Source organism: Pinus tabuliformis, chromosome X (assembly GCF_031772625.1).
Source record: "Pinus tabuliformis cultivar Carrire ecotype Pingquan chromosome X, CPIR1, whole genome shotgun sequence".
Classification (NCBI taxonomy): Eukaryota; Viridiplantae; Streptophyta; class Pinopsida; order Pinales; family Pinaceae; genus Pinus; species Pinus tabuliformis.
In genome coordinates, this window is record NC_142308.1 from 1,359,305,686 (window position 1) to 1,359,449,864 (window position 144,179).

The 144,179-nt window shown below is 37.5% G+C and overlaps 1 pseudogene; it reads right to left on the reverse strand.

Annotated features, from left to right (window-relative positions):
• Window positions 1-30,112: 30,112 nt before the first annotated feature.
• On the reverse strand, window positions 30,113-108,652 carry LOC149145148 (OBERON-like protein; annotated as a pseudogene).
• Between the last annotated feature and the right edge of the window lie 35,527 nt (window positions 108,653-144,179).

A 144,179-nucleotide genomic window follows, 5' to 3' on the forward strand; every position in this document is an offset into this window, starting at 1 on the left:
ATGGGAGTGCACATTATGACAAGGCCGAAAGTCATTTAAAACTCTAACTAAAGGTGTCCAATACATCAGTTGGAAAGCTATGGCCAAGATTATAGTGTGAAATTCATCTAGGAAATTGAACCCTATACTATAAGATCTAGGGGTGCCTAGAGTTAGAAACACATATTTTTTTCTAATGGTGCAGGAGGGCCTTAAAAATTGGGCATGACTCACTACCACTGTAAATTGTAGTTTTTAAAAATGAACAGACATAGAGAAATCTTATTTCTTTGTGTTAATTTTTGTAGTTGTGATTTACCATGTAAAACTGATTGGCCAAGAACAAAAAATGGGATAGAATGAGAGAGAAAGCTCTTAAGTAAATTCTGCGATACCTTGAATCAGTTGTCATGATTTTGGTAGTGTTATTCACTCTAACACAATCTACCAACCTGTTAATGTTGAAAAAATTCCAATTGGGAAGGAGAATAAGATGCCTACAAAATTTTTCATCAATATAAATGCCAATACTCCTGCACTGACATTAACATCCACAAAATCTACGTGAGGCACTAATTTTGGAAGAGCATAAGGAAGGCCTCAAAAATAGATGCAAAACAAAATAATTCCAACCAAGCACAAAACCCAATGAAAATTGCATTCAAGCATGTAGCTAAACTCATCGAGTAGAAAATATGAGAGATATAAAACTGAAAGAAGGCATTGATTCAAGTTATAGAATGAAATTTACATGATAGCTTACAGATATAGAACTGAAAGAAGACATTAATTCAAGTTATAGAAGGAAATTGTCACGATAGGTTACAATTTCTCTTCAGGTTGATTCTCAAGTGCAGATCTCGCTATGGATAATAATTTTACATCAATGCGATAATGCTCTTTAGATCATGTTTTAAAATAGATGATATGTTTTTATTTACACCATGTTATTTCTTTCAACTCATAAACCTATAGGACAATTGCAATGATATTACATAAGTAAACTTAAGATTGATAACAATAAATCCTAAAATGCATTGCAGGCAATAACAATTTGTAATAGTGCCAAATCAATATGATAGGATATGTTAATTTGCAATAATTACCGCTATTGTTTTCCCCATCTACATCAATTTTGTTTACCAACAACATATACGGAAAAGTGTCTAGTTTTGTTGGGCTGGCCTAAATAAAGATAGATCAATTCAAGTAGTCACTGAATTAACACCAAGACAAGTATTTTCTAATATATCTCCAAAGGGCACATGTTTATAGTTTTTCTTGGCATTGACAACCAACAATCAAACAACAAAAAATAAAAAAATCTCGATTGAAAATACCTTAAGAGAAATTTACAAGCAATCATTTTCAAACCCCAAAATGTGCCTTAAAAATATAATGAAAATTACAAGAAAAATATCATAGATAAAACCCTTTTTATATTTTCTAATATTCATTAGACTCACTCCAATTTTGAATGATGATGTCTCACTAATCTCTTGTTGATGTGGAAAAATGAAACCTCACTCCAATTTTGAATGTTGATGTTTCACTAATCTCTTATTGATGTGGAAAAATGAAACCTCACTCCAATTTTGAATGTTGATGTTTCACTAATCTCTTCTTGATGTGGAATAATGAAACCTCAGGTAGGAAATGTAAAAAAAGAAGAGACAAACCTAGAAATAATAGGAAATGGAATAGATAGTCTACTTTCATACCTTAGGAAAGTGCCTTATATAATATTTATAAACTGATCCATTTGGACTAAGTAAAACTTAACCAAGAAAAATATGCACAAGACTCAATTGAGGTGGATTTGTTTATTTATGCTATATATCTAATAATCTTAGAAACCAATGATCATGGTGTCATGAAGAGAATTTGTTATGGAGAAATGTGCCTATTGAGATGAGCATCTTTAGCACATCAGGCCCTCCTAGTTTAACTTGAAGGCATCCTTGTTTTTTCCTCCTATTTTTGGAACAACAATATTCACGAAAAAGAAAAAGTAGAAAAAAATAATACTATGGTGTACCTTAAATACCTATGCATAGACCCGTGCATCCATAACAATGGGGTGGGGTTGAGACAGAGGACCCTTGTAGAAGAAAATGTGGGCAAACATAATAGTGCAAGGGCAACAAACTTTGTCCATCTTGGCATCTTCACTGTAGAATTGTTGGACATGTGGTGAGAAGTCAATGGAACAATAAAATGGATGGAAAATTCTTGTTGATGCTTCTAGAGATATGATGTAGAGTGTTGTATAATGAAATCACTTGAGCAATTTTTTGGGTGTTAGTTGAACTCAATTGAACAAATGCAATCCCTTTGAAAAATCTATCACAGTCTGCATCTACTGGAACATTTGACATTATATTTTTCTAGCCTCCCCAATAAACTTAGAGGTGTACTAAAACCAACAAAATTGAAACAAGCCTAGCTAGATATTTGGTGTTGAGGTCTTTTGGGAGGTCTTTTGTTAATTTTTGGTGATGCATTGAACACATGGACAACACTTCTGGAACATGTTGAATAATAAGGGTCAAATGAAGTGAAGAGAGAGGAGACCAAGGAAGCTATGCATGGTGATGATTGGAGAGTCCATTAGGGTAAGAGGCCAGATGCATAAGGTGATAAGGAGGTAGAAATAGAGAGACAATGTAGTCAGGAAGTGTGAGACAACAAGACCCTAGTGTGGGGTGCGTTGGATAGGATTGTGTACTATTTTCATATTTAATTGGGAGGATAATGCATAAGGACATACATTTGTCAAAGTTTCCTGAAATGTAACATCATTCCAAAATATAAGAGGAATAAACAAAAGGGAAGGTGACTTCAGTATTGCACCCAACACCATTGAAGGTTTGGAGTTCATGCTAAGAGGGAATGTCCAATAATAATTTGAAAAAATTTAGAGAGACATTAGAATGGTTGACATCACAAAAAGTGCCAATGTCAAAGTAACAACCTAACACTCATGAAAGAAGATGAGGATACTCCTTTTGGATCCAATCCAAAAGATAAGAGAATGGTTGTGGGGTACTGGGTAGCTGCGAGCATTAAACTCATGGATATGTGAGGTTCTTTTGGCTTATATTATCGAGGAGGAGATTGTCCAATTCCTCTTTCACATAACTATTATGCTAAAATAGGAGGCCATCAATGGGCTAGGAAGGATTCCTAGTCATGAGAAGTAGTGAGGGATTTGTAGAAGTCATGTTCACTGGAAAAATGCCCTCTAGCACAATATGTTGTGGAGGAGACTCAAGGAAGTCTATAGGAGGAGTAGGCTACTTATCAGCAAATATGACTTTATAAATGTATTGGCATAGGAGAGCTCTACACTCAGTAGTAGAATGGGTGTGTGTCCTATAATACAAAGAAAAACAACAAGGACGAGAAGGAGAGGATAATGCACTAAGTGGTAGAGCTAAGGACATAGGGGCTTGGGTTAATGTGGGATGTAGTTCAGAGCTATGAGATTGTAGGGAATGATAGAAAATATCAATTTTTATTTCAAAATCTAAGACACAAAGAAATGACTGTTCAATAGTTGTATTCTCAAACAAATCCATCATGTTCTTAAAAAAGAGTAATTATGAAGAATAAAATCCGATGATATGTACCTCTTAAACATCGCGAATTTTAGGCTAAATTCAGAACCAAGTTAATACTTCAATAAATTATTGAACAATATAAGCGAGATCCTACTGGAGGCATATTCAATGTCCTAAGAGATTATGTAGGTATTCCATGGGGTAAAAAAACCTATGCATGGCCCAACAAAATGAACATAGACAAAAGTGGAGCTCTTTCCTCTAGTGTGTCAAATTCAATGAATTATTTATATATTCAATGAAGAATTACCACTAGGAGAATGCTACACCATTTGATTGATACTTAGTGATTTGAAACATATGCTCTTTAGACATATATGTAAAATTCTTAAAACAGGAATGCAAGCTACGAATCTTAGCATCCAAGACATCATCTTACTTCTAGGTACCATATTTGGGTAGAGTATTCGCGGTGTTGAGCTAAAACGTTGAAATAGATGCCATAGATTGTCTTTGTAGGGCTTCTGTGAGTGAAAGTGCCATTTCTTGAAATCGAGTTGTACTAAATAGGATAAATATTTTTCGACATAGGCTCTCTGTGAGGAGGAATTGTATGAGCAAAGTGAGACAGCGAACCTCTAGAATCCCAGAACAAGAAACTATTACGAAATTCATGTGGGTTTGACTCAAAGGAACTGAACCACAGTCCAATGAAGACTTTTGTTAATAATTTCATTATCGTTTCTACTGAATTTTTGTTCAGGCATTCCTACCTATATAAAGTTACAATTATTGAAAAAAATAAAAATAAAACAATTATACTTACAATGTACATGTATTCATCATGACCCCATGGCATGGTAATTTTTTCAAGGCCACAAATTTCTGAATAAATTCCATATTTGTTGTTGTATTAATGTTTGTGGTAGTTGAGATTCTTCTTAAGATATTGCAATTTCAAAAAAGCCTCATTCAATCATAATTTCACAAGAATTGGGTTGCTCAGAAGTATAAAAGGTGTTCCAGAAGTTGGCGTCAAAAATTAGTTTACCTGTGAATGAACAATAGACTATTTGAAGGAAGTTGAAGGCCACTGCTAGAAAAGGCACACATATCCAAGAATTGATTGTGAGAATGCATGAGAATACTTTGATGGAGCCTATCAAGGAACTCAAGGTATGTGTGGGGTAGGGGCTAATATCCTTTTGAAATATTTTGTTGGATATGTACAAAGAATAGAGTTGAGTTCTTTGCATTATGTCTTCATCTGAAAATAGCAAAGAAAGAAGACTCACAAAATGTTCAAAGACCAACTTATATAGACAAGCGTAATAACATATACTTATGATATCGCATGGCAAGTACAAAGATATATTTGCATAAACTATATTCAAATAATGTGACAGTTCCATTTTATGCTCTTTGGCATGTTATCTTGTGCAACCTTGGACATATTTACTTCTTCGCACTAAGTGGCTTCATTCTTGATATCATGATCATACTCGTTATCAACTCTATGCATGTATTGGATGTCTATATGACCCTTTTTGGTATAAAATGAATGTAATTTCTATTCTACATATTAATATAAACTAAAAAAATTATTGATAAAATAAAGAGATAAAATAGACAATATTTATGCACAATATTTATATATAAAATAAGTTCAAAAGCTAGAAATTGAGGTATGGAAATGCTTAACAAATAAAAATTACCAAAGAGAATCATAGTAATCTCCAATTATTTCTCTAGATACCTCGGGAAAAAAAATATTCATGAAATAGGATTTTTGTATCTTTTCCCGAAGGAGAAAATCGTAATTTCCATAATATTAATATTGAAAATAACATGTTGTATCAACTGCATGAGGTATTTTTCATGAGTCATAGATGTACCAAGCCATCTATCCCAATATATAAGTTCATTGTTCATAAATATTTAACATAAATGAAAAAAATATGTACATGTATCTGCATTATATAGTAATTGTCTCATGCAAAAATATCAACAAAACATATCTAATACAATTTGTCGGTGATCGTGTAGCTTGATCAGTCAGTGTTTCCTCCCATGTATGATTGATGAAAGGTCTGTGGTAATATTGGTAGCTTCCCTTCTCTGATTGTTCCAGTATTAACCATTGATCGTTGTGTTTTTGCGCTGCTTCCTTGGAAAGACTATTAGAAATCTAGTTCCTTTGCCTATAAATGTGGGAGAAAACAATATAATCAAATTGTGGCTTTAAATATGTAATTTCTTCTAATAATTCTATGAGTGTGTGCACGGGACAATGAGTAAGTGAGTTGAACCAATCGATGAAAAATTTTAAGTCTCCAAATATCTGAATCTAGCTATAGTTCTTCTCAAGTTCAAAGTTGAGGAGTAATCTCAGGCTATTTAGTTCTGCATAATTGTTTGTGCCATGGCCAAACCCCATCTTGAGTTTGTAATAATGATTTTCAGAGAGATATAATATATCACCTCCACCTCAGCCAATTTCTTGAGAGGATGTGTCAAAGTATTCCCATGGGAAGGTATGATTTTTGAATCATGCAAGAAAATATTTCCTTTTCGCTGTAAAATTAACCAAGCCGGCGACAATATTAATATTCAAGTAAATACACACATTCAAATAGGCTATAAATAAACCAGAGACAAGACAGTTCTAGGAGATAAGATTTGGAATTAAGAAATTAATAGGGAAACAATATTACTAACCAGAGAACTAATCAAACCATAAATGGACTATTTTCAAGAAATTCAAATTGGAAATGATAATAATGTAAGCTAATATTATTGAACTCCAGTGATATCTTTTTGAGACCTTTATTTTTTAGGTATCAATAACAAGATAAAAATATAGCTCAAGTACAATCTAGATTTTTATTGAATTGTCAAGGATGTGGCAGTCATTGTTAGAAAGAGATCAAATAGAAATAGCTCATACAAGAAAACCTCCAACGCCTAGAGACAAATTATTCAACAAGTGATTTTATAACTGAGAACATTATTAGCTCAACTTACAGGTTAGAAAGAAAGATGCATCTTCTCAGATGACTACTTGAAATGTGCAAGGTTTTGCATCACATCATAAATTTTCAAATTTCCAATATATTATTGTTGAAAAGAAGACGTTGCCTTTGCCTCGATATCAGCTACAACAACCTCAAATCATCACTGTCTTGAAGCACCAACAATGAATAAGCGAGGATTGACAAAGGCAGTTATAGAATGTAATCATTTCATTTCCTTTGCAAGATCTTGTGATGTTAATTGGCCCACATTAGCTTGAAGAACTTGAAAAAACCAATGGTTACATAGTGAAACAAGATATTGTAATTCATGCTAAAACAAGTCCAGAAATCACAAAAAATACTTTGAAGAATATTTCATTTGCTTCCAAACAAATATTGATAATAGGTCTAGAAAATTGGAATGGAGCTCTTAATAAGTGATTTGATACTTCAAATAAATTTTTTCCCTTAGAAATTTTAGAAATTCCTCTAAAGGTAAATGTACACTAATGAAAAGATAAAAAATTCAGTCATCAACAACTTCAGTAAAAAGATGAGAAATAAAGAAATGAAAACCTTCGAATTTACCTCAAATTGAGTTAGGAATTAGTGTCCACCAAGTACCCAAGTATGTAACATTCAATAATCAAGATTGATTGCATGAAATCATCTAAGCAAAGAAATTTATCTAGCATCATTAGGGGCGGGAGTTCAATTACTCGACTAGGACTCAATTCAGGAAAGTGCCTCTATCTAAATTCTCGTAAGTTAGAACTTTGAATATCTTAGTCACAAAGATGTATTTTATATCTTCTCTACCACTGGGGTAACAATCCGTAACTTGGTTTCTCTCGAATGATTAGAGACTAGGAACATTAATAAAATAATACAGTAGTAGATGAGAAGATCATAAATAAACACCATTCCCCTATTTAGAAGGTAAGGCTAAGGCTAACCCACCATTCCTATGGTAGGGCTGAAAAGAAATATAAATTCATTATAACTCTGTCACTAAGAGTTCTAGCATATCCACATACATGGAATTTTTAGCTACTACCGTCTTTGGAATCTCAAAACATATTTCAAATAAACAATAATAATACGTAAACAAATAAACATAACTATATGTCTTTCTCAAGTCAACTTTAAACATCGTGTTTCAAAGACATTAATTCAAACACATTCATAAATTCAAACTAGTATTCAGCGGAATTTGTACGTACATAATTTAATGCTATTTGATATTGTCTTTGGGTATATGTAATTGATAAGTTCCGGATTATGTGTGTGTATCAAAATCAATGGTAGTTTAGAATGAATTTGTCTTATGAAAAAGACGAATCCTATAGAAAATTTGAGGGAATTAAGTGAGGGAAGAAGCTCTATTGTATGCAGAGTAAGAATTTAAGTTTCAAGTTGAGAACACAAATAGAGGGTTTTGTATGTGAGGAAAACTTGGAGAAGACAAGAGAGGAAATTGTCAAATGATAGTGATGATGCATCTGAGAAGAGGTTCAGTGCATATGAAATGAGTGTGTGGGGAATTTGAGTGAGCTTAATCTGAAAGAGAATACTTGGAGCTTTTGGAAATCTTGAGTCATATTTATTACAAGTGAACATGATTGTGATTTACTTATAAATTGATGATGGTGCACGAAGAATTAATTGATTTAGATATGTCTCCTCAAGGTGGCTTTTGTTTTCTAAATGAGTGGAATATTGGAATAACTTTGTGGGAGCTACAACAGGTACAAGTATTAGTAGTCATGTAGCATCAAGCCCTAGTGCTTTGCTTATCCCAAAAAAAGTTCAACTAACGCTGCCTCATCAAGAAGCAATTTTACAACCTGAACATATTGTATATTTTGGTCTGATAAAACAAGCTATGCTACAATCATAATCTCACTATCCTTACTCTTGGTGTTGGGATACCCATGTGAGCCCTAAAAATTAAAAATGGATTCAAGAAAACATGATAGATATGGATATCAAACCATGTTGAAGCTGATAGAAGAGGATGGAGATTCATTTGCCAAACATGCATGGATTTTCTATAAAAAGCGACTAGAGATTGTACATTTGGTCGAAGAGTTTTATAGAGCACATCGAGGTTTAGCAGAACGATGTGACCACATCTTTGGGTAACTGTGCCAAATGCATTATACGGTATTGTCCCTTAATAATAAATAATATAATATAATATTAAAATACAAGAAAATAAATAATAAACAATAAATAAAAAATAGTAATAGTAAATAAATAATAATAAAATAATAAATAACAATACTAAAGCTCTAAAAAATTATAAATAAAAATAAAGAGAAAAATAGTAAAAATCAGTAAAGCTATCAAAATGTAAAAAAAAAGAAATAAAACAAGAAAGCAGTAAAGTTGCATGTTGAGACATGGAGTGTGTGCATGTGGTTCCCCTTCCAATGTTTTCTCTATTTAATAGATGGTTAGGAAGATGAGAGGCATTCCATCATTCTATGATTTTGTCATCCATTCTCTTGGGAGAATAATGATATGAGACAAAGGATTCACTGGCAGTAGTACGTTGATTGAGGGCTCGGGGGTGGCTAGTTGTAGCATGATTTTGTGCACTTGAGCCTACGGTTGGGTGGAGAGTTGTCCCCAAGATTTTGTTGCAGTTAACATAATTCAACTAGCGTTCAACCCCGAAATAACAGGTAAGTTGTCTCTACTCATATTTCTGAAATTTGATGCTAATTAGTTGATAAATTGTGTGTTGATTATAAATCACATGATTAGTCTAATTAATTACATGTTTTTATTTCGGGACTCTTACATATGGTATGGTTTCGACTAAAAATTTGAAAAAAATAATAAATATATATATTTGAGAAAATACTTGATTAAGATTTTATAAATACTCTTGAAATATCATTTTATTAAAAATGAAAAAGAAAAGAAAAACCTCTCTTGATGCTAAACATTCATATAAATGTATAAATATATTTCTTTATTTAAAAAAAAAAATTAGCAAAATTTGTGATATATATTCATATTCAAAAACATCGAGACACAGATTCTTAAACTAGACATTATAGAGGACATAATCCTAACATCATTATAGTAGAGTATACTTAAGCTCTTGACAAGGCGGACAGCAAATTAAAAGACTCAAGTGTTTGAATTTCCGGATCGTTTAAAAATTGTAAAGGAGCCGACTTAAGTTTTGAGTACGGTTTGCATAAAATAGTTGATTTTAATATAATATATTATGGATTGTAATATAATATATCATTATTTATGTTTAATAATGATAGTGTTGAGTTTTATTTAGAAAATAGAAGTTGAAAAAAATAAAATGAAATAAATTATATATTTATTTTAAAAATAAAGATAGAGAAATAAGATGAAATGAAATTCTTTATTATAGATAGAAATATAGTTGGCCAAAAAAAAAGAGGTGATTAAATTGAAACCAAATGAATCTAGTTGTTAAAAGTCTTTCTGAACTATAAAATTAGTGGTTTTTGATAATTTATGGTTTAAGTATTGTAATAAATAAATTTGGATAAATGGAAAATAAACTATGTGTTGAATATGTCGATGTTATAACTTATGATGGTATTTCATGAGGTGAAGCATGTGATAGTTGCATACAAATTTATGACATGCATGAGCATGCAGTTCATTATTATTCATAATGTTGCAATTAACAATGATGAATGTTCTCATGATGACATGTAAGACTTGTCATGTGGATTATTTTCTATGATATTATGATGGTATAGCTAATGCATTGGTTGCATGTTGAGGTGTGATGATTGAAAAGACTCCACAAATGGGCCGAGAGGGCCGGTTTATTTGATGATCTCGTGTGAGCCCATATGCACGAGGGAGAATTAGTAACACCATATGGGCTAGGGAAAAACTCAATCAGCACTACATATGTCAATGGTTCCTTTGTCTTGTATAGCTCTTCATGGATAGTTCTTGAGGGATATGGGACCATCTTGAGGAGGCCAGCTGCCTGATATTGAAGGCTAGGTGCCTAGTATTATATTGGGATACCGAAGTCTAATAGGTGTGTAAAGAATTCGATGCCTCGGGTTGTGTGCCTTAGTGAGTTGTGGAGGGAGTGGTCCAACCTTGTGAGATGCTCGGAGACATTGATCACTGTATCGGATGCCTGCTTTAGGGCAGATGAGGTCTGAATCAAACATGAGCCTTGGGGCCAGCCTTGGACTAGGATACAGACCGAGGAGGCTTATGCCTAGTTCTGAAAGTGGGAAGAAGGACAGATATTCCTTGGGATTTCCCGGGTGTTGTGAAACTTTCGATGCCTACTGGTTACACTAGCTCAGCAGAGGGTGTCGGCGAACATGAAGTAATAAATAACAAAATAAAATGTTAAATAATTCAACTTAACTTTAGGACGAAGTTCCTTAAAGTGGGGGAGTATGTAATGTCCCTTAATGATAAATAAAAAATAATTAAAATAAAAAATAAAAAATAATATAATATAATATTAAAATACAAGAAAATAAATAAAAAATAAAAAATAAAAAATAGTAATAGTAAATAAATAATAAATAATAATAAAATACTAAATAACAATACTAAAGGTCTAAAAAATATAAATAAAAATAAATATAAAAATGTAAAAATCAGTAAAGCTATCAAAAAGTAAAAACAAAAGAGATAAAACAAGAAAGCAATAAAAACCAGTACAACTATCAAAAAGTAAAAACAAAAGAAATAAAACAAGAAAGTAGTAAAGTTGCATGTTGACACATGGAGTGTGTGCATGTGGTTCCCCTTTCAATGTTTGCTCTAGTTAATAGATGGTGACGAAGATGAGAGGCATTCCATGATTCCATCATCCATTTCTTGGGAGAATAATGATATGAGACAAAGGATTCCCTAGCATTACGTTGATTGAGGGCTCGGGGGTGGCCAGTTGTAGCATGATTTTGTGCAATTGAGCCTACGGTTGGGTGGAGAGTCGTCCCCAAGACTTTGTTGTGGTTAGCAAAATTCAACTAGCGTTCAACCCCGAAATCACAGATAAGTTGTCTCTACTCATATTTCTGAAATTTGATGTTAATTAGTTGATAAATTGCGCGTTGATTATAAATCGCATGATTAATCTAATTAATTACATGTTTTTATTTCAGGATTGTTACATATACCATGGAAAAGACATTTCCAAACCAAATTCAGCAACATAACATATTGAGTCATCTTGATGCTAATGAAATTATAAAAACACACTACAAGAAAAAGGACATTGGTGAGGGTAGAAAAATATCACCATAAGCTCATTGGTGACGGTCATAAGCGTCTCCGTCACCAAAAATTGAACATCACCAAAGATGGTGTTACTAAAACTATAGTTGTTATGGTGACAATGAACGTCGGTTACAAATAATGATTTATAATGACATATAATGACTGTCACTATTTCATATGAGCAATGGTGATGGACCTTAGCCTCTGTCACCAAAAAATTGAACGTCACCAAAGGTGGCGTTGCCAAAAGTATAGGTGTTGTGGTGACATTCATTGTTTGTCATGAATAAGGATTATAACGACGGATAGTGATTGTGACCATTTCATATGAGCAACAATGATTATTATGATGGACCATTCATTGCCATCAATTTTAATACATACATACATACATACATACATACATACATACATACATATATATATATATATATATATATGGAAATGTTCGTTGGACATCACCATTTCATATTTTGGTGAGGGTCGAAAAAGTCACCATAAGTTCATTAGTGATGCTCAAAAGAGTCTCCATCACCAAAAATTGAACGTCACTATTGATGAATATATATATGGTGATGTTCATTGACCGTCTCCATTTCATATTTAGGTGAGGGTAAAAAAAATGTCACCATAAACTCATTAGTGATAGTCAAAAGAGCCTCCATCACTAAAAAACTAATAATCATCATTCCATAATGGAATTGAACCATCAACCTCTTGCCTGTAAAGCAAGTGCTCTTCCATTGAGCTATCACCCTTTAAAGAAGTATAGCTTGAAAGTTTATAAATTGTAAATTCTACAACTTCCAATAAATTATAGAACTTTGTAAAGTCTTGAAAAATATTTTACTAAACAAACAAAATAACATCAAAGCTACAAGTTCCTACCTAATGGTTACGGAAGTTATGAAAAGTGGATGAAAGGAAAAATAGTTGTGTATCAACTAGTTAATATATTCAATTTAATACTCAATTAGAAGTGAAACTTTGAAGACATTTATAGCCTATAAATAACCTATAATTATCAAACCTAAAATATTCAATTACAACAAAGATTGATTTCTCGCCTTGTGAATCATGTAAATTTGTTGTGCCAAAATAAAAATCAGCGTCTAAAAGATTGATTTGCATGCCAAAAAGTAAAAAACTATGAGTATATATGATGAAATTATAAATAATGAGTTTCATGATTAAATCATACTAGCTACGGGGTCTAGAAAACTAATTAGGAATGCTTCTCATTATTAATTAATTCAATATGTCAACATAAAATGATTAGTAACAATGATCTTGGAATGTAATTACTAAATACATGTTAAAACTGTAACCACAAAGTTTAGCTAATATCCGCACCAATAAAATATCCAAGGGCCATTCAAACAATTGCAAATCCACACTAAACATGAGTATCCAAAAATGAAATTGCATGGATACAAAGAAATAACTCTCTACCTCTAAATGATAACTATGTTCTCCCATGAGTACTTCAACTAGCAAAGGGGTTTGAACACAAGAACCTCAAAGTAAAAATAATTACACAATACAAAAATACACTTCATAGGCCCTCCACCATTATATAATAGATCTAGGGGAATAACAAAAATATCCATAGAGAATAGGACTAGCAATTTCCCCTAAAGGTGCAAAGGTACACAGAAGGAATAGAATATGTGTCTGACAAGTCCAACCTACAAAGAGACACCTTTGATGTAATTATGTTGCTTTGTGTCCATGTAGCTAAAAAGAGGTTAAATTTTCTTGAGGAAACATTGCAAAATATTCCATTGGTATTATTTTACTCTTCGCTAACAAGAGGTTATGCTCTCATTTAAGAAATTCATGTTTCTCAAAATGTTTTGGATGCTCTAATAGTTCCATTGAAAACAGTAAAGAGCCTATCCATAATGCTAAAGGTCAAATTTTTCCTAAGTTGTTTATTGGCCAAAAACAAAATTCAAGTTCAACCCAAGTTGCATACTGGCCAAAAACAAATCTTGCATCAGTTAATGAGGGAAATCAATTCTTTTAACAACTAAACCATATGTGATCTCTCACACTGATGAATGGTTCATTTCATGATCTACTATGTTTATTGCATAAGGTTAATAACTGCACCATCTTGCTTTCTGTATTTATTGCTTGTGAAAGACATTCCTTAATCTCACCATGAAAGATGCCCAACACAATCCTGCAGAGAGACACCTTTGATGTAATTACATTTGTTTGTCTCCATGTAGCTAAAAAGAGGTTAAATTCTCTTGAAAAAGATTTGCAAAGTCTTCCATTGACATGCTTCTATTCTTTGTTAACACGAGGATATGCTCTAGTTTAGGAAATTTGTGTTTCTCAAAATGTTTTGGATACCCTAATAGTTCCACTGAAAACATGTAAAGAGCCTAACTATAGTTCTAAAGGTAAATTTTGTCCTAAGTTGTTTGTTGGCCAAAAACAAAATTCAAGTTCAACCCAAGTTACATACTGACCAAAAACATGTCCTACATAGGTTAATGAGGGAAATGGGTTCTTTTGAAAACTAAACCATTCGTGATCTCTCAGACTAATCAATGGTTATGTTCATGATCTATAATGTTTACTGCATAAGGGCAACCATTGCACCATATTGTTTTTATACTGATTGCTTGTTAAATACACGTCTCAATCTCATCATGAAAGATAAGAGGGTATCTGATGTTCAGAAATTTTTCTACTCTACACAAACTATAGGTGTTTTTCCTCTTGCAATAACTACAATTTAAATATCAACAAAAAACTCAGTAGACTAGATTGTGGAAGCTTCTAATCGTGGCTCTGCATCTTACATGTGATTTTCACTTTACAAGGGCTAGAAATTACATGGTAGAATGAAATGTTACATCACTACAATGCAGCTGAATAAAAACAGTTAAAATGGAAAATGGCAACTACGAAAGAGTAATAAATTCATATCTATAAATATATATATATATATATATATATATATATATATATATATATATATATATATATATTTGTTTTACTAAAATTAATGATTATATAAAACAAAGAGTACAAGATCAATTTTTTACCTATGAAATAAACATGCAATTTAATGAGCTTATGTTCAGATTTGAAACATGCATTCTTTAGAAAAATAGAAGAGAGCTTTAACTTTGAGAAATTAAGATCACTTTAAAAGAATTTCCATCTTCATGACAATTTAAGGTATGCAAGAATGTATAAAAGAAATGAGAACATCACTAGGTAATTTCTCTAAAGACAAGTCTAGCATAGACAGATATTGGATGAATAACAAATTAATGTCATTTGAGACGTAAATTAGTTAAAAGCAACACATATGCAGAGCTTTCAAACCATTGTTTTTTCTTCAATCTCATTACAAATAAATGGAGCTTCAAGGATTCTCATTTGGCACCCTGTTTGGATAGAGTGTTGCTGATATCTTACTTTATTTCAGTTTCATTCACTACTTTTTAGCTGTGGCCCTTGCTTTATTTAGTGTTGAAGAAACTTTTATAAAATTATATGGTATATTTACATTATTGCTAAATTCAAATTACTCTCACTGTAATATAATATTTATGGATGGTATCATTTAGTGGGGATGTTAAGAGTGATTATGTTGAAAAAGTTGTTATGGTTGAATCATGCACTTCTCTAGCTTTAGGGAATAATTATATGCTTTTGCCTGTTTTGGCACCAAGTGGAAATAAATCTTACCTTTGTGCTTCTTGGTTTAACCGACAACTCCCTTCTCATACTCTTTAAAATTTACTACTCTAAACCATGTCATGTAATTAGAGGAAACTCTAGTAGGTTGTATCAAGAGACAATGCCTCCTCATGATTCTTCCTTGTAGCTACATGTAGTGGTGTGTTGCCATTTTTTCAGCTAGCATAACTATTGTTGGGTCAACCTAAAGTAGTTCCTTAACCACATCCAAGCAGTTGGCTCCTTTGGCTACAATGTTCATTATTGTATAGCAATTTTTATCTATTATTTAAGTCATTTTTGGATCCTTTGCTAGTAAATATATCACAATATTTGTGTAACCACTTCTTGCAGCTAGATACAATCCATTCTTGGCATTGATTCTGACAATCCCTTGGCAACTTATTGTCTCTAGAAAGGAGATCATTGACCACTTCAACATGACCCTTAGTTGTAGTAGAAATAAAAGGTGTGGCATTTTTTTACTTAGATCAGTTTTGTGGTTCAGAAGCTCCTTGATAGCACCTATGTAAAATTTATCAGTGAAAATTGTCTGAATGTATTACATTGCATATTTGTATAAACACTCATAATATGTGATCCTAGAAACCAGTTCAACCTCAATAGATTACAAAATGAATTCTATTATTTAATAGTCTAGAACTCACATGGATAAAAAAAGAAAATGGCATAGACGTTTCTCACATGGCATGTTAGATAAAAAAATCAAGAAGAGAACATAAGATAACAATTTAATCTCATGTGCATTGTTTTTTTGAAATTCGACCTAAGATGTTTTTGAGTGGGTTGTGAAGGAAGAGAATGAGTATAATTTCTCTCACTATGTCTCTCTAATGATATCCAATAGCACATAGCATCATGTAATCTTGCTAGTTCAAATGGCAATGTTAAATCACATTGTACTTGAGATTACGAGGTGGCTGTAGTGAATTCTTTGTTTGGTAGAGGGGCAATTTTTTCTTGAAGGTTGGTTTTCTTGATTTTATTTCATTTGTTGGATGCATGATGACTATAGATTTTGCCTTGCACCTTTTTCTATCATTTCAAATCATGTTTCCAAGACTCAGAATGGTGAAGTAAATTATGTTCCCTATTGTGGAATTCAATGACTATGTTTGTATAAACATTTCTATAACCTCTTTACCCAATGTAATCCTTTTGTGATGAGAATGCATCGAGGAACAAATGAAAACAACCTCAGGAGTTTAGATAGCATAAGCATATCATGAATATTACTCACAATTATTTTCTCCAAGTACACCTCACATAGAGAGGATTTAATTAGTTGAACTCAGTATTACAGGTTATCTATATAAAAAGTGCATTGTGTGGTTTTTAAAGGCCGATGACCTATGGCTGGCCTTGTGCATGCACTTGCAATGATTTTGTGATTTGGTATCTACCATGAGAAAGGAAAAATATTGAATTTTTGCCCCATTTCATTCTTTACATATAGTGGTAGTTTTTGAATTAGTAACTCAGCACTAGGAATGCAATAGAGTTGATGTCGTGAATTCTACCACTGCTAAAATTCTTACATTGAAGAAGCTACTTCTATTGATTGTGCCAATATCCAAAATGGGGTAGTAGAAAATATTAATAAAATAATATAGCATGAGTTGGCAATTTTGTAAAGGACTTTTGCATTCCACATAGTAATAAGTGGTAGGAATTTCTGGGGCTATTAATTATTTCGAATTCTTCATCTAAAATGGTATGCCAAATTTTTTTAATAGTAATGGAATATGGTCTGAATATCTATCTATAGTATTTAAGTGAACTTGGAAGAAGTCTTATGGAGAAAACCATGGACTACACATAAATAGTAGCCATTAGAGGGTATTTTGCTATAGTTATTATGATTTTATGTGTTTACTCAGAGGGTCCGAATGTGAAACAAGGTTAAGAAAAATGATCTAACAGGAATGGGACCAGCCAGTTCCCAGGAGTTGTTTAAAAGAACTTAAAATTTATCGTCAACTCCATGAACAACATATGTATGGAGACTATGACCCTGACAATATGAAAATGTAGAAGGAAAGAAAAAAGTAGCCATAGTTGATGATAGAAGTCAAAATGTAGCTCGATACATAGTAACTGAGAACAACAAAGGTGAATTCATAAGGACCATAATCCTTTGACAAATCCCTTTATTGGTAGATCATAAGAGTTTCATACACATATAGTTGTCGCAACAACTACAGAGCTAGTGCATATTTTTTTTCACCTCATGAACCTACAAAAAGGGGGAACAATCCCTCCACTTGGCACAAAATTGTGAGAAGGTCTGAAAATTTTTCTATCTCAATATTTGTGGGGGAAGCTAAAAAATATGTGGATGAGGTTATTTAAGTGAATGTGATATGTAGATATAGACAAGAAGCTAGTAGGGTGGAAAATAAAAATATTTAGTAAAGTAGGAGAGCAATGGAAAATTCAAAACATTGATGGTAATAAGGACACCTATAGAAAAATATATCCCAATAAGGACACCCACAGAAAAATATATCTTAATAAAGACACATTTTCAGTATGTGTATTGATGTGCAGTGTGGGTATCAAATTCCACAATCATATTTATGATTTTTCTTACAAAACAATAGAAATAAAATCAAATATTAACATTGTTAAAATCCAAGTGGAAGGATGAATGAAAAGAAATGGCCAAAGAGAATGCATAATTCCCCAAAAACAAAAGAAGAAAGGGATGTAGCGACTGAAGTTGAAAAAAAAAAGAAGGAAAGGAGGCAGAAGGGGCCATTTCAAGAGGAGGTGAGAACCAGGATGACCTAGGTCATTTCAGAACTAGAAAAATATTTTTACTTTGCAAAATATGTCCAAGATGAAGCTTGAAAAGTTCTCTTGGGAATTAGGCAAGAAGTTTTCATAATTTAATGGGACTATGATAAACCTATGGAGTACAGCAAATCTTGGAGTTGATGTGTGAGGCATGGAAAAACAATTGTTGGGTTGTGTTATATTAGGTGGGTGAACCTACCTATGGTTTTGTTCATGGTTTTTGCACATGGTTTTGGGCATGATGTTTTTTGGTGCGTGGTATTAGATGCTTCGACATGTATATATATATGTATTGTAACATTGAAAGGAACATATTGGAAAATCAATTTGGTAGTCCTAATTTTGGGATCCAGGGGAAAATCTCTCTCTATATGTGTTTTATGTGTTATGCTCTTGCATTGTTTATATTTTGTGTTTTAGAATTTGTATGCAGGTAATTACAGTATGAGGTTAAAACCTACATTTGGTATCATAGCTATTTTGGCTTCAAGGGGATGCCTTTGTTGCTGAGGGGTTTCACGCAGGCCTGTGGTAGACCCTATTCAGTGGGAGTTCTTCTGGATCAATTTTGGTGATGAAAGAAGATGACAAGCAGTGGAAAGGTAGAGATCGAGAAATTTAATGGTCAGAGTTTTGAGTTATAGAAACTCAAGATAGAGGATCTGTTGGTAGATAACGATCAGCGGATCATGGTAGATCCGGGTACTAAACCAATTGGATTGTACGATGAAGAATGGAACAAGTTGGATCGGAAGGCAAAGAGCACAATACGATTGTGTGTCTCAGATTCAGTATTGTTGAATGTATAAGGGGAAGCTATTGCTAAGGCTTTATGGGACAAGTTAGGGACTTTGTAGCAATCCATGTCTCTGGTGAATAAATTGTTCTTACGGAAAAATTTGTATAACCTGAGGATGAAAGATGGAGACTTGGTCACAGAGCATCTGAATACATTTAATATTGTGGTAAGTTAGTTATGATATGTTGATATTAAAATTTCATATGAAGATAAGTGCATCATTTTGTTGTGTTCTCTACTAGATTTGTAGGATAGTCTAGTTACTATAATATGTACCAATACAATTACCTTGCAGTTTGATGAAATAGTCTCATCCTTACTCACAGAGGAGATGATCTGGAAAAATATGGAGGGCCAGGATGGTGTTGCCTTGTCTATATGAGGAAAGTCCCAAAACAAAAACAAAAATAAGTCATTGATTAGGAGATCTAAATCTCCTCGAAAACATATAAAGGTGTGCTAGAAATGTGGAAACGAAGGGCACTACAAAAGGGACTATAAATCTAAAGCTCCTGACAAAGGAAAGGGATATGATGGTGCTCCTTCTGCAGAGGTGAAAACAACCTCATATGAATGTGGGGATGTGTACTTGGCTTCTTCAAGTACACATGTAGATCATGAGGAATGGTTCATTGACTTAGGTGCATCCTTTCACTTCACTCCCCATAGGGAGTGGTTCTACGAGTATGAGGAATATGATGGTGGTGGTGTCTTCTTGGGGGATAACATGAAGGCTAGAAATGTTGGTCGTAGAAAAGTAAAGTTGAAGTTGCAAGGTGGAAGGGTTATAACACTTCCGGGTGTTTTGCATATTTTTGCATTGGCTAGAAATCTAATTTCCATAAACAAGTTGGATGATGCAGTTGTAGAAATAGTGTTCGAAAAGGATACTTGCAAGGTGGTTTGGGGAGCACTAGTATTGATGCAGGGAGTTCGGATTGTAACTCTGTACAAGCTGCAAGTTAGCACTGTTGTTGATGGGTACAACAATTGTGTTGTTCCTGAAAGTGGAGCAGAAAATGTAGTGGTATCTAGAGAGAAGACCATGCTATGGCATCAAAGGCTTGGAAATATTGGAGAGAAGGGCCTTCTAAGACTTCATTGTAAAGGTATGGTAGAAGGTATGACTAATGGCTTTTTCGATTTTGATTTTTGTGAAAATTGTGTATATGGGAAGAAAAATTGGGTGAGTTTCCCCACTAGTGGTAAGAGGGCGAAATAAATATTAGAGCTTGTGCACTATGATATGTGTGGACCTGTGAAGGTTCCATCACTAGGTAAGTCTGTGTACTATGTATCATTTATAGATTACTTCTCAAGGAATACATGGATATATTTCCTTAAGAAGAAATATGAAGTCCTTTACAGGTTTAAAGAATTTAAGGCTTTAGTGGAAAATTAGACAGAGAAGAAGATAAAGGTATTGAGGACAGATAATGGTGGAGAGTTTTGTAAGAAAAAAATTGAAGAATTTTGTAAGAAGTGTAGTATAGCATGGCAAAAGACTACTCCATACACAACTGAGCAAAATGGAGTTGCGGAAAAAATGAACAAGGCATTGATGGAACGGGAAAGAAGCATGCTCAGTGGTGTCACGTTAGGACAGTAATTCTATGTAGAGGTGGTGGAGATTGCATGTTACCTGCTCAATAGATCACCTTCATCAATGTTGGAGGATAAGACTCCACAAGAGGTATGGACTAGTAAGAAACCCTCTCTTTCACATCTGAGGGTTTTTCGATGTGATGCATATGTACATGTTCCAAACGAGAAAAGAACAAAGTTGGATAGTAAATCTGAAAAGTGCATCTTTATTGGGCATAAGGATTGTTTAAAGGGTTATAAGCTCCAGAACCTAGTAACGAGGAAGGTTGTGTACAACTGAGATGTGTTGTTCAAAGAGATGAAAGTTGTTATTAAATATGAAGTCCCTTCAAAGGAACTTGAGAAGATAGAGTTTCATCTTAAGGAGGAAGAATCAGACTCTACAGCAGAAGAGGAATCAGAGCATGAAAAGCAACAAACTTTGGTTGTGAGAAGATCAGTTCGAGAAAGAAAGCAACCAGAAAGGTATAGTCCATCTGCTTTCTGTTCAAAATTTTATTTATCTATTACTGATGATGATCGTAGAACTGTGAAGGAAGCAATAGATTCAGAGGATGGAAAACTCTAGAAAGAGGCCCTGGTTGATGAAATGGCATATTTGCACAAAAATGAGGCTTGGGATCTGGTGCAGTTGCCAACTGGAAGGAAACTAATTGGAAGCAAATGGGTGTTCAAGAAGAATACAAATGCAGAAGGAAAGGTGGAGAAATACAATGCTCGATTGCTAGCAAAAGGTTATTCACGGGTGCTCGGAATTGATTTTGGTGATATTTTTTCTCCTATTTCCAATATAGCTTCTATTAGATTACTTTTATCTGTTGCTACTTCTTTTGATTTTAAGGTAGAACAAATGGATGTGAAGACAACATTTCTTCATGGGGATCTGGAAAAAGAGATCTACATGAAGCAACATGAAGGCTATGCGGTGAAGGGTAAGAAAGAACTGATCTTCAAGTTAAAGAAGTATTTGTATGTGTTAAAACAGTCACCAAGGATGTGGTATTAGAAATTTGATACATTTGTATGGGCACTTGGCTTCACCTAAAGAAAAGAAGATCATTATGTTATTTAAATTAATTGGTGATCATGTTATTTATCTAGTCTTGTATGTGGATGATATGTTCATGGTTGGAAATGTCAAAGAAATTATCGAGGATTTGAAGACCCAATTGTCCTCCAAATTTGACATGAACGATCTTGATGTTGCAAACTATATTTTGGGCATGGAAATTAAAAGAGATCGGGCAAAGAGGAAGCTCTGGTTAAACTAGAGGATGTATGTTGACACAATACTATAGAGGTTGAATATGCAAGATAATAAACCGGTGAAGGTCCTATTCCTGTAGGTGTGAAGTTATATGCTGAACTGTGTCCCAAGGCACAACAAGAGGAAGAGGACATGTCCCATGTTCCATATGCAAGTGCATTCCATAGCATGATGTATGTGATGGTCTGTACTAGACCAAACATTGCACATGCAGTGGGAGTGTTGAGTAGGTTTATGTCAAAACTAGGGAAGGAGAACTAGACAACAATGAAGTAGGTTTTCAGGTATTTGTGCGGCACTAGTGATTATGGTTTGTGCTACCAAGGAAGACTAGGATTGGATAGAATGTTGGATATTCACGGCTTTGTTGATGCAAATTGGGCTAGAGATTTTGATTAGAGAAGATCTACAAGTGGGTATGTGTTTAACATATTTTGAGGTGCAGTTAGTTGGATGAGTAAGAAATAATCTGTAGTGGAACTATCAACTATAGAGGCAGAATACATGGCAGCCACTTATGCATGCAAGGAAGCAGTTTGGTTGCAGAGTTTGTGTTCAAGTATGGGCTTAGTATAGGGAGCTATAAGGATAGACTGTGACATCAAAAGTGCAATTTTCTTGGCAAAGAAACCTACTTACCATTCAAAGACAAAGCACATTGATGTTTAGTTTCACTTTGTGAGGGATATGATAGAAGAACAAAAGGTGTTGCTAGTAAATTTGGACTCATTGAAGAATACTACAGATGCATTGACAAAATCTGTGAGCTCTGAGAGGTTCTCTTGGTGTAGAGAAACAATGGGCGTTGCAGGGCTGGATAAATGATTAATTTCTTCTGTGGCCCCCTGTGGAAAGAAAACAACAAATGGGAGAATGCTACGTTGTGTTATATTCTCTCCACAACTACCTTACCTAGTAAATTGGGGGATTAGAGGGGGGCCGGTTAGCCCCCCTCTATGGGGTCTAGGGCAGTGCCCTCGAGAAAGTTTTTTTGGACCCTATATTAGGTGGGCGAACCTACCTATGGTTTTATGCATATTTTTCACACATGGTTTTGGGTGCGATGGTTTTCGGTCCATGGTATTGGATGCTTCGGCATGTATATATATGTAGTGTAAAATTGAAAGGAACGTAACGAAAAATTAATCTGGTAGTATTGCTTTTCGAATCCAGGGGAAAATCTCTGTGTATATGTGTATTCTGTGTTATGCTCTCACATTGTTTATTTTCTGTGTTTTATAATTTGTATGCGGGTAATTTTTGTATGGGGTTAAAACCTAAAACAACAAAAACAACTAAGAGAAAGTGAGATTAAATAACAAAAATAGGTTGAGGAGCAAAACATGCAATTGCAAAGTTACTGGAAAAGTTGGATGAGACATGAACAAAATGAATGCATTGATTTACAATGTTAAGGGAGTGAAAGAAAATTTAGACTGGACATGAGGTAAAACTCCTTAAACTACTAGAAAAACACCATAGCCTTTACCCAAAGGGTATATTCCCTTAGAGAAGTTTGGGTTTGAGCCAGGTGGTTATGTTTGTAATTTTGAGATTTTGGGGTTGCAGTTAGCCCAACTTCCTATCTGGGATTTCTGTATAAATAAATAATTTTTTCTTTTCTTTTAAAAAGAAATTCCGTGACAAAATATGCTACTCTACTTGTCTCTTTTTGCAAAAGGACCATGGATGAATAATATTTTACACCAATTAGATTAGGAGCTTGTAATGAATACATGGTCCTAACTCCTGGCATCCAAGGTCTACTAGAAAAAATATAATCATAATGAACTGATTTGTTCGCCATAAGAGAAGATGTGCATGGCCTAGCGATAGCAAAAATCCATCTTTAAAGAGAATTTATCATACACTAGAGGTGAGATAGCCCAAAGAGTGAATGGAATTTTTATCAATACATATGCAATGCCTGCTACAACAGGTTCACGTATAATTATATTGTCTTCATATCTCTTCGTCAAATAGTCATGTCATTGTCTCTCTATTAATATCTAATAAAGAATGTTCTTATTATTTGTTCAGTTGTGACTATCCTATTCATAGTTACCAACATGGTGCATAATATCTTGACATAATATTTTCCCTTATGTTTCTATTTTTGCTTAGTAGGGAAACTGCAAAATCTCTAGTCCTGTGACACCATACACTGCTCGTAGCTTCCCATAATCGACATCACATTTCTAATTTCCCTGGACATACATGTGATAAATATCCAAGGCATAGGACATCAAAATAACGTATAAATTCTTTATGTCCTACAATTAAACATGTCTAACTAATTATTACACTCAAACTTATCTGGAAGCCCCATTCCACAAGCATCAAAATAACCTTAAGTGACACCCTAATGACAAAGAATTCCCTAACTCATCTCTATAATAATAGGAAATACCTTTTTCCCAGAAATACACGACTATCTTATGATTGATGCTTAACTAACATTTACAAGAGATATAGGGAAACATATTATTTGTTCCAATTTCCATATCATTGCCTGATTAGCTTACAAAAAACAACTTCTCGAAAGGGGAATGTTAAAGGGAGTTTGTATATCTATTAAGTACAACAATTAAAATTTAACATAGATCAAAATGCAAAGATGATTAAATGGACAGGAAAAAAAATGGTATAGACAAAATTGTGAATGAAAAAGTTGTCGTTCCAACCTTGTAATAGTGTACAGTGACATCTAGCATGTAGCACATGTAGAGAAGACTAGCATCTTATAAGTTTTGTAAAATTGATAAAGTTCAAATCTTATGTTTCAAATATTAGTAATGGTTATAAATCTTATAAATTAATTAAGTTCAACTTATAGGTTTCTAGCTTGCAACATAAGATGCATACTGAAGTTTCTAGTGGCATAAACATGCCATCTACAATGTTCCAATTTGTGAAAAACCTAGATCCATATCATATTCTGTAAGGAGATCTTACCTATAACATACAAGAACAAGGCATACTAATTAAGATTTTTAGAGACACATTTGTATTCAATAATATCAAAAACTAATAATCTCTACTTGAGACTCACTTTGTTGTAGATTTTACAGACAAAATTTTGGGTTCTATTCTATGTTGTTATCCTTTCCATCTGTAGTAGGAGCTACAATAAGTGGCTAGATATGAACAATACAAGGCTAACAAACCAAAGAGTTGAAATTTGCAGGCCTAAAACACTAGAAGGTACACACTAATTAAATTCTAACATGACACATTAAATCTAGATTCAATGTAGAAGCATGAGAAAACACTTACCCTCATCCTCTTTTGGCTCTAAGTTCATCGATGGATATGTTGAATATTTTTTTCATAATAACAATAGTTATTTAAAATTGAAAACAAAAATGAAACAACTACCTGAATGATAGTTTCAAATCCTTTAAAATCTGTTTCACACTACAAGATATTGGAATTAGTCATATGACATGATAAATAGAGAGAAATTCTCATAAATGTTTGCATACCTAAGTGCTTGAATACACGGGTGAAAAACACCACATGATAATATTAGTCAATTAAAAATAAAATCAAGAATTTTTTGAAGCAAATACATATATTCCACGTGAGAGATATGCTCTGCACTAGTAGATAAAATTTTGGAATTGCCCCTGTCTTGCAACAGGTGGATTGAATAAAAAATAGGACCCTTAGATGCAACAACCTTTTTTCCTTTCCATGTTGAATGGGTAGGAGAAATAATAGAAGCCACACTTGAAACTTTCTCTAGTGACTTTCCTCTCCTAGCTCTTCTTTCCATTTGTCAACTAGATCTTTCCTTTATGTTATGTGTCTTATGCAAAGATGATACAAAAGAGTTGGTTGCGTTTTGTTCAGAAACATTACACTCGCTTCCAAGTAAAAATTTAGAACTAGTGGAAATTAGAGATTGATATTCAGAGTCCTCTTAAGTGAATTGCAAACAATTGAACTCTATTTGAGTTCATATTTTCTAATCATTCCATTCTAATGATTCTAGCCCTTCCAATCTTTAATAAGTCATTATTGGAAGGAAATTCCTTCATGTACTCACTTTCTAAAGGAGTTTGGCCTTCTGATAAAGCAACCACCTCTCTGGCAGCCTTCACAGCTAGTGGCGCTAGGTGCTTTACCTTGAATTTATTGTCATATCTTATTGCCAAATATTATAAATTTGTTTTCTGTTGCAAAGTATGGAGGTATTGGAAATAAATCCTTCTCCAAATGGAAAAATATCTTACTACTCGAGCTTTACTTAAAGGCATCCTAAACACTAATATCCTCCTGCATATATAACTGTAAAATACGTTGGTTACTCAGTTAGTTGGAGTTTGAAGAGACTAGAAGTGACTGAACATATCATTTGACTAATTTGACATATGGAGAAGTCAAATTGGTGATGTGTGCTAGGACATGAAGGAAAAACGTTTCTAGAAGAACTCTCGTTGATATGGAGAGGAAATATGGTATCTCACACATTCCAAAATATGTTGATCATTCCAACAATTTCAACAACTGGAACCTCTTGTTAAAATTTCCTAAAATGTTTATGTTTTGGATATATTATCAAGGAGAATGTGTCAATGATTTAGTGCTTCCTTCCTATCTTTCATCCATTCTTTTTGGATTCCATTCCCTTCTCATTTTTAATTGGCATAGATGGCAACATGCATGTGTTATAGCTTGCTAGAATACAGACCTTATCTTTCAAACTACTTGGATTTATCTCATGTGTTACAGTCCAATAGTAAATGATCTATTAAACTTATTAGAGTCACTTGTAAACATCCCCACTAATCCAAGTGGGGTGGATCCATGCTTGCCAAATTATTTATTTATAATTATTTTGGAGGAGATACTTAGTTTTGAAATTACTTCCATGGAATTATTACTTGCACTTTGGGTTTTTTCATGTTAATTTTGCTATGCTCACTCCCTTGGTTGTTGCTTTATCTGATGATAAATAGAAAGATTCCTCTCTATAAAATTATAAATGCTTGTGTATTTGTCATATGGGATTAAAGCATCGTAACACTGCCTTATTATGGGGAAGGGATAATATTTCAAGAAGCATCAAGGTTGATATTGAGAGTGTAGTATTTTACATATATTTTCTATGTTGTTTATAATCTAGCATGGAGAAAAAGATGAATTGGAAAGGATTGATATATTCTCCAATCCTGATAAGGACCTATGTCAATAAAGGTAATGGGTGGGTGCATTTTATGCCCCCCATAGCTCTTGATTTTCTCCTTTTTTCTCCATTACATTCTCTCTAATGTTCGATTATGATATTATGATTAGTGCTATAGATCCTATTCTTCAAGCTTATTGTTTCCAAAGAAAACCTCATGGGGAAGCACCGACGTTGTTCCCACATTTTGTGGTTGGTACCCAGTGGAAACTTATCAGCCTATGATTACGGTTTCTAACTTAGTAAGGAAATTGAATGAAAAACACACTAGAGGCAGCCACCCCAGGGAATTGACCTCAAGACCTCATACATGAAGCTCAAGCCTCAAAGTGTTGAACCACATGAGATAGCCTACTGGGCTATCTACTATTCAATCTTATTAGATTGATCCCATAAATAATTTTTATTAAATTTCAACCCATTTCTCGATCAGACTAGCCAATATCACCATTTTTCTTTTCCTTTTTGGTTCTTCCCAAGGAAAACCTTGTAGAAACCCATGAGTATTTTGTTGTGATCCATGGATAGTAATGCAGTGAAGCATTGGCACTGATTATGGTGCTTAACCCTTGGGGAATTGAGATTTGAACCCCTAACCTCCCAACTCTGAAAGGACTGACATATGGTTGCAATACCACTTTAACCTATCCTTGGGGCTATGCCAATATCACCACTTATTTACTAGCAATGCAGTTTTCATAATTTTCAACCATTTTCAATTTGAGTTGGTCTTTCCTACTCATATTTTGGATTCCATTTCAAGTCCATAAAATGTGTTTCTCCTTGGTTGTAGTTATTCCAATTAATATATTGGATTTGTCCTACTTCTTGTTTATGAATACATTACGTTTAATATGATGATTAAGGATGTGGCATGATTCTTGGCTAGAAAACCAAAAGTGTGAAATTTTATTTTCTCCTTCACCTATATGATTTTCGAATTGATGCACAATGTGCAAATGAAAATTCATATTTCTTCATAAATGGATCTTTTAAGTTGGATGATTGTGAAAAGTTGTGCAATAATATTGCAGACACTTCTAAACATGGAGAACCTAGAGAAGAGGGTACTTTTCCAGTTTGCATTTCTCATATTATTGATGCAAAATCTCCATTGAATGCTCAGTATTTGGATAGTAATCCTTTTGCACCTGTAAATTCAAATATCGGTAACACCTTTTTTATGTAGTATCCATCTAAGTGGTTGATGGAATTTAAAAATGAAATATTACAGAAAATTGAGAGAGTTGAGTGTGAGTTTGATAGGGTGGAGAAGGAACTTGGATGTTTAAATTTTGATATTCAAGTAGAGAATTGGCATTCTAGATGTGTTTATGTTTCTTTATATTTCTCACAGGAAGCGTTAAAAGAAATACATGAAAAAATAATTCTGGAGAATTTTATTGGAAGTATTCAAGAGTGTTCTTTAGGGTACATAAATAAGGTTAGAGTTATGGTACCTTCATTGGCATCAACGTTAGCTTAGGTAGAAATAAATGCTTCATAGAGCTGTGATTTCAATTTGGGAGAAAAGGAACAGAAGGAAACAAACTTGTCATGTGGATTGTTGCAAGACAAATTACTAAAACAAATGATTGTGGTGTTAACAACATGCTTTCTAATTTGGAAAATGAGGCTATGCAAAGCCAATCAGTAATAGTTAAAGATTCAAGTTCACATTCTTCTATCAAAATTAGCTCTAGGGAACCTTTTCAATTGAGTTCTAAAGTGGGTAGTTCAGTATTATTTAACTCAATGCCCTTGGCTACAAATTATGTTGGTGGCACTTGGTTATTGTCTTATGAAGTTTCACAGATGTCACTAAGTAAACAAAATGTTGTGGTGCATCAAATAAATAGAAAGAAAATGGAAGAAAATATTGTCAACCGGAATTGGTTTTTAAACTTCAAGGAGAAAATTCTTTCTCTTAAATTTAGAATTCTCTGGGAATTGTAGGAATAAGAACAACTTATCTTATCTGTTCTGAAAGTCCATGGAAATCACAATCAAATTGATGTATGTTTTGATAGTGTGCATCTACCATCTTATCAATTCCAATCTTCATTACCTGGTATGTTCTCAATTGAAATACTTGAGAAGCAAGATTGCTATTGATTTAATTTTTCTATTGGAAAGGTATGGGACCAAACATTTATTTTCTAAGAGAGTAATTACATGTTTGTCAATGTCTTTGTAATATATTCTTTTCCACTACAAAAATAGTGTAATGTGGAATGTGATTAAAGTGGAATGGGAAAACAGTCACAATTGAATTCTTTCTTTGCATCAATGAAATCCCAAGAGTTCAAAATAGTGCAAAATAATTCACATGAGAAAATGGATAATTTCAAGGTAGGAAATCAGTAATTGGGGATCATCACGTTGTAGTCTCCACACATTGTATCCAAGAGCCTGCTACATAAAATCCTTAGCATCTATAACAAACCCACAAATGGCATGCATGAATATTTTTGGGGAAAAAGGTCACACAAAAGAAATTATCCTTGTGCTTGTAAAAGTACAACAAGCTTCAAAAAATCTAAATATCGCAGTGAAGTGAAATTTATTTCAAAATAAAGGTTATATTTAGCATCAATTCAAAAGGTGTTTTTTTACTACAAGGTTCAAACCACCTTTTCTTATAACCACACAGAAAAGAAGTAGATTCAATTGACATTTCTAAATAGTATTTTTATAAATCTTTCAGTTGGGCCAAAATGCCTAAGACTTTCTACATGATTTTATAAGCATGAAAAAGCCAAAATGCAAGGAAATAAAATAGAGAATTTAGATGTCAAAGTAGGCTTACCAATTGGATATTGTGGATCAAAGTAATTTATTTATATATAAAAAATTCCATGTGTTGGGACTTGGGGAAAACTAAACCTTGAAATAAATGTTATGTTACATCACTTTGCCAACTATAGCCTCATCATTAGCCCGAGTCTTTAGAATTTCCAATAATTCTTTAGACTTCCAAAATAGTTTTTTTCCCCTGGATTCATCACTTCCATGAAATATCCTCCAAACACAATCAAATTCCTTCATGAGTTCTTCCCTATCCCAATCAAGGGCATAGTGATAAAACACATCCTTCGCCCACCCTAATAGTTATGATTCCCTCTTACATGTCCTACACCTAAAACACATTTTATATGACCCTCTACCACCTTTAAGAATAGTACCCACGGTTATTTTTCTAGCATGGATTGCATAATATGTGTGTTTCTAGTGATAACAAGTATCACATCCCACCCATTAATAGGTATTCACTTCAAAGTCATTTTTTTTGCAAATAACACACATGAAAAGGCTACAAAATCTACTCTTGGTGCTACAAATTTCACAGCTACAATCATCCATAGGAAGCTAACTCTGGCATGCTATATTTTTACATCGTTTGTGGGAAAATATCTCAATGAGGATCATTTGATTGGAACTGGTATCTAGATGCAAAAACACTTGAATCCTTGTTTTTATAGAAACAAATACTTCTAGATGAATTCTGTGCCCTAGAGATTGTCTCAAGTGTAAGATCACGCCTACCTTATACAAGATTTTTCAAAAGGGAAAATGCTTCCATGTCAAATACCTCCTATGCCTTCAAGGATCGCGTGAATCTCCACTTTCAGATCTTCCAAAAATTACTCTGGATCTTCACGTATTCTCTCTACAATTACATCAAGTCATCCCCCTGATACATATCAAAGCAAGATCCGATATGAGTTGGCTACTCTATGTACCAATACTTACTCTGGCCATTCATTTTCTTCCTTTGTTTCTTCCTCCCTCTCAATTTCCTTATTGTGACAAGAATGTTCTACTAGCACCTCCACACATGTCTTCTTAGTAGGCCTTGTTTCCCATGAGCTTTCACTCTTTGAGGGAGACTCACACACATTATGAAAATGGGAAATAGGTCCTCATAGGTTTGCTGATCCACTGGCTTCAGATGATGCAAGAGAGAGAGGTATGTAGTCTAGGATTCCTAGATGGCTGCTGAGGTGGAGGCATTTGTTGTTGTTGATGTTGAAAAGATGCTCTACATGAGGTCCCCATGAAATTAACACAATTCTCTTTCAGTCTCGGTGTAGCTACGAATTTTTCTTGCTCTATACCAATGCAGTCAATCGTCCATTTGATCCAGGTGGATATTGGTGGAAACTTGCCAAGTCCACTTGGACCCCCACCGTTGTTCCTTTCAGCTTTTTAGTTTCCTTAATTATAGCAAAATTTACTATTTTTCGCAGTTTTTTGGGTCCTGAACTTCCAGAGCCGTTTTGAGGCCCTAAATGACGTTTTTTGGGAAAACTGGGAGCAACATGGATCCATGGACTGATTTTGCTCTTCCCAAAGTCGTAGTTCTTAGATAGATATTTCTAATGAGATATTGCGAGTGTCAAATAGAGATCATATGCCAAAGTTATGACTTCGCGAAGTTGATGTACCAATTTACCCAAACGAGGCCCACAGTTTGGTGTTTCATCTTCTAGTGTTAGGTTTTTTGATGTTTAGGGTGTTCCATTATTTCTCAACAATAAATAGGCCTTCAAGCCTCATTGTAACACAATTCAAAGTCATGTAGCCACCACATCTCTTCTCATAGATAAGCTACCATCACCCTAGCTGGTTTATTTCCATTGTTGTTTGTAAGCATATTTCAGTATTTTATAGTAATGAAATGAAGTATTATTTGCGTTGCATCTCTGTGTTTATAGTTATCTATGTAATTTGTTGCATTCCTGTTTAAATCTGGATTAGTGGTATAAGATCTATTTTCATTTTCTTTGTTTTTCTCTGCATGTCCCCAACGAGGTCGGGATATAAGGAGTTAGGGCTTGAACTAGTTGAACCTTTACAAGACCAGCCTCGCAAATCCTGACAGCCTCCCATGGCAGATGAAAAGAAAAACGAGGGGGCAGGAGATCCTATCAAAATCTTGCTCAAAGAAGCCCTCGAGTGATAAAGGAACGTGATGATGGATAGCTTTGCCAAAATCCTTTAGCAGCTACCCAGGGGCGACGCATTGGCTTCCAACAACTACTCTGGGAATGCCACACTATTTAAGGTACAAGTTAGTTTTGAAATCCCCATATTCAAGGGTTAGATAGATGCAGATGTCATTGATAAATGGTTAAATCTGCTAGAGGGTTATTTTTCTGTTCATGATTTTTCCATTTGGGAAAAGATTATTTTCGCTCTTCTCAAAGCAACCACCCACATCAAGGACTGGTGGGAAACCTACGGCAAGTAGAAGGAAAAAAGTACAGGCTCAGTATTTTTAGCCACAGCCACTTGGGATTCATTCTGGGATGCCATCAAGGAGCAGTACTACCTTGTCGAAAGCTATGAGGATCAATACATAAAGTGGACCATGCTTCGGCAGAGGAGGGACCAAGACGTGCCAGAGTTTACTAGTATTTTCCATACCCTTCACACAAATTTGGGTATCAAGGATTTAGATCATCATTTGGTACTCAAATACCGTGGTTGCATGTACAAGTACATCTAGGAAGAAATAGAATTCCTGAACATCCCCTCGCTCGGCACAACATATCAATATGTCGTCAATGCTGAGCAAAAGTTTAAATAGAAGAAGCGAAACTTTGGATTTATGAATCCAAAGTAAGTGAAAGTTGCTCCCAAACTGCAAAACAAAGGAAAAAGCCAAGGCAAGGTGGCTCAAGACAACCCTCCAAAGCTACAAGTAAATAAAAATGCTATGAAGCCGAAAAAGGACACGGGAAAGTGGTGTGAGTTCCATAAGAGCTCCACTCACAACACAAGTGAGTGTTAGGACAAGCAGTCACTGGTGGCCGAGTTAAAGGTTTTAGAATTAGATGCATGTTCCAACTCTGAGTCAGAACCCAACAAGGGGAATGTCAAAGGGAAGTAGGTTATCGATGCGGAGCCCAATGCCACCATTTCCACCACAAAGATACAGAAGGAGGAACCCGAAGATCTAGAGGAGGAGGAGCGTCTCTTCCACTGCCAGATGTGGGTAAAGAGCTCCTCGCTACAGTTCATTGTCGACAACGGGAGCCAAAAGAACCTCATTTCAGTAGAGTTTGTGAAGTGGCTAGGCTTACCAACCACAGCACATCCACAACTGTACACCACCGGGTGGCTTCACCAAGGACAGGATCTTCGCATGAGCCAGCAGTGTTGCCTTCCATACAACATCAAGCCCTTTAAGGATGAGGTATTGTGTAACATTGCTCCCCTTGAAGTTTGTGATGTATTATTAGGACAACCATACTTGTGGAAGTGACATGCTGTGTATGAATCAAGGCCCCGTGTTGTTATTGTTACTTTGGGAAATAAGTTGTACAGGATACTGGAGGTAGCACCGACTACTGCCATCTCTTTAATTACTACAAAACAATGCAGTAATCTCATTTCCAAGACCGGGAAATTTCTTTTCCTGATGATACACCCTCAAGGAAAGAAGAAGATGGTGGCCACGACCTCCAGACAAGGCCCCTCCACACGACAATTGTAGATGGACAAGGTCGTGGAGGAGTATGAGGACATCTTCACCTCCCTCACATAGGTTCCTCTGCACTATTAGGTCAAGCACTCCATTGATCTGACCCCAGGTGTGTTGCTGCCCAATGGACCAATCTATCAACGCTCCATTCTGTAGAACAATGAAATCAAGAGGCAAATTCAGGAGCTGTTGTAGAAAGGTCACATCCGTCTGAGTTCATCGCCCTTTGGGAGCTTGATTGTCGTGGTACAGAAGAAGGATGGGACTTGGAGACTCTGTATTAACTATCGGGTGTTGAATAAGATCATTGTCCATAATAGGTACACAATCCCACGGATTGATGACCTCCTGGACCAACTGAAGGGGAAAAAATATTTCAGCAACATTGATTTGAAGTCAAGATATCACCATGTACGAATAAAACCCTCAGATGTGTGGAAGACTTCCTTTAAAGCCAAGGAGGACCTTTTCAAATGGTTGGTTATGCCTTTCAGATTGATGAATGCTCTTGTAACCTTCATGAGGCTAATGGATGACATATTGCAGCCATTCACCAACTCATTTGTAGTGGTATACTTGGAACACATCTTGATCTTCAGCGAGAGTTTGGAAGAGAACCTCCATCACATCTAATAGGTTCTCCAAACACTATGACAACACAAGTTATGTGCCAATTTGGAGAAATGCACTTTTGGCATGACCCAAGTTTAGTATCTGGGATACATTATTGATGAACAGGGAGTGCATGTGGATCCAATCAAGATCCAAGTAATTCAAGATTAGACATCTCCAGCCATTCTAATAGAGCTCTACAGCTTTCTAGGTCTTGCCAACTTCTACTGCACATTTGTGTTGGGATTTTCTCATATCACTTGGCCCTTGAGTCAAGTCACCAAGGGAGGAGCAAAAGAAAAATTACTTTCGTCTAATTCTCAACAAAAGGACTTCACAGAGTTGAAAGATCCCCTCTGCATAAAACCAATGCTCGCATTGCCAGACTTGCAACAACCACTTGAGGTAGAGGAAAATTCCTCTCACTATGCTATTGGGGCAGTCCTTACTCAACACGGACATCTAGTGGCATATCACAGTGAGACACTTTCTAATATTCTAAAAGTATCCCACTTATGAAAAAGAGATGTATTCCATTGTGCAGGCCTACTGAAAATGTAAGCATTACATTTTTGGGAAGGAAACGGTCATCCACACAGACCATCGACCCCTGTAGTTCATACCAACCCAAGGGAAATTTCAGAATGATCACCATCAGAAGTGGTCCACATAACTGCAATTGTTCCATTTTAATATCAAATACAAGAAGGGTAGCACCAATAATGTTTTATATTGCCTCATTTGACCACCGATCATGGCGTTAACCACCGTGCTCAACTCTTGTGGGCACGAGACATCTAATTGGTCACTTCTCTACAAAAGTGACCTAGAATTCAACCACACATACCAGACACTCTTGGAGGGTCAGCATGTTCTAGATTTTCACCTCCAGGATACGCTATTATGCCACATGGGTCACCTTTGTGTTCCTTCAAGTGAGCATGCCAAGATGATCTCAGAAGCACACTACAATCGAGCTGTTAGGCATTTCAAGGTCGAGGAAACAGTGACAGTGTTGCAGAAGTATTTCTATTGGCCGAATCTTTGACAGGATGTCGGGAAGTACATCAGGTCATGCATTTCCTGTGCCATTGCCAAACCAACCATTAAGAAGCAAGGCCTCTATACCCCGCTGCCTACCCATAGTCCACCTTGGGAATCCATCTACATGGATTACATGTCAGGCCTTCTTTCGACTAAGCATGGAAACGACTGTGTTTTTGTGGTCATCGACAAGTTCTTGAAGATGGCCATTATGGCTGCCTGTAAGAAGAATATCACAACAGAAGCCACTACTAAAATCTTCTTTGAATGATTGTGGGTACACTTTGGGATCCCACAGTCTATCATCTCAAATCGGGACAGCAGGTTCCTTAGTACATTTTGGTCTAGTCCCCGGTCGATGTTGGACACCAAACTCAGTAAGTCCATAGCCTTCCATCCTCAAACTGATGGCCAGACAGAGGTTGTCAATAGGATGATTGTACACATTTTGTGCATGTACAACTCAAAGCATGCACGCACATGGGACGAGAGCCTCCTCTATGTTTAGCATAGCTAGAATCGCACTCTTCACAGCTCGACTAGTCACAACCCTTTTCAGGTGGGCTTGGCATTCCAACCACTATGTCCCATTGATGTGGCCATGCCATTTGTAGCTACTCATGGAGGTTTGGCTCATGTCCAGTCTGAAACAGATAAGGCAACCAGCTTCATTGAGCACATCCAACATATTCGCTAGCAGGTCCATGACATTCTGGAGAAATCAAATGCCAAGTACAAGCATCGACATGATCAACATCGAGTGCCACACAAGTTTCAGGTGGGTGACAAATTCTGGTTGCATTTGCAAAAGGAACGCCTTACCGGAGCCTATAGGAAACACAAACCACTGTAATATGGTCCTTACACCATTACCAAGGTTGTGGGAGATAATGCATTTAAGCTCAACATTCCCCCATTCCCTGGCATGCACCTAGTGTTCAATGTCGACCGCCTTCAGCCATACTTTCCACCATTACTAGACATATCTGACATTGTAGAACATATCATACCCACAGAGATAAATCCAGATTACGTGGAACACGCTGCAACTAATAGGATCATGGACACACAGATCAAGCACACTCGCCAACAGAATATCCAACTGTATCGTGTTGTCAAAGCAATCCAAATCCTTCACCAAGGCAAGAGGCTCACTAGGGACCAAGTTCAGCAGAATTTTCCTCATCTCATGGAGGAACTCAACGCAATGGGGACCATGGATTCCTAAGGGGGGAGGAATGATCTAGGTGGATAGTGGTGGCCATCTGTCAAGTCCACTTGGACCCCCACCATTGTTCCTTGCAGCTTTTCAATTTCCTTAATTGTAGCACACTTTACTACTTTTAGCGGTTTTTTAGGTCCTGAACTTCCGAAGCTGTTTTGAGACCCTAAACGACGTTTTTTGGGAAAATGGGGAGCAACATGGGGCCATGGACCGATGTTCCTCTTCCCAAAGTTGTAGTTCTTGGATAGATCTTTCTAACAAGATATTTAGGGTGTCAAATGGAGATCATATGCCAAAGTTACAACCCGCAGAAGTTGATGTTGCAAATTACCCAAACAGGGTGCACAGTTTGGCATTTCATCTTCTAGGTTTAGGTTTTTGGATGTTTAGGGTTTTCCATTGTTTCTCAACAATAAATAGGCCTTTGAGCCTCATTGTAACACAATTCAGAGGCATGTAGCCACCACATCTCTTCCTAGAGATAAGCTACCATCGCCCTACTGGTTTATTTCCATTGCTGTTTGTAAGCATATTTCAGTATTTTACATTAATGGAATGAAGTATTATTTCCACTGCATCTCTATGTTTATGGTTATCTCTATAATTTTTTGCATTCCTATTTAAATCCAGATCACCATTTCATCAAAATAAGTTGTAAAGTCCAAACCTTCTTAAATATATTCTTAACACACAGGTCTATTTCCCTCACCTGCCTCGAATCCCTTGACTCGACCAGAGTTTATCCAAATTCTCAAAACATATATTTGCCACTATGTACCTCTTCCTGCAAAATTACAAATGCATCATGGTTAGGACAAGTAAGACAACATATATGCTACAAATTTAGATCCTTCAACTTTTGTTCATTAACGTATTTTTACCTTTCTCGAGTAAGTTCCTACAAAGAGAGGTTTAGAGGCTAATATTCAACATTTTCCTTTTCTTTCCATTTAATCTCTAAAACTTTTAGTAGTGGAAAATAAAAATCCATTTATTTTCTTTATAACAACTTCCACTTTTCAAAAAATGTTGAAATCCTTATTTATATATGATATTTTGAGGATTCTAAAGATTTGTCTAGAGTCGTTCAGTTCCAAGAGTTATATAATTCCATAAAAAAAAAAAATTCCATGATACCATGAAAAACAATAGCTATGTTGAACACCAGTCCTTCAAACATATCGATCCTTTTCTTGTGGTCCTCAATCTCCTTCACCATCTCAAAAATCTACTTTATAACATCTTAATCCAATAGGTCAATGGTAAATCCACTACAATGTCATTCGATCAAATACAAAAACTTTTACCTTCGCTGATGGGTCCTTCAATGGGTTATGATTATTTCATTTCTGACCAAGCCAAGGCTTTTGATAAGAGCAAGGCTAATGTAAAGACATTTTGGCACTTCAAATTGGACTAGGCCTAAACAACTAGCCACTGGGGCTTAGGTGATTTAAACTGAAGTGACAACAAGAAGTAGGGTTCATAGAAACAAGGCTCTATATTTGATCACCTCCAAAATTCTTGAAAACATGATCCATTTTAACAACCACCAAAATGTAGAGCACACATAAATAATTAATTCATCAAATCTGCTGAAATCAATCATTTCCTTCAATAGATTAAGAGCAAAACCCAAACCTTTCTGCCACAAATATTGACCATTTAATATAAAACAAGAATGAACCAAATTAGCTCCTTAATCAACTTGGTGTAGAGCACATCAAGATTAAAACTCTCAGTTACTCAACCTATGCCAGTTCAAAACATTCCATACTACGATACACAAACCTTAGAAGAAACAATGAACATCATTTTCAATCATCAAAAATTAGCTCTTGTGGCCATTACTCCTAAATATCTAGAAATTGATAGTTGAACATAGGTTAGGTTCAACCCAAAAGAATTAGGTCTTGAGATTTAAGAACTCACAGGAATGTGTAGCTACCCATTTGGTCTATAGGGTTAAATAGAAATAATCTAGGAAAAAATACATAGATGCAAAATGCATGTAGAAATTGAGAGATCCTCAGGGCCAAACTTCATCTACACAAGACACAAGAAACATAAGAAAATATTACCAACAATGTCGTGTTCTGTGGGGTTTTCTCAACCTTTGCCTCACGAAATGAAAAACAGGGAAAGGAAGTTGGAATAATCGACCTTTGAACCACCTCAAATATTTAAATCAGTAAATAAGAAAAAAACTTAGAATACATTGCAACGTACCTTTCAACGACCCTACCTAACAGAAAATATAAAGAAAATGAAAGAAATGAAGAAAAAACCTACCCCATATTCATATGTTGTGCACATGCAGAATCACAAGTTCATGGTTGATTTCAAATGAAGGCATAAGAATTCAGCTCTATACCTTTCATGCCATTCCAAAATAAAAATAACAACAATATCTTACTAGCGCCCCCTACGGGCAACTAAATTCAATGATTTGATATTCAAGCCAAGAGTTGTAAGGTGTGTTTTGAAGAGGAGATAATTATAGCCATCTTAGAGTGTAATGGGTTGTAACATGGACATTGCATGGTTGAGGTGTAAAGGTACTCTATAAGTTGAGGAAAACAATTGCAATGTTTACCTATATAAAGTGTTTATGTCATATTATTAATGATTTTTTTTGTTAGTGAATGAAAGAGGAAGATAAGAAATGAGAGGCACTAAGTTTTGTTGTAAATCAATCAAAAAAACAAAAAATGTCTCATATTAGCAGGATTTTTCAAGTTTCCTCTTTCATAGGACTAAATTTTAGTTGGAGCCAGGGAGTTTGCCTCAAAATCATTGATTGGGTACTATAGAAATCCCCAACCCAATATATCCAAGATAGTCCATTACATATATTTGTCTTTGAAATTTTTTGCAAAGGCTAAGGTGCAAATCTTCCCTTTTTAATATGGGTTTTAAACTTTCCATTTGAGAATTCTAAAAACAAGGTTATGATCTTGAAAGGAGGTCCTTGATTTTAACAAAACTCAATGTTATTGCTTAAACCATGGTGTGATTCTTTCTATTTGGGTTTGGCCTTAAACATTAAGATCTATCTTTGGGTCCATTTATCATTTTTCCATTTCATTTATGCTTTAAGAAGGTCTTAAGGGCTATAGGGGATAAGATGGTTATTTTCGAATACCCCTCCCTTGAAACCATATAAAGAGATGGTGATCCCCATTTTTTTTTTATAATATTTCAACCACAAGCTCTTCCTATGAGGATTCCCTTGAAGGGATGGGAGGGTATGTAAATGAAGTGGAAGAAAATAAAATTTAATGTTGAGTCAAAGGAGGGGTATAGATTGTAAGTGTATCTAAGGGTCTTGATAAAGGTCAACGGAAATGGAGTTTACCTCCTTTGCGATGCCTTATATTCCACCATTTGAGGTGCTAAAGGGAAGAAACTTTAAGGGTCATGGGTGAAAGCTCCTAAGATCTTAAAAATGGGATGGTAGGTGTGATTTAGCATAGGATTGATTCTTCAACAGTTGACGTTTTGGGTGATATTTCCTAGTAAATGGAAACAATTGAAGCCCTACCACCTATATATTAAGTAGAGAATGAGAAAATGTTTCCTAAGATTCCAAGAGTCTCTCCATATTTTGTCCATAGATCCATAATAGGTATGTTCAATTGTCGATAACGCGTGTTAAGATATGATCTTTGATTCAGGGGACATATACTTCTTCAACTACTGGTGGAGAGTCCAACCAATGAGTAGGAAAAGTTTTTCAATTACAAGGTTGGCATAATTAAATTATTTTCTCTCTATACCCAAATATAAGATGAGGAGTGTGCATAATGAACTTATGATTGTAATCAACTACAAATTTTGGATTATTTTGAAGTTCAAGGACTTGAAGTGGTTGCATCAACCTATAAATTTTTAAAGGAATTTATGTGTTTTTCAACTAGACCCTTGTTAACCTATGATGAAATCTTAGAATAGATCTCAAAACTTGTTTTCAAGATAAGAAAAAAAAGAGGCTAGAAGATGAAGAATGTACAATGAGCACAAATGAAAATTCCATTCGTTAGAGTGCATTTTGCAAGTGAAAGATTTTCCTCCAAAGCTAAACCTAACTCCTTGCAAATAAAATTAAAAAATCAATCCCATATACAACACCTATCTCAGCCCTAAATAGAGCACCCAACATGCTCAAGAAAATTTGTTTTATCCCCACAATAGCATGGGATCATCATGAAACAAATGTGGAGGATTTCCAAGCAAAATCACCATAAATAACATCAAGGGAAGGCACCCAAGTATCCACAAATTATGGGCCATGATTTTGTTCGCCAAGTCTGATTTTGATTTATCTTTTCTAGCTACAATTGATCATCATATCAACGCCTAGTAGGATACTAAAATCATACATAGACATTACCTTTTTTCACTTCAAGTAACCTCAAAAATAGGCACCTAAAACCTGCCAGATATATTTCACAAAAACAAGAGAAACTCTCCAAGCAAACTTCTTGACTTAAATTAAAATAGATCTTTGGAAAAGCATTTAGGGCCTTCAAATGGATGACTACATGATAACAAAATAATCCAATACAAAAATATGAAAGAGGTCTATAACTAATTCCATAACTTGGAGGCGAAGGTAACTCTCGAAGAAAAGCACCTTCTCTTAAATATGGCACACCATAATGAAGTTTTCTCCCTAGTAATAAAATGCATGATACAGAACCAAAATAGATGATAACAACAGAAAAAATAGCACACCAGACAAAAATTTTCTCCCTATTAATAAAATATAAATATTGAACCAAATTGCACCTTAGCAAGTAGAAGTTTAAGTTGCATATGTGAGAAAAAACACGCATGACTTGTAGCAATGTACTTTTTTGGTTTTAGGGTTTTATAGTTTAGTCCACAAGGGATTTGTACTAGTTAAAAAAATCAAATTCTCATATATGGAGAGTGAAACTTCAATTACATTTGAGTGCATCAAATGTACAATGTATTAAACCAAACCTACACAACCTGATAAATTAGTTGAACAGACATTCAATAACAATGTAAACTCAATAATTGGCTTAAGAATGTCAGATACTCAGCTTCATCATCTTTATATGTCTAAAATTTGAACAAAAAAATGGGAATTCTTTTTATCACAAGGTTAGAATAAAATTTTGTTTCAAATAAGAAATATTTTGGATTTAAAATGTGTTATGGAATAATACACCAACAAGAAGCAACCAAACATGTAGTCCTAATACTTAAACTACTAATGTAGGAAGAATAAATAGTACCCGAAGGTATTATGTTTGAGGTTGTTCCTGTAGGCTCCAAACCCTCTGCTTCCTCCAATGCTCCAAAACCTTCAACTCATTGAAGAAAAGCATATATGATAGAAGCAGTTCAAAGCATGTTCATGAAATAGATGCTAGATCATATAAGCATATAAGTATAAAACATGAAATCATACATCATCATATTATAACATGAATTAAAGCATTAAGATCATAACATTATTAAAAAGACAGAGCTTCTTTATTGATGACGGAAAACGAATGTGGAACAATACAACCTGATTCGTCCATGACTCCAAGAAAACCCTTCCTCGGGATCCATCCATCCCAAGCCTCAACAATCCTCTTTCAAAAGCATACACATAGATGTCGTATAAAGGATATGTACATCTCTATGATTAAACAGGGTTTTCCTAGAGATGGAAGTGTAGGAGGCACACAGATAAATTAGAATTGATCAGGGACTAATTGGATATAATTTCAATGTCCTATCTCTCTCTCCCCTTAGGCCTTCCCCATGAGGTGTATTTATATCACCTCAAAAAAAAATTCAGTTGGGATATAGTTAGGCCATGGTCTCATGTAGGTAGGCTTCCAATGTAACCCGCAAACCCCACCCAAAAAATAGGGATTTTATTTTTTTTCATTTTTTAAATCATATACGTGGGTTGGGTATAGCTAAACCTACATGTGCAAGTGTTTTTGGAAGGGTAGAGTCACAAATGGAATTTAAAATAATTTTTTTTAATAATTAGAACAAGTTTGAAGGGAAATGGCTACCCAAGGCCATGACTTAGAGCATCAAGTATATAAAGGCGGTAAATGATGCTATAAAAGATTCCCCCTAATATATGAGGTCATAAGGCATACATGATGGCCAAAATGTATTAAGTGTACAGAAAGAATCATGTGAGGACTTGGCAGTAGATCACCAAATTCCAGCCTACTAAACCAGTGGAAGAGATAAAAAAGAAAGGTCATGTCTGAGGTGGGCATACCCATGCTTAGAGATAGTAAATCACGTATGCATGTCAAGTGTAGATCGTATCCAAAATGTATACAAGTACAAAACGAAACTTAGAAATACATAGTGGATTATCTAATAATAGTCACAAAAGTACATGTCAAGGACATGTCACCATATCACATATATAAGAAGTGATCAATGATGTTGAAGTAGAGATCTGATCACTGAAGTCACACAACAGATCCTCAAAGTACCAAGTCAAAAATTGGTATAATGGTAATGTATGCAACTAGGGTGCCAACATATAAGATGTTGCAATGATGAACTCCAACATATAAGGTGGATGGTGTCACTGGCAGCAAACTGGAGGGACTGAAAAGTGAACCATGAAATGTTGATGCAACCCAAGGTCTTCACCAACATCCATGGTACATTTCTACACTATGGGAATAAATGAGTTGAATTTGACCATGTGAGAAATCATTTGATTACTGTTCATTGATGTATACCTTTCACAAATGCAAAAAAACTCACTGATAATGATGATGAGAGTCAAGGTACCCCAATACAATCTAATAAGTGAGAATAAATGAATTGAATTCGAACACTTGAGAGAATCTATCAATAAAGAGACATTGATGTATTCTCACTATCGATAGTGAAGGGGTTTGCCACTGAAGACTGCAAACCCTAAGGTACTGAAAACAGACTCTATATCATATTCCTAGAGCAATGAGTTAGAGTCAAATGGAAAATATATGTTGGAAGGAAGACATCAAGGCATCCTACATCAATCCAGTACAAGTGTAACCCACAGTCCAAGAATGTGGAAGGAATCAGATGAAGAAAAATGTAGTAACCATACCGAAGTGGGTTTATGACGTACACATATGTGGCTAGTGCACGACATAAACCCTATGAACCAACCAATAATCAAATGTGACACAGAGGCGAGGAATCCACCAATAGGGTCAAATGGAAACCAAGGTACTGCATGAATCCCAATGTGTGATAATGTAAGATGATGTTGAACATAAGGGAAACCACTCAGTCAAAGACCCATGATACTAATCGATGTTGAGAACAAGGTCACCAATCAATGACAGAAATAGGGCCAGGGTGCAGTTCTAGGCCAACCGTCAGAGAAATTTGTCAAAGTTGATAAGAGAATAACTGCCAGCAAGAACTCAATGGAGACCTTCTTAACCAGCATGAGAAAAAGACCAAATAATTGATGTGATACTGCACATAACTCTAAAAAACCATGTAGGGCCGACTAAAAATGAGTCAAGGGACACCACAGAAAGGTTGAATTAGGTTTACTTTCCTTCAACAAAAGCATGAATCAAATGTGACTGTATGGCAGCATATGATAACTTTGCATCAGTTTGTCATGTAGGAGGCAGAAAAAAACTCTCCATATTATTTGAAGAGGTAACCAACCACAGGAGTACTGACTCAATAACTAGGTTATGGCTCTCCTACATCAAAATAAAGCCCATCCTAATGGAGGGAAGATTTTATTTGAGTGCTTTGTTCAAGCGAAACATAACTGACTCTTGCTACCATAAATTATGGAAGCAAATTCCTGTTCCCGCTCTTTTTTGGAATATATAATTTTTTTGTCTTTTTCATATTTGGAAAGCCTGAAAAGGAATAAAAGAATGCCTATGGTACAGTGGAAAGAAGGAGTGTCTAGATACAGATTCGCTAGTTCCTAGGAGGGGAACATTCCTATGCTAAATGCAAGGTGACGAAACTGGTCAAATGATACTCAAAGAAATTTTCTTTCCATGGGAAAAAGGTATCAAGTTGCAAAGGCTAAGTGATTCCAAGGTTGATTTTGCAGAAAGAGATGGTCAGAAAGTGGCTTATACATGAGTCCAGGTGAAGTCAGCTTTAGAAAGAAAGGTATAAATAGTCATCATGCAATGCAGTAGTACAACTGAACATGTTCGAGCCTCTAGGGTATAAAGCCATAAAAGATAGAGACGAAGAAGGAGCATGAAGGTTCATCACAAAAATCATGGCAGGACTAAAGAGGACTCCTGAGCCTACTCAATCCTTGCAACATGGGAAACATATTTTAGTGTGGATATATCTAGGAAGCCCATGTAAAGGAAGGCTCTACCATCATTTCATGATTTTATAAGTCAACGAGTGAAAATGGTTTTAAGAATCATAACACAATGGGGTTGACCCTATGGCAACATATCGCAGTATGTAGGCTAGAATGCATAATGCAACAAAAAAAGTGATCTTCCCTAACCTGTATGCGAGTGAAGAAAATGATACCTGCCATGATGGGTCAATGATTATGGAATCGAAGTGGTAGAAAAAATCTCAAAGTCTTCAATTTAACCTGAAAGACAACCTATCCCAACACTCAAATCCAAAAGGTCACAAAGTTTATAAAATTTAAAAGTAAAACATAAAATTTGTAAAATTCGGTTTTTAAATGTTTTTGAAATTACAAGTTATAAATAGACCTTTTGACTCAAAAAACCTCATTTGTGTTTTGAAAAATTGAGAGAAAGAGCTCTAGAGAAAAAACCAGCAACCACAATCCACCCTATGTCTCAACCTGAATAGTTACCAAACTTCGAGGTAATCCTGAAATTCAATCTTTCAATGAATTTTTGTACAATTCAAGCATTTTTTCAAGAATTTTATCATAGGAATCTTGCTTTTAGATTTTTACTCTATGAATACATGGGTTGGGAATATCAAAGTTGCATATTAGTAAGCCCTATATGCGACTATCTAGAATGAACCCATGTGTGCGCAGTGAAAAATTTTAAATTATGAATCTTAATGGAGAAAAATGCTTGAATTTCAGGATGACTATCACATGGAAGGAAAGAGATCCCAATGCAATGGATAATGAGGTAATGAATGATCCATTAGTCCTAGATGCATTAAGAGGGTGTGTATTAATGAAATGTTTCAAAATCTCAAATGTGAAAACCAACACAAGGTTGCTGGAGATGCTTTTGAATTACCGAGATCTAGAAGAAGATGATTTTATGATTTGATCAAATGCCCTTGTGAATTGATGTAGAAGATATCTACTTCATCACTGAACTTCCCAGAGAGGAGATCTCGTTAACTTACAAGGGAAGACCCGAAGAAGCCTCAGCATGGATGATTATATTCACATATATTTCCTTGAAAGAATGATAAGGTAAGTCCATAGATCCCAATCAAGAATGTGGAGATTCTACCCCTCATAATTCTCCTTTTTACCATTGTGATGGTAGTAGTTTCAGCTTCATTACTCTAAGCATCACGTGTTACAATGAGCCTATTAGTCAATTTTCTCACCATAGTCTTTTATTGGTGTGCAACCATCCTAATAAATTTGTAAAAACAACTCACTTCTATTGAAAAGTGTGTTGTAGCACCATTTACCACCCTTGGTATTTGTGATGCTTGGTTGATGGCCTAGGGCAACCCATGCTTCTAGACTTGGTCCAAATAGTTTAAAAACAATGTTTTATACCCTGTACGCTACTTTGCCTTGAGATAAAAGCGTGTACGCGTGAGTTAGTCAATACCCAACCCACGTATATGTGTTTAAACACTTAAAAAAATTAAATTTCCTTAATTATGGGCGGAGTTCACAGTTTTTACCTGTTGATTACCTCCTATTGCCCATGGCCCAACTGTTTCCCAACTAAAAAAATAACTAGGAGAACTATAAATAAACTTCTATGGGAAGTCCTTAAGGAGGAGAAGAGATAGAGTTATTATACTGAGATTATCCCTAACTGAGTCTGAAGTATCCCTGTGCTTCAATCACTTCCCCAAGTTTTAGGAAACCCTTGTTTCCTTGAGTGTCGATATTCTCCCACTTGCTTTAGATATCATGGTATTGGTTATGGAAGGAGGATATTGAAGACTGGGATTGGACGGATATGGAGGATGGTTCCGCTTGGAGCTGGAATAAGAAGACTCATATGAATTCTCTCCGTGTTAGTTATAGCTTTCTAAAATTAAAAGTAGTGTTGTCTTGTTCTTGAGATTAATTGTGTTTATGCATCAAATAGTGTTGTAATTCATATATGAATGTTATTTTGATGTATAACTAATCATTTTCTTATATGATACAAAGTTAACTTCATTAAAATGCTTTATCTATATGCTGCTATGTATGTTCGAATTGGTTTATTTGCAGATTCGAAGATCATCAAGAGTTACAAAGGATCTGAACCCTGCTGTAACTACCCAAATGAAGGAAATCTGGGTATGGTCGCTATCGAATATTTTTTTTTATATAAGCATGTTTCCTGAGTTATATGAGTGTTTCTTACTATAGTTTTCTCTTTCTCTATTGGGGTTTCAACCTAAATCCTTAGGGTTCTTATTCTAATAACAATGAGTAAGACCAAACATTTTGGGTATGGTACCATCCTTTGCACTTTCCTCTTTCAGAGGCTACTAGGACTTCGACCCAAAGTGATCTCTAGCATCAACAACCCAAGAGATCCACAGATAGGTATATGGGCTGACTTGATGAAGAGACTAGGGGGTGGAGAGGTCCCTATAAAAACATTTCATAACGATTTTTTCCTTTGGTCAGAACAACAACTCATTGCCATCGAGGACTACCCCTCTGAAGGCATGGAATTCATAGAGGATCCAAATCTAGTGCTTCCACCCAACACTGCATGGGGTTCCATTGGTAAAATTATTTTTAAGTTTTGAAAGTGATTTGATTTTTTTGGATTTCAAAAATTATCAATTGAAATTATTTTTGATGAGACAAACATTCTTACAAAAGTTTTTGATCATGATACAGATGTGGGATCAGTAAGACCTCAGGGTCTACCCAAACATAGGCACCATGGAAGAGATGCATAGAGTGTTGCAGTAGAGACTAAGAGGCTCCTCCATACCATATAAAGGAAATTGGAGAGATTGACTTACAATGTACCTATGGCAGTGATAGAGGATCTACGAGAGGCTATGCAAAGATGCATGGTAGAATTACCACGAGATTGGGAGCGGCTCTTCTGATGGGTGGATACTACCATTGTATTCTTCCAAGATACACATCCGAGGTTGGAACCATAGATATATATTGGAGATGTCTAGGTCTTTTTGGTAGACATGATTTGGCTTAAGCCCTAATTTTGTAAGACATTTTGTCTTGATTTTGTATAATATTTTGAACATAAAATTTTTATCTATATACAAACATTTTCCTGATGTGATGAGCATATATAGATGCTTTTTTATTATTTTTTATTTTTAATGTGATGAACGATTAATATGCCAATCTAATGCTTTATTAGCTATGGAATCGACAAATGAATTTTCTGATCGTGGAATATGAATAAATGTGATCAAATTAAATGATCATTGTAATAAACGCACTCTCAGAAATTAGCGATATAAATAAGGATCTATAACATGATAAATGTTATTTAACTAAGAAACCACTAGTTTTGAATCCAATTATACCACAAATAAATGAATACCAAGAGATATTGCTTCAGATAGTAAGTTAATACCAACAATATATTCGACAACATTTTTTTTAACAGGGCCAACACATATGCCTCTTGAAACCAAAAACTGATAGGATAGATAGTAAATCACTGAAGCCACGGAATCCAAATTCTGGCTATGTTGACTAGCACCATTGGTGAACCCTAGATATACCAGATCATCCATCGATATGTGGAAAAGCAAACCAAAAATATCGATATCACTATGAAACATGTAGACGAATATGCACAAATATATAAAATATATACTGCCAAGAAAATTCTAAGCAGAAGATTTTTAAGATAGATCCCATTCCTGGGCTTCGATAACTCGTTTCCACCAAAATCAACCAATATGTGAGCTCCCTTTTTTAAGACCTTCTTAACAATAAAAGGGCCATACCACATGGGTTTGAACTTGCAAGTGCCCAAGGCATTTTTCTCTTAGTCATAGGCCAAGAGAAGGCCACCTTCAAAGAAAACCCTAGGACACACAACCTTATCATATTAGACTTTCACTCTCTTTTTATGAGCATCGTTAATTGTGGTAGCATCTCGATGTTTCTCATAAAGACATTCCAAATAAATGAGGCTTTATTTAAGACTAAAAGTGTCCTGAAGAAGTTCTACAACTAATTTAAGAGATCAAATTTCACATTCCATGGGGAAGATTGATTCCAAACCATAACCTAGTTGAAAAGGAGTGAAACCCACAATGGTCTTAACCAACATCAGGTATACCCAAAGCACAGGATATAACATGAAATGTCGATTGGTTCGAGCCTTATTAATTTTCCTTTGCAAGATAACTTTCTTGGATTTATTCACAGCTTCCACCTGACCATTGGCCTGAGGATAGTAAGGAGACAAATGCTCCTGTCAGAAACCCAAATTGAGAGCCAATTCATCCATCATCCTGTTTTGGAAATGACTACCATGGTCAGTGACAAGCTCCTTCGGAATATTGAAGCAAGAAATGACTTGGTTAAGTAGAAAGAGGTTTGTTGTTTCACCATCATTCATAATAGTGGGTATAGCTTTGGCCCACATAGTAAAGTAGTCCATTGCTACAATAATATACTTATGACCCTTTTCCAAATGTGGGTTACAAGTTCTAAAATCAATGCCCCACATTTTGAATGGACCGACTACATGAGCACACATTTTGCAAGTATAAACCTGACAAGGATGGAATTTTTTTACCATTTCAACACAATATTTGAAAATCAAAGGCCAAAAATACCATGCACGCAAGATTTTTTGGGTTCTAGCAAGCCCAGATAGATGACCACCACAAGCCCCACCATGTAAATCATTTAGCATTGACTCAATTTCTTCTAAGGCTAATAAAAATATAAGGATTGAATCAACATTGTGAAGATATAAAGTTTCACTAATAATAACATAATTTTTGCTAAGTTACACAATTTCCTTCGCTCATCCTTTGAAAAAGTTAGGGGAAACTTCAATGTCTAAATATACCCTATAATATGTCCATACCAAGGATCTTGTGAAGAAATAAGGAAAAGATGTTCATCAGGGAGTTATTCCTCATAAACCATTTATTCTTCACAAGGCATCTCTGAGATTAATTCCACAAATACTAACGATTTCTTAGATTTGGATGGAAAGAAATCTAGATCAAATTCTTGTAAAATAACAATCCATATGTTATATTTTTCCCCAATCACTCACCTACTGAGAACAAACTGAAATGGGTTGACAACCGCTAAGACAAAAGCTTTTCTAAGAAAAATATAGTGTCTAAGTTGTTGGAAATCATGAGCAACTGCTAAAGTTAACTTCTCTATGGGAGAGTATCATAATTCAGGACCTATCAAGCATCGACTCAGATAATAAATTACGTCCTCATGGAGAGAATCGTCTTCCTGAACTAGAACCATACCAATGGTTGATTCTACCGCAACAAGATATAAGACAAAATCCCTGCTATAATTGGGTAGACTTAGTAAAGGAGAAGAGGTCAATGCTTTTTTAAAAGCATTGAACGAGTGCTGAGTGAAATCGCCCCATAGAAATGGAACTCCTTTCTTCAACAATCTCATAAATCCCTTCGTAATGTCAACGTAATTGATGATAAATCTCCTCAATAAATTGGATTTTCGTTGGAGACTTTAAAGTTGTCGAACGGTAGATGGGGGAGGCAACTAAACTATTGACTCTACCTTGAAAGGACCTACACGAATACCTTCAGTAGATACCATGAATCCCAATAATTGACTAGATGTGACATAGAAAATGAATTTATTCGGATTCAACTAGATTTTATAAAAATGACATCGCTCAAAAACTAATCAAAGATGATGAGGATGATCAATTCTCTTTCTAGAACAAATAGTTAGGTCATCCAATTAAGCTTCGATGATATGTTTGATATTGTGGAAAGCTTATGACATAGACCACTGAAAAGTAGCTCCAACATTTTTAAGGCCAAAAGAGATCTTTTTGTATGCCAAGGTACCCCAAGGGTAGATAAAAGATGTCTTATGTTGATCTTTAGGATGGATAGTAATTTGATTATAACCCGAGAAATAGTCCATGAAGGTGAAAATCTCATTTCTCTCACATTCATCGATAATATGATCAAGAAATGGTGTGGGGAAATTATATTTAGGAAAAGCCTTAGTTAAATAACTAAATTCTATGCATACATAGATCATTCCTTGTTTTTTATCAATCAAGACTAGATTCAAGATGTACTCAATCAACAGAAAGAGGTATATCAAACATGTCTTAAGTAGCTTCTCAACCTCAACTTTGATAGTTGTCACTTTACTAGGGTTTACGAGACGAAGATTTCGCAGTATAGGCTTCACATTTTCATATTTCTTGATCTCATGTTGGACTATTGATGGATCAATCCTAGGAATTTCCTCATAAGACCAAGCAAACACATCACAAAATTCTTTAAAAAGATTGGTATAAATCTGAATCTCTTCAGGAGAGAATTCAGCTTTGATGAAAGCATTCTCAATTATATTGGGATTCTTGGATATGTTCACCAGAACAGTTTCTAAAATGATAGACATGTTACCTTTGAAAAAAAATATGTGTTGGAGCCAAAGGGTTTAAAATTGTGTGAACATCACTAGTTGATGAATGACTGGAAAAGCTTGATTCTACTTCACGCAAGCCAGAGGCACATCTCCATCCAAGTCCTCTAGTGAAAGAGGAGTAGGAGTAGAATCTGCAGTGTTAACTATAAACTGATAAGCAATTTCAGCTGTAGACAAGGGATATGCCATTCCACCTACTTACCCTTCTTCTAATGTGGTGGTAGAAGAGGGTAAGGGTCAAGGATTCAAAAAATAATGAGTCCTAAATAACTCTCTTTGAGAAGGGGTGTTGGATGATGAAATGGAATTTACTTGAGCAATAGGAGAAGGAAGATCAAAAGCACCCATCAACGAGGAACACATTCTAACTCCTAAATTCTCAACAGGTTATTTGGAATTATTCAAAAAACAAACAGTCAAATCAGAAGATGCGTTGGATAATTTTGGAGAATACTCCATTTGATCAACAGTAACAATTCTACCTTCATGTGGAAAACATAGGGTGTGAAATAATGATGATATAATGGTATCCATTTCATAAATCCAATTTCATCCTAATAGAAGATTATAGTCCAAAATTGCATTGACTGTTTCTACCTCAATATTAACCGCCTTGCCACCAACAAAGATGGGAAAGGATGGAGTAATTCCATGTGGCCTATGAGAATGACCATCAAATGAAGTCAAGAGAGTAGGTGAAGGAAGAACTTGAGGAGACCCGATAGCTTTCAAACATGCAATAGACATGACACATGTGGAAGCTCCCTCATCAACTACAATTTGAGGAAATTGATTATTCGATATATAGATTTATTCTAGAAAGCCATGTGATGAGGTAGTCTCTTCTTAATATTTGAAATGTCAAATATAACAATAAGAGAGATTTTTGGATCTATCTCCATGATCATAGTGAGTAGCACACTCCTTTGTGATGTAAACGACTGCAGTACCTATAGCACAAACATCGCATAAGGACTTTGAGCCAGATCTTCAACAATGGAGTAGTTCTAGGGTAGCCCTAGCATTAATTTTAATCATCGAATGTTTTACAAATCCTTTTGGCATCTGAGGTATAAAATCAACTGTGAGCCTCTCAATATGGAGTGACTCTGTAACAATGGGAGTGGCCTTATCCTTAGAGGATTCTGGTTCACTATAATCATGTGATCTTGTAGCAACATCAACATGAGAACTCATCATATATACATTTGATGGATTTTCCCCTTCCTAGTTGCCCCCTGTGGAGTTTCCAGTATTAGCATCCACGCCAACAAACATTTGCTTCCCTTGGGGAAAAGGGTTAGTTAGAACAACCTGGGAGCTAGAAGAACCTTGTTGCACTAACAAGCACTGAGCATCCTGAATCTTAGGGAAAAGATGCATTAAATTGTCTCCATTTCACAATTTGCAAGGAGACTTAACTTTCTCTTTGGACTCCTTTTAACCCTCCCTAGTATTATTATTGGGTTTGTTTGCCTTACCCTTCCCATCCTTTTCTTTCTTCTTACCCCATCCCTTTTTCTTACCATCAGATTGTTGATTGTTATGAAAACAACTCACAAGAAGATAAAAGATATAGATTAATGCCTTAGAATTCAGCCTCTTCGAGGGAACAACCTCCTTCAAATTACATAAATGAACAATTCTTGGATGATTCAAATGACAAAACCTCCTTTCTATATATAGGATTCTAAGGAGTCACAATATAACCTAGCCGACCTAACAATAATATTATAAAGGCACAAAAATAATAATAAATGGATTCTATGGGGCATAGCTCGACCACATCACCATTATGGGCCGTAGCTATTGTAATTGAATTTAATGGAAATTGATGTCCAATGGACACACACAGATGTTGAAGATTCATGTCAGTTGAAAATTCATGGGAAGTTGAAAAGTCATGAGGGTAGTCCAAGAGTCACAAGGTTCAAGCATCACCCCTGGTTATATATGCCCCTCCCATTGTATGAGCATGCACTTTTCACCTTTGCTCCTCCCACATAGCCTTGAGATTTTGTAGTTTTTTCCTTGAGCAGTGGCTCCAGTGTCCCATTACTGGGACTACTGATGTATGGTATACTGATGTGTCTTGGGACTTTTTCTTAATTCAAAAGCTTGTTAAGGCCAACATGCTTTTTACACATGTTTTTTAGATGTTTGTAAGACTACTCTTTAAACACTTGTAATGCATGTTTTATTAGCCTATACTAAGATATTTGAACTACATTGGTTATTTTAGTACTTACATTATTTAATATGTGTTGCATTTCTTATCACCACTCTCTCATCCTTGTGGACTACTCCGTAGGATACTAGACAGATCACCTTTGTGTATTATCACCACTATCACATCCTTATGGAGTAATCCGCAGGACACTCGACATACCATCTTTGTTTTATGGTTATAACAATCATCGCATACGTGTGGACTACTTCATTGGGTGGTGTATGTGTTGTCCCCTTTAATTCAATTTAATGACTGCCACATTTTATGTGGACTATTTTGCTAGATGCTGGATAGACCTTTCTGGTTCATGTGTTTCGCTTCCTGGGTGGTACTACTGCCTCTTATTTAGAGGTTCACTTTGCTATCCCCCTTTATAGTAAGATAACCTTGACACAGTTACATTACGCACTCACTAGGCACACGTACCTTGCTATTCAAAGATACTAGTGTAAAATGCTCATGTGCTGATAGCTAGAGGCAAGGCAGATATCTAAGTATATGGAAATTGAGCCTTCATACCAGATGTGACTCCTACACCAAACAGTCTGAGGTCTAGTTGGGAGTTTGCATCAGGGAGATCCCCTTTGTTGGTGGGTCCAACACTATTAATATATGCCTAGCATGCCCCTTTTGAAAAATATAAAGTCCCGACTTATTAACCATATTATGTGTTCACTTCCTTGCATTTTAGCTTGGTTCCTCCTTTCGTCTCCTTGACACTCCTTGACACACATTGACATACATTGGCACCTTGCACATACTAGCATGCCTTAGCACTTGACATGTCTTGGCATGGCTTGGCACTATTTGGAACATGTTATCACACACTGGAACTTCTTGACATGACATGATATTCCCTGTCATTCCTTACCAGTTTTTAGCATACCTTATTACTCCCTCCTTGGCATGAGAACTAACACTCATTGACACCCTTTCTACACACCCATGCTCATTCACATCCATGCATTTAGACCTAGTGCTCCCTTGTGTTGTCCTAATACTCCCTAACACTCCTCAACATGCATTGGGACTCTCTAGGACACCTTAGCACTCTTTGACATGCCCTGCCACTTCATAACATGCATAATACTCCCCGACACACATTGGCACTTGGCACTTATTGGTGCTTGGAAATCCTTAGCATGTTGGCCATGCATTTAGATTCCTTGGTATGATTTGGCATGGTTTAATATTAAATTTACTTGAGATCAATTATTGAAAAGTAGATGAGAAGGAATAGAAGAATATTTGGCAGTTAGAATGCACTATGACTTGGAACTTGGAACATATTGGCACCTAGTGTTTGTATACCTACCACGATCCTCTTGGAAAAGGTAAATTGATGACTTATTAACCCTCTTATGTGTTCATTTCATTGTAGTTTAACTTGTTTCTCCCTTTTTATTCTTTGACAGTCCGTAGAATGCATTGTCACACCCTTCCACATCTTGGCATGCCTTAGCACTTGGCACGTCTTAGCATGCTTGACATGCCTTCGCCTATCCAGAACATGTTAGCATGCCCTAACATTCCCTAGCACTCCTTGGCACTCATACCCTGACATCTAGGTAGCCTTAAATTTTTTAACAACTTGGTAACCCAATCAAGTCCTTAGCTATTGTAGTTCATGTGACATTGGGTTCCTTCAACTGCAACAACTTGACCAATTTCATTTACTACAAGTAGATTGTTCCTTGTTCACAAAAGAAATTCCCATAACTCATCTTATGCCACTCATTTCAAAGATCAACTTGTCCCACTTAAATAGTTATAAATACAATGATCACATCTAGCCACAACCATAAAACAACTAAGAAACATAGCTTACACAAGAAATATTTCACATGTATGTCCAATTCATATAAAAAATAGAGCATTAACTGATAGTTTGAAAGAACCACAAGATGCACAAGACACACAAGATATAATCCAACACAAGCCGAGCGCCCCAAAAATTATACACAACAATGTACAATATGCAATTATGTATAATAGTTTGAAAGAGAAGCATGCAATAAAAGAATGCCACATCTCATATAAATATAATAAATAAAGGCAAAATAGTTTTGTTCCCAACACAAACTATCCATGGGGGACAAGACATTATCCAAAATATTCTCAACATTGTAGCAACCATCTATTTATTTGTGTCTGCTTGTGGGTGGTCATGTGTTCCTATTGGATGGCCTATGCCAAGTGATATATTCCCACTAGAAACATGCTTTGTTGGGGAGGTCATAATTGTGTCTATGGAATTTCCTTTCACATTTGTGGTTGCATTCCCTTTATGTTCCTTCTAGTATGTGATTTTCCTATTGTTTACATCCTCGATCTATATCATCACTGCGTTTATACAATTCTTTTTTCCGTAAGCTATTGGAGAAACAAATTCCAACCACCTGGTAGATGTCAATCTAGATGTCATAGTCCATTTGATTTTAGTCTAGTTTGGTTGAGTTACAGTTGAGTTCTATTTTAGTAATTTATTATTGATGTCTCTTATGTAACCTATTTAACTATTTGGGAATATTGAGAAGATTACTATGCTCCACATTTTTTCAAACTCTAACATGGTATAAAAGAATCTTAGTTTATTTTTTTTTGGGGTTGCAATTAAGGGGGAGTGTTGGATAAACTAATTCCAACCACCTACCAGGTCTCAATACATGTGTCATAGTCCATTTGAGTTTAGTCCAGTTAGTTTGAGTTCTAGTTCATGTATTTATTATTGATGTCTCCTATGTAATGTATTTAACTATTTTGGAATATTGATAAGAGAAACTTTGCTCCACATTTTTCGTTCTTTAAAATGGTATCAGAGACCAGTATGAAAGACACTTTTTAAGATTTGTAGAGATCAATAAGTCGAGGAGGAGAAGAAGCCAATTGTGATGAAGGTGCTCCTATTAAGAATCTAGTTGCTATGTAACCAGTGAAGGAAGGTCTACAAGCCAGGGAAAAACAGATTGTTGACAAATTCATGAGTCAAAGTTGTATTTTTTTTAAGAAGCATAATTTGTCTCAATCATAGCATAGTATCTAAAGCCACTCAACATGGATAGATATCATTGTATGAAAGGGCTCTAAATTTGTAGCTAAAAAAAAATCAGGGTGACAGACCGACCAATGTAGCCAAGGAGTAGAAAGTGAACTTTTTGCTTCATCACACTCCTACAGAGAGAGGATGTGTGACAAAAGAAGGAAACTTACCAATCTCAAATATTTTTGTTGAAATCACATGTCCCTATGTCAAAAGGTGAGACGCAAAGTCAACAAAAACTCTAGAGCACGCAACACAAAAATCCAATGCTTGATATGGTCTATTCATAAGGTTCTAAGAAATGAACATATGAAGTTAATTGGGAGAAAGATCAAAGGTAAATGACAACGTCATGAAGGTTGTTTTCTTAATTATGTTAGATGAACCATGATAATATTTTAAAAGGGGTTCTTCATTTATTCAAAAATGGCTTTTGTCTTTCCAAAAACGGCTTATTTAAAATGTGTTCCATTTTGAAAAGTGTTTTGAAGATCTATTTCTTTAAAGATAAAGGGCTCATTCATTTTTCTTAAACAAAAGCCTTCATATTTTATTAAACCAAAGTCATTTATATGAGTGCCACTTTGGTCATTTAATAAACAAAAGTCATTTGTTTGAGCTCGACTTTGGTCTTTTATTATACAGAAGGCCTTATGTGATTTATTAAAAGGAATTATTTCAAAAAAGGGCTATTCCTCATATTTGAAAGTTAGTTTGAAATGAACATTAGAAAGAAAATGCATTAGGGTCTATTAAAAAAAACAAAGGGGGTGTTGTTCAAATCAATTGTGTGAATTGTAATAATTTTGTTAAAGAAAGGATTTTTGAAAGCATCAACTTTGTAGAAAATTTGTATAATTGACTCTTTTGTAGACGTTGAGCAATAGAGAAGCCATTGCAGAGGTGAAACCATAATCAACCACTATATCTGAAGTCAATTTTCTTGTTGAGAAACAATCAGTCATCACTCAAGAAATGGGAAAATCCAAGAGGTTAAGATAGTCAAAGTAACAACAAGAGTTGTTTCATATCTATTTGAATGATTTGGAAGACAAAGGTAAAATAATTCCTTCGCGTTAAAATGCATAAAGGAATGCATAGATAACAACATTCTTCCCCTCATTGTAGATGCAAAAACAACCAAGGAAGCACAAGATAACCTCAAGAGAAATTTTGGTGTAAAGGGGAGTATTCAAGTTGAAGATGAAGTAAGACCTATATCAAAAAATCTACATCGAGAGGAAGAGTTTGGTGAATCCAACTTCAAAGTGGATTAAAATTATGATTGCTTGTTAGAAGAAGCAGAGAAAGAGCACATAATTTCTCATGAATCCCACTGTGCTCAACTACAATTGGATGATGACTGTGAAGAATTTGTAGAAGAAGCAGATAAAGAGAACATATATGCTCCTGAGTCCCACTGTGCATTGCCACAAGTAGATGATGATTCGGTGAATCTATCAATAGAGCTTGTTGATGACAATGAAGCTTCCATTGGAGAAACCAGTGTCATGGTGAATCCAACAAATCAATTTGTTAAAGTTGAGTTTGATGAAGACCAATTGGCTAACGATGAATGGTTGCACATGATACAACAAAAAAGTCTTATTAATAAACTATTATTTGGTGAAATAACCCCACTTGGGTTTGAAAACCAAGTGGAAGAAAACCTCTTTGAAGCAATAGAAGTTGGTAAAGAAGTGAAAGAGATAGAGGAAAAGAAGGAAGAACAAGGAGAGAAATCTCTCATTTCTAAGAATGAAGAACAAAACATATATGATTATGAATTTTTTTTTAGTTCTAACATTGATTTCTAATGTGTGGGTTAATAGGATGATTATGAAGAGGAATTAAAGTTTCTTGAAGCATGGATTGCAACACCACGTTTTTATGAAGTTTTCATAGAAGTTGCAAAAATAATTGTTGAAGACAACATAGACGATAAAAATATTAATGAAATTCTCATGTACTAAAGTACTGAAGAGATAAATGTTTATTATAGACTTACATTGTAGCAAAATATTAAATATGAAAAACACACTATAGAAGATGACATGTGGCAACAGTCAGCATACAGACCTATTTTTGAAGAATTCGATAGCATGCTTAGACAACCTAGAACAATGGAGGAGTTTCACCAACAAATAGAGAATCTTGAATATGAATCCTACAACAAAAAGAAAAAACTAAAACAATTTAGAGGATATAGGATTTGGAGGAAGAGAAAAAGAAAAATAAATCTAGTTCATGTCAAGAATTTTTAAATTGTAAGCCTAACTGATACTTGGACTGGCATGCATCTTAGTTTATATTTTTCTTGTGGTTGTAATTAAGGGTGAGTGTTGTAAAAACTAATTCGAACCACTGTCTAGTTTTCAATCCAAGTGTCATAGTCCATTTAAGTTTAATACAAACCAATTGAGTTACATTTGAGTTCTAGTTCGGTCATTTATTATTGGTGTCTCTTATTTAATCTATCTAATTGTTTGGGAATATTGAGAATAGCATTGTGTTCCACATTTTTTCAATCTCTAACGTGGTATCTGAGCATCTTAATTTAGATTTTTTTAAGGTTGTAATTAAAGGGGAGTGTTGGGAAAATTAATTCCAACTACCTGCTAGGTAGAAATTCACGTGTCACAATCCATTTGATTTTAGTTCAGTTAGGTTCAGTAACAATTCGAACATTTTTATTGATGTCTCCTATGTAATCTATTTAATTATTTTGGAATATTTAGAAAAGGAATCTATGCACCACATCTTTCATTCTCTCACATTGTATTAGATCCTAGTCTACATAAAAATCCTTGAGATCGGTATAGATCACTAAATCAAGGAGGATAATAAGCCAACTGTGAAGAAGGAACTCCAGTTAAGAAGTCAGTTGTTATGTAGTCAGTGAAGGAAGGCCAAGAAGTCAAGACGAAACAAATTGTTAACGGATTCGTCAATCAAAGTCAGTTTTTTTTTTAAGAACCACAAGTTGTCCCAGTCGTTGCATGGTATTCGAAACCACTTTGCATGCATAGAGATCCTTTCATGAAAGGGTTCCAAATTCGTTGCTAAAACAAATTGAGGGCTATTGATGAGCCAATGAGTAAAAAATCGATTTTCTACTTCATCACACTCTTGTAGAGAGAGAATGTGCGATGAAAGAAACAAGCTTACCAATATCAAATATTTTAAATCAAATCACATGTCCCTGTGTCAAAAGGTGAAATGTCGAGTCAATAACAAAACACTAGAGTGTGTAACACGAAAATTCAAGGCCTCATATGGTGTATTCATAAGGTTTTGAGGAACAGAAATATGAAGCGAACTAGGAGCATGATCAAAGTTAAATGACAAACTCATAAAGGTTTTTTTTATATTCTTTTAGAAGTGGTTCTTCATTTATTCAAAAATTTCGTTGGTCTTTCTAAAAAGGGATTATTTAAAATGGCTCTTGTTAGAGGGCATTTTGTTGCATCCACTCAAAAGGCCTGAAAATCAGATCATTCAACATCCTTGGACATTTTGTCATTATCCCTTTCACAAAGCCCTAAGAACCACTTCTCCAAAAAGTTTGAGTTTCTAGGACAATTAGCTCAAAAATAATGCTTCTAGCCCCAACATACCTTGCGGGACTAGCTACCTGTGTTAGGTTGCATACCTAAGCACTAGTGCCGGTCAGTGCATGTTGCTCCCTTCTATAGGTGAGCTAGTTATAGAAATTTAGGAAAAATAAAAAAATATTTTTAAAACCTCTCTTTCCAGAAGCTTCCAATGTTCTTTTAACTATTAACCATGGACAGAGATGTTGAATTCCTATCTGATCCTATCTTGGAGACATTATCTCTTATCCCTTGAGCTCATGCTCCCATCATATGTGGATCTCAAGCATACATTGGTAAATCCTAAACTACCACCCTTACCCTATATATTTAGTTCCTTCCCTAGCATCAGGGTTAGATTTTGGAGATTTCCAGTGCCCTCATGTCACTGCTTTGAGCCTAAGGAGTCACCATATTCATGCAATAGGGTTGATGTTGAGGTGTTCTTTAGGGAAAAGAAGGACAAGTCAATTTTGGGAGACATATACAAAGTGAAGGTTCTATTTATGGTTTTATATCTCTCCTGTATTTATTAATACAAAGAGAATATTTTTTTCTTATACTTGTGTCATGATATATTCTCATGTATTTTAATGCCATTTGACTCATTGATTAGAGATATTGTAACATGCTATGTGAATGGCATGGTTCCTTTGATTATTTTAGTCATTTGTGCAAGTTTTAATTATAGCATTTGGAGCTACAGTTGGAGCTTACAGGTAAGGACGAGAAAAAGGCTTGCTACAGATTCTAGGTAGGTCTCTTTGCCATACTCTCGTAGCTCTAAGGAAGAATTTGATTCCCCCCCCCCCCCCCCCCACCATCCCTTCCCCCCGTTGTTTCTAGATTAGGACATTACATCTATGGAATTAATTTTTGTCCATGGAAATGAAATTTCCTCATAACAACCTGGAAACTCCACTTGGGAATGCGATTTCCCTTTAGTGGTTTCCTCAACCTAGTCATCTTTGACTCTTCAAAGCAGACATCATTGACTTATTCAGACTATGATTTATCTTAAGAAAACATACTTTTGAGCTTGGTAGGGTTTCTTCTATCATTTTTTTACCAAATTAACCCCACCACACTCTCTGTTCTAAGACAAAACCCTATAATGCAGTGTCACGTCTTTGGAAGAGTGTTGAAGCACACTCGTATCCTTTTTTCACCTGCATTGATCTTGTATAATGAAAAAAAATTCCATTTCTTTCCTTTCTCTTTGTTCTATTTTGGTTCAGCATGTTTTTGTGAGTTTTCTAAGCTTGTCGTTGTCTCTAAAAAGCCATCATAGTGTTTTGATTTGGTTTTATTAGATTTTGGTAAGAATTTCTTTGGTTTTTTCTTATGAATTAGGTCTTTTGTAATCATTTAGCTTTATTTTTTATTGGTTTGAATAAATTTATATTGCGGTTATATTTTGTATGATTTCTCTTATCAATAATCTATATGTGTCTTAGGTTTCATTTCATTTTAAAATTAAGAGGAAAAAAAAAAAATTCATCATATTGCATATTTTACATTGCATTTATGGTTTTGAATGAAATTGGAAAATTGGACCAGTTGCATTTAAAAAAAAAAAATCATTAGGAATTTTGTTTCTTGCATCATTTGTTTTCTACATTACTATTTTAATCTCTTCCTTCTCATTGCTAGGTGTTCATAAAAAAGTAAAGGGTTCATGTTATCATGCTAGTTGCATCATAGGGAATTCAGGTGAATTTCTAATCATGAGGCTTGAAACTGAAACATAATTCAAGATCAACTATAAAATTAACTCAATCAATCTAAGGAGCTTTTGGAACATCAATGAAAACACATATAAGTTTATTCTAGACATGTGTTTAGACATCTTTAGATGTAGGAGTTGTCATTTTTTTCTGCGTTTCATGTTGTAGGTAGTCGGTATTCCATGTACGTAAGTGTATATGATCATACTCCACATACCTTAGGGTATATTAGATGGCTCTCCATGCATGATAAGTATATAGAAATGCTTCCTATCATACTGGATGCATTAGAAAACACTACTACAGACTGTGCTTCCATGAACCTCCGGGTACATTTTGGAAGTCCCCACTAGGTTTCTATCCATCCATAAGTAACCAAGTTCATTTCCTTGTATACTATAATACACCGAACACAACATTTAGGTAGATTGCATGCACATAATACGAATGGTATTCCACAATTCACAGTTTCTTTGCAAACCCTTTTGTCTAGTTACCCCTTCTATTTGTTTTTGTTGTTAATTTCTAAAATTTATTAATCCACCACGGAATAACAACCCCAAGAACCCCGTCGTTCATGTAGGATGAAAATATTGCCTCCTTTTCCTCTTGAGGAAACACCTAGACATCATGGGAACAAAAAGACACAAACTAAAAAAACTGGTACATAACAATCATCCATTTTGGTACTACAAGTGAAGTCAATCAATCAGAATCCCCCCTTCCTATAAGTACTAAACTAGATATTACATATTTAATTAGTGAGTCTGACATAGTTGAAACTGAAAACCTTGAAACTACTTTAACTGAGGTCACTGAAACTGAATTTCTAGATTTAGATACATTACAACCTGAGGTTATATAACCTGAGGAGCCTCAATTAATTTAACTTATTACTTCATGGCCTACTCTTTCTCTTCCTTTGACCCAACCACAACCTGTGTATCTAAGTCCTGATGGAGAACGATTTCCACCTGGCCTTTATAGTATTGAGGAGATTACTAAAGAAGAGTATCAACCTTCCTCTCCTGTCCATTTAAGAGGGACTCATATTTATCGATCTCATCCTTTCCCTACTCCTCATACTCGGATACAAGCTCCTTCACCTCAGACTCCTCGGTTCAATTCACCCCTCAATTTTTCTTAGCAAATCCCTTCAAGCAGTTCAACCATGAATGGGTCAGCATTGACATGAGAGGAAATTCCAGCCTAAAAGTTCCCATGAAATTTTCATGTAATTTCCATGTCATAATTGATGAGCCCCAAAAATGAGTAATTATGTGGGCTCATTCAGCCTCCTAATTTGACTTAATGAACCATTATCATTAGTTTATTGCATGTTTTTATATTATATCTATGCTAATAGAGTGAATTGGGTTAGTCATTATGCCAACAAGTCTAATGTGTGCTTTATTCAGACTTTTAGTCAATTTTGAGACAAAATCAAAGGTTTAAATGAGCACTTGGTAGTGAAATTCGTGGAGAGGATTTGTAGGAAGGTGTCCCCTTCATTTATGAGCTCTTACCTCAAATTCTCCACCACCAGTTCGGAGTTCAAGGGCCACCACATCGATTATCACAAGGGCATCTGAGCAAGGGCTAGCAAAGTTGCTGTTAACTGCGAGCTTTGGCAGCTGAGTTCCTAAAGTTTAGGAGGGTTTTTCGGGTCCTCAATTTGTATAAATAAGAAGGCCTAGGGCCTCAGCTCAGTTAGCTAGTTAGAAGTTCGATTTTAGTCATTTTTTAGGCAGCAGGTTAGCTCTACATTTCAGCACATTTTCAAGTTTTTCCTTGTAGACAATTTTTGGGATGTAACTATTCTTTTGATCAGTAAAGATGAATCCAGCTTTGCACCAACTATAATCTTCCTTAGGAGGCTGTAACTCTTGGGGTTGGGCCCAAACCAAGTGCCTAGTACCTCCTTTGTGCACTTTTATGTGCCTTTGCTGCATTCTTAGAATAAAATCTGTTATTTAGTTTAAAATATTTCTTTGTTACTTAGGTTGCTTTTGATGATTGAAATAGCTTTTCATGTTCAGGTTGATTTGATAGGTGGTAACAAAAAATATCTTCGAAAAAGGCCATCAAGCAACCCTTGATCTCAACTCTCCTTCCTTGGGACCATGAGCTGATACTAAGGTGTCCTTGCTGCCATAAACACTCCATTCTTGATTCTTCATGCAATTTATAGTGTTAGATTCTTAGTTGAAAAAGTTAGTACCAGTTGTTATTACATGCTCAGATCCATTCTTGCTTGGTTTCCATAGTTGTTTTACATGATTTTCTTCCAATAAACTTATGTTCATCATGCTTATGGTTTCTAGGTCAAATTATGTTAAAGTAGCTAGATCTTTGGTTTTCTTAGTCTTTGTTTGATTAGTTTTGAAAAATAACGTGCAGAGCACCTGTGAAACCTCCTCTCCTACCCTTACCCCATCAAGGCAACCTACTCCATCCTCTAACTTAGGTTCTTGCCTCTCATTCACCACATTTTCTCACTTTTCCCTAGCTCCTACATTCTTGCACAACATTGCTTCTCTTATCTTTGAACAGACCCAATCGCCTTAACCACTCTTCATCCTCATGCACCAGACCCTAGACCTCTTCACAGCCTCATCTAACCTCCATTTTCACTTTCCCACCGGTTTTTCCTCCATAAACCCCCAAAAATCCTCTGTCTTCTCTTCTTGTAGAAACATCCTGTAGAACCCCTGCGGACTTCCTGTAGAAGCTCACGAAAGTAGTTTCTTGAGATCCGATCATTATGAAACTCTTTGGAAGGGTGCTAGGGACCCCTTAGGCCCTCTTCTCACCTCCCAAACCTCCTGCAAGTGCCCTCGCCATTTCCTTTCATCAACAACCTCTACACAGTCAAAAATAGTCAAAGCACATGCATAATAATTCTGCGAACTTACTCAAAAATAAAAAAAGATGTTTCTTTTCAGATTTCACTTCAGAGGTAGCTTAGACACATGTACTTAACCTTTCTAGAATTAATGGCATCTTTTTTGGTAGCTTTCATCCTTTTTCTTGCATCAGTAGGACTAGTTGGTAAAACTAGGCTTTGTTAGGGTTTGCATTTCCATTCAGCTTTTTAGTTTCTTTCTGCATGTATAATAGCCTCCTTTGAGTTATCTTTCATCCATCAATTAAAAGCTTCTTCTAAGAGCTCATAGAAGTTGGCATAAGCTCCTAGCAGACTTTTGCCAGCTGATCAAGTGACAGCAGCGGCAAGAGCTAGTAATTGTGCATATAGCACCGTCGCTTCCAAGTTTGTTACAAACTACCGGGTTGATAAAATTAAATAAGGGAGTTCCAGGAGTTGCAGCATTATTGCTACAATACTGGGGCCTGCCAATAATATATAAACCAATCAAAACACTTTAAATTAAAAAATAGGTATATGTAAATATTTTGGAGGGAAAAGAAGAAGAACTATTTCTCTAATTATATTTTTCTCTTATCTCCTTGTAGGTTTACTCAAATTTCAAGTGCAGACACTTGTTGGATGCAAAATTAAATTCCACATCCAATGAGTATCCATTATGCATACTTTTGAGAATACCCACATTGATAAAATTGAAGATACATTAAAAAATCGTGTTGAATACACTTTTTTAATGTATCTTCTATTTTTATCAATGTGGGTCTTCTCAAAAATATGCATAATCGGTACTCTTTGGATGTGTAATTTAATTCTACATCCAAAAAGTCTCTACACTTGAAATTTAAGTAAACCTACAAGGCAATAATAAAAAAATACAATTAAAAAAAATTATTTTCTTCTTTTCCCTCCAAAATTCTTATCTTATTTTATTATTTTTCCTTAGGAGGCCATTTTTAGGCTGAAATTCCATCTAATTTTTCTTAACCAATGTCGACTATAATGAATGATTCAATTGAAGTTGCAGCTACCTCCATTTTTACAACTTCGCCAGAAACCCCTTTGTATGGTCGTCCATTTTTGCAAGCTAGTTACCAATCCTTATCTGGAATCTTTTCTGGTATAATGACCATTCCATGGACTTATCCTTCTCCATCCTAATCTAGAATGTCATCTGGACTCTCTGTAATGAGAACCTCATAGCCTATTGCACCTATTGCACCCCAACCATCTTTGGAGCAGCAATATTATCTGCATTTTAGGATGATGGGACATTTGCAATAGCCTACCCCACCTTATATCGGGTACCCTTCTGTTGGCGGAAGCCACCTCCATATACTCTTTATCCCCTTCCATGGGGTTAAGTTTTTGATGGAATGTTCCAATTTGATAATCAAATGCAACAAGTTGGTGCTCCTACATTTTCAAGTCACTCACTTCTGGTACTCCCTTTCCTGGAATGGCTGCTAATCCTTATCATCTTACATTTCATGTTCAACCTGGTTTGACCTTAACCCAACTTCAAACTTCTGAACATGTTCCACCTACACCCAGTGTTCCTACTTGCCAACCTATGCCACAATCTGTCCAAGTTGTATCTCATGTAAGTAAACCTACCTAGGCTGCATCTCACAACTTGTTCGATCAGTATTCAAGATGTCTCAAATTCCATCTACCCAACCTATTCAAGGTTCCCTAAAACCTCCATCACTTGGTCAATCCATATTTCAAATGAAATTACAACAACCTATACATGGTATGCCGCACGCACACACTAGTCAACCTAGTGTAGGGATGTTGTAGAATCCCTCCGGGCAACCATAATAAGGTATTCCGCAAGCATCTGTTTGTAAAAACGCCTTTCAACAAATTCCTTATCAAGGTCAACAGTCTCAAACACAACCATTTGAATCTTATAAAAAAAATTATGGCATTGGGAAACCTATTTATACTTATCCTGGTTATCAAAATCCTCCTTACCCAGGAATGGAAATTCCCGTGGCCAATCCTATTTCATCATACCAAGGGTATCCTCCACTACAGGTGAACCTTTACCCTCAAGGTCAATCTTTCGAGGTTTCCTTTAGGAAGTTTCCATTCATCACAGCTCTTGAGATTCCAAATTTAACCTAGCTTACAAATGATCCCATTTGTCACTTTCCTTGGTGGTTGACCATTTATACAAAATTGTCTAGTGACATTCCGAAATTCAATGGAAATACTAGAGAAGACACATCTATTCATGTTATGTCATATCATTTATGGTGTTACTCAAACTCTTTAAATGGAAATTATATCCATTTATGGCTTTTCGAGCTAACTCTTACTCGTAGGAAGGCTAAGTTGTATATCGAATTTCCATGAGCTTCATTCTTAGAAACTATGTTTTTGACTCATTTTTAGTTGCCTATTTGTTATGAAACTAGAACCAAACTTTTGACCTCTTTTAAACATTCTGACTTCACCCATATATGAGATCATATTCATGAGTTGTGACGTTGATGCTGATTAGTGAAAACCTTCGTTCTCGATCAGTTATTAGATGAATGGTATATAAAATCCTTGCTACCATCCATAATTGAGGATGCTTCTAAGGGAGGCTTCATTACTGAAGAGAAAATTATTTCCCGTATCCAATATCTTGATTTGATCTATGCTCAATATGACATGCTCTATGATAAAATATCCAACACTTCGAGACATCAGCAAATTTTCCCCCCTGCTTCAAATAAAGAATCACAGGTCATCAATGGCGTGATTGATTTAGCTATTCAACAGTAAGTAATTAAACTATATAGTTCATCTCTTGTTGTGACTATTCAAAGCCCATCTTCGACTACTCTTGTAACTACTTCTGAGATTAATGTTGTTGAATCCACGAAAGGCAAGTCTCAACAACCTAGAAGTAAGAATAACGGTAAAGGAAAGAAGAAGGAAGATAATCCATCAAAGAAAAAGAAAAAGAAATAGTCTTCTGAAGAAAAACATAAACCTCGTAAGCCATCCCTCATTTGTAATGAGGATGAGTTTACTAGGGGCTACCTACATCATGCAGATTTAGTCAGTTCGTAAAATTGTCATCGAACACACCCATTGTATTGATAGATCCCTTTCAAAATTAGGAGATGTATATGGTTCCATGTGATCAAGCTTCCCCTTTCCAAGTTATGATTCTCCCTTCCACCAAAAAAAGGAGTGATGTTTTGGTGGCCACAAGAAACAAAGATTATGGTAATCCACCCCCTCAGACTGGCAAGGCTAATGATCAATTTTATAGTTTTGTTCAACCTATTTCGGATCTTTCTTCTATCGCTGCAATTTCTAAATTGACCATTAAACCTCCTAAGGGAGTTATCCATAAATCAACGTTTAATCCTAATGCAAGAGCTACCCAAACTTCTAACATAGTTGAGGACTTGGCACAAGCTCCCTCTACTATGTCAACTCTTGAGTTATTACAAAACTTTTGTACTCAAAAGAAGGCTTTTATTGCAACAATTGGAGGGATTGATCCTTCAAATTCCAACCTTGTTGTATTTAATTTGTAGGAACCATACTCAAAAATTTCCACCTCAGTTGGAATTTATGATCCAAGTTCTCATTCGAGGTAAAACTATCCACCGAACAATTATGGATGAAGGTGCCTCGACTTATATCATGTCAGTTTCATGTTGGAAAGTTGTTTTTTTTCTACAATTGAATTAGTCACCCATCACTCTTAAAGATTTATATGGCATAGGATTCAAACCTTCTGAGATTTTGAATTCATTTCAAGTAGAACTAGCTAGAAAAATGGTCTCGATAGAAGTTGAAGTTATAGATGGACCTTTGGAATACAACCTTATACTAGGACGAACATGGGTTTATGCCAAGGTTGTTGTAGTCTCAACCTATTTCAAGATGATTTCTTTCCCTCACCATGGAGGCATCATTGCCATAAACCAACTTGCATTTTTTTCTAGTAATTCACAAACCACTGGAAATGTTTCACTTGAGGGTGAATCCCCTAGGCCCTATTAGCATGTTGAAGTAGGATTTCTTAAGGATTCTTCCCTCACGGGGACCTTTTCACTTCCTCCTCTCGACATTCTCCATCTAGTTTCCTATGTTAATATGATTTCTTCTTGTACTATTTTGTCTAATCCATGGGTAGTACTTGATGCTTCTAATTTTGATGCATTTGGTGACTACATGTCGCTCTGTCCCTTCGACCTCGAATATGAAGCAATTTATTCGGCTTATTTGGAAGATTCTCATTTCAATTCCTTAGTAAATTAAGTTTTATCATTCCCAAGGTTTAGTTTTATCCTCTGACCCTTTCATTAATACATTCCCCACCAATGAAATCATGATGGAGATAATGATGTTAGATGAAACACTTTTGGACGATAATCATTGTTGGGTCCCTATAATACTAGTGATTACCCCATTACTATTGTAGTTATACCCCTTATTAATATTGTTGTGCCCCTATTGCCCCCATATTGTTATTACTGTGCCCCATAGAATCCCTCTATTGTTATTTTGTGGCTTTATATTATTATTGTTAGGTCGGCTGGATTATATTGTGACTCCTTAGAGTCCTATATATAGAAAGGAGGTTTTGTCATTTGAATCATCCAAGAATTGTTCATTTATGTAATGTAAAGGAGGTTGCCCCCTTGAAGAGGCTGAATTCTAAGGCGTTGATCTATCTTTTCTTGAGTTGGTTTCATAACATTAGGTATCAGAGCTTTGGATTCTAGGGTTTCGCTGCTCCAAACAAGTCATCGTGGAATTTTCGCTATAACTTTTTTCTGTGATGTTTCAGAAGCAGTAAAAAAAAACCCATTTGAGAAGAAATCGCACTGAACCTTGGGTCCAAATTTCAGAATTTTTTGCGTGATATTTGCGGAGATATGATCTGAGGAAGTTGGTCTCTTTGCAGACTCCTGAATTACATTCAAAACAGGTGACCTGGGGAAAATCGTCATAACATTCTCTCTGGGGATCGGATTGAAATTTCGTAAGAAGGTACAAAAAGAGGACGGACTGTAATTTATTTTGTGCATGTTTCAGATCCAAAGGTAAAAGAAGTGACACGTGGCATGTCGTACAAGTTCGCTCTACTGAGCTAGTCTATAAGCGAGTCACTGTGGGAGACTTCACATAACTCTTCGTTAGAGAATCCAATTTGGGTCATACTTGTGGCATTCGAAAGAGGACATAGAGGGCTACTACAACTCACAAATTCAGAACTAGATGATTGGAAAGTACATAGATACATCAGAGGCAATATCGAGCTCCTACAAAGTGAAAAAAGGTGTGTAGATTTTCTTAAATTTTTTCTTAAGCTTGGTTTGAAAATTTATTTTGAAGGAATTCAAAGGGCATAGTAGAGCATTATTATCAGTAATTGATGCCCCGAGGAAAGAAAATTCAAACACCTAGTAAGGAACCTGAAAGCTCTAGCATGACTCATGAAGAAGAGGAAGAAATGCAACATGATATATCAAAATTACAAGACCAAGTGCAACAACTGTCCCTTGCACAAAAAGGAACAGAATCTAAGATGGATGGTTTAAAGAAAGATGTAGAAGCTAATATGGATGGTTTAAAGAAAGGTGTAGAAGCTAAGATGGATTGTTTAAAGAAAGGCATAGAAGCTAAGATGATTGACGTGGAAGCTAATATGGATGATTTGAAGATAGATTTGAAGACAGACATGGACGAATTGAAGATAAATATGAATAAGTTGCTACAAGAAATGGTCCCTAAGGGTGAAAGGGTACTAAAGGAAACTCATGATGAGAACAAAAGAAATGTTAATCATGATTCCATAGACGCTAATGTTGGATCAAAGACTCACCATATTCCAAAAATCGATATGAGGAAGTTTGACGGCAAGGATCCTGCCACATGGATATTATAGATGGAGCAATTCTTCGATCTCAATAATGTGGAAAACACACAGAAGGTACGTATGGCAACTTTATATTTGGAACCAAATCAGTTTGTATGGTATCAATGGCTTTGCTCTCGTAAACCATTTATCACTTGGGCAATTTTTACAGAAGAATTGATAGCACATTATGAGGATACAAAAAGCAACATTTTTTTTAGCCAATTGATAAGTCTCAAACAAAAGGGTTCAATAATGGAGCACATTGAGGAGTTCCAAAAATTGAACATAAGGGTAAAAGATATTCCAGAGGAGCATAGGATTGATGTGTTCATAGGGTCTTTAAAGGATAATATCCAACATGATGTTCGCCTTTGGGAACCTGATTCATTACAGAAGGCATTCAGGTTAGCAAGAAAAATGGAAAGCAAAATTATGGCAACCAGGAAGCATACCACTCACAACTATAAAGACGGAAGTGTTGTTGCCCCTAGTCTTCCACAACCTATAAGGTTGACACCACAAGAATTGGAAGAAAAAAGAGCAAAAGGGCTTTGTTACAGTTGTGATAGCAAATACACTAAAGGTCATAAATGTGCTGAGAAGAAATTATTCTACATAGATTGTGAAGAGGAAGAAGAAAAGGAGCAAGAAAGGTCAAAAGAAGAGGACATATTCCAAGAACAAAGCCTAGATGAAGAACAAATTAATCCGACCATATCTTGTAATGCATTGGCGGGAATTACCACTCCTCAAACCATCAAGATTGAAGGACAAATCAAGAAGAAAAAGGTAACAGTGTTGATTGATTTAGGAAGCACCCACAATTTTATTCATTGTAAGATAGCAAAAGAATTGAATTGCTTCCTATATCCAACACCAGAGTGTCAAGTGATGATTGCAAATAGAGGAACAATAAATTTCTCTGGAAAGTGCCATAGTATCAAGCTATCCATGGGAGAATATGTATTGACTAGCCCAATGCTTTCCATTCCAATGGAAGGTGCTGATGTTGTACTAGGAGTCCAATGGCTACAATCCCTGGGTACAATAGCTTTTAATTTTCAAGAACTTTTCATAAAATTTTCTATGGAAGGAAAGGAAGTTGAATTAAGGGGTATTGCAGGGAAACCAAGAAAGATAATCAGCTCTAATAGTATGAAAAAGCTTCTAAAAAAGGAGCAAAGAGGTGTAATTGCACAATTACGCTCGCTAGATGTTTCCACATCAGAATCATCTATTTCTCCAGATCTCCAAAAAGTCCTAGACAATAATTCCAAGGTATTTGAGACTCCCAAAGGTCTCCCACCTATGCGTGATCATGATCATGCTATTCATCTAATTCCAGGAAGTGTTCCTCCAAACATCAGGCCGTACAGATATCCCTATGTCCAAAAGAGTGAGATTGAACGTATGGTTGCAGAAATGTTAGAGGCTGGTATAATTCAACCGAGTCAAAGTTATTTCTCTACTCTAGTAGTATTGGTGCACAAGAAGGATGGATCATGGCACATGTGTTTGGATTATAGGGAGCTCAACAAGCTCACTATTAAAGATAAGTTCCCCATTCCTATCATTGATGAATTACTGGATGAATTGCATGGATCAATTTACTTCACCAAGTTGGATCTTCATTCAGGATATCATCAAATCAGAATGAAGACTAAAGACATTCTAAAAACAACATTTAGAACTCATGAGGGTCATTATGAATTTTTGGTCATGCCTTTTGGCCTTACCAATGCACCTTCAACATTTCAAGGTTTGATGAATTAAATTTTCAAACCATTCCTTAGAAAAATTGTGTTAGTATTTTTTGATGATATACTAATCTACAGCAAGTCTTGGAAGGATCATGTTGAACATGTTGATAAGGTGCTAAAACTATTGAAGGAGAAACAATTATATGCAAAAAGATCCAAATGTTTCTTTGGAGTCTAGGAGGTGGAATATTTGGGTCATATTGTATCTCATGAAGGAGTTAAGGTAGACCCTAGCAAAATTAAAGCCATTAAGGAATGGAAAATCCCCACATCCATAAAGCATCTGCGAGGATTTCTCGGGTTGACAGGGTATTATCCCAAGTTTGTTAAGAATTATGGGAGAATAGCAGCACCTCTAATAACATTATTGAAGAAAGATGCATTTTCATGGACTTCGGAAGCAACAAAGGCCTTTGAACATCTTAAAGAGGCAACATGCCAAGCACCGGTCTTAGCTACACCGGACTTAGAAAAAACCTTTATTATGGAATGTGATGCTTCAGGAAATGGAATTGGTGTTGTTCCAATGCAAGATGAAAGAACCATTGCTTTTGAATGTCGTCCAATCAAGGGAAAGTTTTTAAGAAAAGCTATTTATGATAAGGAAATGTTGGCAATACTCCATGCACTTAAGAAATGGTGACCCTACCTAATGGGTAGACACTTCAACGTAAAAATGGATCATGATAGCCTTAAATACTTTAACAACAAAGATTATCCTCTGAAGAGCAACAAAAGTGGGTCACAAAGATGTTGGGTTATGATTTTGAAATCATCTACAAAAAAGGGAAGCAAAATGTGGTGGCAGATGCACTCTTAAGAAAGGATGAGGATGTGGAAGCATTTTTGTGCGCCATTTCTATTATCCAACAAGATTGGATAAACGAAGCAAGGGAGGAATGGAAGAATGACGAAGAAGTGTGGGCACTTATTCGAAAGTAACAACAAGATTCCAGTACGTCTGGTACATTTAGCTGGCAAAATGATTCGTTATGGTACAAAGATCACTTATACCTTTGTAAGAATTCCCAGCTAAAACAAAAGATTCTTATGGAATTGCACACTTCTCCCTTAGGAGGGCACTCAGGATTTTTAAAAACTTACCAGAGGGTTAAGAAGAAATTTTTTTGGGATGGCCTTAAATCAGATATTCAAAAGTTTGTGGTTGAATGTTTGGTTTTCCAACAAAATAAAGTTGAAACACTTAAGACACCGGGTCTATTACAACCTTTATCCATTCCAAGCCAATGTTGGGAGGAGGTTTCAATGGATTTTATCACAAGTTTACCCAAGTCTGAGGGAAAGAGTGTCATCATGGTGGTAGTTGATAGACTTACCAAGTATGCACACTTTTTTGCATTATCACATCCATTTAAAGCCAGTACAGTTTCTACTGCATTTATGGAAACAATTCAAAAGCTACATGGAAACCCAAAGAATATTGTAAGTGACAGAGATCCCATTTTCACCGAAAATTTTTGGACAGAATTATTTTCTTCTCTGGGTACTCAGTTAGCTCATAGCTCATCTTATCATCCTCAATCTGATGGGCAAACTGAGATAGTAAACAAATGTTTGGAAGGATATCTTCGTTGCTTTGTATCTGATAAACAGACACAATGGGTCAAATGGTTGCCTCTGGCTGAATGGTGGTATAACACTTCCTTCCATATAGCAACAAAAATGACCCCATTTATGGCACTTTATGGGTATCAACCACCATCCATCACATCATATTTAAGAGAAAATTCTAAGGTTCAGGCAGTGGAACATCACATCGAACATCAACAACAAGTCCTCCAACTCTTAAAGGATAACCTCGTGTTGGCACATAATAGAATGAAACAACAGGCAGATCAACATCGCAGTGAAAGAAGTTTTGATGTAGGTGATTGGGTATTCTTACGGCTACAACCATATAAGCAAATGTCCCTCAAGCAAGCTAAGAAGGATAATAAATTATCACCAAAGTATTATGGTCCGTACAAGGTGTTGCAAAAGATTGGTACTATGGCATACAAATTGGAGCTTCCTGCAGCTGCTCGATTGCACCCAGTTTTCCATGTTTCATGTTTAAAGAAGGTTATAGGCGACAAGCTCCCAGTTCAAACAATATTGTCAGAACTTGATGAGGAAGGAAAGATTATATTGGAACCAGAAGCAGTTACAGAAACAAGAACTCGACAGCTATGAAATCGTTCAATTTCAGAGTATCTTATCAAGTTGAAGAACTTATCCGTTGAAGATTCCACATGGGAGGATGAGAATTTTATGCAGAAGAATCCAGAACTACTCAAGTGTTGAGGACAACACTTTTTTGAAGGAGAGGGGCATGTTGGGTCCCTATAATACTAGTGATTACCCCATTACTATTGTAGTTATACCCCTTATTAATATTGTTGTGCCCCTATTTCCCCCATATTGTTATTACTGTTCCCCATAGAATCCCTCTATTGTTATTTTTGTGGCTTTATATTATTATTGTTAGGTCGGCTGGATTATATTGTGACTCCTTAGACTCCTATATATAGAAAGGAGGTTTTGTCATTTGAATCATCCAAGAATTGTTCATTTATGTAATGTAAAGGAGGTTGCCCCCTCAAAGAGGCTGAATTCTAAGGCGTTTATCTATCTTTTCTATCTTTTCTTGAGCTTGTTTCATAACAATCATCATCGTTCCTCATTACTTAAAACTCTTAAGAATAATATTGATGAAATTTATGCACCTAATGTTACTGAAACATTTAAGTATTTTGTATCTATTCACGATGTAAATTTTGAGAAGAAGTTATTGAATATTGAAGAGACCATTCCTCTCAATATCTTGATTAAACCCCATGTTGTTAAAAATGTTCAAATTGATGCATATTGTTCTCTTGATGAGATCAAGATATGTAAAACCCATTTTCAATAATTCTGGGATATTTTCAGTTGGACATGTTATCACTCAGAAGTTTTCCCTAGAAGTTATCAAAAGAAGGAATCATCAGAGGTAACCACAAACCTATCTTTTAGGCTTAGATTCTAGCCAACCTAAGTCCAGAGACGGTTCTCTCTTTATAATTTAGCTTTGTTTTATGAGATTTTAGGCTAGTTCTTAGTGTTCATAGGGTTTTGTTTTGAATTGACGGTTGGCTGGTGGAATTCTTAGAGCAGATGGATAGAGCTAGGTCGTCAAGCCATTGGGTTATGGAGTCAATCAATGGATAGCATAACTAGACCAGATCATTAAAGGGAACCTTCACAGGGTAGGCTAGCAAAGAAAAATGGAAATATTTAGGCCTAATGGATGAAATGTTTCTAACCAGAGTGAAAGGGCAATGAAGAATCATTGGACCGGGATCAGAATGAAGAAAAGAGGATGATCATGAACAAAGGGAAACTAAGAATCCTTTGTTATAGACCAGGGAAGAAACTATTGAAGCTAAGGAGCAATTAAGAATTCCCTAAATAAGATAGTTTAGCAGAAAACATTTAGAATGTAAACAGTGAAGACAGAGTGCATTTAAGCAATTTTTGAAATATCATTCCTTGTTATACATTTATATATTAGAGAAACAAATAAAATTATGAAGAAACATAGAAAAAATAACAATAAACATGAGAGTATACCTATTTGTATTTCTCTTTACACAAGAATCTTGTACAATATCTAATATTTATTCCTTGATCCATCAAGCCAATCTAGTCATTGATACAATAGAAATTTGAGTCGAGATAGAGAGTCTATAGAAATTTCATTGAATCCACCTTACATACTTCGAAATGTGAAATATTTATACAAAAAATAATTACAAAATATCTCATAACAGTTTGAGATTTAATCTAGGAAATAAAATATCTTCATCCATGAAGATAGAGACAGATGTGAAATTGTTTCTTGTTGTCCCATTTATTGTGGTGTTGCTAGCTATTTATGTTGAGTTTAAGCCCTTTAAGCTGGCTGATGGTTGTGGTATTTCCATGCTAGAGTCTTCTTTACTTTGATCTTTCAATGATACTCTTTGACTCTGTTACTCTTTGACCCTGCTTATCTGTCTTTCACCTGTTTCACCTGACTATCTTCAGATTTACTGGGGTAACTTTCTGATGTAAAACTTTTTCAAATTAAATCTATCATTTTTTCCCACCATTCATCCTTAGGTAACTTTACTTTCATCATTCTTCTATAAATTTCATTTGCCTCTATGTATTTTGCAAAATTGGGCTTGGTGACAAACAAATGTTTCACCTCATGTTATAGGAAAAATAGATTTTCCAAAGTATCATATAATACTTTTCCAGTTGGCAGGGCTTTTATACTTGAAGAACTGGCTTGTTCCTTGGCCAACTTCCTGAGTATATCACTATATTCCAGTCGGGTCATGAGTTTATCATGGATGACCATAGGACTAGGAAGGTCTTTGTCCCTCAAAATTTGAAATTTAGCCATGAGCCTGTCAACAGCTACCTGCATGTTATGGCATTTTTATTCTAAGTTGAGCATGAGATTTCTTTTGGAAAGAACCATTTTAACCTCTAGGATGGCTTCAGTCCTATCCTCTATGCCAAGCTCATGGAGCTCATGTCTGTTTTTGTTGTTTAGAAAGCGAATGAGTTGATTGGCATCCTCAATAATATCAGCCAACTCTTCCCTTACTTTTTGGATAGCTTCAGTAGCTATCTTCACTAGTTCTGTTTGCTCAAATATAAATTGAATTGATGGCCAAATATCATTTATAGAGTTAATGATATTGGCTCAGAGCATTTCTTTAATCTATCATAGTGGCTTCTGCAGTGTCAAATATTTCTCTAGGACATTAATTTTATGACCCATCCTTAGGGCTTTCTGTGTTTCTTATCTTTGTTGAATTTGGGAAAGATTATAGTCAATTTCTAAGCTTGCCACTTTCTCCTTTAGCCTTTTGAGCTCTGTAGCTTGTATGGACATCTCCTCCATGGATTTTACTAGCTTTGTTGTTTTCTCTACTGGTGTGCCTACTGCTGTAGATTTAGTTGTGATTGGCAGTGTTGTGGAAGGTGGAGCTGTAGGTGCCAATGATGATGCCAATGTAGAAGGAACTCTAGTAGAAACAGTAGGAATGGTAGTCCTAGAAGTGGTGGCCAGGTCACTTTGTTTGGAGTGAATCAATGTGTCTAACTCTTTCTCTATCTCTTTTAGTTGGTCATTTAGCTTTAGCACCAATTCCATGAGCTCTTCATGTCCTTTTTGTGCCTCCAAGACTTCTATTGTTTGTGGGTGATGCAACTGTGGAATCTTGAGCTGCTTCTTCAGAGAAGCTATATCATCATTCTTCTTCTTTATTAATTTTTCTATGGCCTTTACATGTTTGGGATTGTGTCCCAACTCAATGACTAAGTCCTCTAAGGATTTGATTCTGGTATCTTTGGCCTATGAAGAGGCCTTCTCCAATTGGAACTGTGTTGATATATTATTTAAAGGGTTCTGCAACTGGTGGTATGTTATGGCTTTCCCTGTCATTGTAGAATAAATCATCTCACCAGTTTGCTTATGTAGCTGAATCTGGTAAATGCGATGAATATCCCTTGCCAGTACTTCAAAATCCACTCTTTTGAAATCTATTGCTTCCCTTGGCTGTTGAGTGGTCAACTTAATGAAGGTCATTTGCATCTTCCCCTCTTTTACATCATAGGTTGACATGAGCCTTGTTTGATTGGTAGGGGTCAATTTCACGTACTGTGCATATGTCTGGGATTTCAGCCTCTCATTTCTGGCCTTTATCTCTTTGTATCTCTCTTTTATGTCTTCATCTTTGTCTGTTGGCATTCTAAAAGAGGATACATCAACACTTTGTTGCCTTTCCCACATCTGAGTGTGTGATGTGGAAGTTTCTAGGATGCATCCAGAGGGAGTGGCATCCCTGCTCCCTTCTCTTTTTGTGCTTGTAACATCAGTTGTCTCTTCTGTATATTCCTGTTCAGAGACAAGATTAACACTTTATCTCTTAGCCTAGCTTGTCTCCGCATAAGCTTGTGATGTTGCTCTTCCTGAGGTAGTAGCTTCTTCCCTGTTTCTCTTAAGGCTTTTCTCCTCATTTAGAGTAGTTTGTAAGACTAGGGGGTTACTCATGGTGGCCTCTGGTCTATCTGTTTTCTCTGATTGCTCTGGTATTTCTGATTTCTCTGGTCCTTCTGATAGGTCTATTTCTTTTGATTCTTCTTATACTTTTGATTCTTCTTGTACCTATGATTCTCCTAGCACCTGCAGGAAAGAACCCTCATCAAGCTGTTTCTCTAGATCAATTAGTTTGTTTTCCATAGCAACTTCAGTACTATCCATGTCCACTAAAGTGTTTTCCACCCATTCCAATTGGTTGGCATACTTTTCTATTTCAGGGATTTGGTGATGAATGAAGGGAGACATCTTGTTTTTCTATCTTCTATTGTAGATGAAGTCAAAAGGATCATACCTCCATATGAAGCTCAGTTTCAGTTTTAACCTTTGAAGGATTTCATCTACCTCCTTTCCAGCTTCTCAGCTATTACAAATAAAGGGACCTAATTGCTCTTTGATTCTGAGTTGGGCCTTCTTTTTGGCTTTGACAAAATGTACCTCATCTGGATTGATTATCTTCCTGTAGTACTTTTTGAGCCTCGAACCTGCACCTTTCTATACACCCTCTCAGCCTTCTTTTTCCACTCATTTCATCCACCAAGTTGATTAAATCATTGTATTTTAGTTTAAAAAAGAGCTTTTGACATGGTTTTCTAACTACGCCGATGACTGTTGTTTGGTTTAGAATTTTGTTCAGACAGCTGCGGAAGCTTCTCAGTTTCCGCAGCCGACACAGGTTTCCGCAGCCGACCCAGGTTTCTGCAGCCAACACAAGATTCCACAGTCGTTTTGTCAAACACCATGCTATAGGTGTCCTCTGAAGAAATGAGCCACATGGGCAAGTTACAAGAGTCAAGGACATGGAACGTGTCCCTCCAGATCATCCAGCACGCCCATAAAAGCCCGTGGTCAAACAAGGGGCAAAGGATAGTCAACGGAAGTGTTCAACAGTGGCACGGCTCTGCGTAGCTCTGTTTTTGAGCACGTGAAGCTACGTGGCACAGTCCTTAGCCACGAAGACATCCTGGTAGCGTGAATCCAACAGCCATACCTCTCAGAGTTAATAAACATGATGACAGTTACCTAGATCCGAGCTGAAGAGGATTTACGTGTCTCTGGCAGCGTGGTTAATATAGTAGATTTAGTTAATTTGTTTAGCATTCTTTCCTTATAAATAACGCGTCCATGAACGCTGTAAAATGTTAATCTCTTGTAATGTAATTCGAAGTTGTTGTATTTCCCCACCGCACTTTTATGTTGTTGTTTAATATATGAGAAGACTGGTTTAAACTTAAGCTTGTAGTTGTTCGTTGAATCGGCTGAAGTGGAAGAGGGCCCCTGCTCACTAAAGTCTTGTACAGTTGTCCTTTAACTCTTGCATTACTTTTTTTCCTGTTCATGTATATTAGCTGTACAGTTGTCATTTAAATGTTGCGTTTTATTTCATCATGTATATTAGCTGTACATAACAAAGCTTTTTGATTTCTGTTGATTTACATTTTCATTGCTGCTCTTTTATGGTTACAACTGATCAGTGTTTTCTGCAGGTTTTCTTAGGCAGTCCGGGGTAATTTTTCACCTTTTCTTTTTATAACTATTGGCATACGAGATCATCTTGTCTTTGTCGCTGACTCTTGTTTTCTGAAGTTTGATTTCCAGTACTGTCATTTCCTTAAGTTGTACATTTATTTTCTGCTCTTAGATATCATGCTATTCATTTGTTAATGGTTTCTTTCTATAATAAAATAACTTTATTAGGAACCAGAATATCACTCATTATAGCTTGATTTAGTTTTCTTTAGATCTCACATTGCTTGACTTGTTCATGATTTTTTCTCACAGGGTAAATTAAGCTAAAAGGCAAAAGGTCAAGAGAGTTAAAGTAGTGTGATTAGTTTCTTTTATGCAGTTTAACTTCTTTTAGATTTCACATTGCTTAACATTTCATGATATCTTTTCCCAAGGAATATTGAGTTGAAGAGTTGAAATAGTGTGCATTAGTTGTTCTTACTTTTAATTGAATTTAGTGTAGATTTCACTTTCATTTTCATTCAGCAACAAAGATACTGGGCCGATGTCATTAGTTCATTGTTTGATGTCTTTATTTCTTTTTAAGAATTGATTTCATTGCAGTTATTTTAAAGCTTTCTTTCTTTTAAGTTTTGGAAAACCACTTAGAGATCACCATAATCATCCATATTTCACTTGCTTTATCACCTTTTCATCATCTCACATTAGGGAAAGATAAATCCAAAAACAAACTTAATAAACTAAAAACGACAAAAGACTAAGGAAATGGTTATCTAGTGCATATAGTACACTTCACTTCGTCAGTTTACGAACCCCGGGTTGACATTTTAAAGTAGCAATTTAGACCTCACTAAATTGACCAAACAATTTGGCGCCGTTGCCGGGGAAGTGAAATTAGGTAGCCAAATTCTTATAAAAAAAAAAGATATAATAACAAGAAAATTTCAAGGAAGGAAAATTAATAACCTCTCAAAGTATGCTCTCCTCTTACACCTAGAGTGATTTGGAGGATTAGAAAAGAGAAAGTTATTGGTTTAATAGTTTCTTAAGTATGCTCTCTTCTTGCACCTAGAGTGACCTGGAAGATCAGAAAAGGAATTATTACCCCAAATTGAAGAAAAAATAAAAATGACATGCATAGAGCAAGAGATTCTAGGGGAAGGTTTTTAGCTAGGGCTAAGAGTTTGATTTTTACAAGTCCATCCACTTCAAGGGATAGAAAAGAGACATCTTCATCATCTCCAACCCACACTCCTAGTCCTACGGTCCCTGGAATTCAAGAAGCAGTAGTTGACTCACCCACACCATCTATCGAGTCTGAATTAGGAAGAGACCCTTTCCTTCCTTCCACAAGAGGACAAATTGTAATTGAAGAAGTAGAATCACCTAAGGAAGAAGAGGGAGGAATTCCTCCTCATTCACCATTAATAGAGGAACCAGAAGACTCTGAAGTGTCTAGGGAAACTATCATGACAGAGGAAAGAGTAAACGGATTTGGTAGAGGTAGAGGAGGTGGAGGAGGAAATAATGGAGAAGGTAGAGGTAACATTTGGGGAAATACAGATGGAGATAACTCATTTGGGTTTCCTATAGTTGATGAAGACTCTCAAGCAACCATGAAAAACATCTCACCATCTGTCCTCCCAAACTTTCATGGGATAAGAAATGACGACCCTGAAACATTTCTATTTGAGTTTGAGGTCGTGTGTCGAACTTATGATTATTTGGAAGACTCTCAAAAACTCAAAATGTTTCCTTCAACATTGAAAGGAGCAGCTTTGAAAAGGTTCATGGGGTTACTCCCTCAATCGATTAGGTCTTGGAATGACATGAAACAAACATTTTTGGATAGGTACCTAGACTATTGTATGCCCACCAATCACAAGGATGAGGTATTCAAAATGGTGCAAGGAGAAGATGAAGATTTGCTTGAAAGATTCCAATACAACCTGAAAAGAGAAAAAATGAGTAATGTAAATGAGGATACCTTAAAAGCGCTTCTATTAAAAGCCATCAGAGATGAATGGATAGATATTTTGAACATGATGGGGAAGGGAGATATATCTCAACTTTCACTCCATGATATAGCTGAGCTATGTATCCATCTCTGAAGGGGAAAATCTAAAACTAAAAAGGGACCTAGAGATCCTTCTCTCATTAGAGCAAATAAATCTGCAATTGGTTCAGTAAGTAGGGCTGAGATTGGCAATATGCTGGATGAATTCAAAATTGATATCTTAGGGAGTCTTAGTGAACAACTAGACACCCTTAAGATACATAATAAGCAGAAAGCAGAGGCCGAGGCTTTGGCCATATTTTGCCCAAAATGCCGAAAAAAACATGCTCTAAGGGAATGTCCCTTGGATGCAAAAGTTGTAGACACATGTGTAATTTGTTCAGAAAATCATGAGGCCAAGAATTGTCCTTCAATCCCTGGCCTTAAAGCTGTCTTTCAAGAAGATCCAAATAAAATTGAGTCTCTCTGTTTTGTGGCAAGGAGACCTTGGCAAGGGCAACAAAATCAAGGGTTTAACAACTCTATGAACTTTCAAAACCCACCAAATTGGAATCCTTGGCAATCTTGGTCCCAATCTCAAAATCCTTTTCAAACATGGGCACAAGGTATGCAAAATCCTTATGGAAGATTTTCTCAATTTTATCAATATCCTCCATCTTTTCCAAATCAACAAGCTTTACAATTTCCAAATCAAAATCCACAATTATCATTACCATTTCAACAACAACAACCTTCTCAACATAATCCAAATTCTCAACTCTTGCTTCCATTCCAACAGTCAAATCAACTTCCTTCCCACCCATTGCCAAACCCCAATAATAAAAACCCTCAAAATGCTTATATGGTAGAAGGACAACAATTTCCTACCTATATGATTGTTCCTCTCAATGATGTACAACCCAAATCTGGTAGAATTTTAGATAAGCCTTCTATAGATGCCCAAAAACAAGACATTTTTGAGGAAGAGTCTCTTGAAGCCAATAAAGGTTCTGAAGCATCTCTTCAAAACCCAAACACTCAAAAAGAAAAATAAAAAGAGTTAACCCCCACAACTCCCATAGTTGAGCAACCTGCATCTTTATCCACACCTCCTTTTCCTAAAAGATTACAAATTGACAAAGGAGTGGAAAAACAAATTTGGTTGCCTGACTATAATTTTCTAGATGAATTGAAGAATGTCTGTATCAAGATTCCCTTGTTACAAGCCATTAAAGAGATTCCTATTCTAGCAAAAACAATAAAGGAGTTGAGCCTTAAAAGACCAGGAATGAAACCAAGAGACACAAGAAGAATCCACCTAGTAGGAAAAATTGCAGATATCATGATGGGTAAAATTACCATGCAGAAGTATATAGATCCCGGTAGTCCAATTGTCAAAACACATATCAATGGAATTGAAATTCCAAATACTCTGATTGATTTAGGGGCTGCTATCAACATTCTGAGTAGACAGACTATGGAACAACTAAAACTTCCTAATCTTCTCTTTACACCTACTTTACTGCAACTTGCAGATCGATCAATTATCAAACCAGATGGTGTAGTAGAAGACATTCCAGTCTCCTTAGACTCTTGGGAATATCCAGTCGATTTCATGATTTTAACTCCCAAGAGTAATCTAGGAGGACATCCTCTTATTTTAGGAAGACCTTGGCTAGCGACATTTGATGCTTTTATCAGTTGTAGGTCTGGGGATATGTATATTTCAGATGGTAATTCAACAAAGAAGTTCAATCTGTATCCTCCAGCAAAGGCAATAACAAAAATAGAAGAAGATGAGTGGGTCGATGATGAAGATATTATACAACCTATCCTTACCATTTATGAGGTTAGAGAAGATAGTCAAATTCTAAACACAAGAAAACTTTGGAACATTTTCAGAATATGACTACACAAAATTTCAGTTGGATGCCAACATTGAGTATCTATCCTCTAGACAGATGTCTCTTTTCTCTATGGAAGAGTTTGGTAGTTCCACCATTGAGATCCTCCTAGGGAAAACATTGAATATCAACAGAAACTTGGAAAGATCACAACAAGAAAAGTTAACCAAACTCTTGCAAAAGCATTCTACTGCATTTGCATGGAAGTATACCGATATGAAAGGTATCGACCCTAAGACTTGCATTCATCACATCTACATCGAAGAAAACAGTATACCAATTAGACAACCTCAGAGAAGGATGAATCCAAACCTTAGGGAGATAGTGAAAGAAGAGCTCGAAAAACTACTCAAGGTAAACTTCATTTATCCAATTTCAGATAGCCGATGGGTTTCTCCCTTGGTTATAGTACCTAAAAAGAATGGTAAATGGAGGGTTTGCATTGATTACAGGGAATTGAACAAAGCAACTTTGAAGGATCACTTTCCTCTACCCTTTATTGATCAGGTATTAGATACTTTAGCAGGTAAAAAGTATTTTTCATTTTTGGATGGTTTTAGTGGCTATAATCGAATTCAGGTAGCACCTGAAGATCAGGACAAGACCACATTTACTTGTCCATGGGGAACTTTTGCCTACCGAGTACTTCCTTTTGGATTATGTAATGCACTTGCCACATTTCAAAGGGCAGTACTAGGAATTTTTTCCGATCTAATCCATGATTGTGTAGAGGTCTATATGGAAGATTTTACAGTTTATGGTAATTCATTTGAAGAGGCATTAGAAAATTTGGAAAAAGTCCTTATAAGATGTAAAGGAACAAATCTTTCATTAAGTCATGAAAAATGTTTTATGATGTTTACTGAAGGGATTGTTTTAGGACATCATATTTCGGGAGATGGAATTAAAGTTGATAAATCAAAAGTTGAAGTCATCTCCAAGTTACCTATTCCAAATTGTCAAAGAGATGTTAGAAGTTTTCTTGGATTTACTAGATATTATAGAAGATTTATTGAAAACTTAACCAAGATAGCATCTCCGCTCTTCAAATTACTTACAAAAGACTGTGAATTCAATTGGGATCTTGACTGTCAATCTGCATTTGAAACTTTGAAAACAAGAATACCTGAAGCACCCATTTTGAGAGGACCAAATTGGAAACTTCCTTTCCATATTTCTACAGATGCTTCAGATACAGCTCTAGGAGCTGTATTGGGACAAAAGGATTTAGTTCCTTATGCCATTTACTACACCAGTAAAAATCTGACTCCCACTGAGTTAAATTATACTGTGACTGAGAAAGAGTTCTTAGCTGTTGTTCATGCAATCAATAAATTTAGACACTATATAATTGGCTATGAAACTTTTGTCCATACTGATCATTCTGCAATTAGATATCTAATGAACAAACCTGTTACTAATGGCAGAGTTACCAGATGGCTCTTACTTTTACAAGAATTCAATATTACCGTGTTGGATAGACCAGGGAAACAAAATACGGTAGCTGATTTCTTGTCTAGAATCCAAAATACTAATGAAGATTCTCCTGTAGAGGATAAGTTTCCATATGAATATTTGTTTGCAGTAACTACTAAAACTCCTTGGTATGCAGATATTTCTAATTATTTGGTTATAGGGAAACTACCTCCACATTTATTTCCTAATGAAAGGAGAAGAATTATTCAGGAGAGTTCGAGTTATTCATGGATTTCTAATGAATTGTTCAAAACAGGGCTAGACTGTGTGATCAGAAGATGTGTTCGGGAAGATGAAATGCCTGACATCCTCAAGGCATGTCATGATGAGCCATGCGGTGGGCACTTCGCTGACAAGAGGACAGCTTATAAAATCCTTTCTTTAGGATATTATTGGCCTTCTCTCTTCAAAGATGCAAAACAATATGTCAGGAGGTGTGACAGCTGCCAAAGAGTTGGGAGACCAACTCTTTCAAATGAAATGCCATTACAGCCACAGGTACTCATCGAGCCCTTTGAAAAATGGGCTTTAGATTTCATTGGACCTATTAATACACCATCTAAACAAAAGAAGTATATATTGGTTTGCACTGATTATGTTACTAAATGGATAGAAGCCAAGGCATTGCCTTCTGCCACTGAAAATTCAGTTGTTCAATTTCTTTTTGAGGATATTTTTACTCGTTTTGGTGTCCCAAGAGAAATTGTAACAGATCAGGGAAGTCAATTCACATCTAATTTGATGGAGAAGCTGATGGAAGAATACAAAATCAAGCATAGAAAATCTACTCCGTACCATCCGCAAGCAAATGGCCAAGTGGAGTCTACAAACAAAGTCCTTGAGAACATCATCACCAAAACTGTTCATCTACATAGAAGAGATTGGGCAGAAAGGCTTCCTGAAGCCTTATGGGCCTATAGAACTACATTGAGGAATACAACAGGACATTCTCCCTATGAACTTGTTTATGGGAAAGAAGTCCTGCTCCCCATTGAGTTTCAAGTCAAGACTTTCAAGATGGCAGTTCAGTTGGGGATGAATCTATCAGAAGCCCAAAAGCACAGAATGGAGCAGCTGAATGAGCTAGATGAAATAAGATAAGATGAAATTTTAAGGACTGATCTAGTTCAGCACCAAAGAACTAAGTAGCATGACAGATATATCAAAGAGAAAAAGTTTCAAAAGGGAGATTGGGCGTTACTGTTTGATTCCAAGTTTAAAGAATTCAAAGGAAAATTTTAGACTCATTGGCTTGGACCATATGAGATTGACGAAGTCTTTAGCAATGGAGTAGTTTGAGTCAAGACCATTGATGAGTTTCAAACTCCTCTCATTGTGAATGGCCACCGATTGAAAATTTATCATAAGCCACTCTTAAAAGAGGAATTTGTCAAAATGTTTCAAGAAAATTCTACAATGAGGTTGGTGGAGAGGAATCCTTCTCCTCCATCAGCCTAGTCTTTGTTTCTTTCAGTTGAAAAAAAAAAAAACAAAAAAAAAAGGAAAAAAAAAAAAAGAAAAAAAAATCTTTTGTATAAGCCTGAAAACCAATCATAGATTGGCAGTCGTATACAAAAAATGTAGAGTGAAAATCAGGGGCACCTGACACTCTATATTTTCCAAAAAAAAAAAAAAGTCTCTCTTTCTTTCCATCTTCACTCCACCTCATTTGCCATTTCAGTTATAAAAGTCCCTCTCAGGACTATTTTATTTAGTTAGTTCTTCTCTAACTATCTTTGTGCAGTTAAAGGGGTGTTGTCTTAGTTTCTGCAGCTGGAAACCGTTTCCGCAGCCAGAACCAGTTTTCGCAGCCAGAAACGATTTCCGCATCCAGCATCACTCTGTCTTTATAGCCGACATCACTCTGTTTTCAAAAAAAAATCACAGTCAAAGGTTAGTGTCATCATCACCAAGTGCAGCAAAGACATGGGGCATCTTCAAGATCAAAGAACAACAATGGGTCAGAAGCCTTAATCAAGAAATGATAAACTTCCAAAGGTATGATCAAAAATCTCTACCAAATAACAATTCAATGTCATTATTATGCATAGTTATTAAACCATGGCAAGTTCCACTAAATGCAATGATTTGATACGGCAAGCCCCATACCACTCCTCTTCCACGATGTCATTCCACATCGGTCCCATGATCATTCTAAATTTAAACTCGAGATGGACTGCTCTCCCATTTATTGGCCGTACTTTTGAGACATGACCGACTGTACTACGGCTCTCCTTCACCATAATTTCCGCAGCCGTCTGCCGAGACGTGTGCGCAAGTCATCCGATCCAAAAGGACTCAGCCGTTATTCTGCCCATTTATCACTTCACTCCCGCATGCATTCGATGTTGAACTCGTTACTGTTGCTTACCCTTTACTCCCTCGGTACTCATACCATTCCCTGTTCTCCATTTCCGTTGCATCCACTACAGCTTGCTCCAAACCCTGGCTACAGTCACCACATACATCCTGAACTTCGATTACGGCCACTCCAGTTACCCTAAGAATCCCGTAATCAGCCCATTTTCTTTTCCTGAACCTTGATACGCAGTAGAACTTTCAGTCGGAATTTAAGGCCGAGAATGGGAAAACTACTAAGAGCTGAACCAGAAGGACCAAAATACCTGGAGGTTTATCCTCAAACGAAGGAGTCGTTGAAGAAAGTAAGGTGGCTGAGATTCATTCAAAAGTTTAGGGGCTATAACAAAGAAGTGACTAAAGCCTTTGCACGGTCCTTTAATGGACACGCAGTGGAGATAGGAGACTTAAAATTTACAGTGACCGAGGCCACAATAACAGCTGCAACAAGTCTTCCGCAAGAAGGTGAAAGGTGGTTCAAAAACAGAAGTGTGGACGATCAAGGATGGAGAACCATGCTCCAAAACCCAGGTATGGATACCTCTGTATTTACAAAAGGAATCCCTGTGCATGCAATAAAAGAAGAATGGTCCCCTCTGTTATTACTTATCTAGAAATTTATCACATGCGAGGGTCGTTTTGGTTCCATGTACATGTATCATGCCAGGCTAATGATGAATTTTATGGAAGGTTATACCCTTAATTTTCCTTATTTTCTATTATCAAGCTTGAAGAAAATGAGCTCTACTGTTCAAAAACACATAGGCAATATTGAACCCCATCTTTACCATCACGGGTTCATAAAAATCCTTATTGAAGATCAGATGAAAAACACTAAGGATACTTGGGAAAAGTTTTTGATAAGAAACCACTTCCAAGAACTGACTGAAGCCTCTGGAAGAAGTTCCCCAAAAATTCCAAAGAGAAGTAGGAGGAAAGAAAAGAATATTACAGCCCAAGACTCTCCTACAATAGACATTCAGGAAACTATTAAGAAAGAAGAAGAAGAGGGAGCTAAAAACAAGAAACAAAAGAAGGAAAAAGGCAAAATAACCATTCAAGAAACCTATCCATCCCCTGAACCATCCATAGAGGAAGATTCTCAAACTTTGGTAGAAAGATTAGTACATCTTCACGCTGCTGCCATAACAAAGAAACAAAAAGGAAAACAGAGTGCACAGGAAAAGAGCACTAGTCCACACATGAGGAGGAGCAGTAGGCTAAAAGGAAAGAAGAGTGTAACCCAAGAAAAACAATCACACTTTATTGATTTAGGTGAAGAAACACCTGAAAAAGCTCCGACTCAGCCAGACATTGAATCAAGTCCTCCACGTGATGAAAGCCCTTTTCGGCCAGAAAGAGAGGATAGTCTTCCTCCTCCACCAGATTTTGATTTTGAGCCTAGCCCAAGAAAGACACCTGAAGTAGATCCTAATCAGCAAAAGGTATATAACTACCTAGAGTCCTTGGAACAATCAGCTACAGGACCAAGCACCACCTTGCCACTTGATGCACAAGTACAGTCTTTAAAACAGGAAGTGTTTGAATTGGAAGTCCTAAATAGGCACATCAAACAGGAAAATGAAGCACTCAAAGAGTAGAGTAAGGTAGACAAGATTGTCCATGATAACACTATGCTCCATTTAGGACTATGGCAAAAGAAGAACAGGAAGCTGAAGAAAAAGTGTAAAAAGTTGAGCAGGCATTGATTAATCTTAAGTTCAAATGTCTAGTCAGGAAACCAAGGACCATTTTAGCATCAAAGAGAAAGAGAAGAGGGCTATATGTTCTTGCAGAAGCCTCAGAGCATATGGATTAAGGGAAAATAACTAAGTTTTGGTTGCATGAGGACATGCAACACCTTCACAGTGGGGGTATGTTGAGCCTCGAACCTGCACCTTCCTATACACCCTCTCAGCCTTCTTTTTCCACTCATTTCATCCACCAAGTTGATTAAATCATTGTATTTTAGTTTAAAAAAGAGCTTTTGACATGGTTTTCTAAATACGATGATGACTCTTGTTTGGTTTAGAATTTTTTTCAGACAGCTGCGGAACCTTCGCAGTTTCCGCAGCCGACCCAGGTTTCTGCAGCCAGCACAGGATTCCGCAGCCGTTTTGTCAAACACCATGCTACAGGTGTCCTCTGAAGAAACGAGCCACATGGGAAAGTTACAAGATTCAAGGACATGGAACGTGTCCCTCCAGATCATCCAGCATGCCCATAAAATCCCGCGATCAAACAAGGGGCAAAGGATAGTCAACGGAAGTGTTCAACGGTGGCACGGCTCTGCGTAGCTTTGTTTTTTAGCACGTGAAGCTACGTGGCACAGTCCTTAGCCACGAAGACATCCTGGTAGCGTGAATCCAACAACCATACCTCTCAGATTTAATAAACATGATGACAGTTACCTAGATCCGGGCTGAAGAGGATTTACGTGTCTCTGGCAACGTGGTTAATAGCGTAGATTTAGTTAATTTGTTTAGCTTTCTTTCCTTATAAATAACGCATCCATGAACGCTGTAAAAAGTTAATCTCTTGTAATGTAATTCGAAGTTGTTGTATTTCCCCACTGCACTTTTACGTTGCTGTTTAATATATGAGAAGACTGGTTTAAACTTAAGCTTGTAGCTGTCCGTTGAAACGGCTGAAGTGGCAGAGGGCCCCTGCTCACTAAAGTCTTGTACAGTTGTCCTTTAACTCTTGCATTACTTTTTTTCCTGTTCATGTATATTAGTTGTACAGTTGTCATTTAAATGCTGCATTTTATTTCATCATGTATATTAGTTGTACATAACAAAGCTTTTTTATTTCTGTTGATTTACATTTTCATTGCTGCTCTTTTATGGTTACAACTAATCAGTGTTTTCTGCAGGTTTTCTTAGGCAGCCCGGGGAAATTTTTCACCTTTTCTTTTTATAACTATTGGCATACGAGATCATCTTGTCTTTGTCGCTGACTCTTGTTTTCTGAAGTTTGATTTCCAGTACTGTCATTTCCTTAAGTTGTACATTTATTTTCTGCTCTTAGATATCATGCTATTCATCTGTTAACGGTTTCTTTCTATAATCAAATAACTTTATTAGGAACCAGAATATCACTCATTATAGCTTGATTTAGTTTGCTTTAGATCTCACATTGCTTGACTTGTTCATGATTTTTTCTCATAGGGTAAATTAAGCTAAAAGGCAAAAGGTCAAGAGAGTTAAAGTAGTGTGATTAGTTTCTTTTATGCAGTTTAACTTCTTTTAGATTTCACATTGCTTAACATTTCATGATATCTTTAGACAAGGAAGATTGAGTTGAAGAGTTGAAATAGTGTGGATTAGTTGTTCTTACTTTTAATTGAATTTAGTGTAGATTTCACTTTCATTTTCATTCAGCAACAAAGATACTGGGCTGATGTCATTAGTTCATTGTTTGATGTCTTTATTTCTTTTTAAGAATCGATTTCATTGCAGTTATTTTAAAGCTTTCTTTCTTTTAAGTTTTGGAAAACCACTTAGAGATCACCATAATCATCCATATTTCACTTGCTTTATCACCTTTTCATCATCTCACATTAGGGAAAGATAAATCCAAAAACAAACTTAAAAAACTAAAAATGACAAAAGACTAAGGAAATGGTTATCTAGTACATATAGTACACTTCACTTCGTCAGTTTACGAACCCCGGGTTGATATTTTAAAGTAGCAATTTAGACCTCACTAAATTGACCAAACCGTACTCCAAAGCAAATAACCTCATTGGGAGGTATTTGAGTAGTTTATAAGGGGCCAACTCACAGCCATAAATTCTAATCTCAGTGTTGTTTTGGTACAAGTAGCAATCCCCCACTTTGGATTGTTTTGAGAGTTGCAGGATCCTCCTTATATCTTAACTGATTCTTGGAGGAGGGCTGCCTAGCAGCATTTTCACAATGGGATGCACAAATAGGTCTATGAAGTCTCTATATGAATATGGAGAATCACATTTACGGATCAATGGAGTCCAGAAAATTACTGATCTAGGGTGATATTTTGTGTCAATTTTTTGGAAAGTAAAGGGGAACTTATCTACTTGGTAGTATAGAAAAAGGTGATACAAGACATAGGAATACTTAAAGACTCTCTCGTTACTCATCCTTAGAAACTGGTCATGCATCCTATCAGCTATAAACTTGGCATAATCATAAATGACAGCAGGAGGTTTTCCTGGAGTGAAGATGGACATGAAAGCGAGGATGATTTCATCTATATACTCACTGGTGGTGTAACCTAAAACACCAGATATCATTGCTACAATGTCCTGACCAAATGGCAAAAATATGATAGCCACATAAGGAGGAGGATCTTTTGGGATATTCTTTTCCTCTCTGATGAAGGTTTGGAACATCTCAGCAATTTTTGCAGTGGTAAGCTTGGGGAATCGGTCTAATAGATCTCTAATGGAGAGGGGAGTCAAATTTTGGCTAGGTTGAAGTTGTGGCATCTCATTTATTGATTCATAAATGATGGTGAATAGAACAGTCTAGTTGGGGGACATCACTACTTTTTGGTTGGGGATATAGTTTGCGTGGTAGTAATGGACAATTTCTGGGAAAATGTGAACTTCAGGGAATTGGTACTTGGGAAAATTGGAATCCCAAAAACTAACTTTATTAGCATGGTTTAGGTATTGGTCTCTGTATCACCAGTAGAGTTTGAGAGGGGATTCAAGGAGAGAGGTGTCCTTTATCTGGAAATCTTTATCAGCCAGGGGAGGTGGTCTAGGTCTAGTTGAGGAGTGGAAATAGCTCTGACATCCATGGTGATTGGGGTGGCCATTCTAATTTCTTGTGGATTTGAGAATGGGGGAGGAAATTTTTCAGTCTGTTAGGACAATGGTGTTTCAATTCCATGTGGGTTTGTATTACCAAATTTCCTTTTTTATTTTAATTAAGAGAAATCAGTGACTAGTTCAGAAATTAACAAGGTTTTTTAATGAATTATGGCTTATATACCTGGAATTGAAGAAAATTGGGTCTAAACCGGGTGACTGGCAACTGTGAACGGTAAAAAAGGCTTCGAGCAGGATGGAAGGCAATCTGGGAGCTTTGTGGCATCTTTAGGGTGGAATTGTATGTGGGTTAACAGATTCGACATTTGTAGGTGTGTGCATGGAGGTTTATAGTTGAAAAAACGATAAAAACGAATTATTTGGGCCTTTTTGGCTTTATGCGAGAAAGTAAAAACTGGGGGGTAGGGTGAACAATGGTCGTTTGTCATGTAGCAGGGTGAACAGTAACTATTTTGGTGTGTAGCAGGGTGCGGTAAGTGGTTTCCATCCCACCGCTTTTGGGCACTTGTTGGTATTAGGAGGAGGACACCCGATTCCATTCATTGAGTGACATGTAGCCTCGAGGGCCCAACGGAAAACAACTCTTTTCAGGTGGGTAATGTTCAAATGTCGGGCCCTTTTGAAATGGATGAGGACCGTCAGATGTGGAGGGGAGCGATCATGTGGCGATTGGGCAGTGGAGTTGCACAGAAGGTAGTGGGGGGCCCGGCGAACATTTAAGCGCAGTTGTTTTTGATTTAATGAGGGATTAATACGGGGTTAAGGCATCAGGATCATTAGTAGATGGTTTAACTAGATTTTAGACTAACTTAATCATGGATCGATTAGTTAGTGGGTTTTCAGGGTTTTGGTTAATATGATAGTTCATATAATTAAACTAGGGTAGGGTTTATTAATATTGCAGGAGTTAAATATATACGAGAAACTGTATTTTGTTTGGGATTTAATAAATAAATTAGTAAATAGTAAAATGAGAGGAAAATGGGCACAATACCCTAAGTATTTGATATTTCATGCTTTTAATGCTTTTTTGGTAATAACATAAAAACTTAGGATGTAGTGTTTTTGTGGGTTTTTGATATGAAAATGAGTCATGTGGGGGAAAAAACACCTTTTCCTAGGTAAAAGTAATTTAACCTTACGAAAGAGTATTATTTAGGGAAAATGAATGAACTGAAGGGGGGAATGAATGTTTATGAGGGGGTTTTAGTACTTATTGTCTATAAGTCATTGAGCCGAAGGTTCGATCCCTTCAAAAGTCAAAGTAATGCTCTGAGCCTCTTTGACTTAGGGTTTTTAAGTGCTTTGAACTTTATTGTGGGAAATTAGTTAAGTAAAAGGTGAAATGAATGAGGGAAACTAATTAATTGACTTTGATATCAATCTGCATACTTGAGTGCCCATTCACATTTGAAACTTTTATGACGAAAAAGATGATACACATGCTTTTGTCTAATCAATCATCATAATTCTGCAACCTTTCTACTACTTACCCATCTACTCATCCTACCATTTTTACTTCTCTTTATTAGGGTGCATTTGAGCTAGCAAACACTTGTCAAACATTTTTCTTTCTCTTTACGATAGTAAACTAACTAATTCTAACCTTATTACATCAAATGGCTCAGATTAAACAATTGAGCTCCTTTTATTTACTCTACCTATCTACTTCTCTGCCCAGGTTACATTGTTTGGTCAGATTTTTATTCTCTATCTATAGACATGAAATTGAAACATGAAATAGCCAAGTTTAAACATTTTGACTATCATGGATTGTGGCAAAGATTACAAGTTGCACACAATCATTTATTTTGCACAAAAATTAAATAGTAGTGGCATTTTGACTTGCTCACTTTCATGGTCTTTTTCTTTTCTTAGGGTTCATATTTTTTTCTTTCTTTACCTTTTTATTCTTTTTGTCCTTTGATTATTTTTTTAGGACATCCCTCTTTACATCTTTTAATCTTTTGAATATGGAAAACATTTGCAGAAAGCAAAGGTATGTACATATTACAGGTTTAATCTCAGCCATTCAAACATTATGACTCTTATGGGTACAGGAACCTAACAGTGGCTCCACTTGGGGATGGCATTTCCTGGTGAAATTTCAAGAACTTTGTAGACCAATGGCCTTCTGAATTGCTGTGATGTTATCCTACAACTTTTCTTTTTTATATTTCTGCATTATTTCTATTTATGACAGTAAAACTTTTGAATCTTAGGGCCTTCTCTTCGGGCTTCAACTTCAAACATTACCATCCAATCCACTCTAGACTTTTGAAACTAAAGTATGTACAAATGATTAGTGAAATCAGTAACTAGGCTCAATATAGTGTTTGAGGATTAGACCATTAACTGGTCCTCCTTCTGCTTCTGTGCCATCCATTTCTTTGAGGAAGAAATCATTATTACCTCTGAAATCATAAATAATTTATGGGCCTTTCCATAGGAAATCAAATTTCCCATGTTTACCTTTATCTTATCTCCTTGAATACAATTTTAGAACTTTATCCCCTAGGTAAAAATCTTCTACCTTAGTCCTTTTATCAAAATTCTTTTTGATCCTTTCCTACACTACTTGAGATCTGATGTACACTTCTTCCCTAGATTGTTGTAAGTGAATTGTTTGGTTTATTCTTCTTTGGATGTCATTTGGTTCAACTTGTAGCTCTTGGAGTAGCTTCCTCACTGGTGTTCCCAAGGAAGATGGGAAAACATCTTCCATCCCATAAACTAATTGATAAGGACTATTGTGGTTAGCCTCTCTGCCCATAAGGCATTTACTAGCTTCTTGTTCTATGTTTTCTTGTTATCCTCCAACATTTTTTTTATGATATTTACCAGAATTTTGTTTGAGGACTTTTCTAGTCCATTTCTTTGAGGGTAATAAGCCGTGGAATGGCCCAAATTTATATGATACTTATTACAAAAATCAATCATTCTCCTAGATTTGGAAGCTATTGCATTATTATTGATGATCTTGGTTTGGCACCCAAATCTAAATAGGATGTTGGCCTCAAGGAAGGTTATTATAACAGTGCCAATGGCTTGCCTTGATGGTATGGCTTCTATCCATTTGGTAAAATAATTTGTAGCGGTGAGGATCCATTAGTGTTGGGCAGAGGAAGGTGGGTGGATTTCACCAATGAAGTCAAGACCCCATTGTTGAAAAGGTGTTTTAGTAGAGATTGGCTTTAAGGGCAAGGGTAAAAGCTTTTTCTTTCCTTAAAAAATATGGCATTTATGACATGATGTTATAAACTTCTTTACATTAGAAATAAAAGTAGGCCAATAGAAACCAGCTCTAATAATATTTTCAGTAGTGGTTTTCCAGTAAAGATGTCCTCCACAGTCACATGCATGAAACTCTTGTAACACCTTGTCAGATTCTTCTTTCAATAAATAGTTAAGAAGGATACCTTGATGATTCCTCCAAAACAAAGCATTGTCAATTATACAAAATTTTAAAGATTTCATTTTTAAAAATATGCTTTTGGTCCTGTATAATTCATGAGGAGCTTGTAGATTTTGTAAAACATATATGATGTCAGCATACCATGGTGATTCAATAAAGGTCTTGCTGATTGGTGGAGTCACCATCTCCTCTCCATTATCCATTTCTACAATAAAATTTATATCTAAGGTCCGACAGTTCGATTCAACCATGAGCTTGGCTAAACCTTGGCCTTTCATTAACTTTGTTGGCTTGATTTCTAGGTAATATTCTAATATAGTATAATCCATTTCCTTCTCTTTCCATATGGACCATCTTGAGTTAGGATATCCTCAACTACTGAATTAGGGACATAGGCTATTATATGAGAATATAAAATGTAAACTCTAAAATCTTTGATATCTTTGACCGAAGCAAAGGCTTGCTTTTCGATTATATTTTATTTTAAGGGGGCATATCTCAGAGATTTTCTAAAAAAGGCAATAGGTTATTCATAACCTTGATCATCCTTTTGCAGTAAAACTACAACAATTGTACCTGTCAAATTTTGGACTGATCAGAACTGGTGTTTTAGTTAAGGCTAGCTTAATGTCTTCAAAGAATTTCTTATCCTCAACGTCCATTTTATGATCGAATCTTTTTTCAACATATTGTTTATTGACCTAATTAATTCTGCTAAGTTAGAAATAAATCTCCTAAGAAAGTTGATTTTCACTAAAAAGGCTTGTAATTCCCTGATGCTCCTAGGATGTTGTATATGTAAGATGGCTTCAATTCTTGTAGGATCTATTCGAATACCATATTTAGAGATTATCTGGCCTAATAAATTTCCCTCTTCTAACCCAAATAAATATTTTTTAGGATTCAAAGAAATTCCATGCTTCCTACATTTGATGAAAGCCTGCCTTAGATGATCTAAGTGTTGTGTTTCAGATTTTGAGAATACAGTGATGTCATCTAAGTATATTACTAGGAAGTCATGAATTTTCTTAGCAAAAGCTACGTCCATGGTTCTTTGGAAAGTGGCTCCTGCATTCTTTAATCTAAAAGGCATCTTCACATACATGAATGTGCCCCAACGAGTAGTAAACGTAGTTTTAGACTGGTCATCTAGGTGAACTAAAATCTGATTGTAACTAGAAAACCCATCTAATAATGAGATTCTGGTTGACCCTGCCACCCTTTGTAATATATGATCCATTTTAGGGAGAGGGTAATTGTTATTGAGTTAAACTTTATTAAGGTTCTTCAGATCAACACAAAATCTGATCTCACTAGTTTTCTTCCTTGTTGGCACCAAATTTAAAACCCAATCAGAGAATCTAATTGGTGCTATTATCTTGGCCTCATACATTCTTCTGATTTCCTTTTCAATAGAAGGTAATAGGATGGGATTGATCCTCCTAATATTCTACCTGAAAGGTTTCTTTTTTTCTTTTATGGGGATAGTATGTTGTATGATGCTATTATCATAGGATTTGAGGTCCTCAGAGCTCCAAGAAAATACATCTTGGAATTCCTTTAATAGTTCAATGTATTTCACTTTTTTGGTAGGAGGTAAGGACTTTGAAAGTTTGATCAGTTTGGGATTTTCCTTAGTGCCTATATTACACTCCTCTATATCAGATTTTAAGGATTCCATCTTTGGTTTTCTAGGGACATCATTTGAATCAAACAAGTCTTCCAAAGGGTTTAATCCTTTGGGCAAAAAGTTGTCTTTGAGATTAATGATTTTAGAATCTTCATTAATTTTCTCATCAATTTCAACTTGCTTTAGGTTTTGTACATCTAATTTTGTAAATTTAGTAGGACGGAATCTATCTATCTTTTCATCTTCTATCTCATTAGTTTCTATTTCATCTTTGAAATCAGGATCTAACGTTATGTTAGTGTTATCACTCAAGTTGTTCCCTTTGACTCCTAAAGGAATACGACCGAGGTAACCACTAACCAATCTTTTGGCCACAAGTACTAGCCTACCTGTAACCAGAGAGGGCTCTCTCTTTCTGATTTAACTTTGTTTTGATGAGGTTTTAGGCTAGCTATGATGCACACGGCTTTGTTTTGAATTTACTGGATGATGATTTCAGTCAGAACAAGTATGTTTTTACAGGGTGATCTAGGCCATTGGGCATGGACTCCATGATGTTTAATTGCTTGAAATGTCTGTTTTGAAGAAACAGTGATGCTACAGAGCCAGACAGGTGTCTGTGGAACAATTTTTCGAATCCGTAATATGATGGGATGAAATCAGGTAGTGAATGGCAACTAAGGATCTTTCAGTAAACTAATATGGGGAATAGTGGAAACATTACATAGGAGCATTTGAGAATTCCTGAATAACATTTATGTTGATAGAATGAATACAAACATGAGCAACTAAGAATTCATGTTTATGATTAATTCTGAAGAAAACATATTTAACAACAGAGATTGAGCACAGGGTGTAATCAAACATTTCCTATGCCATTCTTTTTCTCTATTGCTAGGCTAGTGAGACATGTATATGAATTAAGTAGACATAAAAAAGACAAAACATAGTTCAGGATAACTTATTGTTCCATTAGACACCATAGGAATTCTGTCACAGCACGCAGAGCATCATTGATACATCAAACAGTCAAGAGATAGTGAAATTTCCCAGCCTTTGTATTAGATCATCTGAAAATATACAATATAGTGTCTCAGAGAGAAAATCACCAACCTCAAATATGTTGTAAGGGGAGGTATATATACAAAATTTAGATACAAAAATATCTAGCTGATGAATTAATTGCTCATAAATACTGTTCCAACTCCTGAAAAATTACAGCTGAGAGAGTAAATGCTGAAACAACTGCTCAGTGCATTAGTTGTCCAAAATTGTCAGAAAGTTTTGACTTTGTGACCCATTGAGTCGGCTGGAGCCATGTTGCCCAAAATTTGCACATTTCCTTTGCCTTGGCTTGCTATCGCAGTATCATGCTGAGTCACTTCTTTTACCTGCCCTGCCTGTTGTCTCCATGTTGCTTTTTTACTTTGGTTGACCTGAAGCTGATTAGGATAGACCAAAATGAGATTATTGAGGCAAAATTTGCAACATTGCCTGCCACCAATCTTCCTTGGGTAGTTGGTGTCTTCGTATTTTTATCAAAGTTTCATCTGCCTCTATATACCTGTAAAAATTTGGTGGGACCTCAAACAAGTGTTTAATCTCATGCTCAATGTAGAATAAATTTTCAAGCTTGTCATAGGGGCTCTGCCCTGATGGAGGTCCTGTTTCCTCAAAGGTACTGGTGGATGCTGTGATCTGATTTTCAATAAAATTTGTCATCCTAGTGGCATATTTCTCACGAGTGAGCAGTCTTCTTGTCGTGGTCAATAGGCTGGGCAATCCTTTATCTTGCAATGCTCCCATTCTAAGTTTGTAGTCATCTACCTCAGCCTGCATTTCCAGACATTTTCTTTTCACAGTCTGCACAAAATTTCTGAGGGTCAACACTTTTTTAACTGTTAGAACAACATCTGTTCTATTGCTGATGCTCAGGGCTGCCAACTCCTCCTTGGTGTAATGATTGAGGAAATGTATCATCCTCTTGGCTTGCTCAGGCTTATTCCCTAGTGCTGCTCTGGCCTTCTGGCTTTCAAAATGTGCTTGGCCTATTAATTCCATCTGCTCATGCACTGTTTTGATTGACTTCCACTGTTTGGTAATGGAGTGGTCAATCCGGGCCCACAAAATCTTTTGTATTTTTGCCAAAGTATTTTCTAATTTTAGTTCCTTCTCTAAGGCCTTTATTTTGTCCTTTAGGGCCTTAATCTCTCTGGTCTGCTCTGCTACTGTCATTTTGGATTTATCATACTTAGTTTCCAGCTCTGCCAATTTCTCTTTGGCTTGTTTGATCTCTGTAGCCTGCAGTTCCAGTTCTTTGACAGCTTTGGTCAAACCATCGAGGCTTATGTTAGCCTCAGGAGCTGTTGTTGTTGCTGCTGTCGCATCTGTTGTTGTTGTAGTCGTTGAAGGGGTCGCTACTGCCTCTGTAGTTGCTGCAGTATTTGGGGCAGTTTGAGGAGGTTGGGAGGTTAATTCTCCCTGTTTGTCCTTGAGTGATTTTTCTAGCTCCCCTTCCAAATCAATCACTCTCTGTTTCAGCTTCATCAATAGATCCAATTGATCCTCATCTTCCTTTTCTTTCTGCAATTCTCCTGTTTGAGGGTACTCAGTAGGAAGCAATTTTAGTCTCTTCTTTAATGCAACAATGTCATCATATTTCTTCTTCATAAGGGCCCTCACACCCTTAGGATCCTTAGGATCATGTCCTAAGTCCACAATAATGTCCTCCAATGTTTTGATTCTGTTATCTTTGGTCGTGGAGGACAATCTCTCTAAGTCTAGATGAGTGTTGGTATTCTTCAGAGATTCTTTTAATTCACGGGCCATTGTGGCCCTGTCTACCAATGTGGAATAGACCATTTCCCCTGTTTGCTTATGTAGCTCTATCTGATCCATGGGGTGAATGTCTTTTGCCATGACCTCTAGCTTTGTTCTAACAAAATCTGCAGCTGAGTGAGGCTGCGGTATTTTGGGTTTGAAATGGCTGAGGACTATCTTTTCCTCTTTGATATCATATGCTGCCATCAGCCTTTCTTGCTTGGCCGGTGTTGCCTTGAGAAATTGGTCATATAGCTGCACTCTTAGCAGCTCATTTTGTTCCTTAATTTCTTTGAAAGTGGCCTTGGTAGCGGATGGCTTCTTGCTTTTCTGTGTGGAGGAGGATACCTCCATGCCATGTTGTGTTTCCTGCTCTTGTTGAAAAGAGCTTGTGGCGGTCTGCTGGCTATCTTCTTTTTCTTTCCTTGGGCTTTCCAGGATCTCTTCACTGATTTCTTCTATGATTGGAGAATCAACCCTTTGCCTTTTGGCTTCGGGTTCCTGAGTGGACCCACTAGCAGGTGTAGACTCCTCTCGGTCTTGTTTCTTGCCTCTTTCCTCATGCGCAGGGGTCTGTAAGGCAGGCACTGTTGGTGCCTCTGTTTGTGGTGGAGGAGTCTGTTCTTGCTGCTACCCAATTGAGGAGGCAGGCTTTTCTGTGACTATTTCTTTTTTTGCACCCATTATCCCCTTGCCCTTTTCTGTAGCTGTTGTTGATGTAGATGGCCCTTGGGTGGCTGGTGCGGTTGCAGCAGTGGATGTTCCTTCCCCAATTTTATGTGGCTGTTTGAAAGTTACCTACTGCACAGAATCTAAGTCAAGAGTTTTTTCTAAATCCTTGACATTTTTTTTCCATTATTTCTTCTTGAGTTAGTTCCTCAACTAATGTGCCTTGCAACCATTCATCTTGGTTGGCATACTGCTCAATTTGTGGATATTTACAGTGATCATACCCTAACAACCTGTATTTGACTCTTCTAGCACTGATGAAGCCTTCGGGGTCATAAGGGACCCACCAGAAGCTTCTCTTTAGTTTATATATATCTCTGAGAATTTGATCAACCTCTTTCCAACCCTCTTTCTTATTCATGATAAAGGGGCCCATATGGTCTTTGAATTTGAGGTGGGCTTTCTTTTTGGCACTATGAAAGTGGGTGAGGTCAGAACTAATGAGTTTCCTATAGTATTCCAAGGCGAACAATCTCATCGGTACATATCTTGGGAGCCTATATGAACGGAGCTCACATCCATAAATTCTGATGACTGTATGGTTTTGATATAGGTACCAATCACCTATTTTATAATTCTTGGACAACTGCAAAGTTTTCTGGATCTCAAATGATAGTCTGGGAGGAGGGGATATCATCAAGAGGCAAGAGACTGGGTAAACAAATTGGTCAACAAACTCACAGTAAGAATATGGTGAATCTTGAACTTGGTGGAAAACTGATGACCAGAAGATAACAAACCTCTTCTCTCCCCTAGAATCCAGTTTCTTGATGGGGCATTGAAAGACTTCAGACTGATAATACATGAATAAGTGGTAGATATATGATGAATATTTGAACACACCATCCCTGTCCACTTTCAAGAGCTAGTCATGTATTTTATTGGCTATAAACTTGGCAAAGTTATATTTGTAAGCAGGAGGCTGGCCTAGGCTATATGCAGCTAATAATGCCAGCACTGTCTCATCAATGTGCTCACTGGTTTTGAAGCCAAGCACATAAGAGATCATATCAACTAGGAGCCTGCCTACATTAGTGAAATTGACATATAACCAAGGAGGTGGCCCTGTAGGCTGGCGGTCTGCCCTCACAAATGTCTTGGTGATCTTTTCAATGTCAGCAGTGGAAAAATTGGTGCCTGCATCTAGCAAATAGTTCATGGAGAAGGGAAACAGCAGCTGAGTCTGCTTGAAATTGAGCATTTGGTTGATGGAGTCAGGATTGATGTGGAAAAGTATGCTCCCAGATGGGGACTTGACAGTTCTCTGAGTTGGATCATAATTCTCAGCACATAAGCGGATGATTTCTGGAAAAATATTATCAGATGGGAGGAAATAGTAAGGCAGATTGGACTCCCATATCCCATATGTGTCATTGTTGCTCAAATAGTTGTTTCTAGATTGGCAGAAGGTCTGTAAATGGTTCCTGTCACCCACAAGATATTGGATAAGGTAAGCTCTGTCAGCAAGAGGCATGAATTCAAGCTCCTTGTTTGGTGGATTCATAGGAGTGACACTGAGAGATGATGGTGTAGCCATTGTAAAACTCTCAAGTGTTGACTATAGAGTGTCGTTTCTTAGTATAACAATCTGAATATGATAGCTTATGAGGCTTAGAAGTGAGGTGGCAGAATGAGTGCAGTGGGGGCCAAAGTTGACTTTTGAAAGGAGCAACTTGAAGAATTTGACTGAAATTTGGTTTCTTCTGGTGAATTCTCAGGATTTATAGACAGTGAGGGAAATTTCAGAGGAGAGAAGGATTACAACTTGGTATAATGAGGTCTTTAAATCAAAAACTCGGCAAAAGGGAACAATGTCGCGCAGGTGGGAGAGTAAGTCAAATTTAAGCCCGAAAACGACTGTGCAACGGTGAAATTATGTATGGTGCGTGGCTATTTTGAACAGGGGTGCTTTAGATTATTTTAGGCTAACATTAACAGGACAACACCATTAATTTAGGAGTTCTTAGGCAATTCAGTGGAAAACTTTGCAGAGAATGGGAAGAACACGGGCAAACGTGTTGGTTTTGGAAAATACCTAGTTTAGCCAATGCCAAGGGTCGTCAAATTGATGAGAAGATGGAGAATGTCGTTGAATTGGTGGATGGCAGCGTCCGCAACAGTGAATTTTGAAATCTGGAGGTAGTTGGAGGTGACCAGCAAAACGGCGCAGCTGCGTTTGTATCACGAAAATGAAAAAAAACGGTCACTTTCGGCCTTTTTAACAACAAATTTGTCGCATATGCGCTTTTGGCGCTTTCCGGTGATGACGTCATCAGCGGGCCCCGAGTACAAATGGGTGACGTGGATTCTGACTGGGATGACAGCTTGGCGGGACACAGTGGCGAAATGCGGGAGTGGTAGGACAGAGTGGCGGGCGACGTGGGATAGTGGCGGGGGCCCGGGCATGACGTCATGCTGACGAGGTGCTGATGTAATGGACGTAGCTAGTTTGCAGGAGCTGGTTTCTGGTTTCCCCACACCACCTTTGGGGAAAGGTGGTTTCAGGGGGCAGGGCTCCGAACACCCCGGGCTGCCGACACGTGGCGGGGGTATGGCAACAAAACCGCCGATCCCCCGGACGTTAAAGGTCAGCACATCCGGGGACCATATCACCCGCCCACTGTTGGATCAAGCGCGGCGGGAGACCAACAGCTGGCGGGGCCTGCTGTGTGGCGTGCAAGTTTGGAAGCGGGACCCGTCCGATATTAAATTAATATTTTAATGGCACGGGTCCAAACCTTGGTTGGGTGGGTTTTTTGGTTTCAAATCAATGCATGCGACGGCACCACAATACATAATAAAAGGTTTTTTAACCATTTTTACCAAAAACATTGGGTTTTAACTTTGAGGGGGTAATTATTTTGCAAGGGTTTTTAGGTGAATGGTGGTTTGGGTTTAGGCTATTAATTTAACCAGGGGTTAGATTAATTCCTGGGTAAAGACTCGGAAGGGTTGACTATAGTCCCAGATGGACTAATGTCTCCCATGACATGTTATTTAGCTATAATGCTAAAAGGGTGGGATATTTAATATATTTTTGGGAATTTTCTATAGTTTTTGTAAGAAATAGGGGTGGGGATGTTCTTAGGGAGCTATATAATAAGTTTAGAAGTTAATATGGGTATGTGGGGTGAAGTGGGAAACCAGAGATGGATGAAGTGTGAAGTGATGGCTTTACACAAGAAATGTGGCTTCCACAAGGGAGAAGTGCAGGGACGACTGTTTAGGCAGATCCTAAAGTCCTCAAGGGGGTGTTAGTAAGAAATCCTTTGAAGGGGAATGAGGGAAGTTAGACATGCCTTGATAGTTCTGGCATATAGATCATTGTTCTTGCCTTTCTCTTATTGGTGAGATCAGATATGATTTTCCATATATCATGTGTTTAGATCTTGCTTCTGCAACCTCCAACTGCCTACCCTACCTTATAGACCTAACATTATTTCTTCTTTTTGATGGGTGCACTTAGCCTTGCAAACCCTGATAATCCTCTTTTATTTTTGCTACCCTCCTATCTAAATCTACCCTTATATCTTCCAAGGGCCCAGATTAAGCAATTGGGCTCCTCCCTTTCTCTATCCAGCTAATCATCTGTCAAGCTTGAGCTGTTTGAACAGGTATTCATTCTCTAGTCTAGAACAGGCAATTTAAAACATGGCATGGCCTAGCTTGAACTATTGGGTCACCCATCAAGATAGCAGTGGAATTTTGGTTACCCACTTTCCTGGTCTTTCTTTGGGGTTCATTTCATTTGTTTTTTCTGACCAATTCATTTTCTTTCCTTTTGATTATTCTTTTAAGGAATACCCTCTTTACATTTTTTAACTGTCTGCTTCTTTCACAAAAGATGGAACCTTTGTATCACCAAAGATGAACATTTTTGGCACTTCCACTGTCAATCATGAAAATGAAATCCTATTTGTATAGGAGACTAATAGTGGCTCCACTTGGGGATGACTTTTCCAGATGAAAAGTCAAGAACAGCAGGTCAGACTGCCTTATTTTTTCAATCTTGTTGCAGCCTGAATTCTTCTCTTCTTTTGTTTAAAGATCACTCATCTGAATCTTTAGAAACTTGTATAAGATACCTTGGCAGCTGATTTGCTGTGAAATTATAGCCCTATTTTTACTTGTTTCTCTGAGTGTTGCTTATCACCTTGGTAGTTCCTAAGAACTTTCTCTTGTTTTCAAGTGACGGGATCAAAATATGTATCAAAAATGGTGTAGTACCCTGATCTTTCTCAAAATCAGATCCACTTGGTCCCTTATTTATCTGCTGTGAATGGAAATACTGAAAATATAAATATTTATGTACAATATATGACTATGCAGTGTTTCATCAAAGGGGGTCAAAATAATGCTTGAGCATCCTCCCATTGACAGGGCCTTCCTCAGTGTTCGAGCCATCCATACTCTTTAGAAAATAAGTGTTATTACCTTGTACAGCATAAATGACATAGGGTCCTTTCCATAAGAAGTCAAACTTGCCATGTTTTCCTTTATCCTCTCTCCTGGAATCCCATCTCAACACTTTACTTCCTATGAAGAAGTCTTCAGCTTTGGTTCTTTTGTCAAATATTTTCTTGAGCTTGTTCTGCAGTACTTGGGTTCTCTAATAGACTTCCTCTCTTGTTTGCTATAGGTGAATTGTCTGGTTGAGCCTTCTTTGAATGTGATTTGGTTCAGATTGTGTCTCCTGCAGTAACTTCATTACAGGGACCCCCAAGGATGAAGTAAATCTTGCTTCCATTCCATAAACTAGTTCATATGGGCTTGTGCCAATGGATCTCTTGGTGGTCAGCTTGTCTGCCCATAGTGCATTTACCAAATTTTTATGCCAATTCTTTTTGTTTTCCTCCAAAACTTTCTTGATGATGTTGATGAGGCTTTTATTGGAAGACTCAGCTAGGCCATTACCCCGTGGATAGTAAGCTGTGGAATGTCCCAAGGTGATATGATATTTATGGAAAAAGTTGATCATTTTTTTTGACATGAAAGCAGCAGCATTGTCTGTGATAATTTTATCTGGACAACCAAACCTAGACAAGATGTTGGTTTCTAGAAATTGTATAATGATGGATTCATTGGCTTGCCTACAAGGGATGGCTTCTATCCATTTGGTAAAATAGTTTGTAGCAGTCAAAATCCACCTATGTTGACCAGAGGATGAAGGGTGGATTTCACCAATGAAGTCTAAACACCATTGCTGGAATGGTCTATCAGTTGAGATAGGCTTGAGTGGTAAAGGCAATAACTTTATTTTGCCTTCAAAAATTTGGAATTTGTGACAGGAGACTACAAATTTTCTCACATCAGTAAACAGGGAAGGCCAATAAAACCCCGCCCTCAGGATTTTATCAGTTGTAGATTTCCAGTATAGGTGTCCTCCACAGTCACCTGCATGAAATTCCTTGAGGACATTATCAGTTTCATCATATGTTAAACATTTGAGTAAGATTCCCTCATGATTTCTCCAAAACAAAACGTCATCTATGATACAAAATTTTGATGCTTTCATTTTTAAGAACCTTTTCTTAGTTCTGGACAACCCTGGAGGAGCTTGCAGGTTTAACAATAAAAAACATCTATCAGTATACCAGGGAGATTGCATAAAGGCTTGGCTGATCTGTGGAGTCACCATCTCCTGTTCGTTGTCCAGTTCATTAATGTCAAGGGCTTGGAAATTGGTTTCAGTCATCAGCTTGGCTAGACCTTGTCCTTTTATAAGTTTGGTAGGCTTGATTTCAATGTCATATTCTAAGATGTTGGCAATCCATTTGCCCCTTCTGCCTTCAATTCCTTCTTGGGTCAGGATGTCCTTAACCACTGCATTAGGGACATAGGCAATTATATGAGAGTACAAAATATAGATTCTAAAGTCTTTGATGGCTTTTACCAATGCATAGGCTTGCTTTTCCATAATCTGGTATTTCAAGGGAGCATCTCTAAGGGCTCTACTAAAGAATGCAATGGGTTTTTCACAGCCCTGGTCATCTTTTTGTAATAGGACTGCAGCAATTGTATGCTCAAATGAAAAGGAAAAAATGATGAAGTCTTTATCAAACCTAGGACTTGTTAGGACTAGTGTGTTTGTCAACGCTGTTTTGATGTCCTCAAAGGCTTGCTTGGCTTCCATGGTCCATTTGAACTTGGAATCCCTTTTCAACATATTATTTAACAGTATTATTAGATCGGCCAAATTAGGAATGAATCTTCTCAAGAAATTAATATTACCTAAAAAAACTCGCAATTCTTTTATATTTCGTGGATGAGGGACCTGAAGGATAGCTTGAATTCTATCTGGGTCAATCCTAATACCATCTTTTGAGATTATATGCCCTAAGAGTTTACCTTCCTCCAGGTCGAACAGTGATTTCTTTGGATTCAAAGATATGCCATATTTTTTACAAATTAAGAAAACCTGCCTCAGATGCTCTAAGTGTTCTTGGTCTGATTTTGAAAAGGCCATAAGATCATCCAAGTAGATCACCAGAAACTCATGGATTTTTTTGGCAAAGGCTATATCCATTGCTCTTTGAAATGTGGCCCTTGCATTTTTAAGTCCAAAAGGAATTTTGACATATTTAAAAGTCCCCCAAGGTGTTGTAAATGTAGTTTTGTCATGGTCATCAGGGTGAACTAAAATCTGATTGAATCTAGAGAATCCATCTAATAATGAGATCCTAGAGGATCCCACTACCCTTTGCAAGATATGATCCATTTTTGGTAGGGGGTAATGGTCTTTGAGAGAGACTTTGTTCAAATTCCTTAGGTCAACACACAATCTAATCTCTCCTGTCTTCTTCCTAGTGGGGACCAGATTTGAAATCCACTCTGAAAACCTGATTGGAGCGATGATTCCAGCTTCATACATACGTTTCACTTCTTTTTCAATGAGGGGAAGGAGCACAGGGTTCACTCTTCTAAGCTTTTTTTTAAAAGGTTTTTGGTTTTCCTTTAAAGGTATGGTGTGCTGAATGACTGAAGTGTCGTAGGACTTTAGGTCCTCATAACTCCGGGAAAAAATATCTTGAAATTCCCTGAAAAATTCAATGTATTTTAACTTTTGATCAGCTGGGAATGCCTTAGATAATTTTATCATTTTGGGATTTTCTGTGGTTCCAATATTACAATCTTCAATTTCAGCATTCAGTGGTTGCATTTTTGGTTTTCTTGAGATATCATTTGAATCAAATAGATCCTCCAAAGGGGTTATACCTGTGGGCAGAAAATTATCTTTTAACTCAATTACCTCGGCTTCTGTCTCAGCTATTTCATCTACATATATTTGCCTCAACTCTTGTATATTTTCGTTGTTAAAGGTGGTAGGGTTCAAAACCAGATTTGTTGTTTCAACTGATATATTTTGCCTGGCTGTGTATGCCTGTGTTTGGTCATCCATAGTGCTAGTATCAATGTTGATGCTGGAAAATTCTTATTTTAAAGTGAGGAAGTTGTTTATTTGTGTGTCACTCTCAAAGACTTGCCAATTCTTGATGTTGTCCAGGACTACAGGTCTATGTTTGATTTCAGCAGTGAAAGTGTGCTTGGGTTTGAAGGGTAGCTTGCAAGTACTGGCAAAGGTTGCTAAGCTATGAGCATGTAAATTGAGCTCTCTAGAAATTTTAGTTAACTGAGATTGTGAGAAGGTATCAAGTACTTGGATAGCTGCCCCTTTATAAGCTCTTAGCCTTAGATCATTTGTGATAAAATTTCCTTTCATCTATTGTATGATCAGATCTGAATCTCCTAAGATTGATAATTTGGTTGCACCTAAATTTTTTATGAGTTTGAGACCTAACAGAAGGGCTTCATACTCAGCCATATTATTTGTGCATCAGAAATTTAATCTATATGCGTGACCTTCAGGTCGGTCATTCTACATATTGTGAATCCAGACTCCTGCTCCAGCTCCTAATTTGTTTACAGAACCATCAAATTCTAGATACCATAGGGTTTCATGGTCAAGATTTTTATTGAGACTCTTAGAGAGTTGGATCATGGGCATATTGGTTTCTTGCAAGTCACTTGATACATCATCCTCCTTTGTTACATCAATTATACCAAAAGTCTTTCGGTCTTGGGAGGCAAATTGTTCATTCAATTCCTCTGCCTGTGCTGCCATTAATAGTTCAGAATAAGCGTTGCTGCACATGTCACCATTGTAGAGAATAAATTAATCCATGTCAGAGTGTATTGAATAGATTGGGAAGTTTTGGGGCTTCTCTTGACTGCTCACCACATATTTCATTAATGTTTCACGGTATAATCTCTTTGGTTGTCCAAAGACTGAAATGGTAGCGTAGGACATGTCTAATTGCAAAGATCCTTGGAGTTTGGCCCCCCAGGATCTGGACAAGAGCATACCATACTTAGGAGGTATGTCAGCTACCACCACATCCATCAAAATTGTTTTGGTTGGGTATTGGACCAGGGAGACACACAGATCTTTAATCAAGCCTAGGCACCTGACTTGGCTTTAATCAAATGAGAATAGATCTTTGTAAGGTCTTGTGATATCTAAGTCTAGTTTTTCCATTACAGATTTGGGCATTAAGTTTTGTGAGGCCCCGAAATCAAACATTGCATTGTGTAAAACCTTTTCATGGATGTTTAAACTGACATAGAAGGGTGGAACCCCTCCATTTGCTGTTTTCCCATTGACCTCAGGACCAAACAGTAACTCAGGTTGATCATCTAGAACATTCACAACATCGTTATTGTCCGATACTTGGAGTGACCTGTTGATCTGTTGTCTATACACTTCGTGTTTAGCCAATTCAGAGAGAGGGACAGATATATTTAGCTTACTTATTTATGTTTCCAAGTTAAAGGGCTTTTCCATTTGAGTCTTGGCATTAAGTACAACAGGTTTTTCCTTTTCAGCTGGGTTTTCAGTAATCCTTTCTTCATGATTGGTATGATTTTGAGTGAAATTGGTACCATATTTATTTTCAGGGATGGTGTTTGAACTTGCCTTTGAAGGATGGGGTGGGGCTGGTTGGTTTTCAGAGGGCTGTTGTTCTGAGATATCCTCCACAGTGACTTCTGTGGTATGGGGGTTTGTGTTATCAGCGGATTCTGGAAGAACAGTGTTGTCCTTGGTCTTTTTTGGCTGCTTACCGCCCTTTGGTTTAAGAGGTTCAGGTACATCTATAGTTCTACTCCTTAGTTTATACTGTTTATTTACCTCATATACTGTTGCATCATAACCTTCCCTAAAATCAAATGATTCTCCTGACTTAGTTTGAAATTGATTGCGATTATAAACCTCTTGATCTTCTTGTGTTAAAAAGACATGATGTTCACTGTCTAGACCCATTAGTTTGATGTGAGGATCCTCAGTTGGTTTGCTAGATGTTGAAGCCTCAGCATAATTTTCTTGAAACGGAGGTCTAATATGTTGGTCAGGATCAGCCCTTCCAACATTTGGATTTTGATTCTTTCTAAAATTAGGGTTTCTAGCAGTACTTGGTTGACCTTCCCATGATGATTTTCTTTCTATGGTTTCTACCCTGTCCCCAAGTCTGTCCATGCCTTTGATGATTACATCTATCTTTTCTTCAAATGCTGAGGGTTCTTCCTTAAAGTTGGTTCTTCTTTTAGCTCTTTCCCGATTTCTTTTGGCAATCAGATTTGCCTCTACACTGACAGCTATGTTTTGCATGTCTGCCAGGGTCACAGGGGCTCTTTCCCTTAGTTGATATGCCATATCAGCATCAAACCCATCCGGGAATTTGATTAAGGCTAAATCAGGTGGAGGCCTAAGATTTTGAGGAAGGGCATCATAAACATTGTTGAATATGGTACAATAATCTAGGATAGATTCTTGTGGGCCTCTCCTTATGGTGTCATACTCAGATAGAATATGTAGTGGGTCTTCTTTCTTTTCCCATCTGTTCAGGAAGGATTGATAAAGAGCACCCGAATTAGCTATGGAATTTGCTGCAAGTGCTCTGAACCGAGTTCTTACTTCACCTGTTAAACTTTGGACAAAAATTTTCATTCTCACATCTGTTAGCTACCTATACCAATAGGTTTCATATTTCATGATTGGCTATGGAAGGTCTAAATATGCTCTGCTTTGATGACTCAAACATCACATATTTCCTACAAAGTTTGATTTGTGACAATAACTTGGTAAGGCCTCAAAGTTTTGATGGATGGTCCAAAAGTCTAATCTGGATCATGCCATGTTTAAATTTTCTGTTGTAGAATAGAGAAAGGAGTCTGTCCAAACTGTTCAATCTTGGCAGACAAGTAGTTCAGGTAGAGAAGAGAAGGTTCCCAACAGCTCAATCTGGGACCTTGGAAGAAATAAGGGTAGAAGTAGATAGAAAAGAATAAAGAAAAAGCCAAAGAAAAGAAAAGGCAAGTAAGGGTTTGCAAGTCCAAGTGCACCCTCCAAGGAGAAACAAAAAATGCTAGGAAAATAGCTGGGTAAGCAGTTGTGGTTGCAGAAAGGGTATTTTCACCATTGCACATATGTCAAAAGGTGTTTTGCCAAGGCAAAATCTATCAATGGACAAAGTGGTTAATTCCATCAAATTGCAGCAAGGAGCATGACTAACCTCCCTTTCCCCCTTCATTTCATTACTAACATTCCCTTTTCAGCTGAGATTCATGGAGAGAGATCATGGTTTTATGGTGGTTCTTGTTCATTCAGAAGCCACATTTCTTGTCTAAAATCTTTTCATTTTGATCTAGTCTCTAAACTAAATCAATTTCAGATAAACTCAGTGAGATCCCCTTCATTTGCTCCCTTCATTCATATTAACCTCTAATTTTACTATATAGCTCCCCTATCTTACCCTTCCCCTAATAATATTAACACTATGGTGTATAAAGCCCCAAATCTTATAAATACCCCTTCCCTTGGCATTATAGCCATATGTTCTTAAAAAAAAAAGGAACCAAAATGACCTCTGGTCACTTTGGTGAACCTATCGCATCCCACTCCCCCTTGCTACAGCCCAACTTACCTTTGAAACCCTCATTTGCATTAAGAAAACCTCATAAAAACCCCTTTTCACCCCTAAACCCTCTTTGCAAAAATTACCAAGGTCCAAAACCCCCCTTGGCGTTTATTCCAAGCATCAGCGCGCGGGTTCAATTTAATTGAAATACATTGAAAAACCTTACAAAAACCCATAATCTGAAGTTTTCCGCCCGCGCATATAACCCGAGCACTTTGTTGCTCCGCCCACCGTCGGATCAGATCCTAAGGATCCGACGATCCACAGTGATATCGGAGCAGCCCCCGCAGCGGACCTTTAGCGCCCGAGAACGTGACGTTGCGTCACGTCAGGGCCAGTCCACGCGTCGCACGATGAAGGCTCTCGGAGCAAGGCCTGACACTTCCGGGACCGTACCCAAACCGCCCCGAGAGACCGTAGCGGCCAGCCTTAACCGTAACCGCTACGGTCCTAACCACCAACTGTTGTCCAACAGCATATCGCCGCGTCACGTCCGCTTGTCCTTATCTCCGTTATTTGTCCACCTCGCCGTTGACGTGGCTGCCACCGCACCATCCTCCATGGACCAACAGCATACCGCCACGTCACCCGATGACGTCAGCTGACGTCACTTGACCTCGACCCACCAATGACGTCATGCTGACGTCATCACTAAAAAAGCGCCAAAATCGTAAAAAGCCCATATTAAGCCAAAAAACGCCTTTTCTTTCCATTTTTTATGCATTTCTCTACTGTTTCCTCTGCATGACCGTTTACGTCCTGAAATCCGCCAACCTGCTCAGTTGACCAAGGCGACCTCCACAGCACCAACCTTGCACGCGTGCACGACCTCTGCTCGTGAATTACCAGGTATTTTCCGTTTTCTATGCTCCATACACCTGCAGTTGAAAATAAAATTACTCAGAGGGCTAAAGAGACGATAAAACTCATAATTTCACCGGCCATTTCCCTCTGCATATACCCCATTTGTAATTGTGAAGTCCAAAAACGCCAGCTGAGCCTTGTTGCCTGTATTTTCACTAAAAAAAAGGGTATTCTCTGTGCATTCCCGAAAGACTTTTGTTTACTGAATTCACCTGCTGAAGAGGACATAGTGAGACCAGACAGTAGCCCTGTTCCTGATATAAACAGTATTTCAATTGCTGTTGTATAATTTCCTCCTCTGGTACCTGAAACTCAAACTGTTTTTACAAAAATCACTTCTGTTCTGTGCTGATCCTTTTAAGCCGTTCACTTACAGTTGTTGAGCTTAAAGAAAACCATGGACACTCCTATTGCTCTGAATATCAAGCCCCTCAACGCTCCTCACCAGGAATTAGAATGGAAAGCCCTGGGAGATATGGATTATCAAATGCTGGACTGGTTTCTTATGGGCTCCAAATATAATATTCAGATGCTGAATGAGTTGAAAGCCCAGCACCTGAGTGGAGCAGACATCTTGGGGATTTGGGACTCAAACTTGCCCATCTACAACCTCCCCCAGGTAAATCCTATGCCAGAGTTGGTCTACAGCTGCCAGGAATGCTATGACCCAAGCCAAAGAGCTGTCATCAGCCCCACAGGCTCAGTCCTGTTCCATATCACCCCAGAGAGTATAAATGAGATGCTGCACTTCCATACTGCCAAGCAATTGACCCCCCTCCATATTCAGAATTTGATAAAGAAAGGGAGCAAGCTGTCAAGTGACCAACTCATTAAAATCAATCAGCTGTTTGTAAAACCAGGCTCTGAATCCGTCAGAACTCCTCCTATTGGATATCAGTACTTGAATGAATTGGGCAGGATGTTAGTGGATTTGATCAGCTATGCCCTAGGATTCAAGGGAATGGAGGATGTGGATGAAAGCATAATGGCAATGCTGTCTCTATTCTCTCCTGGTAAGCCCCCAGCTGTACATTATGATTATGCTACATACATTGCAGATAAAATCCATGACCAGTTTATGAACTTGAAGAGGGAAAGACTATTCAGGTATACCTCATACATATACCACCTATTCTTGTTTTATCAGCCAGCCACCTTCTCTTTTCCTTTGAAGCAACTCAATGCCCAGGGAAATCCAAGGTCAGTTGTGTTCTGGACCTCTGTTTTTCATCATACCTCTGTATCACCTTACACATACTCTGAGTTCATTGACTTATTCGTTTATCCAGCCATGACAGTATTGCATGGTATTCCTCCTCCAAGACTAACTGATGACATGAGGAGAATTCTCCATTTGAATAAATCCTACAGCATTGGTAATTGGTACCTCTACCAAAACCACACAGTCATCAGAATATATGGCTGTGAGTTGAACCCGTTTAGGTTGCCAAGGTATGTCCCCATGAGGCTTTTTGCCTTGGAATATTTCAGACAGTTTGGGAACTCAGACTACCTCCATTTTCAGAGCAAGAACAAGAAGTCACAGTTAAAAGTAAGGAGCCAGCTGGGTCCTTTCCTATGCAACAGAAAAGAGGAGGGGTGGAAAGAGGCAAACAATATCCTAGAGGGCCTCAGACTGCAAACTAGCTTTGAATGGATACCCTATGACCCCAATCATTTTGTCTCCCTCAGGAGGATAAAATACAAATTGGGTAGCTATGCACACAAGAGACAACCTGAGATTGAACAGTATGCCAATGCATTAAGTTGGGAAGAAGGTACCCTAGAAGAGGAAATTACTGATGAAGAGCTACTAGAGAGAGAGGCTAGAAATATTCAAAAGGAAGCTGACTTAGAAACTTGTGGACAGGTTCCCCTCTCATACAAAAAGCAGCTTGGAGCAGCTGCTACATCATCAACAACACAGCAGCAAACTGCCGGGAAAGCACCGCAGACAGCCAGCAAAGATAAAGGGAAGCAGGTGGAGTAGCCACCTCCATTGACAGAAGAGCAAGTGGAGACATTGCTACAGCAGCAAGAAGAGATGGAGCAGCAGGGAGAAGGGCAGCAGCAAGAAGAGGTACAATATAATAAACAGCAGCCCTTGCAGCAAGAAAGAGTGATTGATGCTCCAAGTTCCACTGAGCAACAGGCTCAGAAAATAGTGCCTCCTAGGGCAGAAACTACTTTTGATACCTCGGTCCTCCAAACCCCACAAAAGGAGGACTTAACCAGGAAAAGAGATAGAGAGACTCCCCTGACTTCATCCATCAATCAGGGAGAGAAAAGACAAAGATTAAATGACTTTCCAGAGGATGACATAGCAATAAGACAAGCAACGGACATGGGCCCACCCAGCGGAGAAGTTTCAGCCAGTTCATTCCAGCATGAACATGATAGAGCTATAGGAAGAGAGGTCAGCTCCTCCAGCCAGCACAAAGAAGGACAGGTAAGCATCAAACAGCAATTTATCGACATTAAAAGGAGGAGTGATCCTATTAAAATACAGCTGTACAATCATTTGCTGAACCTGGCTCCCACCAATCAGCAAAGACTCATGTCTGCCTTTGATGTAAGTGAAGGCAAAATGATCATGAGTCACTTCATGCCCACAACTCTGCATCCCTAATCTGCCTCGGATTACCTGAGGACCAACATGGAGGTTCTGGCCAAAGACATACACCCTATGGATAAAATCGAACTGCATAAACAAACTGGTGAAATGGTGTATGCCTCCTTGGCAGATGAAACATTGGAGAATTACAAATTGAAAAGCAGCCTTGATAATACAGCCTCTCAGCTGGAATTGGAGAGAGCATCATCACAAGCCAAGGACAACAGAATCAAGTCCTTGGAAGATGTAATCATAGAAATGGGACATGATCCTAAAGATGTTAAAGGTATCCAAGAACTGTTGAAGCTAAGGGATGCAGACATGGCGGCCTTAAGAAAGAAAATCAAGCTCCCAGCTACCATCCATCCGCAAACAGATGAGGTCGCCCAGCAAAGGCTGGAAAAGGATGCCACAGATCTAATGATATCTCTGTACAAGGAGCTGGTTCGGACTCAAGACAAACTAGGAGAATCAGAAGCTGCAAAGGCAGCACTACAGACAGCATTAAAGCAAAAAGAAGAGGGCCAAACCTCCCAGCCTCCTCCTGAAATAATCAATCTTGAGGAAGCCCCTCCAACAACTATTCCTCCTCCTCAACAGACAGGGCCTACAACACCAACTACAGCAACAGCTACACCAACAACAGAGCAGACTCCTAGTCTGGATATGCAGAAGCTGCAAGCCGAAATCCAAGTTCTTGAGGCTCAAATGAAAGAGCTTGATGAAGTCAAAAAATCTTTGACTAAAGTAAATGAAAGATTGGATAAGAGCAAGCAGAGTGAGGCTGCAAAGGAACGAGAAGTAAAAGCTCTAAAGAAGAGGATAACTGAACTTGAAAAGGAGCTCACACTAGAAAAGGTAACAGCAGAGTTAAAAGCAGTCCTCTGGGGTAACATTGGTCGGTCCATCACCAATCAGTGGCAGTATATTGAGACTATGGATGAGCAAATAGTACTCATTACAAAGGCAAACAGGGAAATACACAGAGCTAGAGCAAGCCTTGGCCACATGCCAGATGCTGCCAGCAGAATGATCAATATTTTAAATAACAAAACTAGCTCTCAACTAGCTACCATGGGAATTGCTAACAGGACTGAGACAATCTCAGTAGTTAAAAGAGTCCTGACACTACGAAGCCTAGTTGGGACGCTGGAGAGGAGAACACAGGATATGCAGACCGAAATCAACAAATTCCTGGACAGATTCCTGGCATTACAGAACAGAGGCCTCCCCAGCATATTAAGCAGTGTAGGAAGACTGCTTACCCTGGAAAACTACATCAAAAGGGTTGATGCCCATGCTGCAGCACAAATTGCAAAACAACCCAGTACCTCAGCAGAAACAGGGCCAGCATCAGGGTAGAATTTGTATGATAGGGTGGACAACCTGTTTTTTATTATGAATGAAATTGATCACCTGTTTGATGCACCACCAAATTTCTTTAAGTATACAGAAGCAGATGAAACTATGGAGGCAATCATGAAGCACCAATTGCCCACACAGGAAGTCTGGAGGAATTTGACACAGATAATCTTACCAAGCCAGAACCTGTAGCGTTAATTTTCTCCAGTTTTTGAGCAGTCATGCACAGGCAGAATTTTGGTGGATAAATCTACAAGGAAAAGACAGATGCTGAGCCAACTCAGCAGGGCTATTTAGTCACCACAGCAGCAATCACAATCACAGGTGGCAGACCCAAAAATACAGCGCACGAGCTATAAAGTCGAGTTCTCCAGCATTTGATCAAAATATCCCAACCGACTCAGCAGCTCCCAAAGGCCAAAATATCTTCTGACAGAACATCAAGACGCCTTTATTTTGTATTCAATGCTGTAATAAATTTCTGATAATAATATCTCAAAAGTTGGTGAGAATATTAAGTCTGAGATAACTTAGAACTCAGATATTTTTGTAAAAATCGTAAGTATATATTCGCCCCGCACATAAGCTTAAGGGGTTGTTGTTATTTTCATTTTGGGGATCTCACTTGCTGTAAAATTCTCAGAGAAATAATACAAAGGGTGAATGGAATTTCCGAAGCTAGGCGTACCTTGATGCATTGTGATGAATGGTGAATGTTGCAGGATTCCAGAGTGTTTCATAAAACAATAAGTCTTTCTTAAATCTCTGTATTACATGTTTTTCGAGTCTTTTGTTCTCTTTTATTGTTTAAATGTTTTACACTTAATAGCAAAGTAGAAGAATAGTTCCAGGATTTAATCACTGATTACTCTGAACTCAATCTAAGCTATTATCCATGTTTTCTTCAGATACAGTGAATGAAGTGTAATTCTTAATTGCTGCACTTTAAAACTATATCTTTTGCAGTGATAGACATCCCCAGGGATTCAAGTTTGCTCCTGGGACATCTATCCGTTTCTCATACCTAGTTTGGTGGAAATACTTAAATACTTTAGTGAAAATTCTTAAATGCTTTCACTGGTTTTTTCACCTGTTCATGTTATAAATCAAAAATTTTGTTGTATGAAGTATCCAAATGGCCCTGTAAGTTTCACCAATTCACCTCAAGGTTTCAAGACACCTGCAGCCATAGACTCCATTGCCCAATGATATTTGACTCTTTGAACACTACATCACAAGACCTGAAAGAAACTCTTCAACCAAAACATAAACAAAACCTGTGCATAATACCTAGCCTAAAACACTATCATAACAGATACAAATCATAAAGAGAGAGCCCTCTCTGATCACAGTTTGGCTAGAAACAGTGATCCAAAGATTGGTTAGTGGTTACCCCGGCCGTATTCCCTTGGGAGTCATAGGGAACAACCTGGGTGTTAACATAATTGGCGACTCCACTGGGGACTTCTTAGGATTTTTCAATTACTATCTGTTTTCCAAAGTTACCATCAAACCTGAAATCAGCCAAGAGGCCTTAGAACTGTTTCTGCATCACATTAACAGCTTTAGGGAGGAGCTTGTTTGGGAAATCTTCGTCTTAGCTTTGAAGACATATAGCCATTCCAAAATCTTCATCCAGTCCTTGCAGATATAAAAACTTCCTACAAAATCCCAAAAACAGGTTGGAAGCTGGCTCCTAAGAAAAATCCTCGGCATACTAGGGCAAATCCTGACCCTAAACCACCCATCATTGTTGATAATCCAAATACCATCCAAAGAAACATCCGGAGACAGCAAAAGCAGGAAGAGCCTGCTGATGCAAATATAAGTTCGGATCATCCCAGCCTCATTCCCACTCCTTGCAAAGTTCTTTTCCGGTCCACCCCTGGTTCCCCTAGTTCACCATCAACATCGCAAAGTTCTCCGCTCACATCTGCATCCACTGCGCATACTCCTTTGACCAGTCTCCCACTAGCTACTCATCCCATTAACCCTGCTATACCACTGATCCCTGCTGTCCCATTTGTTCCTATTAACCCTCTAAACCTCATAAATATGGCTAACAGGTATGCACCTCTGTAGATACCAGCTAATGCTGCGGCCTTACCTCAAGACTATCAAAGTAAAATCTCATATTTTGACTCAAATGGCTCTCTAACAGCTATCCAGCATGCCAAGAAAATGCAAGATCACTTTGAGACCTATGAAATAGATGATGACACTGTTAGAATGAGAATTTTTGTTCAAAGTTTAACTGGGGATGTTAGAACTTGGTTCAGATCCCTCAATGCAAACTCCATTACAACACCTGATCAGCTTTACGAAGCTTTTACTGAGAGATGGGAGAAGAAGAAAGATCCTCTCCACGTACTTGGTGAATATGACACTATTAAGAGAGGTCCCCAGGAGACAGTTTTGGAATATTGTGCTAGGTTTAACAATGTATATAATGCTATTCCACAGAATTTAAGGCCTCCTCCTGATTTAGCCCTGTATAAATTCCCTGATGGTTTTGACCCTGACATGGCCTATCAGTTGAAGGAAAGAGATCCTCCAACCCTTGAAGAAGCTCAAAGGGTTGCTGTCACAGTGGAAGCTAACCTAATTGCCAAAAGAAACCGGGCAAAATTGGAGAAAAGGACTGCCTTCAAAGAAGAACCCTCGGGTTTTGATCAAAAGCTGGATGCAATACTAAATAGCATGAAGAGGTTGGGTGAGAGAGTGGAATCGGTTGAAAGAAAGTCATCATGGGAAACACCACAAAACAACCCTCCTAGAAATCCGAATTTTAGGAGAACCCAAAACCAGAACATTGGTAGGACAAGTGCTGACCAAGACATTAGACCCCCTTTCCAAGAAAATTATGCAGAAACTTCAACATCAACTGAACCTAATGAAGACCCTGAGATTAATCTAATGGGTCTAGATGGTAAAAGCCAGGTTTTCTTAACACAAGAGGATCATGAGGATGATGAAATCAAAATATTCCAAACTAAATCAGGAGAATCCTTTGATTTTAAACAAGGATATGATAGTGCTGTCTATGAAGTTCATAAACAGTACAAACTAAGGAGTAGGACTGTAAATGTAAATCAGCCTGAAAAGATAAAAGACAAACAGCAGTCTAAAGGAACCATAGTCACAGAAAGTAATGACAAATCAAACTTGCCTACAGAGGAAGTAGTGGTTGAAGAGATCACCACACTTTTGTCACCACTACATCAGCCTATGGCAACGTCGTCCTCTCACCCTGATTTAGATATTACCCCTCCAGACATGAGTAAAAGGGACAGGTCTCAAAGTCAAGATGAAAACCAACAAGGAGATGTAATGAGCAAAGAAAGGGCCGCCATCCATAACTCCAAAACCCAAGCTGAAAAACCTTTTGACCTAAGCACAGAGATTGGCAAGCTAAAGATAGCAATTCCCCTCTCAGAATTAGCTAAGCATGACATATATAAACAACAGATCAAGAAATCTCTTCAATTCACTAATAGTAAAGATGATGTAAATGTGCTAGATGACACTCCGGAATTACTGTTTGGCCCAGAGGTAGATGGAAAAACAATGGTCACAGGGATATTACCTTTTTATGTCAGCTTGCATGTTCATGATAAAATACTGCATAATGCAATGTTCGACTCAGGCGCCTCTCACAACCTTATGCCAAAAGCAGTCATGGAAAGATTGAACTTGGATATAACAAGACCATACAAAGACCTATTTTCCTTTGATTCTAGTCAAGTCAAGTGCCTAGGTCTTATAAAAGATTTATGTGTGTCTTTAGTTCAATTTCCAAACAAGACAATCCTAATGGATGTGGTGGTTGCTGATATCCCACCTAAGTATGGAATGTTGTTGTCAAGATCATGGGGAGCCAAACTCCAAGGCTCCCTGCAATTAGATATGTCATATGCCACCATATCTATCTTTGGGCAACCAAAGAGACTCTACAGAGAAACACTCATGAAATATATGGTCAGCAGTGAGGAAAAGCCTCAAAACTTTCCTGTATATGCTGTCCATTCAGACATAGACTCGTTCATTCTCTTCAACAACAGTCCAAGCCTCTCAAACAATGACATTAGGACCGAAACATTTATGCAAGAACAAAACATTAATCAAGCAAGTAGCACCCATAAAACATCAATCAGTCCAACAATAGACATTATCCCTCCTCTAGTTGTCAAAGATTGTCCAACAAGTGATGAAACTGTCCTAGAAAACAAGCGGGAAAAGAGGGAACCCCAACTCCTGCTTACATTGCCATCACATGAACAGATCTTTAAATCTCCTGTTAAGCAAGATATCCTGTGGATCTTAGAGTTTGATGGCTCAGTCAATAAGTTAGGGGCAGGAGCTGGAGTTTGGATACATAACAAAGAGAAAACCCATGCAGAAGGCAGAGCTTGTAGGTTAAACTTTAGATGCACTAATAACATGGCAGAATATGAAGCTCTGTTACTAGGTCTCAAGCTAGTAAAGGCACTACAAGCTCCTACGGTTTCGATCATGGGAGACTCTGATCTAGTGATTCAACAAGTGAAAGGAAATTTCGTCACCAATGACAAAAGGTTGAGGTCTTACAGGTCTGCTGTAATTGAAATATTGGACACTTTCTCTGAATTCCTTATCACAAAAATTTCAAGGGGCCACAATCTCCATGCACACAGTTTGGCAACATTTGCCAGCACGTTCAAATTTCCACTGGAACCCAATAACTGTTTCACATCCGAGGTCAGATACAGACCCTCAATTCCAAACAATGTCAAAGAATGGCAAGTATTTGAGAATGATATACAAATAAACAATTTTCTAACCTTACAACAAGAGTTTGCAGGATTAAATATTGACACCGAATCAGCAAATCAATCACAAATACTTGAGACAGCAAGTCAATCACAAATATTGTTCCAACAGATGGCTCATCCAATATCACCCAGAACAGCAAAACAATTACTGAATCCAACCATCTTCAACAACGAAAACATTCAGCAAATTCACCAAATTGACTGTGAAGAGGTGACCAGCGCAGAAGCTGAAATCATACAACTCAAAGACAATTTCCTTCCAATAGGCCTTACCCCGCTAGAGGACATTTTTGATTCAAATGACATCCCTAGGAAGCCAAAAATGCAGCCATTAGATGCAGCCATTGAAGAATGCAACATTGGTACTATTGACAAGCCTAAAATAATAAAGCTATCTGCTTCTTTGCCCCCTGATCAAAAACCCAAATACATTGACCTCTTTAAAGAGTTTCAAGATGTTTTTGCATGGGGTTATGAGGATCTAAAGTCCTATGATACCTCTGTCATTCAGCATACCATTCCCCTCAAGCCTAATCAAAAACCATTCAAACAGAAGTTGAGAAGGATCAATCCTATACTCCTTCCTTCCATTGAAAAGGAATTGCAAAAAATGTTCAAAACTCGCATAATAGCACCAATCAGATTCTCTGAATGGATTTCCAACTTAGTCCCTACAAGGAAAAAGACTGGTGAGATTAGACTTTGTGTAGACTTAAGGAATCTAAATCAAGTATCGCTCAAAGATAACTACCCTCTACCCAAAATGGATCATATTCTCCAAAGAGTGGTGGGGGCTTCAAGGATGTCATTGCTTGATGGATTCTCAGGCTTTAATCAAATCCTAGTACACCCTGAGGATCAAGACAAAACTGCATTTACAACTCCATGGGGAACTTTCAAGTATGTAAAAATGCCCTTTGGACTAAAAAACGCAGGGGCAACTTTTCAAAGAGCAATGGACATTGCTTTTGCAAAAGAGATTCATGACTTCCTAGTCATTTACTTAGATGATCTCACACCCTTTTCAAAATCCGACCAAGAACATCTGAAACATTTGAGACAGATTTTCCTAACATGCAGGAAATATGGTATTTCTTTAAATCCCAAGAAATCATTATTTGGCTTGGAAGAAGGGAAACTCTTAGGGCACATTATTTCAAAAGATGGCATAAGAATTGATCCAGACAGGATACAAGCTATCCTACAAATGCCTCACCCAAGGAATGTCAAGGAGTTGCAGGGATTCTTAGGAAAAATCAATTTTTTGAGAAGGTTCATCCCAAACTTAGCAGAACTAATCAGATTATTAAATAACATGCTAAAAAAGGATTCAAAGGTAAAGTGGACTGTTGAAGCAAAACAAGCCTTTGAAGGTATAAAATTGGCCTTGACTCAAACCCCAGTGCTAACCAATCCTCAGTTTGACAGAGACTTTGTCATTTTCTCTTTCGCCTCCCAGCACACTATTGCTGCTGTTTTATTACAGAAAGATGACCAAGGGAATGAGAAGCCTATTGCCTTCTTCAGCAGGGCTCTTAGAGATGCCCCTCTAAAATATCAAATTATGGAGAAACAAGCCTATGCTTTGGTCAAAGCCATTAAAGACTTTAGGATTTACATCATTTATTCCCATGTTGTGGCTTATGTACCAAGTCCTATTGTCAAAGACATTCTCACCCAAGAAAACTTAGAGGGCAGAAGAGGAAAATGGATTGCCAACATACTAGAATTTGACATTGAAATAAAACCTACAAAGCTAATAAAAGGACAAGGCTTGGCCAAATTAATGACAGAAGCAAATTTCCAAGCCTTAGATATCAATCAACTGGACAGTGAAACAGAGCTGGCGACTCCAAAGATCAATGTAGCCTTTGAACAATCTCCTTGGTACTCCGATATCTGTTATGTGTTACAAAACCTGTGTGCTCCCCCAGGACTATCCAGAACTAAGTGTAGGTTCCTAAAAATGAAAACATCTAGATTTTGTGTGATGGATGGAAATCTGCTTTGGAAAAACCATGAAGGTATATTGCTGCACTGTTTAATGGAAAATGAAACTAACAATATCATGCAGGAGTTTCATGCAGGACACTGTGGTGGACACTTGTACTGGAAGTCCACTGTAGATAAAATACTAAGGGCAGGGTATTACTGGCCCACCATGTTCTCAGATGTTAAGAGATTCACAGCCTCATGCCACAAATGCCAACTCTTTGAGGGCAAAAGACAGTTGCTGCCACTTCCCTTAAGACCCATTGCAACAGAGAGACCTTTCCAACAATGGGGCTTGGATTTCATTGGGGAAATTCATCCCTCATCTTCAGGCCAACACAGATGGATTTTAACAGCAACAGACTACTTCACCAAGTGGATTGAAGCTGCCCCATGCAGACAAGCAAATGACTCAGTAATCATTCAGTTTTTGGAAAACAATATACTGGCTAGATTTGGCTGTCCAGACAAGATAATAACAGACAATGCTGCTGCCTTCAGATCCAAGAAAATGGTGAACTTCTGCCATAAATTTCACATTACTTTGGGCCATTCTACTGCATACTATCCCCAAGGAAATGGCCTTGCTGAATCATCAAACAAAAGCTTAATAAATATCATAAAGAAGGTGCTAGAAGAGAACAAAAAGAACTGGCATAAGAAACTAGTCAATGCGTTATGGGCAGACAGACTAACGACAAAAAGATCAATTGGGACCAGCCCATATGAGTTAGTCTATGGATTAGAAGCCAAATTTCCTTCATCACTAGGAGTGCCGGTTATGAAGCTTCTGCAAGAAAGCCAAGCGGAGCCAAATGATATGCAAAGGAGGATCAATCAGATAATCTGTTTACAGCAAACTAGAGAACAAGTTTTCAGCAGAGTGCAGATATTACAAGAAAAATTGAAAAAGGCCTTTGATAGAAGAACCAAAGCAGAAGATTTCAATGTGGGGGACAAAGTCTTAAAGTGGGATGCAAGAAGAGAAGAGAAAGGAAAACATGGAAAATTTGACTCTTTATGGAGAGGACCATTTGTTGTCCAAGCAGTGCAAGGTAACAACACTTACTTCCTAAAAAGCTTAAATGATACTGATTTGGATGAAGGTCCTGTCAATGGCAGGATGCTGAAGCACTATTTTGAATATCACCCATAAGTGCAGCTTGAGTTTCCCTTGTATATATGCGGATGTACATATTATTTTCTGTTAAGATTCTGAAAATGCACTTTTCCAAGTTTATTGACTGTTAGCAAAGGTAATTAGAATCAGAGGACACCAAGGAGGAAGAGCACAGTTTTGGCATTTCAAAATAGCATGTTCCAAAGTTTTGGCAGGAGCAGTCAAGCAACAAGGCAAACTGACCTGCTGTTCTTGGTCTTTCAAGTGAAAAACCATCCCCATGTGGAGCCACTGTTAGCTACCTATACCAATAGGTTTCATATTTCATGATTGGCTATGGAAGGTCTAAATATGCTCTGCTTTGATGACTCAAACATCACATATTTCCTACAAAGTTTGATTTGTGACAATAACTTGGTAAGGCCTCAAAGTTTTGATGGATGGTCCAAAAGTCTAATCTGGATCATGCCATGTTTAAATTTTCTGTTGTAGAATAGAGAAAGGAGTCTGTCCAAACTGTTCAATCTTGGCAGACAAGTAGTTCAGGTAGAGAAGAGAAGGTTCCCAACAGCTCAATCTGGGACCTTGGAAGAAATAAGGGTAGAAGTAGATAGAAAAGAATAAAGAAAAAGCCAAAGAAAAGAAAAGGCAAGTAAGGGTTTGCAAGTCCAAGTGCACCCTCCAAGGAGAAACAAAAAATGCTAGGAAAATAGCTGGGTAAGCAGTTGTGGTTGCAGAAAGGGTATTTTCACCATTGCACATATGTCAAAAGGTGTTTTGCCAAGGCAAAATCTATCAATGGACAAAGTGGTTAATTCCATCAAATTGCAGCAAGGAGCATGACTAACCTCCCTTTCCCCCTTCATTTCATTACTAACATTCCCTTTTCAGCTGAGATTCATGGAGAGAGATCATGGTTTTATGGTGGTTCTTGTTCATTCAGAAGCCACATTTCTTGTCTAAAATCTTTTCATTTTGATCTAGTCTCTAAACTAAATCAATTTCAGATAAACTCAGTGAGATCCCCTTCATTTGCTCCCTTCATTCATATTAACCTCTAATTTTACTATATAGCTCCCCTATCTTACCCTTCCCCTAATAATATTAACACTATGGTGTATAAAGCCCCAAATCTTATAAATACCCCTTCCCTTGGCATTATAGCCATATGTTCTTAAAAAAAGAGGAACCAAAATGACCTCTGGTCACTTTGGTGAACCTATCGCATCCCACTCCCCCTTGCTACAGCCCAACTTACCTTTGAAACCCTCATTTGCATTAAGAAAACCTCATAAAAACCCCTTTTCACCCCTAAACCCTCTTTGCAAAAATTACCAAGGTCCAAAACCCCCCTTGGCGTTTATTCCAAGCATCAGCGCGCGGGTTCAATTTAATTGAAATACATTGAAAAACCTTACAAAAACCCATAATCTGAAGTTTTCCGCCCGCGCATATAACCCGAGCACTTTGTTGCTCCGCCCACCGTCGGATCAGATCCTAAGGATCCGACGATCCACAGTGATATCGGAGCAGCCCCCACAGCGGACCTTTAGCGCCCGAGAACGTGACGTTGCGTCACGTCAGGGCCAGTCCACGCGTCGCACGATGAAGGCTCTCGGAGCAAGGCCTGACACTTCCGGGACCGTACCCAAACCGCCCCGAGAGACCGTAGCGGCCAGCCTTAACCATAACCGCTACAGTCCTAACCTCCAACCGTTGTCCAACAGCATATCGTCGCGTCACGTCCGCTTGTCCTTATCTCCGTTATTTGTCCACCTCGCCGTTGACGTGGCTGCCACCGCACCATCCTCCATGGACCAACAGCATACCACCACGTCACCCGATGACGTCAGCTGACGTCACTTGACCTCGACCCACCAATGACGTCATGCTGACGTCATCACTAAAAAAGCGCCAAAATCGTAAAAAGCCCATATTAAGCCAAAAAACGCCTTTTCTTTCCATTTTTTATGCATTTCTCTACTGTTTCCTCTGCATGACCGTTTACGTCCTGAAATCCGCCAACCTGCTCAGTTGACCAAGGCGACCTCCACAGCACCAACCTTGCACGCGTGCACGACCTCTGCTCGTGAATTACCAGGTATTTTCCGTTTTCTATCCTCCATACGCCTGCAGTTGAAAATAAAATTACTCAGAGGGCTAAAGAGACGATAAAACTCATAATTTCACCGGCCATTTCCCTCTGCATATACCCCATTTGTAATTGTGAAGTCCAAAAACGCCAGCTGAGCCTTGTTGCCTGTATTTTCACTAAAAAAAAGGGTATTCTCTGCGCATTCCTGAAAGACTTTTGTTTACTGAATTCACCTGCTGAAGAGGACATAGTGAGACCAGACAGTAGCCCTGTTCCTGATATAAACAGTATTTCAATTGCTGTTGTATAATTTCCTCCTCTGGTACCTGAAACCCAAACTGTTTTTACAAAAATCACTTATGTTCTGTGCTGATCCTTTTAAGCCGTTCACTTACAGTTGTTGAGCTTAAAGAAAACCATGGACACTCCTATTGCTCTGAATATCAAGCCCCTCAACGCTCCTCACCAGGAATTAGAATGGAAAGCCCTGGGAGATATGGATTATCAAATGTTGGACTGGTTTCTTATGGGCTCCAAATATAATATTCAGATGCTGAATGAGTTGAAAGCCCAGCACCTGAGTGGAGCAGACATCTTGGGGATTTGGGACTCAAACTTGCCCATCTACAACCTCCCCCAGGTAAATCCTATGCCAGAGTTGGTCTACAGCTGCCAGGAATGCTATGACCCAAGCCAAAGAGCTGTCATCAGCCCCACAGGCTCAGTCCTGTTCCATATCACCCCAGAGAGTATAAATGAGATGCTGCACTTCCATACTGCCAAGCAATTGACCCCCCTCCATATTTAGAATTTGATAAAGAAAGGGAGCAAGCTGTCAAGTGACCAACTCATTAAAATCAATCAGCTGTTTGTAAAACCAGGCTCTGAATCCGTCAGAACTCCTCCTATTGGATATCAGTACTTGAATGAATTGGGCAGGATGTTAGTGGATTTGATCAGCTATGCCCTAGGATTCAAGGGAATGGAGGATGTGGATGAAAGAATAATGGCAATGCTGTCTCTATTCTCTCCTGGTAAGCCCCCAGCTGTACATTATGATTATGCTACATACATTGCAGATAAAATCCATGACCAGTTTATGAACTTGAAGAGGGAAAGACTATTCAGGTATACCTCATACATATACCACCTATTCTTGTTTTATCAGCCAGCCACCTTCTCTTTTCCTTTGAAGCAACTCAATGCCCAGGGAAATCCAAGGTCAGTTGTGTTCTGGACCTCTGTTTTTCATCATACCTCTGTATCACCTTACACATACTCTGAGTTCATTGACTTATTCGTTTATCCAGCCATGACAGTATTGCATGGTATTCCTCCTCCAAGACTAACTGATGACATGAGGAGAATTCTCCATTTGAATAAATCCTACAGCATTGGTAATTGGTACCTCTACCAAAACCACACAGTCATCAGAATATATGGCTGTGAGTTGAACCCGTTTAGGTTGCCAAGGTATGTCCCCATGAGGCTTTTTGCCTTGGAATATTTCAGACAGTTTGGGAACTCAGACTACCTCCATTTTCAGAGCAAGAACAAGAAGTCACAGTTAAAAGTAAGGAGCCAGCTGGGTCCTTTCCTATACAACAGAAAAGAGGAGGGGTGGAAAGAGGCAAACAATATCCTAGAGGGCCTCAGACTGCAAACTAGCTTTGAATGGATACCCTATGACCCCAATCATTTTGTCTCCCTCAGGAGGATAAAATACAAATTGGGTAGCTATGCACACAAGAGACAACCTGAGATTGAACAGTATGCCAATGCATTAAGTTGGGAAGAAGGTACCCTAGAAGAGGAAATTACTGATGAAGAGCTACTAGAGAGAGAGGCTAGAAATATTCAAAAGGAAGCTGACTTAGAAACTTGTGGACAGGTTCCCCTCTCATACAAAAAGCAGCTTGGAGCAGCTGCTACATCATCAACAACACAGCAGCAAACTGCCGGGAAAGCACCGCAGACAGCCAGCAAAGATAAAGGGAAGCAGGTGGAGCAGCCACCTCCATTGACAGAAGAGCAAGTGGAGACATTGCTACAGCAGCAAGAAGAGATGGAGCAGCAGGGAGAAGGGCAGCAGCAAGAAGAGGTACAATATAATAAACAGCAGCCCTTGCAGCAAGAAAGAGTGATTGATGCTCCAAGTTCCACTGAGCAACAGGCTCAGAAAATAGTGCCTCCTAGGGCAGAAACTACTTTTGATACCTCGGTCCTCCAAACCCCACAAAAGGAGGACTTAACCAGGAAAAGAGATAGAGAGACTCCCCTGACTTCATCCATCAATCAGGGAGAGAAAAGACAAAGATTAAATGACTTTCCAGAGGATGACATAGCAATAAGACAAGCAACGGACATGGGCCCACCCAGCGGAGAAGTTTCAGCCAGTTCATTCCAGCATGAACATGATAGAGCTATAGGAGGAGAGGTGAGCTCCTCCAGCCAGCACAAAGAAGGACAGGTAAGCATCAAACAGCAATTTATCGACATTAAAAGGAGGAGTGATCCTATTAAAATACAGTTGTACAATCATTTGCTGAACCTGGCTCCCACCAATCAGCAAAGACTCATGTCTGCCTTTGATGTAAGTGAAGGCAAAATGATCATGAGTCACTTCATGCCCACAACTCTACATCCCCAATCTGCCTCGGATTACCTGAGGACCAACATGGAGGTTCTGGCCAAAGACATACACCCTATGGATAAAATCGAACTGCATAAACAAACTGGTGAAATGGTGTATGCCTCCTTGGCAGATGAAACATTGGAGAATTACAAATTGAAAAGCAGCCTTGATAATACAGCCTCTCAGCTGGAATTGGAGAGAGCATCATCACAAGCCAAGGACAACAGAATCAAGTCCTTGGAAGATGTAATCATAGAAATGGGACATGATCCTAAAGATGTTAAAGGTATCCAAGAACTGTTGAAGCTAAGGGATGCAGACATGGCGGCCTTAAGAAAGAAAATCAAGCTCCCAGCTACCATCCATCCGCAAACAGATGAGGTCACCCAGCAAAGGCTGGAAAAGGATGCCACAGATCTAATGATATCTCTGTACAAGGAGCTGGTTCGGACTCAAGACAAACTAGGAGAATCAGAAGCTGCAAAGGCAGCACTACAGACAACATTAAAGCAAAAAGAAGAGGGCCAAACCTCCCAGCCTCCTCCTGAAATAATCAATCTTGAGGAAGCCCCTCCAACAACTATTCCTCCTCCTCAACAGACAGGGCCTACAACACCAACTACAGCAACAGCTACACCAACAACAGAGCAGACTCCTAGTCTGGATATGCAGAAGCTGTAAGCCGAAATCCAAGTTCTTGAGGCTCAAATGAAAGAGCTTGATGAAGTCAAAAAATCTTTGACTAAAGTAAATGAAAGATTGGATAAGAGCAAGCAGAGTGAGGCTACAAAGGAACGAGAAGTAAAAGCTCTAAAGAAGAGGATAACTGAACTTGAAAAGGAGCTCACACTAGAAAAGGTAACAGCAGAGTTAAAAGCAGTCCTCTGGGGTAACATTGGTCGGTCCATCACCAATCAGTGGCAGTATATTGAGACTATGGATGAGCAAATAGTACTCATTACAAAGGCAAACAGGGAAATACACAGAGCTAGAGCAAGCCTTGGCCACATGCCAGATGCTGCCAGCAGAATGATCAATATTTTAAATAACAAAACTAGCTCTCAACTAGCTACCATGGGAATTGCTAACAGGACTGAGACAATCTCAGTAGTTAAAAGAGTCCTGACACTACGAAGCCTAGTTGGGACGCTGGAGAGGAGAACACAGGATATGCAGACCGAAATCAACAAATTCCTGGACAGATTCCTGGCATTACAGAACAGAGGCCTCCCCAGCATATTAAGCAGTGTAGGAAGACTGCTTACCCTGGAAAACTACATCAAAAGGGTTGATGCCCATGCTGCAGCACAAATTGCAAAACAACCCAGTACCTCAGCAGAAACAGGGCCAGCATCAGGGCAGAATTTGTATGATAGGGTGGACAACCTGTTTTTTATTATGAATGAAATTGATCACCTGTTTGATGCACCACCAAATTTCTTTAAGTATACAGAAGCAGATGAAACTATGGAGGCAATCATGAAGCACCAATTGCCCACACAGGAAGTCTGGAGGAATTTGACACAGATAATCTTATCAAGCCAGAACCTGTAGCGTTAATTTTCTCCAGTTTTTGAGCAGTCATGCACAGGCAGAATTTTGGTGGATAAATCTACAAGGAAAAGACAGATGCTGAGCCAACTCAGCAGGGCTATTTAGTCACCACAGCAGCAATCACAATCACAGGTGGCAGACCCAAAAATACAGCGCACGAGCTATAAAGTCGAGTTCTCCAGCATTTGATCAAAATATCCCAACCGACTCAGCAGCTCCCAAAGGCCAAAATATCTTCTGATAGAACATCAAGACGCCTTTATTTTGTATTCAATGCTGTAATAAATTTCTGATAATAATATCTCAAAAGTTGGTGAGAATATTAAGTCTGAGATAACTTAGAACTCAGATATTTTTGTAAAAATCGTAAGTATATATTCGCCCCGCACATAAGCTTAAGGGGTTGTTGTTATTTTCATTTTGGGGATCTCACTTGCTGTAAAATTCTCAGAGAAATAATACAAAGGGTGAATGGAATTTCCGAAGCTAGGCGTACCTTGATGCATTGTGATGAATGGTGAATGTTGCAGGATTCCAGAGTGTTTCATAAAACAATAAGTCTTTCTTAAATCTCTGTATTACATGTTTTTCGAGTCTTTTGTTCTCTTTTATTGTTTAAATGTTTTACACTTAATAGCAAAGTAGAAGAATAGTTCCAGGATTTAATCACTGATTACCCTGAACTCAATCTAAGCTATTATCCATGTTTTCTTCAGATACAGTGAATGAAGTGTAATTCTTAATTGCTGCACTTTAAAACTATATCTTTTGCAGTGATAGACATCCCCAGGGATTCAAGTTTGCTCCTGGGACATCTATCCGTTTCTCATACCTAGTTTGGTTTTAATACTTAAATACTTTAGTGAAAATTCTTAAATGCTTTCACTGGTTTTTTCACCTGTTCATGTTATAAATCAAAAATTTTGTTGTATGAAGTATCCAAATGGCCCTGTAAGTTTCACCAATTCACCTCAAGGTTTCTAGACACCTGCAACCATGGACTCCATTGCCCAATGATATTTGACTCTTTGAACACTACATCACAAGACCTGAAAGAAACTCTTCAACCAAAACATAAACAAAACCTGTGCATAATACCTAGCCTAAAACACTATCATAACAGATACAAATCATAAAGAGAGAGCCCTCTCTGATCACAGTTTGGCTAGAAACAGTGATCCAAAGATTGGTTAGTGGTTACCCCGGCCGTATTCCCTTGGGAGTCATAGGGAACAACCTGGGTGTTAACAACATCATCATCGTCTATTTCATATTTTTCAAAGTAATCTTGCATTTTCTTGGTATGTTGTAAGGCAGTATATGTGCTCGTTCCATCAAAATAAGTAATCTTACTTTGGTAGTCCTGAGGCATAGCCCCAGGATTACCAGGCAGTTGTAGGGGGGCATAACGATTTGCCATATTTAGAGGGATCAATGGGACAACAGTAGAAGGGGAACAACTAGAACAACGGAGACAACAATAGCAGTTTGTGTATTGGATGGAGGTGTGAATAGTATGTTTTGAGAAGTGGATGAGGAAGAGGGGGAAGACGGGATTATGTGAGGATGAATTGATGGTTTAGCAGGGGTTGGGATATAACTTTGCTAAACTGCCTCAGGGCTGGAATTAGCCAATTCTTTTGGTTCCTTTTGGTTCCTAAGAATCTTGGGAATCAAATTGGGATTATCGAAAGCAGGTGGAGGATTTCTGTCAGGATTTGACCTGGAATGCCTAGTTCTATATTTAGGAGCCAGCTTCCGAATTTGTTTTTTGTATTTTTGAGAATATTTTCAGAATTATCAAGGAACTGCTCAAATTTTGGAACAACTATCTAAAGCAGACAACAATTGAAAAATCCGTTCTGTCCCCAGCGGAGTCACCAGTTATGTTATCACTCAGGTTGTTCCCTTTGACTCCTAAGGGAATACGGCTGAGGTAACCACTAACCAATCTTTTGGCCACAGGTACTTGCCTACCTGTAACTAGAGAGGGCTCTCTCTTTCTGATTTAACTTTGTTTTGATGAGGTTTTAGGCTAGCTATGATGCACAAGGCTTTGTTTTGAATTTACTGGATGATGATTTCAGTCAGAACAGGTATGTTTTTGTAGGGTGATCTAGGCCATTGGGCATGGATTCCATGATGTTTAATTGCTTCAAATGTCTGTTTTGAAGAAACAGTGATGCTACAGAGCTAGACAAGTGTCTGTGGAACAATTTTTCGAATCTGTAATATGATGGGATGAAATCAGGGAGTGAAAGGCAACTAAGGATCTTTCAGTAAACTGATATGGGGAATAGTGGAAACATTACTTAGGAGCATTTGAGAATTCCTGAATAACATTTATTTTGATAGAATGAATACAAACATGAGCAACTAAGAATTCATGTTTATGATTAATTCTGAAGAAAACATATTTAACAACAGAGATTGAGCACAAGGTGTAATCAAACATTCCCTATGCCATTCTTTTTCTCTATTGCTAGGCTAGTGAGACATGTGTATGAATTAAGTAGACATAAAAAAGACAAAACATAGTTCAGGATAACTTATTGTTCCATTAGACACCATAGGAATTCTGTAACAGCACACAGAGCATCATTGAGACATCAAACAATGAAGAGATAGTGAACTTTCCCAGCCTTTGTCTTAGATCATCTGAAAATATACAATATAGTGTCTCAGAGAGAAAATCACCAACCTAAAATACGTTGTAAGGGGAGGTATATATACAAAATTTAGATACAAAAATATCCGGCTGATGAATTAATGGCTCATAGATACTGTGCCAACTCCTGAAAAATTACCGCTGAGAGAGTAAATGCGGAAATAACTACTCAGTGCATTAGCTGTCCAAAATTGTCAAATTTTTTTGACTTTGTGACCCATTGAGTCGGCTGGAGCCATGTTGCCTAAAATTTGCGCGTTTCCTTTGCCTTGGTTTGCTGTCGCAGTATCATGCTGAGTCACTTCTTTTACCCGCCCTACCTGCTGTCTCCATGTTGCTTTTTGACTTTGGTTTACCTGAAGCTGATTAGGATAGACCAAACCGAGATTATTGAGGAAAAATTAGCAACATTTCCTGCCACCAATCTTTCTTGGGCAGTTGGTGTCTTCGTATTTTCATCAAAGTTTCATCTGCCTCTGTATACCTGTAAAAATTTGGTGGGACCTCAAACAAGTGATTAATCTCATGCTCAATGTAGAATAAGTTTTCGAGCTTGTCATAGAGGCTTTGCTCTGATGGAGGTCCTGTTTCCTCAGAGGTACTGGTGGATGCTGTGATCTGATTTTCAATAAAATTTGTCATCCTAGTGGCATATTGCTCACGGGTGAGCAGTCTTCCTGTGCTGGTCAATAGGCTAGGAAATCCTTTATCTTGCAATGCTCCCATTCTAAGTTTGTAGTCATCTACCTCAGCCTGCATTTCCTGAAATTTTCTTTCCACAGTCTGCACAAAATTTCTGAGGGTCAATACTTTTTTAACTGTTAGAACAACATATGTTCTGTTGCTGATGTTCAGGGCTGCCAACTCCTCCTTGGTGTGATTATTGAGGAAATGTATCATCCTGTTGGGTTGCTCAGGCTTATTCCCTAGTGCTGCTTTGGCCTTCTGGCTTTCAAAATTGTGCTTGGCCTATTAATTCCATCTGCTCATGCACTGTTTTGATTGACTTCCACTCTTTGGTAATGGAGTGGTCAATCCGGGCCCACAAAATCTTTTTTATTTCTGCCAGAGTATTTTCTAATTTTAGTTCCTTCTCTAAGGCCTTTATTTTGTCCTTTAGGGCCTTAATCTCTCTGGTCTGCTCTGCTACTGTCATTTTGGATTTATCATACTTAGTTTCCAGCTCTGCCAATTTCTCTTTGGCTTGTTTGATCTCTGTAGCCTGCAGTTCCAGTTCTTTGACAGCTTTGGTCAAATCATCCAGGCTTATGTTAGCCTCAGGAGCTGTTGTTGTTGTTGCTGCCGCATCTATTGTTGTTGTAGCCGTTGAAGGGGTCGATGCTGCCTCTGTAGTTGTTGCAGTAGTTGGGGCAGTTTGAGGAGGTTGGGAGGTTGATTCTCCTTGTTTGTCTTGGAGTGATTTTTCTATCTCCCCTTCCAGATTAATCACTCTTTGGTTCAACTTCATCAATAGATCCAATTGATCCTCAGCTTCCTTTTCTTTCTGCAATTCTCCTGTTTGAGGGTGATCAGTAGGAAGCAATTTCAATCTCTTCTTCAATGCAGCAATGTCATCATCTTTTTTCTTCATAAGGGCCCTCACACCCTTAGGATCCTTAGGATCATGTCCTAAGTCCACAATAATGTCCTCCAATGTTTTGATTCTGTTATCTTTCGCCGTGGAGGACATTCTCTCTAAGTCTAGCTGAGTGTTGGTGTTCTTCAGAGATTCTTTTAATTCATGGGCCATTGTGGTCCTGTCTACCAATGTGGCATAGACCATTTCCCCTGTTTGCTTATGTAGCTCTATCTGATCCATGGGGTGAATTTCTTTTGCCATGACCTCTAGCTTTGTTCTAAAAAAATCTGCAGCTGAGTGAGGCTGCGGTATTTTTGGTTTGAAATGGCTGAGGACTATCTTTTCGTCTTTGATATCATATGCTGCCATCAGCCATTCTTCCTTGGCCGGTGTTACCTTGAGAAATTGGTCGTATAGCTGCACTCTTAGCAGCTCATTTTGTGCCTTAATTTCTTTGAAAGTGGCCTTGGTACTGGTTGGCTTCTTGCTTTTCTGTGTGGAGGAGGATACCTCCATGCCATGTTGTCTTTCCTGCTCTTGTTGAAAATATCTTGTGGCGGTCTGCTGGCTATCTTCATTTTCTTTCCTTGGGCTTTCCAGGATCTCTTCACTTATTTCTTCTATGATTGGAGAATCAACCCTTTGCCTTTTGGCTTCGGGTTCCTGAGTGGACCCACTAGCAGGTGTAGACTCCTCTCGATCTTGTTTCTTGCCTCTTTCCTCATGTGGAGGGGTCTGTAAGGCAGGCACTGTTGGTGCCTCTGTTTGTGGTGGAGGAGTCTGTTCTTGTTGCTACCCAATTGAGGAGGCAGGCTTTTCTGTGACTATTTCTTTTTCTGCACCCATTATCCCCTTGCCCTTTTCTATAGTTGTTGCTGATGTAGATGGCCCTTCGGTGGCTGGTGCGGTTGCAGTAGTGGATGTGCCTTCCCCAATTTTATGTGGCTGTTTGAAAGTTACCTGTTGCACAGAATCTAAATCAGGAGTTTTTTCTAAATCCTTGACATTTTTTTCCATTATTTCTTCTTGAGTTAGTTCCTCAACTAATGTTCCTTGCAACCATTCATCTTGGTTGGCATACTGCTCAATTTGTGGATATTTACAGTGATCATACCCTAGCAGCCTGTATTTGACTCTTCTAGCACTGATGAAGCCTTTGGGGTCATAAGGGACCCACCAGATGCTTCTCTTTAGTTTATATTTATCTCTGAGAATTTGATCAGCCTCTTGCCAACCCTCTTTCTTATTCATGATAAAGGGGCCCATATGGTCTTTGAATTTGAGGTGCGCTTTCTTTTTGGCACTATGAAAGTGGGTGAGGTCAGAACTAATGAGTTTCCTATAGTATTCCAAGGCGAACAATATCATCGGTACATATCTTGGGAGCCTGTATGGACAGAGCTCACAACCATAAATTCTGATGACTGTATGGTTTTGATATAGGTACCAATCACCTATTTTGTTATTCTTGGACAGCTGCAAAGTTTTATGGATCTCAAATGATAGTCTGGGAGGAGGGGATCTCATCAAGAGGCAAGAGACTGGGTAAACGAATTGGTCAACAAACTCAAAGTAAGAATATGGTGAATCTTGAACTTGGTGGAAAACTAATGACCAGAAGATAACAAACCTCTTCTCTCCAATAGAATAAAGTTTCTTGATGGGGCATTGAAAGACTTGAGACTGATAATACATGAATAAGTGGTAGATATATGATGAATATTTGAACACACCCTTCCTGTCCACTTTCAAGAGCTGGTCATGTATTTCATTGGCTATAAACTTGGCAAAGTTATATTTGTAAGGAGGAGGCTGGCCTGGGCTATATGCAGCTAATAATTCCAGCACTGTCTCATCAATGTGCTCACTGGTTTTGAAGCCAAGCACATAAGGGATCATATCAACTAGGAGCCTGCCTACATCAGTGAAATGGACATATAAGAAAGGAGGTGGCCCTGTAGGCTGGTGGTCTGCCCTCATGAATGTCTTGGTGATCTTTTCAATGTCAGCAGTGGAAAAATTGGCACCTGCATCTAGCAAATAGTTCATGGAGAAGGGAAACAGCAGCTGAGTCTGCTTGAAATTGAGCATTTGGTTGATGGAGTTAGGATTGATGTGGAAAAGTATGTTCCCAGATGGGGACTTGACAGTTCTCTAAGTTGGATCATAATTCTCAGCACATAAGCGGATGATTTCTGGAAAAATATTAACAGATGGGAGGAAATAGTAAGGCAGATTGGACTCCCATATCCCATATGTGTCATTGTTGCTCAAATAGTTGTTTCTAGATTGGCAGAAGGTCTGTAAAGGGTTCCTGTCACCCACAAGATCTTGGATAAGGTAATCTCTGTCAGCAAGAGGGATGGCTTCAAGCTCCTTGTTTGGTGGATTCATAGGAGTGACACTAAGAGCTGATGGTGTAGCCATTGTAGAACTTTTAGGTGTTGACTATAGAGTGCAGTTTCTTAGTATAACAATCCGAATATGATAGCTTCTGAGGCTTAGATGTGAGGTGGCAGAATGAGTGCAGCTGGGGCTAAAGTTGCCTTTTGAAAGGAGCAACTTGAAGAATTTGACTGAACTTTGGTTTCTTCTGGTGAACTCTCAGGATTTATAGACAGTGAGGGCAATTGCAGAGGAGAGAAGGATTACAACTTGGTATAATGAGGTCTTTAAATCAAAAACTCAGCAAAAGGGAACAATTCCGGGAAGGTGGGAGAGTAAGTCAAATTTAAGCCCGAAAACGACTGTGCAATGGTGAAATTATGTATGGTGCGTGGCTATTTTGAACAAGGGGTGCTTTAGATTATTTTAGGCTAACATTAACAGGACAACACCATTAATTTAGGAGTTCTTAGGCAATTCAGTGGAAAAATTTGCAGAGAATGGGAAGAACAGGGGCAAACGTGTTGGTTTTGGCAAATACGTAGTTTAGCCAATGCCGAGGGTCGTCGAATTGATGAGAAGATGGAGAATGCCGTTGAATTGGCGGGTGGCAACATCCACAACGGTGAATTTTGAAATCTAGAGGTAGTTGGAGGTGACCAGCAAAACGACGCAACTGTGTTTGTATCGTGAAAATGACAAAAAATGGTCACTTTCGGCGTTTTTAACAACAAATTTTTCGCATATGTGCTTTTGGCGCTTTCCCACGATGAAGTCAGCATGACGTCATCAGCGGGCCCCGGGTACGGATGGGTGACGTGGATGCTGACTCCGATGATAGCTTGGCGTGATACGGTGGTAGAATGCGGGAGTGGCAGGACAGAGTGGCGGGCGACGTGGGATAGTGGCGGGGCCTGGGCATGACGTCATGCTGACGAGATGCTGACATAATGGGCATGGCTGGTTTGCGGGAAGTGATTTATGGTTTCCCCACACTACCTTTGGGGAAGGTGGTTTCGTGGGGGAGGGCTTCGAACACCCCGGGCTGTCGACACGAGGCGGGGGTACGGCGGAAAAACTGCCCATCCCCCGGATGTTAAAGGTTGGCACATCCGGGGCCCATATCACCCGCCCACCGTTGGATCAAGCGCCGCGGGAGATCAACGGCTGGCGGGGCCTGCTGTGTGGTGTGCAAGTTTGGAAGCGGGAGCCGCCCAATATTAAATTAATATTTTAATGGTGCGGGCCCAAACCTGGGTTGTGTGGGTTTTTTGGTTTCAAATCAACGCATGCGACGACACCACAATACATAATAAAAGGTTTTTTAACCATTTTTACCAAAAACATTGGGTTTTAACTTTGAGGGGGTAATTATTTTGCAAGGGTTTTTAGGTGAATGGTGGTTTGGGTTTAGGCTATTAATTTAACTAGGGGTTAGATTAATTCCTGGGTAAAGACTTGGAAGGGTTGACTATAATCCCAGATGGACTAATGTCTCCCTTGACATGTTATTTAGCTATAATGCTAAAAGGGTGGGATATTTAATATATTTTTGGGAATTTTCTATAGTTTTTGTAAGAAATAGGGGTGGGGATGTTCTTAGGGAGCTATATAATAAGTTTAGAAGTTAATATGGGTATGTGGGGTGAAGTGGGAAACCAGAGATGGATGAAGTGTGAAGTGATGGCTTTACACAAGAAATGTGGCTTCCACAAGGGAGAAGTGCAGGGAGGACTGTTTAGGCAGATCCTAAAGTCCTCAAGGGGGTGTTAGTAAGAAATCCTTTGAAGGGGAATGAGGGAAGTCAGACATGCCTTGATAGTTCTGCCATATAGATCATTGTTCTTGCCTTTCTCTTATTGGTGAGATCAGATATGATTTTCCATATATCATGTGTTTAGATCTTGCTTCTGCAACCTCCAACTGCCTACGGTGCCTAATAGACCTAACATTCTTTCTTCTTTTTGATGGGTGCACTTAACCTTGAAAACCCTGATAATCCTCTTTTCTTTTTGCTACCCTCCTATCTAAATCTACCCTTATATCTTCCAAGGGCCTAGATTAAGCAATTGGGCTCCTCCCTCTCTCTATCCAGCTAATCATCTGTCAAGCTTGAGCTGTTTGAATAGGTATTCATTCTCTAGTCTAGAACAGGCAATTTAAAACATGGCATGGCCCATCTTGAACTGTTGGGTCACCCATCAAGATAGCAGTGGCATTTTGGTTGGCCACTTTCCTAGTCTTTCTTTGGGGTTCATTTCATTTGTTTTTTCTGACCAATTCATTTTCTTACCTTTTGATTATTCTTTTAAGGCATACCATCTTTACAATTTTTAACTGTCTCCTTCTTTCACAAAAGATGGAACCTTTGTATCACCAAAGATGAACATTTTTGGCACTTCCACTGTCAATCATGAAAAATGAAATCCTATTGGTATAGGAGACTAATAGTGGCTCCACTTGGGGATGACTTTTCCAGATGAAAGTCAAGAACAGCAGGTCAAACTGCCTTATTTTTTCAATCTTGTTGTAGCCTGAATTCTTCTCTTCTTTTGTTTAAAGATCACTCATCTGAATCTTTAGAAACTTGTATAAGATACCCTGGCAGCTGATTTTCTGTGAAATTACAGCCCTTTTTTTGCTTGTTTCTCTGATTGTTCCTCATCACCTTCGTAGTTCCTTAGAACTTTCTGTTGTTTTCCAGTGACGAGATCAAAATATGTATCAAAAATGGTGTAGTACCCTGATCTTTCTCAAAATCAGATCCACTTGGTCCCTTATTTATCTGTTGTGAATGGAAATACTGAAAATATAAATATTTATGTACAATATATGACTGTGCAGCGTTTCATCAAAGAGGATCAAAATAATGCTTGAGCATCCTCCCGTTGACAGGGCCTTCCTCAGTGTTCGAGCCATCCATACTCTTTAGAAAATAAGTGTTATTACCTTGTACAACATAAATGACATAGGGTCCTTTCCATAAGAAGTCAAACTTGCCATGTTTTCCTTTATCCTCTCTCCTCAAATCCCATCTCAACACTTTACTTCCTATGAAGAAGTCTTCAGCTTTGATTCTTTTGTCAAATATTTTCTTCAGCTTGTCCTGCAGTACTTGGGTTATGTGATAGACTTCCTCTCTTGTTTGCTGTAGGTGAATTGTCTGGTTGATCCTTCTTTGAATGTGATTTGGTTCAGCTTGTGTCTCCTACAGTAACTTCATTACAGGGACCCCCAAGGATGAAGGAAATCTTGCTCCCATTCCATAAACTAGTTCATATGGGCTTGTGCCAATGGATCTCTTGGTGGTCAGCCTATCTGCCCATAGTGCATTTACCAACTTTTTATGCCAATTCTTTTTGTTTTCCTCCAAAACTTTCTTGATGATGTTGATGAGGCTTTTATTGGAAGACTCAGCTAGGCCATTACCCTATGGATAGTAAGTTGTGGAATGTCCCAAGGTGATATGATATTTATGGCAAAAGTTGATCATTTTTTTGGACTTGAAAGCAGCAGAATTGTCTGTGATAATTTTATCTGGACAATGAAACCTGGACAAGATGTTGGTTTCTAGAAATTGTATAATGATGGAGTCGTTGGCTTGCCTACAAGGGATGGCTTCTATCCATTTGGTAAAATAGTCTGTAGCAGTCAAAATCCACCTATGTTGACCAGAGGATGAAGGGTGGATTTCACCAATGAAGTCTAAACCCCATTGCTGGAATAGTCTCTCAGTTGAGATAGGATTGAGTGGTAAAGGTAACAACTTTCTTTTGCCTTCAAAAATTTGGCATTTGTGACAGGAGACTACAAATTTTCTCACATCAGTAAACAGGGAAGGCCAGTAAAACCCCGCCCTCAGGATTTTATCAGCTGTAGATTTCCAATATAGGTGTCCTCCACAGTCACCTGCATGAAATTCCTTGAGGACATTGTCAATTTCATCATATGTTAAACATTTGAGTAAGATTCCCTCATGATTTCTCCAAAACAAAACGTCATCTATGATACAAAATTTTGATGCTTTCATTTTTAAGAACCTTTTCTTAGTTCTGGACAACCTTGGAGGAGCTTGCAGGTTTAACAATATAAAACATATATCAGTATACCAGGTAGATTGCATAAAGGCTTGGTTGATCTGTGGAGTCACCATCTCATGTTCGTTGACTAGTTCATTAATGTCAAGGGCTTGGAAATTGGTTTCAGTCATCAGCTTGGCTAGACCTTGTCCTTTTATAAGTTTGGTAGGCTTGATTTCAATGTCATATTCTAAGATGTTGGCAATCCATTTGCCCCTTCTGCCTTCAATTCCTTCTTGGGTCAGGATGTCCTTAACCACTGCATTAGGGACATAGGCAATTATATGAGAGTACGGAATATAGATTCTAAAGTCTCTGCTGGCTTTTACCAATGCATAGGCTTGTTTTTCCATGATCTGATATTTCAAGGGAGCATCTCTAAGGGCTCTACTAAAGAATGCAATGGGTTTTTCACAGCCCTGGTCATCTTTTTGTAATAGGACTGCAGCAATTGTATGCTCAGATGAAAAGTAAAAAATGATGAAGTCTTTATCAAACCTAGGACTTGTTAGGACTAGTGTGTTTGTCAACGCTGTTTTGATGTCCTCAAAGGCTTGCTTGGCTTCCATGGTCCATTTGACCTTGGAATCCTTTTTCAACATATTATTTAAGAGTCTTATTAGCTCGGCCAAATTAGGAATGAATCTTCTCAAGAAATTAATCTTACCTAAAAAACCTTGCAATTCTTTTATATTTCTTGGATGAGGGACCTGAAGGATAGCTTGAATTCTGTCTGGGTCAATCCTAATACCATCTTTTGAGATTATATGCCCTAAGAGTTTACCTTCCTCTAGGTCGAACAGTGATTTCTTTGGATTCAAAGATATGCCATATTTTCTACAAATTAAGAAAACCTGCCTCAGATGCTCTATGTTTTCTTGATCTGATATTGAAAAGGCCGTAATATCATCCAAGTAGATCACCAGAAAATCATGGATTTCTTTGGCAAAGGCTATATCCATTGCTCTTTGAAATTTGGCCCCTGCATTTTTAAGTCCAAAAGGCATTTTGACATATTTAAAAGTCCCCCAAGGTGTTGTAAATGCATTTTTGTCTTGATCATCAGGGTGAACTAAAATCTGATTGAATCCAGAGAATCCATCTAATAATGAGGTCCTAGAGGCTCCCACTACCCTTTGCAAGATATGATCCATTTTTGGTAGGGGGTAATGGTCTTTGAGAGAGACTTTGTTCAAATTCCTTAGGTCAACACACAATCTAATCTCTCCCGTCTTCTTCCTAGTGAGGACCAGATTTGAAATCCACTCTGAAAACCTGATTGGATCGATGATTCCAGCTTCATACATACGTTTCACTTCTTTTTCAATGAGGGGAAGGAGCACAGGGTTCACTCTTCTAAGCTTTTGTTTAAAAGGTTTTTGGTTTTCTTTTAAAGGTATGGTGTGCTGAATGACTGAAGTGTCGTAGGAATTTAGGTCCTCATAACTCCAGGCAAAAATATCTTGAAATTCCCTGAACAATTCAATGTATTTTAACTTTTGATCAGCTGGTAATGCCTTAGATAATTTTATCATTTTTGGATTTTCTGTGGTTCCAATGTTACAATCTTCAATTTTAGCATTCAGTGGTTGCATTTTTGGTTTTCTTGAGATATCATTTGAATCAAATAGATCCTCCAAAGGGGTTAAACCTGTGGGCAGAAAATTATCTTTTAACTCAATTACCTCAGCTTTTGTCTCAGCTATTTCATATACATCTATTTGCCTCAACTCTTGTATATTTTCATTGTTAAAGGTGGTAGGGTTCAAAACCAGATTTGCTGTTTCAACTGATATATTTTTACTGGCTGTGTATGCCTGCAGTTGGTCATCCATAGTGCTAGTATCAATGTTGATGTTGGAAAATTCTTCTTTTAGAGTGAGGAAGTTGTTTATTTGTGCGTCACTCTCAAAGACTTGCCAATTCTTGATGTTTTTCAGGACTGCAGGTCTATGTTTGATTTCAGCAGTGAAAGTGTGCTTGGGTTTGAAAGGTAGCTTGCAAGTACTGGCAAAGGTTGCCAAGCTATGAGCATGTAAATTGAGCTCTCTAGAAATTTTAGTTAACTGAGATTGTGAGAAGGTATCAAGTACTTGGATAGCTGCCCCTTTATAAGCTCTTAGCCTTAGATCATTTGTGATAAAGTTTCCTTTCATCTGTTGTATGATCAGATCTGAATCTCCTAAGATTGATAT